The sequence below is a fragment of the Ursus arctos genome, unplaced genomic scaffold (assembly GCF_023065955.2).
Source record: "Ursus arctos isolate Adak ecotype North America unplaced genomic scaffold, UrsArc2.0 scaffold_15, whole genome shotgun sequence".
Lineage (NCBI taxonomy): Eukaryota > Metazoa > Chordata > Mammalia > Carnivora > Ursidae > Ursus > Ursus arctos.
In genome coordinates this window covers 25017785-25161963 of record NW_026622819.1, presented here as the reverse complement: position 1 = coordinate 25161963, position 144179 = coordinate 25017785, and the positions used below count along the sequence as shown (strand labels likewise).

The window sequence follows — 144179 nt, the reverse complement described above, 5'->3', positions numbered from 1 at the left end:
TGCTCAGCAGGAGCCTGCTTCTCCCTCTCCCTCTGCCTGCCATTCCCCCTGCTATTCTCTCTCTCTCCCTCTCTCTGTCAAATAAATAAACAAATAAAATCTGAAGAAAAAAAAAAGAAAGAAAATGACAATATGATTCCATTTATACAAAGCACATAGAGTAGTCAAAATCCTGGAGCCACAGAAATAGAATGGTGGTTGCCAAGGAGTAGGGGAGGGAAGAATGGGGAGTTATTGTTTAATGGGTTTAGAATTTCAGATTTTAAAAATGAAAAGAGTTTTGAAGATGGAAGGTGGCAATGGTGCCACCAATATGAATGTACTTCATACCATTGAACTATATGTTTTAAAATGGTAAATTTTGGAATTGAGTTAAGATGGTGGAGGAGTAGGGGTCCCCTGTGTCGAGGTGGATAGGTACCAGACCATCCTGAACATCCACGGAATCAGCCTGAGACGCAGGAAGATACATCTGGATCTCTACAAATGAACATCTCCAGCGATGAGTATTGAGGTATGAAGCGGGGAGCCCTGAAGCCGCACACAGTTATCGGAAGATAAATGGAAGGGGAAGGGAGCCTCCATGCTCGGGCACCAGGAAGCGGTAGCCACCTGCACAGGGGAGCGGGCAGACTTGCAGACCAGCACCCGCGAGAGAGCAGACTGAGACCGTGAGCCGGGGGACGTGCGTTACCAGCCTGAAACGGAGCTCCAGTGTGCTCACTGGAACCAGACTGAGACCGGGAGCTCCGGAGCACGCGGGGGCAGCTGGCGGCCGGTGGTGTTAGAAACACAAAGGACAGAGACGTGCGGGCCCTGGAAGTGAGGGCTGGAACGCCGGGTGTGGGGCGCACATCCCGGGACACTGCAGGGTTGAGCAGCACCAACAGTAACAGAGTTAAAGTGGCCAGAACATCAGTGGAGAACGGTCCACAATCCCTCTGTTCTGAGACAGAGGCTGAGATTCGGCCACTGCTGCTCTGACTCTCAGAAGAGGCACAGCAAACCGCCAGGGAAAGCCGCCAGAGAACAAAAGCCGGAAATACCGGCTCACAGTGTGCCCATCCCCATCCCCCCTCACAGGGGACACGGAGACTCTACCCAAACAGGGTTGCCTGAGTATCAGCGTGGCTGGCCCCTCCCCCAGAAGGCAGGCTGAAAAATCAAGAAGCCCACATCCCTAAGGTCCCTACAAAGCAAGTGCACACTGCCTGGGTCCTGGTCAATAATTTGGGCTCTGGACAACCCCGCAACCTCTCCTCATCAGAATGACGAGAAGGAGAAATCCCCCCAGCAAAGAAAAGACAATGAGTCTGTGGCCTCTGCCACAGAACTAATGGATATGGATATAACCAAATTATCAGAAATGGAGTTTAGAGTACAATGATCAAGATGATGTGTAGACTTGAAAAAAGTATTAACAAAAATATTAATGAGAATATAGAATTTCTAAGGGTGGAAATGAGAGCGAATCTGGCAGAAATTAAAAATGCTATGAATCAAATGCAATCAAAACTAGATGCTCTGATGGCCAGGGTGATTGAGGCAGAAGAACATATTGGCGAATTGGAGGTTGGGTTAGTAGAAGAGAAAGCTAAAATAGAAAGTGGCTCAAGGGGTGCCTGGGTGGCACAGCGGTTGAGCGTCTGCCTTCGGCTCAGGGCGTGATCCCGGCGTTACGGGATCGAGCCCCACATCAGGCTTCTCTGCTATGAGCCTGCTTCTTCCTCTCTCACTCCCCCTGCTTGTGTTCCCTCTCTCACTGGCTGTCTCTATCTCTGTCAAATAAATAAATAAATAAAATCTTTAAAAAAAAAGAAACTTGGCTAAAAAAAATCCAATCTCAAGAATGTAGGTTACGGAAGATTACTGACTCAATGAAACGTTCCAATGTCAGAATCATCGGCATCCCCGAGGGGGTGGAGAAAAACAGAGGTCTAGAAGAGATATTTGAATAAATTGTAGCAGAAAACTTCCTTAATCTAGCAAAGGAAACAAGCATTCGTGTCCAAGAGGCAGAGAGGACCCCTCCCAAGCTCAAACACAACAAACCTACGCCACATCACGTCATAGTGCAATTCGCAAATATTAGATCCAAGGAAACAGTATTGAAAGCAGCCAGGGCAAAGAAATTTCTCACCTACCAAGGCAAAGGTATCAGAATTACGTCAGACCTGTCTACACAGACCTGGAATGAGAGAAAGGGTTGAGGGGGGGCATTTTTAAAGCTCTTTCAGAGAAAAACATGCAGCCAAGGATCCTTTATGCAGCAAGGCTGTCATTCAGAACTGATGGAGAGCTAAAGACCTTCCAGAATCGCCAGTCATTGACCAATTTCGTAACCACGAAACCAGCCCTACAGGAGATATTAAGGGGGGTTCTATAAAAGTAAAAAGGCCCCAAGAGTGATATAGAACAGAAAGTCACAATCGATAGAAACAAAGACTTTACAGACAACATGGCATCATTAAAATCATATCTCTCAATAATCAGTCTCAATGTTAAATGGCCTAAATGCTCCCATAAAACTCCATAGGGTTGCAGATTGGATAAAAAGACATGACCCATCCATTTGCTGTCTACAAGAGACTCATTTTGAACCTAAAGATACATCCAGACTGAAAGTAAAGGGATGAAATACCATCTTTCACACCAATGGACCTCAAAAGAAAGCTGGGGTAGCAATTCTCATATCAGACAGATTGGATTTTAAACTAAAGACTATAGTTAGAGATACATAAGGGCACTATATTATTCTTAAAGGATGTATCCAACAAGTGGATATGACAATTATAAATATCTATGCCCCCAACAGGGGAGCAGCAAGATACACAAGCCAACTCTTAACCAGAATAAAGAGACATATAGATAAAAATACATTAATAGTAGGGGACCTCAACACTCCACTATCAGCAATAGATAGATCACCTAAGCAGAAAATCAACAAAGAAACAAGAGCTTTGAATGCCATACTAGAGGAGTTGGACCTCATAGATATATATAGAACACTACACCCCAGAACAAAAGAATACTCATTCTATTCTAATGCCCATGGAACATTCTCAAGAATAGACCATGTTCTGGGTCACAAAACAGGTCTCAACCGATACCAAAAGACTGAAATTATTCCCTGCGTATTCTCAGACCACAATGCTTTGAATTGGAACTCAATCACAAGGAAAAATTTGGAAGAAATTCAAACACTTGAAAACTAAGAACCATCCTGCTCAAGAATGATTCAATAAACCAGGAAATCAAAAATCAATTTAACAATTTATGGAGACCAACAAGAATGAAAACACAATGGTCCAAAACCTATGGGACACTGCAAAGGCAATCCTAAGCGGAAAATACATAGCCATCCAAGCCTCACTCAAAAGAATAGAAAAATCTAAAATGCAGTTTTTATATTCTCACCTCAAGAAGCTGGAACAGCAACAGAAGAACAGGCCTAAACCACGCACAAGAAAGCAGTTGATCAAGATTAGAGCAGAGATCAATGAATTAGAAACCGGGAGCACGGTTTTCCTGGGGAATTCTACCAAACATTCAAAGAAGAAATAATACCTATTCTTTTAAAGCTATTTCAAAAAATAGAAACAGAAGGAAATCCACCAAACTCATTCTATGAGGCCAATATTACCTTGATCCCCAAACCAGGCAAAGACCCCGTCAAAAAGGAGAATTACAGACTGATACCCCTGATGAATATGGACACCAAAATTCTCAACAAGATCCTAGCTAATAGGATCCAACAGTACATTAAAAGGATTATCCGTCATGACCAAGTGGGATTCATCCCTGGGATGCAAGGGTGGTTCAACATTCGCAAATCTATCAGTGTGATAGATTATATCAACAAGAAAAAAGTCAAGAATCATATGATCCTCTCAATACATGCAGAAAAAGCTTTTGACAAAATACAGCATCCTTTCCTGATTAAAACACTTCAGAGTGTAGGGATAGAGGGTACATTCCTCAATCTCATAAAAACCATCTATAAAAAGCCTACAGCAAATATCATTCTCAATGGGGAAAAGCTGGAAGCCTTTCCCTTAAGATCAGGAACACGACAAGGATGCCCACTCTCGCCACTATTATTCAACATAGTACTAGAAGTCCTTGCAACAACAATCAGACAACAAAAAGGGATAAAATGTATCCAAATCGGCAAAGAAGAAGTCAAACTCTCTCTCTTCACAGATGACATGATACTTTATATGGAAAACCCAAAAATCCACTCCCAAACTATTAGAAGTTATAGAGCAATTCAGTAATGTGGCAGGATACAAAGTCAATGCTCAGAAATCAGTTGCATTTCTATACGTGAACAATAAGCCTGAAGAAAGAGAAATTAGGGAAACCATTCCATTTACAATAGCACCAAAAATCATATGTTATCTTGGAATTAACTTAACCAGAGACGCAAAGGATCTATATTCTAGAAACTACAAATCACTCTTGAAAGACATTGAAGAAGACACAAAAAGATAGAAAAATATTCCATGCTCATGGATCGGAAGAATTAACATAGTTAAAATGTCCATGCTATCCAGAGCAATCCACACTTTCAATGCTATCCCGATCAAAATACCAATGACATTTTTCAAAGAACGGGAACAAACAGCCCTTAAATTTGTGTGGAACCAGAAAAGGCCCCAAATCGCCAAGGAAATGTTGAAAAGGAAAAACAAAGCTGGGGGCATCACAATGCCGGATTTCGAGCTGTACTACAAAGCTGTGATCACCAAGACAGCCTGGCACTGGCACAAAAACAGACACATAGACCGATGGAACAGAATAGAGAACCCAGAAATGGACCCTTGGCTCTTTGGGCAACTAATCTTTGACAAAGCAGGAAAAAACATCCAGTGGAAAAAAGACAGTCTCTTCAATAAATGGTGCTAGGAAAATTGGACAGCTACATGCAAAAGAATGAAACTTGACCACTCTCTCACACCATACACAAAGATAAACTCCAAATGGATGAAAGACCTTGATGTGAGACAGGAATCCATCAAAATTCTAGAGGAGAGCATAGGCAGCAACCTCTACAACATCGGCCACAGCAACCTATTTCATGACACATCTCCAAGGGCAAGAGAAACAAAAGAAAAAATGAACTTGTGGGACTTCATCAAGATAAAGTTGCTTCTGCACAGCCAAGGAAACAGTCAAAAAAACTAAGAGGCAGCCCACGGAATGGGAGAATATATTTGCAAATGACACTACAAATAAAAGACTGGTATCCAAGATCGAAAAGAACTTCTCAAACTCAATACACAAGAAACAAATAAACAAATCATAAAATGGGCAGAAGATATGAACAGACACTTTTCCAATGAAGACATACAAATGGCTAACAGACACATGAAAAAAGGTTCAAAATCATTAGCCATCAGGGGAACTCAAATCAAAACCACACTGAGATACCACCTTACGCCAGTTAGAATGGCAAAAATTGACAAGGCAAGAAACAACAGTTGTTGGAAAGGATGTGGAGAAAGGGGATCCCTCCTACATTGTTGGTGGGAATGCAAGTTGGTACAGCCACTCTGGAAAACAGTGTGGAGGTCCCTTAAAAAGTTAAAAATTGAGCTACCCAGCCATTGCACTACTGGGTATTTACCCAGCCATTGCACTACTGGGTATTTACCCCAAGGTACAGACGTAGTGAAGAGAAGGGCCATATGCACCCCAATGTTCATAGCAGCATTGTCCTAATAGCTAAATCGTGGAAGGAGCCGAGATGCCCTTCAACAGATGACTGGATTAAGAAGATGTGGTCCATATATACAATGGAATATTACTCAGCTATCAAAAAGAACGATTTCTCAACATTTGCTGCAACATGGACAGGACTGGAGGAGATAATGCTAAGTGAAATAAGTCAAGCAGAGAAAGACAATTATCATATGGTTTCACTCATCTATGGAACATAAGAAGTAGGAAGATCAGTAGGAGAAGATAGGGATAAAGAAAGGGGGGTAATCAGAAGGGGGAATGAAGTATGAGACACTCTGGACTCTGAGAAACAAACTAAGGGCTTCAGAGGGAAAGGGGGTGGAGGAATGGGATAGGCTGGTGATGGGCAGTAAGGAGGGCACATATTTCATGGTGCACTGGTTGTTATACGCAACTAATGAATCATGGAACTTTACATCAAAAACCAGGGATATACTGTATGGTGTCTAACATAATATAATAAAAAAATATTAGTATAAAAAAATTAAAAAATAAAAATAAATGAATAAATAAATAAATGAGATTTTTCTATTATTTTCTAGTTTATTGTTGCTGGTACATATTGGTTTTTATATGTTCAACTTGCTTTCTTGCTAACTCACTGTATTCCTATATTAGTTCTGTCTGTTCATTAATTATCTTGGGTTTTCTAGATGGAGGATAATATCAGAGGTCTCCCAAGACTATAATCAAGGTGTCAGTCAGCCAGGCTGCATTCTTATCTGGAGGCTTAACTGGAAAAAAATCTGCTTCTAATCTCACTCAGGTTGGCAGAATTCATTTCCTTATGGTTGTAGAACTGGGGGCTTAGCTTTTTGTCGGTTGTCAGGTAAAGGGCCCTCCATTCATAAAGGCTCCTCTGGTTCCTATAGGTTATCCACAAGTCCTTGCCAAGTGGGCTTCTCCAGCATGGCCACTCATTTCATTAGGTCAGCAGCAAGAATGTCTAGAGAGAGTCTGCTAGTAAGACAGAGTCATATATAATGTAATATAATTATGGGAGTGATATACATTCATTTTTGTCATACTTTGTTAGTTTTAGAAATAAATCACAGGTTCTGCCCACACTCAAGGAGAGGGAATTACATAAAGGCATAAGCACCAAACATCAGGAATATTATAAAGGGAACCACCTTAGACTCCCTCTGCTATAGCCAACATATGATATCAAATTATTAGAATATGTAAAGATTCCCTATGGGGCTGTATTTACATAATACTTTGTAAATATATGTACTTAAAGATAATACGTAATTAAGTTGAAATTCTACATTCAATTGTCAGATCAAATTTATTTGATTCCTCTCATCCTTACTTACCATGATTGCTTGATCTGTGAGTTTCTGAGAGGTTTCATAAAGGTATCTATTATTGTTAATTTACAAAATTATTATTGTAGTCCCTTTTTCTTGAAAAAATACTTTGAAGTTATGTGATTAGATATGAATAGTTTAAGATGGCTATATCTTCTGAACTATCTCTTTTAGTACTCTTAGTCCATGTATTTGCTTTTGCCTGGTGTTAAAATTACTACATTAGGTTTTTAATTCTTTTTTGATACAAGAAAATATGGGTATATTAATTTATTAGTATTAATTTATTAGTATTAGTTCTCTTTCATCAAAGATATATTGTATATTATTCAAGGAGACAAACAGTTCTACAGCACTTACTATGAAAATTTACAGTCTCCCTAGGTTTCCCACTATACACACATTATTTTTACAGTCCCAAGAGGCAACTTCTTTCAATTATCATTCAGTGGAATGCAAATAACACTACTTCTAGATTTTTTTATTTCAGTCATAAAAATGAAATATTTCCCTACACACACACACACACATACACACACACCTCTTTCCCACCACTTGAATATACCTTTATTTCCTCTTCTCCCAATATAGCAAATCATAACATTGATTGAATCAATATTTAATGTTTACATTATTCTGACAATATAAATACTGCTTAGAGCCGAGATATATATTATGCTATAATGAGTTTTCCTGATTTGTACTGCTTTTAATTTTTCCTAGAGTTAATAATTGTCTCGTTTTTTCATTTATTTATTTTTCTATCTCCTTATTTATCATCAAACTCTCCCTTACTTAATAAATCCCTCTGGATACATTTATAACCCTTTATTCCACTTTTCTTCTTGAAAAAATCTCCCTCAAAGCCTCTGACATACTCCCCTTTGAATTGTTGAACAGTAGGCCTACTACAAGGCTATCCTTGTAAGATGACTTCTTGGTACATTGCTCCTTTCACCATCCTTGTGATTACCTTCACCTGTCTCTTGTATAGGAGCCCTCTTCCCTGCATCATGTTCTCCCTCTTAGTTACACTCACATTTTAGTAGAACACATTCTCTTTTAGCTTCTTGACAAGGTGGATAAGTAGTAAATCTTTTTAATACTTGAATGTCTGAAAAAGTTGAAGGGATGCTGTGCAAGACAGTATGTTAGAAAAATTCTGGACTTGAATCAGAAACCTTATTTTCTGGTACCAAATTCACTATCTCTGTGATCTTGGGAAAATCACAGAACTCTGGGCCTCGAATTCTCTTTCTGAAATGGATAATAATCCAAACTGTGCCTGCTTAAAGGATACACAGGAAGAGGCTTTGTATGGTAAAAGTTCAGTACAAACAGCATGTGCTGGGACCTACTCCTACTGGCTCACAAAAGCCAATTGTAAACCATTAATAGCTTGAAATCACCCATGGTGGGATTATTTACACCGTGGAAATTGCCAAATACTACAAGGGGCTTTTTTTTTCCCTTTTTTGGGAGAGACTGTTTATGAGCACACCATTTACTCACGAATGAAAATGATTATTACAACTGTGTTTATTGTTGTGTCCTCCTTGATGTTATCATGGCCCAATGTTTGGCTCATTGTTTATATAATAAATCATGAATTCTTTGGGACATAGGACTGTGTCTTATTATGAAAATACGCCCCCTGGGTGTCTGGATGGCTCGGTTGGTTAAGCATCTACCTTCAGCTCAGGTCATGATCCCAGGGTCCCAGAATTGAGTGCCATGTTGGGCTCCCTGCCCACAGGGAGTCTGCTTCTCCCTCTGCCCCTCCTCCCACTCATTCTCTTAATCTCTGTCTCTCTCAAATAAATAAATAAAATCTTTAAAAAAGAGAAAGAAAGAAAATACATTTCCTTGCACCTACTTTTTCCAGTACCTAACACATTGACTGGCACTTAGTTGACATTTAATTCCATATTTGTTGAATGAGTAGCAAAAATGTTTGTGTTTATGAATCGGAAACAAGCATAGAGAAAGGAGAAAGGAGAGAAAGGATTAGGAAAAGTGTAACACATGAAATACTTTTTTGAGAGGAAGTCTCCCAAATAGCTTAATTGGGAGTTTTCTATGAATAAGCATCATTCTAGGTGCTGTGTAGAAATATTTTATATAATCCCCTTGACAACTTATGAAAGTAGTATTATTATCCCCATTTCACAGATGAGAGAAAGATGTCCAGAGTTAAGTAATGTGCCCTCCGTCACACAGGCTGGAGTTCAAATCTGATGAATGCCTATGTTGCTTACCCATACTCCTACACTGGGAAGTAGCAAACCACAATATTTTTGAGTCTATACATTTTTTTAAAAATTGAGTGAAACATGTCCATTTAAAGTAAGAGGGAGGGCTGAGGACTGTATCAAATTCAAGAGCCCAGACTCCATCTGAAGGCGTAACATGAGGAAATGTGGTCTATTGAGGCTAGAACTTTCAAATTATTTCATGAAGGGCTGAGTATCTGGGATTTTGTTTCTTGATTCAAATGTTGGTAACTAGTTCTAAATAAAAATTTAAAAGACTCTTGAGATAAAACATCTATAAATAGACTATTAGTTTGCAAATTTTAATATATACTGCATCTCCCCAAATAAATTTTGAACAGCCAGGGGGCAGTATGAGGGTATAAAGTGTCATTGAGGCTGAAATGGATGAAATGAAAGGCAAGTCTAGTCCACTTCACAGTTTTGCCCAGAGTGCAGACGCAGAGGGCAGGGAGGTCCAGCTATCATGTTGCAGAACAAGAGCCCACAGAGACTGGAGGAGGATGAGGTAAGGCCCCACTGTTGGTGCACATTCCGTCTTCTCCAGGCATCCCCAGGGAGGGCACATTCCTCATGGTCAAGCAGCAGAGCTGTTGATTTAAAAGATTCTTAGAATATTCTGTTCAATACTCCAGTGGAGTTTTCTTCACTTGGAAACAATATATCTAGGCCATGCCTTGAACCGTGGGATATCCACAAGAGCGTGTAGGAAGATTGTCACGATTCTAGGCCCCTAAGCAGTTTCCTAGGGCCTGGAAAGTCCCTTCAGGTCTCTTATCCTTTGATTTCTTTTTCCCTTCCCAGGAAAGAGTGCTGGTCACACCACTGAGTCTCAAGCAAATTCTCCATTCTTTCCTATAAATTTGGCTTCTGGAGAAAATTGGAAGATTGACTTTTGTCATACAGTAAATCTGCAGTTTTTTAATGAAGTTTTAAAACAGTTACAAAGTTACTTACAATTACTTCTATGGATGTCTGGGTGGTTCATTAAGTTAAGCATCTAACTCTTAGTTTCAGCTCGGGTCATGATCTCAGGGTCCTGAAATCAAGCCCCACGTCGGCCTTCCTGCTCAGCGCAGTCTGCTTGAAATTCTTTCCTTCTCCCTCTTCCTCCCTCTCTGCCCCTCACCCTGCTCCCAGGTGTGTGCTTGCTCTCTCTCTCTGTCTCTCAAATAAATAAATAAATTCAATCTTACAATTAATTCTAGAAAATATAAGTAGCTAACCAATAAGCCCATCCTTCCTTGAATGCAACATGGCTCTCTGAGATTATTTAGGGAATTTAGACAGGATAAGATGAAGAGGACTGCAAAGAAGTTTGTACAGGTCCAAGTATAAAGAAAAGAGCCATGTGATAGAGAAATTTGACTTTGAGTTGTGAGTTGGGTCTGGATGGGATCCACTGTTTGTCTCAAGGGGGCACCAGGTACTGAAGCCCACCGGGACAGGCTGTTGGCATGTGCATTTTGAAAAAGCTTCTCTGCTATTTTTGATATCCTCTTCCCCCACCTCCCCACCAAAGCCCAACTGAAAATCCCTGTGGTAAAAGAAAAGAGAAATGAAAAAGGCATCCTGGGAAAGCAAGGCTGTAGATTGGCCAAGCTGGACACAAAGCGAAGGGTGAAGTCATTCCTTCCTAGGAAAGACATGAAAAGGTCCTTACTGTTTACTGCAACCTCACTGTGACTTGATTGCCTTCTAACATTCCCCTGGGGAGATAATAAATAGATACAGTGCTTTACAGAGCAATGCTCCTATTGTTCCCCTGCAGCACAAGGCTACTCAGAAATGGTGCCCTGGGGCTGTAACCCTAATTTCTTTTCAACATTCACAAGCAACCCAATCGTGCTTACAGATAAAGACTCCAGAGATATTGTGCTACTTTCTCAATGAAAAAGAAGAATTGAGGCTATGCTAAACTCCACTGCAGAACAGAGCACAGTATAATACATTCCATTATGCATTTATTCCCTCCACTGTGGGCATACAAGAATAATCCCAACACACACACTCTGTGCTCCTCCCTCAGTGCTCCTACCATGCCCTCTCCCACCTCACCTTCAAGCTCCAGTGCATTCCAGACCATAACCAGCCAGTGCTCTGCCCCTGTTACCTATCTGCACAACCCCACCCTGTTGACCTGTAGCAGCACTCTTACTGATGACTCTTATTTTTAGATTCCTCTAGTTTTAGCTATAGTCCCTCCTTTAATCCTCACACCAATGTTTTGAAGCAAAGACTTTCCTCATTTTACAGATGAAGAAGGAAATTAAGGCAGAGACGTTAAGGGAGTAATTTGTCCAGAATTACAGTTTGTGCAGAATGAAAGTCCAAGTCAAGATGGACTCCAAAACATCACTCTTTCCATCAGCTCGCACTGGCTTATCCACATGCTCAGCCTCTGCCTTTCCTCTACACACCTCCAGCCCACTCATCAAGCATGCTGTCTTTTGAACATTCAGTCACACTTTCTCTAACCGTTGTCTCTTTGCTTCTTCTTGCTTAGTTTCCTGATAAAAATTCCTGTCTTATTTTTTTTTCATTCATTCTTATTTGACTTGTTCTATATGTGAAAAAGTAGTACTAGGCAGGTACATATTAAAGAAAACTAAAGTTGTGCCTTTACAAGTAAAAATAAATATAGTAAACAACAGCACTATACAAAGATTGAGAGATACCCAAAGTTCCTCCGGAATTTCTACAGGAATGTGCATCCACTTTCTCCTCCTTCTCAGATGAAATATTTTTAACTTAACCATCAGCAGTAATTTATATTATTTTCAGTTTGGTGTAGTTTTTACACCAAAATTGCAATACTTCAGGTCAAAGAGAACTTTGCAGGCTGACCTGGGAACCCAACCACCAAACATGCTATGGTAACTTAGGAAAAGGAATTTACTTAAAACCCAATTTTAGTTGGTAATAATTTGTTTAGTTTGTAGAAATGTATACTATGGAAAAGTATATGTATAACATCTCCAGTCAAAGTCTGAGCAAGCTCCTGTTTAAGTCAGGACAGCAGGCTCCCCTTTCCCATAATCTTATACACCAAATGGTGGTTGCTTAATTTTTTCCACAAGGGTAATTATCTAAATGTGTTTATTTTCTTAGCCTTTTCAGCTGCTGCCTGCTTGATCAATGAACGCGTAGTCCATGCTCCTTTTCCTACTTTCCTGCTCTTCCTCATTATTTCAGCCCCAGTGTGCCACTGACGAGCTTGCCTGCACAACAGGAAGGTGGGGGTACACGATGTTACAGATAATTGAGAAATGAGATAAGATCCAGAATTTCATTTCTGACACCCTGCCTCTTATTCCTTAGTTTGGTGTCAGGAAGACGTACTTTGGTGTCCTTAGGAACTCCATTTTGTCATAAACATATTTTTACAAAGCCTTCATTTTCTTATGAATTCAACATCTATCAAAAATGATCCTTGTTCAAAAATGGAATACTGGTCTTGGATTTATGAGAACTCTACCTAGTTCTGTTTCAGGACCATTTATGTGACCTTGGGCATTAAAATAATCCTATAATCCTCTCTGTGAATACAACACAGTTGTTTTCCTCAAAGGGAACCTGGCACCATGGACTTGTATTTGTTTCATCCTCTGCCCTCATAAACCAGCTTATACTTTTGTAGGGAGACCAGATACACATATGTAAAACAGAGAATAAGTCAATGCAAACTACAATCAAACTCTAAAATTTGTCATTTACCTCAAAATGCTATCAAAAGTCAGTAAATGGATGTCCCTATCAATTAATATATTTGGCAATGACTTAATGGAGCAGGAGAGCTTTAAGGTGAGTCTAAACACATGAATAGGTATATTAGTCTACGAGGACTACCTAAACAAAACACCAACTACTGGCTGGCTTAAGCAGTAAGAGTTTATATCTCACAGATCTGAAAGCTGGACGTCTAAGATCAAGGCACTGGCCAGTTTAGTTCCTGGTGAGAACTCTCTTCCTGACTTACACATGGCTGCCTTCTCAGTGTGTGCTCACATGCCTTTCCTCAGTGCATGAGCAAGAACAGAGAAAGAGAGCGAGTTCTCTGTTGTCTTTTCTTAAAAAGGACTAATCCTATGGGATCAGGGTCCCACCTCTAGGACCTCATTTAATTATTAATTGCTAGTGGGACACCTGGGTGGTTCAGTCAGTTAAGTGTCAGGCTCTTTATATCTTTTTAGGTCATGATCTGAGGGTTGTGAGATCTCCCCACTGAGTGTGGAGCCTGCTTGGGATTCTTTCTCTCTCTCTCTACCTCTGCCCCTCCCCCAACTCTCTCTAAAAAAAAAATTACTTAATTATTAGTAATTACCTTAATTACTTCCTTCAGGGGCCCATCTCCAAATATAGCCACACTAGGTGTTAAGGCTTCAATATTTGAATCTGGCAGGGGAACACAAGCATTCAGTCTATAACAGTAGGATATATGACCAAAAAATGTGTAGGAAAGTGGTTTGGACCGAGGATAGTGTGAGAGAAAATGAGGGTGTAGGAAAAGTTTGTATGGTGTGTGTGTGTGTGTGTGTGTGTGTCTGCGCGCACACACACACATGCACACACATGAGAGAGCATTAATTATTTCTAAACAAATACTTTTGGGTGCCTACTCTCGGCCAGGCATTGTTCCTGACACATGGGCTGCCCTCATAGAGTTATTTCTAGCAGGTGGAGCTACACATAAACATAATAAGTCTCTTGTTCTAGTGAATGTTATCAAATCCATAAAAGTGATGAGTACTATTGAAATAAGAAAGTAGAGCAGGAGATGGGGGTCAAGGGTACGGATGGTGAAGGGGAGAGGTTGAGAAGTTTCATGAGGGTAGTCCTTATAGGCCTCACTGAGAAGAGAACTGAAGAAAGATTTGAGGGAGTTAGTGAAATGGGTAAGTTAGGGAAAGCATTTCAGATAGAGGAAGATAAACCAAAGGCCTAAAGGCAGAAAATTCTTGACATTCAAGAAAGAATGAAGATGTCGGTGTGGCCAGAGGGGAGTGAGTGAGGGCAGGAGCTGTAGGAAAGATCAAAGTGAGCCTTGCAGGGCATCGTAAGGACTTTGGCAGTTACTCTGTGTAAACTGGGAGCCAGTGCAGGGTTTGAACAAAGAGTGACAAGACCTGACTTTTTAAAGGCTCACTCTAGCTGATGTGTGTAGGGTGAGGAGCTGGGGGGTCACGAGGTGTTTATTGCAATAAACCAGACAAGATGTGATAGTGGTTCAGACCAAGGTGGTACCAGGGGAGGTGAGAGCTGTGGTCTGATTCTGGACATATGTTGACAGCAGAGCCAAGAGAATTTACTGACAGACTGAAAGAGTTAGAGGAGTCATGAATGATTTTGAGTTTTATGTTTATATATTACACCAAATCACTTCACTACAGTTAGAGCATTTCTACTTTCTCTGCCCCCACTCCATCTCTGTTACTCTGCAGGCAAAAAGTGTGGAACTCAGAGAATCTCACTGAGTTCTTCAGTCTTTACGTTAAGGGATTTAGAACCAAACTTTTGTGTTTGTAATACGTGGTATAACTTCATTTTACGTTGGTTTAGATCAACCCGTATTGTTAAATATGAACATTACTTGATCACTCTGAAAAATTGCAGTTCAACTCCCCCATTTCCCTTTCTTAGTTGATTTTTCTCACAATCCAACATTTCACATAATACATATTTTACTTACATATCTTGTTTATTGTCTGTCTCCCCCACTAGAATATAAGCAGCAGTTTTTCTCAGTTTGTTCATTTCTGTATCTCTGCTCTCTAGAAGACTGACTGGGACACAGCAGCGTTTCAGTAAATATGTATGAAGTGAACACATGCACTAATGTGTGGAAGAAAGAAGGAGAGAAGGAAGAGAGAAGGAGAAGGAGAAAGAGAGGGAGAGGGAGAGAAGGAGATTAAATGATGAAACTGAAACTGCTTTGCAAGCACACATTCCACAATGCCCTTTGCTAAAGGACACAGGAAATTCAAACTTTCTGGCTTTCTAGGTCTCATAGCCACACTCGTATGCACAAACAAAATAATAAAATGGAATTTTAAAGTAATAAAATATAAATCAAATGAAAGAATTGTTAGTTTTTAAAAAACTAAATTCAACTATTGTTAATTCATTTCCCACAAATGATACTGAGTCTGGACACATTTTCTTTACTCCAGAAGATTTGAAATCCTGCCAGTTTCCAATGGATGGAAGATGAAAGCTATGGCAGGAGTTAGAGAAGCTATGATATAAATTTTTTTTAATGAATATTGAGCAAATAAATCAAGTGATACCATTCTCCCAATAATGCTGGACTGTAGCATTTAGTGGCTCATAATTCTGAATCCCCTCACAGAAGAAAACGTGCTACATGCTTATGTATAAACTGAAGAAGAACTGAAATTTCAGGGCACAAGGTCATGACTCAGAGTTGGCCTTTCCAAACCCCAGTCTCCATGAATCAAAATGCAGTATAGCCAGCAGGCATGGGAGTGATTTCCTGCTACTGAATCAGTAGTGCTGTCTGCTACAACTCTTCCTAGAGTTGGATTGTAGGAAGACCCACTCTTGGAAACATTAAGTGAATATTTTCAGTTAGACCATAGTAATATCGGTATTTCAGTTTGCAGTTAACAAAGCATGTTTATGTATCTTACCCATCCAGCAGACTGGGTGGAGCTCCCTTCCCCAGGTAAGAGGCAAATCAGTTAAACTCTTGAGTCTTTGTGGTCCCTATGCTGGTTATCTTCTGTTTTCACTCCAGACCCATTCTCTTCCCTTCTCCACCCTCTCCCCCTTCTCTGTCCTTTGTGCCTGGGAATCCACTGGCCTGCAGCAAGGACCCCCTGGGTTTCTGGCTTCTCACTGGGTTTGTCCAAGGGAAGACACCAGTAGGAGAGAGGAGGGCAATGGAGAATAAGCCCTGGGCGTTAATTTCCCCAACTCCCTTCTTACCAGGCCCCAGTGAACAAGCTGTATCCCTCTAGATAAACCACAGTTCCCTTCCAGTGGCCTCTCTGGGTTCTAGACTCAGCCCCCTTCACCCTAACCCTTCAGGCCTAGAGATGGTAACATGTTAATGTCTCCCAATACTGTACTGTCTGTTGGTTTCCTTGAACTTGGCCTTTGCCTTGTAAGTAGTCCCTTTATTAAATTCTTCTCAAATCACCTGCTTTGAGTGTGCCCTTGGTTTGGTGCTAGAACCCAACAATGTGCAAGCTTAATAAATAAGGGGAAGAATAAAACTTGTACCCAGATATGTTAACTCCAAGTCCAGGGCTCTTCCCCTATTTAATTGTTGAGGCTATCAGTGTGATGAAGCAATATGCCTTCTAGAGGAAACCTGATTGACTACTTCATTTTTTTTAGCTATACCAAAAGCCTTTCTCACGTCGAATTTCATTTATTCAAACTGCCCACCAGCATTTGTTGAAAGCACACTCTGTGCCAGACACCTTGCTGTGTGCTAGAAATACAAAGATGAATAAGGCATCTCTGTCCTCAACTTTCTCCGATCAAATGAAGGTAGTGTCACACATGGCGATCACTGGAAGCTGATTCTGAAGTGGAGAATAACATGCAGAAAATTGATGAGGGAGTTCTTGGAATCAACACCCTTGGAAAGGCAGGAAGGAAGCAGGATTAGGCACAGGGAGAAGTTGAGCTGTGATGCAGTATCAGTGGAAACCGCAGCTGACCCTGCAGAGATTTCTGAATTTCTAGTGAGCTTCAGACTTGAACCTCCCTAGGTGTAAGGGCCGAGCCTTTAACCTCTGTGTTGGTTAGTCATTGGATGCTGACACCCCAGAAAAGGGAGCTAAGTTGGCTTAGATGGCTCTTTTCAACAAAGGCAGTCCCCGCAGGGAGCTGACATTTGAGGGCTATCTCCAGTGGCACTTCCAGCATCTGAGGGAATATGTTCTTCATTCCAGAAGGGTGGTCAGTACCTCTTATGTGAGGGAAAGGAGAAGAGACAAATAATTATACAAAAATGTCATTTGGTCAACCATGAAGATATACACAGAGTATTATGGACGCCCAAAAAAGGAACTTAATCAGTCTTGTGAGTCTTGAAGAAATGTCTTGAACAAGATGATTCTTAACTTGAATCCTAAAGGCTAAAGAAGAAATTAGCCAGACAATGGCAATGCAGCATGCAAGGGCAGAGCCTGAATGTGGCATGACACATATAGAAGGGTTGTCTGTTCATAAAGTTGGAAGCTGGAAAGGCAAGAAATTAAGTTGGGAAAGTAAGCAAGACCATATCAGGAAGGCTTTGAAGGGTGTGTCAAGGGACTGGGGCTTTAGACTACCAAGAGGAGTCACTGTGGAGAGAGAGAAAACCCTGCCCGCCCCCAAACATTTCCTTCTTTCAGAGGTTTACAGTGACTGAGAAGGCCCTGGTTAAGGTGGGTTTCAAGTTCTCCTCAGCCTGATCCATGCTTATGCTGTGATCACATGCAACCTTCCCCTCTGCTTAGCTCCTTCTTCTCGCTCTCTCTCTCTCTTTTTTTTAAGATTTTATTTATTTGACAGAGACACAGCAAGAGAGGGAACACAAGCAGGGGGAGTGGGAGAGGGAGAAGCAGGCTTCCCGCTGAGCAGGGAGGCCGATGCAGGGCTCGATCCCAGGACCCTAGGATGACCTGAGCTGAAGGCAGACGCTTAACGGCTGAGCCACCCAGGCGCCCCCCTTCTTCTCTATCTTGAAGGATGTCTGTTCAACAGAGGGCTGTTCATTGAACATCCCATCTCCAGAGGTGGATCTAATTTCAGCCCTAGGGAGTGGATTCAGAATAAGGCACAAATACAGGCTAGTGGAAGCTCAGAAAAATTGATTGATCTAAATAAACCACTATTCCATTCTTTTCAGTGTCATGGTTGCCTAAGATGGTTCAGTCTTGCCTAAGATGCCCAGAAGGAAAGGATTCCTGATTCTCATGCTTTTGCTCTTCCACTACACTAGCCTTGCCCAACAAGTTATACTCTTCCCTCTGTGATGCAAAACTGGAAAAAGACAATTTAACCTTCTTCTTAGGAACCAGGATGTTAGGCTCCTAGAGTAGCAACTGTCAAACACAAAAAGATCTCTGGGTAAACCAGGTATGCAAGCACAGTCCTGTGTTATGACAAATTCAATCACAGCAATGAAAGAGACAGCTGAACATGTTCATGCCTGACATGAATTTCATTCCTTGATAAACGTTCCTGTCATGTCAAGTTGGCCCGTGTGAGAACATTACTCTGGACAACCATGTCATCTCATGAGTCTATTTAGACAACAGTTTAGAAATTCTAAAGACAGTTGCCTGTGGCCTTTGATTCCGGCTAACAGGCTTGATTTCAGTTGAGCTGTATGGAATTTGTCAAAACATGATTTTTTTTTTCCTCAAGTAAGAAAAAAGCTCCAAGTTCAGTGTGTTCAATTTAGACTATTAAAGTGTTAAATATATCACACTGTGAAGATGAGACCGCACACCTGGGTCCTTCCATTTTCCTGACACATGCCCTTGGGCTCTCCTCACTGGCCACAGAAATTTAAAGATAAAATTCCATACAGAACATTTTGCTCTCTTCTCTAAGAAGTAAAATGAGAACACCAGGGGGAAAGGAAAGCAGCTTTCATCAGGGAGGAGCCCTGTGAGGGTCAGAGTTGAGAACAACCTCAATTTGTCTGAGCTGTTACTATAGATTTAAAATATATAGCCATGCAGTGTTTTTGGCTGATTTCCCAGGGGCATATATGCTCCAAATTCCTAGCTCATCTATCAAGAGCTGTTAAGTGTTTAATGTTGCTTAAGACACTGTGGGTGTTGCCAATACAGTCTTCCCTTCAGGGAGCATGTTTCCCCTTGAAAGTTTTCTTCTTGGCTTGTTTGAAGCAAAGGCCTTAAAAACACATCAAGTGTTTTGCTCTGGGCATCACCACACCCTGACTGCTCCTCCTTATTCTATAACTCATAGCATATAGAATTGTGTCTTTTCATTCATTCTTTAATTCACTAAGCCTTTGAGCATTGTATTTGTTCCAGATACTAAGCTTGGAAGACTTAAGCAAGTGGGAGAGATCAACAAGTCAACACAAAACCATAATCCAAGGTGATTATTGCTAAGAGAATTAGAACAAAGTGCTTTTGGAATATTTTTCAACAGTCTTGTCCTCAGCCCTAAATTATGGGCTCATCTCAGTGATTTTGCCTTCTTAGACTCTTCACTATGCTCCAAATATAAATATCTCTCATTTAGCTTAGTTTTTTTCTAGAAGAGCCTTATTCTCTATTTTTTCTAATAGTTGGGCTTAGAAAGCCTAAATATGTTTTACACAAAGCCACTGATTCTTTATTCTGTTAAGCTCTAGTATAGTCCCTATAACATAAAGGTCACTGGGAGATTTTTGACCCTCTTCTCCAAGGTACCATGCCATTCCAAATAATAGCTAAGAAGCATATGGGCTTCTGTACTGTGAAATTCATCCAAGAGGTAGAGAGGCCTTCTTTTTGAAGGATTTTATGCAAAATATTGAAGATGCGAATTCAGTCACTGGCCTCCCAAGCAGAGGGTTCTTTCAAAACAGGAAGGAGCAGCAGCTAAATGTTCTTTCAGTTAAATCGTCTGAAAGCATAAACACAGGAATTCCACTTTCTTATCAATTTATTTATCTCCCATGCCTCTGATGGATAAAAGAGGTGATCTCACATTGTTGATTTGGATGGGTAACTATTTGACTTGAGCTCTCCTGCAACAAGGCATTATTTGGAATATGTTAGAGGAAAGAAAAAGTAATGCCAGTTCTTTAGAACAATTATGGAGAAACTGCCAATGGAGCTGGCATTTCTTTATAAACAGTTGGTTTCAAATGGTCCAGAGATTAATGGACTGGAAGCAGGAATGACCTCATCAGCTTTCACCTTGACGTCACAAAACTGCTATTGCTTGCTCTTCCCTCCTTCAAACAAAGGGACTGAAAGCTCTTGGTGGGTCCATATCCCTATTCCCATCACCAAAAACCATCATGCATTTAATGTCAATGCCTCTCTAAAGGGCCCTCAGCCCTGGTGAACCAGGAAAAGGGAGAGCAAACAGATGCTTATCTGCAGGACCAGAGGAACAAACTGCTCCCTGGTCTGAACCTGAGTCTGCAGCTGAGCCAGGCACCACGAGGATAGTGTCTGGCAGGAAGCCATGGTGCGGCCCTCTGTGGAGGCCCGGCGCCCTGAAAGAGCTCATTCACTCCACATGGGTGAGCAATTTCCTCCCAAGTGGCTACTCACCAATGGCAGACCCAATTACAGACAAGATTGATGAGTCTGCCCAGAGTGCTGAATCTACCTTAGTGCTTTTTTCTTACTTTGAAAAAAAATCTTCGCACACAAGAACTAAAGCTCTGCGACAAATCTCATTTCAAATAATGGGATGATTTCTTTAAATGGAGGAAAAAAGGAAACAAAAAGGAAAGTCGCAAGAAATATTACAGAAAGTAACTCAAGAAGCACTGCCTTCCATACCTCCCTTCTACACACACACACACACACACACACACACACACAGCCCAGAAGGGCAATAATTCTCAGGGCCAAAAGGTGAAGACGCTTTCTTACTAGTGTGGGAAAAGCTGTAAGCTCTGCCCACGGGAATGTCATGGGCTGTCTGCATTCTCTCCCTTCCTGGCTTCATTCCTGCAGCCTGGGTCTGAGGCTAAGGGGAAGAGTTTGCCTTTGTTCCATTTTATCTAGAATAACTTCTTGCTAGAGCTGTACTGGAAGCTCAAGCCCTCTAAAATTTCATCTACTAGCATTTTTCTTCCAGAGCCAGCTACATAAGTTATAGGGACCTGTGCAAAACGCAAATGTAAAATCCTTGTCCACAAAAGCAAGAAAAAAAGTTTTTCCTTTCTTTTGTGGTCTTTCTTTCAGCTGGTCAAGGTAAGGGGTTTTTAATTTGCTATTTAATGTTGCACTCCCTTGAGTGCAATAAGAAACTTCTAGATGAACTCACGGGTGTCTGGGGACTCGCCCCACAGTTTAGGGTGCATGTTCTAGACCCCAAACCTCTTTCCATCCGCACCCATGTCCCCACCAGGGGTAGAAGCAGCAATAACTGGGTACTTTTAAGGAGTGGGAAACAGAGAACCCATCCTACAGTGGTGGTGGGGGACAGGAGCACAGGTAAATCAAGGCCCGAACCCCATGTTCCTGCTTCACTGTCCCTTCAGAGTTCACTTACAAGACACGAATTTAAAGATAAAATCATCTAGAATTTCAAAATGACAACCACAGAACATAGACCCCAAGCATGAAACCCTTTGAGCTATAGGAACCTATGCAACTGTACTGGTTGCTCACTCATGGAGCCAGCCCTGTTTTCTTCTAATACAGGAAATACGGACACAAAGGTAAAAATTATAAGAGTTTCCTCAAACATACAGATTTAGATAAACAGAGGATACACACACACATGCACTTACATGTGTGTAACCAGCTCTTCCCTGTACTGTTTACTTAAGCTAGTTGCTCAGATGCAGGATTACTGAGACAAAAGTATAGACACTGTTGGGGCTCTTGATGCACGTTGACAGATTACTTTGCTGACACCTTCCAGTGCCACCAGCAAACCCCAGCAGAACGAGTTGAATATCTCCGTTTAGGCACTGGCGGGGGGGGGGGGCTGGTAAACAGTTTTGTTCATTTAATATAAAAAAAGTTAGCCTAATTTTACTTTCATTTACATTAAAATATTATTTTAGGTACCTTATGTCTGAAATATTTTGAAATTTTTGAAAATCATCAGAATTTTTAAAAATTAAAGCAAGCTACTTAGGGATCTCATGCAACAGACAGTATTATAAAATGTCACCTTTCATGTTGATCTTAATGGGCAAGTTTGTGTCCAGCAGAAAAGGAGAGAAGAGAGAAAGAACAGGAAAGGGAAAAGTAAACCTCAGTGGGAAAGCGTCTTTCCTAAAGTCATGTCAAATGTGGCACTTGGATCTATCCCTTGTCATTGCAATAGGACAAACACACGCATCTGATCCCATAGAAGACATTATCAGTATTCATCATAAGTCCTTTGTCACTTGCTGCTTTTACTGTGGTTACTTTTACATATATTTTATTCCCCATTCTTCCATCCTCAAACAAATCATAAGCCCCCCAAGTTTGATGCCGCCTTGCGTGAACCCACAATGCTTAGCACACTGATAAGTACCTAGTCCTCACAAGACTTTCTATGAGCATCAGGAAAATTCACTCAGCTTACACATGTTGAGGTCCCTTGTCCCTCGTGTGTAGCTATTACTAGATTTATGAGTTTTAGGTAGAATCATATGGTAACCATGAATTAAAAGATAAAGAGTCAAATCCATTTGCAGAGGAGGAAACCGAGACTCAGGAAGACTAAGTAAGCTAGTAAGCAGTGGAATCAGAATATGAACCCAAGCAAAGAGCAATCCAGCTTTAGCTTCTAGTTTGTCTGCCTCCTGTGATGTTGTTAGTACATTCACTACCCTTTAAGCTTTGACCAGGCCACCAACTGCTCCTTGCCTAGGAAGCCAATTTGTAGAGTTGCCAGATTTAGCAAATTAAAAATATAGGATGACCAGTTAAAATTGAACTTCAGATAAATATTACATTTTTTCATGTAAGCATGTCCTAATATTGCATAGGACATACTTAAATTTAAAAATGCTTCATTGTGGGGCACCTAGGTCGCTCAGTCAGTTAAGCATCTACCTTTGGCTCAGGTCATGATGCTGGAGTCCTGGGATGGAGTCCCACATCAGGCTCCCTGTTCACTGGGGAGTCTGCTTCTCTCTCTGCTACTCTCTCTCTCTTTCTGTCAAATAAATAAATAAATAAATAAATAAATAAATAAATAAAATCTTTTAAAAAATTAAAAAGTTCTTCACTGTTTATCTGTAATTCAAATTTAACTAAGTGTCCTCTATTTTATCTTGCAACCCTACTGGCTTGCCATCTCCCAGTACTTCTGAGTGACCATCACAGTTTCTTAAATGACAGCAATGTGGCTTTTTGAAAAAGATAGAAAATCCTAGATTGAAGCTGGCATCAGAGACAAGGGCAAACCCTGTTTCCATAGATAAGATCTCCACTTCATAACAACCAAAATGAAAATCCCTCTTGAGTTTGCAGATTGGGCCAAATAGCCCCATCAAACCCCTCCTCTCGTAGGCCGTATAAACCTTAATATTTACAGAATAAGAGCCTTCTGACCTTTATACTTCTCACCTTGTAAATAATGATAACATTTTGCTGGGTTGTTCTGAAGGTCAAATGAGGTTATACATGTAAACATTTACTGTAAATCCTGCTTGGGGACTTGTGTTTTTGGATGTATAAAATTAAGAAGTTATGTCATTTTTTCCAAGAGCCAAGAATAAATGTTGTTAACCCAAGCCACTTTCAGTGCACATATAAACCAGGAAGCCTAATATTTAAACAGATTAAGATAAAAACTAACATACTTGAAAGTGTATTTTTTAAAAAAAGAAAGATTTAAATTTTGAAATCAGCTGTAAAAATCCGTGTCTGTTCAAGCAGCCATATACAAGTAAAACTAATCTTTTTCATTCCTTATTACCATTATTATCCAATGTCAACTCTTTTTTTGTTCAGTTAGCCAACATATAGTACATCATTAGTTGTTGATGTAGTGTTCAACGATTCATTAGTTGTGTATAACACCCAGTGCTCATCACAACATGTACCCTCCTTAATACCCATCACCCAGCTCTCCTATCCCCCCACACACACCCCCGAAACCCTGTTTGTTTCCTGGAGTCCAGAGTCTCGCATGATTTGTCTCCCTCTCTGATTTCTTCCCATTCAGTTTTCCCTCCCTTTCCCTGTGGTCAGTGTCAACTATTTTTAAATGATATGATATCAAAAGCAAGTAATAATATTAAAGATTATCCTTTTTTCTCTTTTAAGCTGAAAAGTTACCAAGACAAAGTTACATAGAACAAAGACTTAATTTTAAAAAGAAATACTGCTAGTGGCCAAAAGTAATACGGGAAGAGGAAAAATAAATGTTATATACATACAGGATAATAATGAAACAATGATTTTTTAGTGAAGTTTTAATTTACCAAGATTTTTTAGATATCTGCTCAAGTACTTGTTGTTTTTTTTTTTTAGAAAAGTCTTGGTTTTCTTTTAGAAATCTCCCCAAATGGGAATTTCAACACTTTTTCTTTAAAAATAGAAAACAACTCTGAAGAAAAATCAATTAGATGGAAGTCTCAAATATTCAAGATGGATTGATTAACTGAAGCAATTTGTTCCCCAAAATTCCTTTGTAAACTGGCAACTGTCAGACTAACCAGGGTCAGAATACTTGAAATATAACTCTACTACTAGAAACTCCTGAAAGAGTTTGCAGAAAGTCTAAGGAGTTTGAGGAGAAATAATGGAGATACAGAGCAGGGAGAAAACGTTGAAGCTGATGAAACTGAGTGTAAACTTGTGGCTCCAGACAGCAAGCAGCTGAGGAGATGGGGTTGTAAGGAAAAAAATATAGAGCTTGTAAGGCAGGAAAATCTGAATTCTCATCCTGTATCCACTACTAACTTGCTGTGCCACTGGGCATATCACCCAATCCCTCAGAGCCTCCATTTTTCCATTTTCAAAATGGAGATGGTAATACGTCACAGGGATATTGTGAGGAGAAAATAAGGTAATGTGACCAAAAAAGTGCACTTTTCTAAAGTTAATAAGTGGTTGTTATAAACACTATTCTTACAGTATTTATAAGGAGGTAGAACCTAAAGGCTAGATGCTCAGGAAAGAGGGGATTCAATGAAGGGAGAATTCATAGGCAGAATTCAAGAACTTTATATAATGGAGTTCATTTGGGTATAAGAAGAAGAAACTGGTGTTGGAAAGGTAGATACAGAGTCCAGAAAATTCTGACAGTAAGTGGTACATAGACCTGGAAATTATTGTAAATACTTCTATTGTCTGTACACCCATAACTAAAGTCATTATACATATAAGTGGTCCTACAAAATCTCTTCACATATAACAACTTCATTTGTTCTGTGCCTGAGTCTACTCGGTGGAGACAACACAGGATAGGAGCAGTGACTCAGGAGAGTGTGAAAGAAAAGTTGTGGCTTTGGAGGAGAAATCTGTGATTGGATGTGATGGAGGAAAGTTTCTCAAGTGTCAACCAAACCAGATAGTTGCATTCTACTTGGATGATTTCATGTTTTGCAATGATTCCAAATTAGAAACAGTTGGCAGGCAGTCAAATCAAATCACATTATGAGTTCAGTCTCATCTCTTCCCTCTGCTGCCCTACAAGTGGGATGAATGAGCTACCAGGTACCATATCCAAAAAAATTCCAGGGATGCATAAAAGGTCTTCCGAGTGATTTTCTTGAAGTCTCCTCCCCCACTTGACTTAGGGTGAAAGGAAGTATTCCCTAGGACGGGGGCTCTACCCACCATGCGAAAAATGTTCTTCAGAAATGTGCTCCTATTGGCCTTGCCAATCTCCTCATTAATTCATAGCCTTCTCAAAAGTATAGCTTCTTATATGAACTAACAATGGCAGACCTGAATCACTCACTTTGCAAATCCCACATAAACAGTCTGATAACCTCACTCTAGAATGTAGGTATTGACACCTACTGTTTTATCCTTGATTTTATGGGCCTCTAGCAAAATAGACACTAAGAAAATTCTCAATTATCATCCCATTTCATTAGTATATTGATAGAAATATCTAAAGGAATATACACAAAACTATATACAGTGATTTTCAGGAAGTGGAAATGATCACAAGGGACTTTAACTTTCTACATGACGCAGTTCTACTAAGATCAAATTTCTTACTCTAGTAAGGAAAAAAAATCATTAATATGGATGTCCCAGGATCCTAAGCTAAGGTATTCACAAGGAATGTTGAATTGATTAGGAATCTCTCCTTGGGAAGGCAGCAGACTCCAGCTTTAAGGTATGAAGTTTCAAAAGATGACATCAGCTCTCTGCCCTCTCTTCATATAAAACTTGGCTTTGTCTTCCTCTGAGCTGGCTTCATTCCCAGGCAGACTCTCTCCATGTGGAAGCAAATGTGCCTCCCAAAAGTTCCAAGTTCACCTGGTTTCTTGGTCCTCACAAAGTCAGAAATAGGGAGTCTGCCCTTCATAGAGTTTACAGTAATCTCTCCTACTCCAGAGACACTCAATGGCCCTGGTAGGACCTTTGGGGTTTTTTTTGTTGTTGTTATTTTGTTGTTGTTGTTTTTTAATAATAATTTTTTGTTATGTTATTTTAGTCACCATACAGTACATCCTTAGTTTTTGATGTAGTGTTCCATGACCCAGTGCTCCATGCAATATGTGCCCTCCTTAATACCCATCACCGGCCTATCCCAATCCCCCACCCCTCTCCCCTCTGAAGCCCTCAGTTTCCCAGAGTCCATAGTCTCTCATGGCTCATTCCCCCTTCTGTTTATCCCCCCTTCATCTTCCCTTCCTTCTCCTACTGATCTTCCTGAGGACCTTTGGACCAATCACTGTGTCCAGAGATTGGAGCACTTTGATTGGTGAGCCTGGGTTGGGTGGCTTGGCCACTTAGTGGCTCACCAAGTAGCAGGTGAGATAAGATCCACTTGATTGTTGGCCCCACTAAAATATATGTATAAGAGAAGAGAATGCTTCCTAAAGTGATATAGGGCCAGACCAAAAAAAAGAAAAAGGAGAAGGAAAGAAGGCAGGGAGGGAGCGAGGAAGGGAGGAAAATAAAAAAGACTTACTACCTCAGAGATGCTGCGTCTATAGAGAGTATTTATTGATTGCCATCTGCGTGCATGATACCAAAGATCCTTGGAAATCTAGGATTTAACACTGAAAGTTTTAGCTATAAGGGACTTCAAAGATCCAAAAAAATGGCACATAATAAATTCTATGGTGATAATGTTTCCTACATTGGTGGATCCCAAACTTTATTGTGCATCAGAAGCACTTAGAAGACTTAACAAAAACTCAGATTGCTTTCCCAGTAAGTCTGGGGTGGGGCCCAAAAATATACATTTTTAGGAAGTTCCCAAGTGATGCTGATACTGTAAGGCTCGTACATTAAGAACCAATGCCCTACATCAAAGGATTTCATGAAGATAAAGTAGATAAGATAAGGTGACTTCTGCTAATTTGAATCTCTGGCAGGAGTACTAACCTTATTTGATGAACAAGTCATTTCAGCTTCTGCATCTCAATTAGTGGTGTCCGTGAGTTTAAGGAAACCATAAAATCAATGCATAATTCAGGATTATCAAAGTTTGGTGTTCAAAGTTTAACCAAGGGTCCACCCTAGCAAACAGTGAAATTCAATATTAGATGCTAGTTCTCTGACTGAAGCTAAAGCCTGAAGCAAATGTCCCATCCTTACCTTTCCCCACTTCTGCCTCATCCTATGAAAAATAATGCAAGACATGGTCAAGTCAAGGACACCATCGGAAAGAAGCCAGCAGAACAGGCAGAAGAGACACCAAGGTCTTTAAACTCAGCATGCTTTCATCTCCAAAACAGCATGTTCTTTCTCTTTGGTTCATCCAGTGTTTCTGACGGAAGTGAAATTCTTCTCTGGCATCCAAGAAAGATTTATGACTGAAAAAGAACAGATTTTACCTGGCAGCGGGTGCGTGCAAGGTTTGTTCTCTTTCATAGCAGGCCCAATTGCTCTTTATTTTGCAGATGCTAATATTAGACTCAGTTAATCATTGCACATTCCTTTTATTAGGTGAGGAGCTACATTCTTGAAACCACTCTCAAGAAAACAATCCTTCACTTCCAGACCACCCTGAGTTGTAGACTTGGGGTTTCAGCCGCAGTAGCACTGCTGGGTCATATGGCAGACGTCTGGGCAGCCCAGAGACATCTGTTCTTCAGCCTCAACCCTTTGCAAGTGGTTCAGGAACTTCCTCTTTTCTTGTTCACTTGGCCCAAAGTTGTTCCTTCTACAAACATCCTGAAGGTGTTAGTACCACCAGAGTATCAGACTTTATTGCCACTTTCCCGATGGGAAAATCGGCCTGTAATGAAGGCAGGCCTGCTGGAATAGGATGTATTCAATCTACTTTATTTGAAGCCCTAATTCAAACAAGGTAGATCCATCTGAGTTTTGTACAAAATCTGAAAAAGTTAGACCATATGAGTTCTGTTAGTTCTCAGTGAATATGTCTTATTCTAATAGTCATTTCTAAGTTGGTAATTGGCAAATTAGTAGCCAATTTGCCATAGAAATATTGTGGTTACATTCTGAGCCAATCCCCAGATGCTTCCTTAACTCATTTTTCTCCTGAAGTATAGTATTGTGCTAATAGTACCATGAGATCACATCACCACTTTTAACTATCTACTTTTGAAATTAAAACATCCCAAGTTCCAGCTGGGAACTAAAGGGAGTGATGCTGGGACTCTGATTCATTCCCTTCTGTTCCAGCCATAGTAACCTGCAGAACTCCCAACAGTGAGATGGGAATCCCAGAAAGCAGAAAGGGGATCCTTGGGGGGAGACTTGAGGTGATGGCAGTAGCAGAATTCTATGCCTTTGGTGAACATCAGCAAGCAGTAGCAGATGTCCACAGTTTCCATGGCAGTCCCAGTCCTTGCTGAGTGACAATGATGGTAGAAATGGGGGAAAAGGAAACAGGAGGAGGAAAAGGTGGCCCCTCATAGAAGCAGTGATGTCTGCAGGGAGATAAGCTTCTGGCTTGGCCTCCAGTTCATAAGAAGAAAATACTTCAGAGTCTTGAATTAAGAAGTGGCCCATTTGATGACCACAGTGGAACACACACACACACACACACACACACATGCAACGCATGTTGCCAACAAGATCCTTAGGGGGATTGCTTCACCAAAGAAAATAAAATGATGTATAATTGGCACATCAATTCAAAACATAAATCCTTCCAATATGCTTGAAAATCATTTATTCCTTTAAATCTTTTAGCACCTACTTCTCTGCCCACCCCCAGATTCCATTATCAGACCTCACCCAGCGACTATTTATTGAGTACCTACTCTGTGCCAAGACCAACCTCCTGTATCTACTGTTGGTTTGCAAAACCTACAAAGCATTTGCTGTGCGTCAGAAATAAACTCACTTGCCCAGTTCCTTCCCACATACTGCCTCTGAGCCCCCTCTTTCTCTTCTTCTTTGTTCTTTCTCTTCTCTAAAATTCACTCAACCTGACTACCCCTCCTAGAAGGCCTTGTGGGTACTGCTTATTCTAGAATCCCTCTCCTGGTCATATCCCAAGCCCAGATAGACAAGATTCCCTCTCCTCCCAGGATGAGGAAGCAGACACCAGTCCTGGCTGCAGTGAGACTGAAACAGGATAAGCGAAGCCTGCTCTATTTCTGTCTGCATTCTATTTTCTAGGCTCTAAGAGGACTTGCTTCTTTTTTCCTGCTTGCTTTCTTTTCCCTCATTCCATCCTTCCTTTTATATTGCCTTGTTTTTCTTCTCTTTCATTCTTCTTTTCAACCTTTATCTGTGAGACACCTGCATTCTGTTAAGCGGTAGAGGATCAGGGGAGATATCAAGTGTGTACATGCCCAACCAGAGAAGAAATGCGTGTATTAGGCTGCAAATGATGAAAACGAGGAATTGAGAAGTACATCCCAAAAGAACTCTTCTTGAGAAAAACCCCTCACAGGCATTCATAGAAGGCTCCAGCCTCTTATACTTCATTTACATTTCATAGCTTTTAATGAATTTTCTTCAACTGTCTGTCCAAACATATGTCTCTGGTCCATAAACCATTTCCAGTGAAACTTGGATCATATTGGGTATAATTCCTGTAACTTTGCAAGAATATGAGATGAACCACTCATTTCTAAGCAAAACTCTCCATTTAAAAGATCACGTTTGCCATTTCTCAGTCAGCGTTGTCCATAATACCATCCTCCCTCATTCTGATAATCATGGTGGTCTGTATCTCCTTAAAATGGTGCTTACTGGGACCCTGCATGCCACTTTTAATTTCATATCTTCTTTATAGACATTTATTTATTAAACTATGAACAAATCTGTTCAAACTGCATGGGGCCAAATGTGAGAGAAATACTAATAACATTGGATATGCCCAGCCTTCCCCAACCTATTATTGCTTTTAAATAAAAAGTATTTCATGCTAAAATTACGTAACATATAGGGCTTGGAGGTGACTTCTCTCGGCATATTGTATTTTCCTTGGGAATAATGTAATATGGAATTTCAGAGAGTATCCAGGCTATGTTGTGAAGCTTGTGAAATATTATAGCACTAAGTTAACCACTTACTCCTGTGTGTCTGAGGGCTCTGAGAAGTCAGAGGAATTGCTCACTGACCCACTGCTTCCTGGAGTTTCACTTTTAAAATGGTTGTGTTGTAATTAGGAGGCAGCCTGACCCATGAAGACCATCTAAAGCAAGGAACTTCTCCTGTAGGAGAGGCATTAGCTCTGCCTTCCCTTCTCCTGGAATGTGATGAAAACACAAAGGCAAGCTCCTCTTTAAGCCACCTGGAAGAAGCAGAATCTCTCTCCTGGGAGTCTAGCCAAAGAAAAGAACGTTTTGTTAATCATTACTCATTATCAATTTGGCCAAAGGATTGTAGGTTTATTTTTTTATTTTTTTTTATTTTTGCATCTGGGTGGCACAGACTCTGGGCAAACTTTATCGCATAAACAACTAGTTTACAATTCTGGGTGGTTTCCCTGGGGCAGAAACTCTCACACTTGTCCTCTTGAATTTCTAGTGGGATCTATTTCACCTTAATAGACTTGGCATTTTCAGTCATCCTCTTGACTTGGTATAATGGAATCATCCATGCATCTCTTCAGGGCTCAGGAGGCTTTTCTGGAGGAAAAAACTAATTGTTTGTACGGACTATCATTTTCATGTAGAGTTATCCTAAAATGGAATAATCATTAAAAACACTTCTGTGCCTTATTCTGCCCCATCATCTGGTGCTGTAGACTCAAGGACACAGCTGGACTTTGGGAACAGGGGAATGCTTTTCAGTACTAGCAGTGGATCTAGCTTTTCTTCCTCAAGATTAGTTATTCAAACAGTGACCTTATTTGATTCAAACAAGCTATGTTGGTTCTTCTGCCTTCAATAAATAGAAAAGTCCAATAGGAAATCCACATTAACTCTTATGGATAGCAGCGATGCATTATTAATGACTCTAATCCTCAAAGGCACTTAGAAACCTTAGTGTTCATCTCTTATAATGCTCCCCGGAGAGATCTCAAGCAAAAAAAAAAATCATTTGCTTAGGTAGGCAGGAGATTGTTAGATCTTTCATTGTGTTTCTTTTCCTGAGAGGACTTGAAAAAACTGAGAGACTTCCACTCCTCTGATATGAGACAAAAAAAAGTAAATTAAAATATTCTGTTTAGAACTCATCACCAAGCAAGATGGACTAGCCAAGATTGTTCCTAGTCTAAGAAAAAGCCAACTCATTTAGGCAAAATCAAATCGTACTTTTCTAGAGAGTAAATTTGAGACAGAATTTTTCAAACATTTGTCTTTACTACAACCCACAGCAAAAAATATAATTTACATCTTTACATACACACACACACACATACACACACACACACACACATATATGTACCTGAAATAACACTTTGGGGTGTTTTTTTTTTAAGTAACATTTTGTGAAACCTCACTTATTCATACCACATGCCATGAACTCTGATATTTTCATCTTTTCTATTTCATTCTATTCAATTCTATTTCATTCTTTTTATTTTTTTATAATAATTTTTTATTATGTTAGTCACCATACAGTTTATCCTTAGTTTTTGATGTAATGTTTCATGATTCATTATTTGCATATAACACCCAGGGCACCATGTAATATGTGCCCTCCTTAATACCCATCACTGGCCTATCCCAGTCCTCCACCCCCCTCCCCTCTGAAGTTATTTCATTCTCTTTAAAATACTAGCTGCAACTCACAAAACTGGTTTCCCAATCCATGACCCACAGTGTGAAAAAAAAAAAACTCTTGGGAGTTGGGGGAAAAGAGAATAATTTTATCATAAATGCTCTAAATCCTCCCACTTCTATTGAAGATGCATAAATTTCCAGTCGAGGATGGCTTTAGCTAAAAATGTTCTCTGTTATTAAAATGTAAATAAACACTGAATGGGTAAGAGATTAAGCTTGGTCTATCATTTACACCTTTATGAAACTGAAAATACTACATGACGTCGCATCACATCACACCACAACAGAAAAGAGGTCAACTTGCATAAACGAGGGGGTGAGAGTGACAATAAGAATGCTCTGAGGAAGGACCAGGTGAAGGGCTTCTAAGGAGATTAGGGCACCTTGGTGATCCTAGACCTTTGCCCTCTCCCCATGTGAAGGTAGAGAGAATATAGGCTTTTTTAAATAACATTTTAAAAATATTTATTGGTGTCACTTATGATAGAAAAAAGTACCTAGATGTGTGCATGACCCAGCTGTTAAACAGAGCATTTCCAAGGTGAACACATAACCTAGCTTTTTTACCCACTTTCTAAGATAGCCAATTCTTCCTTTCTCCCCACCCCAAAGCCTTCTCAGCAGACCTCGAGTTCCCTGGCTGTCCCCCCTCCGGTCCAGCATATATCACAGGGCAAGAATAGGAAATGCAGTGCAGAAATGGAAGGAACAGAACCCAGCACCACAGGGCCTGCAGTGAGGCTTCCGTCAGGCAAGGGAACAACCCAGGAGCAGGAGGCCCCACTTGGCCCCACCTCTTCCCCTTCTCTACACTCTTTCTCCCTCTGGGAATGTCCTTCCCATTTCTCTCCACCTTGCTCACCTTTTCCAATAAGAAGTTTCCAACTCTGTCAGCCCTGCTCTGAACCGTAGGAGCACTTTCTGCCAATACCACTTCTCTGTCCTTTCAAAGCAATTTGTGCACGTGTCCATCAGAGCACTGCATGCAGAGCATCATCACTGTTCGATTGGCTGCCACAGTTATTAGACCGTCAGTTCCTTGAGGGACCTATGGTCATCTCTGGTACCCAGAACAGTGACCACGCCCCTTACTCATTCATATCTTCTATTTATTTAACAAATACTAGTATAGTGCCAGTACATTGGGCCAGGTGTAAGTAGTGCAGTGATGAGCTGCTATTATAGAATGTGTTGTCTATCTGTCAGTGTTGTCTGTTTATTAATAAATACTTGCTGAATGAATGAAGGGATAGAAGAGGGAATAAATGAACCCACGCTACCATATATTGTTACCTCACCACTTCATCCTATACACCTATCCATTCCAGGATGGCTTTGATTGTGAGGAAGTCCTTATATTGAGTCAGTCTGTTGCCCTGAAGCTTCTATGTATTAGTCCGTAAAGAATAGGAGCAGCTGACAATAGCTGCTATGTCTCTGGGCTTTCTCCTCTCCAGCCTAAACATCCTTAGTGCTTTCAGGGGTCCCCAAGATAGCTGCATCAGCAATAACATGGAACAATTTGAGTTGCCTCACCCATCTATTTGCTCTTCTAGAAACACCTTCTATGTGGTCTGTAATCTATAAGCATGACACCATGACAAAACCCCAGCCTTCAGGTGTGCTAACTGCTGCACCCCAAATTCCACATCTACAGACCCAACCTCTTGCTATATCAGCTTCTCTGAAAAACACATTCTCTCACTGACTTAATATTAATGTTGGCCACACAATTGAAGTATATGGGGTTGTTTATCCCGAAACTCCCTTTACTTCTTGAAATTTTGGAATGGCCCTCCTCTTTCCCCCTGCCCATAAGCACATTTTGAAAGCTTCCCTTTTTTACATGATTGTGGTTCCCTGGCTACAGGAGAGCCCTTACCCGGTGTCCTATCAGAATTCTTCCACAGAATTTTCTGGGCCTCTCTCAAGTCTAGTAGCAAAAGTCGGAAGAGGTAAGACTCACAAACATTTAAAGGTCATAGTGCTACCTAGCTTGGAAAGATGGTCTGTAGTGAGAGAAGAAAACCCAAAGGCGAGAATGCCACCCAAAGAGAAGCCAAGACTAGAATGAAGGACCCCAGGGCTTTTGTGTCCCTTGCCCCACTTATCCCTGAAATCCAGCAGCAATATTCCTTTCCTCAGTCTGGTTGTTCTTGGATTCTGAGAGCCAATAAATTTCCTTTTTTGCCCTTTTGCCTAATTCCAGTTGGGTTTCTGTAAGTTGCAACCAAAAAATTCCTGACTAATACAACCCCTAATTTTTTCTTCCTGAGTGTTGCTGTGCTGTTCCTAAACCAAATACTCTTCATCCTGTACTTACATGGTTTTCAACTCAAAGGCAGGATCTTACATTTACTGCTGTGGAACATCATCTTGTTTTATTTGATTCATAATTCTAGTGTAGCTGGTCACAAATTTGTACACACTACTGTCAGTTGTCCTAAGAAAAATTGGCTTTTGTAAACTTTTGGTAGCAGAGCTAGTCACCCTCATAAGACCCTGCTGAGTGGCAAGAAAAAAATAAATTTTCCGGTAACAGTGTCTCAAAAAAGACTTTTAAGCCAAAAGAAACTGACTTGATTCTTTTGAGTAAATTTTTAGTCCTTTGGAACAACACTCGAGCCCCTCTTCTCCGAGATGTTGACTGGCTAAAGGGAGGGGTCATGAGTTTTCATGATGACGGAAATGGGGCCTCAAATCCAGGTAACTTCCTCTGGCTCTCCCTGGTCCATACACTGGAACAATTTGTCTGGTCTCATCCCAGAGATGTTGATGGCCTCACCTAAGTGTTGGGTCATCATACTGACATCCATAGCTGGCCCTGTGGCCCCTGACCACTTGACTCTGGTTACAAACTTATTGTATGCTGTTATCTAATAAAAACAAATCCGACTTACTAAGGAAAGACTTTTTTCAAAAGGATTGTTCCAAAAGGGGGAAGAGCTATAGGAGTAGGGACTATTGTTACAGGGAGGACATCCTGAGCATAAGGTGTGCAAACATCTCAGGAGTTCAGCAAAAAGAGTTTTTCTTTTATACAGAGGAGTAAAAAAAAGCTAAAAAGAACTGGGTGTGGGGAAGTGAGATGAAAAGGTGGTATGATGGAATAGTAGACCAGAGAATATTTTACCCTGAGGCCAGCATATTCATAGGAGAGCTCGTATGCTGGTTCAGGCTGAGGGTGGGCCAGAGTTCAGAGACCTGAGGTAAGGAGAGAGTCCTAACTAACTAAAGTTCAATTAGAGGGCAGCTGGGAGGCTCAGTCAGTTAAGCATCTTAGTCTTGATCTCAGCTCAGGTCTCGATCTCAGGGTCTTGAGTTCAAGGCTCTACACTGGGCATGCAGCCTACTTAAAGAAAAAAACTTAAAAAAAGAAAAGAAATAAATGAAGTTCAAACAAAAAGTATTTTGTTCTGTGTAGTCAATAGACACAAACAGTTCATCTAATCATTTATGAGGCAAAATGGGAATTTGGAGAATGTGTGTATGGCCTTGTTGTAGATAAACGAGGCAGCATGGGGAGGGTGGTTCTTTGCAGTGAACCTTTTCCTGGAACACAAAACGATGGGGAATTTCTTCCCCTCTCTTGTTTTCCAGGACCACAGAAGTCAGGTAAGACCCAACATTGTCACTATGAACCTTGGTTTTTACTCCACGCCCTCTCAGCACCTCCATATGCCCTCTCCAGGGCATGTGAGAATTTCTGGGCTCTGAGAATGGCTCAGATGGATCACAGGAAGCTGGGAGTGGTGCCTTGGATCTGTGTATCAAGCCACCTCTCTGTCAGTGATACACCGTACAGGAAGCTATGGATGCCCAGCACATTATGAGACCAATTCCAGAAGTTTGCAGGTTACCACAGGCTATGCCCACAGAAACTGACCAATCATCCCAATATGAATAGATTTCCATTCCATGAACCTATCTGGATACTTCTGTACCCTTAAATTTTGGGGGCCTTGAATAAGGTCTGTAAGGGCCCTACCATCAGAACCATCAGATCTTCATACCCTACTCTGTCTCCTTTCTCCTTCCCACAGCCCTCTGAGATTGCAAAGAGTGAGTTTTCCTTCGCTTCTATGACATCATACCTAAGTCCCCTCTGCCCTCAATGATCAAAACTATTAGTAGGAGCTAAAGAGGTTTAGAAAATCTGTTTTCTGGGGCACCTGGGTGGCACAGTGGTTGAGCGTCTGCCTTCGGCTCAGGGCGTGATCCTGGCATTCTGGGATCGAGCCCCACATCAGGCTCTTCCACTATGAGCCTGCTTCTTCCTCTCCCACTCCCCCTGCTTGTGTTCCCTCTCTCGCTGGCTGTCTCTATCTCTGTCGAATAAATAAATAAAATGTTTAAAAAAAAAAAAAAGAAAATCTGTTTTCCCCCACCAAAGCCTGTCTTCCAAAATATTGTCAGTCTGTGAACTCAAAACTTCCATTTTGGAATTTAAAGTTCAACATTGTCTTTGTCCTTGCATTCCTGCTGCAAAAATTATAATTTTCTGCAAGGCAAATGGGTGCCTCTTGCTGTCTTATAGGTCATATACAAGGAAATTCAAATATGAAGATCATTTTATATAAATCAAAAATATTATCCCCATTACATTAGCATGGAAATTAAAATGGAACCTAATTGTGTCACATCCAAATTATTTGTTAACACTGATCTCATTCACCCATAAATTTGAAAATTCATCTTTTGTATCTTCATTGATGAAAGGATAAAATTGAACAAGGTAGAGGATCTTGGAGACGCACCTCTAGAAATATATTTGCAAATTGACCCTGACCCACAGTGAAAATACTGCTTGTCTCAAATTTATTCTGATGTTAGCCCAAGTAAATCATTTGTTTGGGTCTGTAGTCTACAGACCCTAAAGTGACTGTCAAAGATCCTCATCTTCTGGTATTCATGCCTTTCTATAATCTCATTGCCTTGAGTCTAGGTGCTACTTGTGAGTTGCTTCTAACCAATAGAATATGGCAATGATGATGCAATGTCTTTCCTTGATTATGTTAAGTTGTATAAGAAACGATCTTGTTAGAAACTATCTTCCTTGCTGGCTATGAAGAAGTAAATGCGCATGTTAGAAGGCCCACATGTCAAGAGGGTAAGGGTGGCCTCTAGGAGCTGAGGACATACAGTATGGTATAATAGATAGTAGATGTATATTGTTTTAAGACACTGTGTTTGTGGCAATTTGTTACATAGCATAAGAAACTAATACAGAGTCATATAGTGAGGGAACAAACTGTTCAGGTATGTGCCTTGGTTCTGATCCCTGCTTCGGATTGGATTGCCTCTCTAGGCAGGTGGCTGAATCAGTACTCGGAAGAGCTAGGATCTAAGACAAATCCCATTAAATTGTGATGAGCAATTCCCTTCCCTTCTCTGTGCCTCACTTTTCTTATCTATAAAATAAGGATATCGTAATGGGTGAACTCCAAGAGACCTTTCAACTCAAAAATTTTATGTCCTGTCATCCAAAAAGAGGAAGATACCCTTGAAATGCATTTGAAGTGAGGTGAAACAGAAAGGAATGAAATTTGGAAATAACGGAACAGAAGTGAAAAAGTATTGAAAACTGAAAGGAAATTCAGCTCTGAATAAAAAGTTTTAAAAAGCCCATATACTAATAGTCCCATAGAAGTCAACGAAATGTAAACCCAGACCAGTCACAGATGTGATGCTGGCACATCTAACAAGTGGGCAAAGGGGCCATTACTACTTCTCAGATTGGTTTTATGGACTTCATTCTAGAGACATATATTGTTTAAAAAAAAAAAGAAAGAAAAATTCTAGTTCACATCTTTTCCAGTGAAAGAAAAAAGAACTTACCCTCAGCCCAACTCTGAGAAACTTAATATGGAAATCCTCTTCATGTTCTCCACCCCTAATAACAGACATTGCTCAGTTATTAGACCACTGTCATGACTTCTGGTTTGTCGGAAGAGCAGAACCAATGTTCTTAGAAGTAAACCAGAGCAACAAACTCATGTGAAATAGTTTTGTGGGTCTCCATTTTCTAATGCTACATAAAGAAAGGCTTTGAATAGTGCTGGATTCTGGGAAGAACCACGGTGAGTATTTTCTAAGATTTCAAAGTCAATGGGGGATATAACTGAGAACATAAATTCTAAAACCATCATAAGCTGAATGTTGGAAAAAGAGAAGCAAGTGTTCTTTTCAGTGTGAAGAAAAAAAAAAAACCTGCTCATTAGAGTCTTAGAATGAATCTACTCTTATAAGTCTAATCCATGAATAAACTAAGAAATAGAACTTTGCTGAAAAATTCCTCATGGATTTACAAGTTGCTCTAAGTCCCCAGGGAGTGGGGTTTGCGCTATAAAGTTGCCTGAGGTACACAGGTCTGTACAGTGTAGTGAGAATTTGGAAACTGACATCTCTCCACAACAAAGACACTACTGATACCAAAAACCAGACCTATCTGGCTTTCTGTCCCCTGTGTTAAATAGTACTTAGTGTGGGTTTAAGAGTAACTTAATGGTTGCTGGCTTTTAAAAGAGGGAATTTTTGAGGGACTATTGGATATGTGAAAGCACAAGTGCCTATCTAGATTTCCTTATAACCTGGGACATAGAAGTCATTTAATTAATTTTTTATCTTAAATTGATAATTATGAATGGTGTAATAATACTCAAAATTCTTAATTACTTAAGAACATATAATTAAGACCCGATAACAAGTGCACGTATACTTTTATTGTTCTTGTCAAATGAAATTACAATGTTAAAGAGCCCAGCAAATAGAAGGTATCGATAAATTTAGGTTTCATTTAATCTTCCATTCTATGCTTTATCCAATTTCCCTATAATAATGGACCAGCTTTTTGCCAACTCTTAGATTTTATAATGAACTCAGCTGAATGTTAAGTGTGTTGTTTTGGACCGACACCAGTTAAAAACAATCACAAAACTATACTATGGTAAGACTAAGCTGATATTGACTATCTTGCAGATTATACCAAGCTCTGATGCTAAATCCATTTTTTAACTCTGCTTTGACCAAATGTAACATTCCTTTCTTCCTCAACTGGGGAAGGATCCAATTTGGTAGTAGTACAGGAAATAGGAAAATGATCAACTTTGGGGGCATAAGCGTGCTGGCCAGAGTAAGGATTATTTTATCTTCTGTATGTTTTGATCATTAGATTGAATCAGAAAACTGGAATTCAGTGATTCGTAATGATCTTAGTGCCTTAAACTGACAGCCGGATGCTCAGTAGCTAGAGGGCTTCAGGTAAATGTTCTATGACTCTTAGATCTCTCCAGGATGAGATTTTTATTTACCTTTGTGTTCAATCAGACTTTCTAGTTCACATTCAAGAATTTAACTTTAAAAAGTAACTATTTCACTCAGTATTTTTAATTACTTACAAAATACTCATTCACCAAAGAATGTATTGGTATCTAACTATATTCAAAACACCTTGTCAGTTAGATAGAGTAGTTTGGGGAGAAAGATAAAGACATAAATAAGATGGAATTTCTGGCCTTTAGGAACACTTTCTCTAGTAAAAGAAATGAGACATAGTCACAGACAACCACAATACAAGGTAGGATATACCCTAACGGGAATACAGGTAATATGCAATAGGAGTTCAAAGGCAGGATTGTTTGATATTGGCAGGATTCAAAAAAGGATTCAACAGTATTTATCATTGATGCCACAACGTGGAGCAATCATAATTATCTTAGAATCAAGGATCTCAGAAGTAGGAGAATTCTTGAGAAATCATCAAGTCCAGTCCTCTGTCCCATGGGTTCTTAAGTAGAAATTCATAGACTAACTTTAAGATATTCAGATCTCCTACATTGCATATTCTTTTCTGTCTCCTTCAGGGACTCATCCTCTTCTATCCTGGTATTAAATACTGAAGTGCCTCAAGGATTCATCCCAAGCCCATCCATCCATATCCAGGACTTCAGTAGCTATATATATATATATATATATATATATATATATATATATATATATATATATATATATATATATATATATATATATATATATATATTGATATATTGATATATATTGATATATATTGATATATATTGATATATATTGATATATATATATATATATCAATGACTCCTAAATTTATCTCTCCAAACAAGATCTCATTTCTAAGTTCCATATATTTCACTACCTACTTGGCATCTTCACTAGGAGAACTTAAAGACAGATTAAGCTCAACAAGTCTGAGATGTATCTCATAATCTTCCCCTCAAACTTGATCCTCTTTTGTACTTATCCCATGAATTTATCCTTAAACCCCTACAACATCACCTTCAACACTGAAATTAGACCATCTTTTTGCAATTCATATCTGACCATGTTACATTTTTGCTAAAACCCTTTAGCAATTTCTCATTGTCCGTTAGTTAAAATCCTACACATGGCTTCATGGTTTTGTATGCTTTGGGTTGCAAATAACAGAGAACCCGGGGCACCTGGGTGGCTCAGTCTTTAAGCATCTGCCTTCAGCTCAGGGCATGATCCCAGGGTCCTGGGATCAAGCCCTGCATCAGGCTCCCTGCTCAGTGGGGAGCCTGCTTCTCCCTCTCCCACTCCCCCTGCTTGTGTTCCCTCTCTCACTCTCGCTCTCTCTGTCAAATAAATAAATAAAATCTTTAAAAAAATAAAATAACAGAGAACCCCCACTCAACTATCTTAAATAATAATTATGTCACTTAACAGTAAGTCTTTAAAATAGTGGATCATCAACGTCATCAAGGACCCAGTTTCTTTCCAGTCTTTCTTTTCTGCCATTGAATTTTTTTAAAGGTTTCTAGTGTATGCTTACCATAGTCTTGATCATGCAAAAAAATTTCCTTTCCATACCAATCCCTCACACATTTATTGTGTCCTTTAATTATGATAAGGGTACTTTCGCAAGGTATTTTCAAGTGTGAGTAGATAGGGTTCATGGGATCTGTTGCCTCAATAGAGTGCCCAGTTTGAGAACCACCACCTTGGTCACATGACCAAAAAAATCATGGTCCCATACCAATTTATTTGTAAAGCACCAATAGCCAATGAATTTCAAGGTCAGAAGAATTCAGTTGTACTGGACTGAAATGTTTAATGGTGTTTGGTCCAGGACAGGTTGGCACACTGTGTTGCCCTCAGTCTACCTCCCAGTGAGATGAAATATTCATTAATTGTGAGTCATGTGAGTCATAAATTCTCTCTTTGCCATGTACTTTGCTGTGCTGAATGCATGCAGGGCTGTAACTCAAGAGATAATAAGGAAACAAAAGGTAATATAAGAGGTATGATTTATTATTTTAGAGCCATACATTGGAGAAGGGGGAAACCAGGCAGAAAGGCATACCCAAAGAGATACCCTCTTTGGGAATGGCATGATGCTCTTAGGAATGCAGGCTGCCAAGGCGAATATACCAGTTTTTTTTTTAATAAAGATTTTTATTTATTTATTTGACAGAGAGAGAGACAGCCAGCGAGAGAGGGAACACAAGCAGGGGGAGTGGGAGAGGAAAAGCAGGCTCCCAGTGGAGGAGCCTGATGTGGGGCTCGATCCCAGAACCCTGGGATCACGCCCTGAGCCGAAGGCAGACACTTAATGACTGAGCCACCCGGGTGCCCCTCTACCAGGTTTTGATCCAATATCAACTGCAAATAAAATTTGATGAACAAGAAAGTCACTTATAGTGAAAAAATGTTACTCGCGGTCATTACTTGGAGGTAGCCAAGGTGACCTTTGTGACCTCCAAAAGAAGCCAACCACCCCAGTTTGAAGAGAGACCAAGACTTAGGGAGGGACTGGAGTTCTAGCCTAGTCCAAACATATAAAAACATGGCACAATGACCTTAGCATGAGCTCACAGAAGAAAAGCAGAAGCCAAGATGAAGTGGTCTTTCCATCATTAGGAAAACACACAGAAGTCTTGTAAGGAGAGCGCTATAAAGTTTATGTAACGAAACCAGGTGGAATTTGGTGGTGAACATTAATTGAGTGATAATTTTGGATGGAAAACAAACATGAATGTTCTGGACGTTTTCCACTCTTGATCAGAAAACTCTTAATTTGTCACAGTTTCTTTGACTTTTGAAGATCATTTGAATCCCCATCTGCCATTGAAAGTTGAACTGAACAACCAGAGGTTGGCTGATAGATATTTTCAAAATGTCCATAATTCCAGCAATCTTATGAAGAAGTATAAGGAAGACATTGCCACCTCACACCCATTAGGATGTCTACTATCAAAAAAAAAAAACAAAACAGAAAATAGTAAGTATTAGCAAGGATGTGGAGAAATTGGACCTTTGTGCACTGTTTGCAGGAATGCAAAATGTAGCTGCTAGGGAAAACAGTACAGAAGTTCCTCAAAAAATGAAAGATAGGACTACCACATGATCCAGCAATCCCACTTCTGGGTATATACCCGAATTTCAATCAGGGCCTCAAAGAGATATTTGCATACCCATGTTTATAGCAGCACTATTAACAATAGCCAAGATGTGGAAGCAACCCAAATGTCCATTGACAGATTAGTGTAAAAACAAAATATGTATATATACAGTAGAACATTATTCGGCCCTAAAAAGGAAGGAAGTCTTGCCACATGCTACAACATGGATGAACCTTGAGGACAGTATGCTAAGTGGAATAAAACAGTCACAAAAAGACAGATATTGTATAATTCCACTTATATGAGGTATCTGGTAGTCAAATTCACAGAAATAGAAGAATCATGATTACCAGGGAAACAGGGAATTGTTGTTTAATGGATATAGAGTTTTAGATTTGTAAGATAAAAAAAATTCTGAAGATCTGTTTCACGACACTGTGAATACACTTAATACTACTGGACTTAAAAATGGCTAAGATGGTAAATTTTATGTTATGTACTTTTTACCACAATAAAAGACTACAAATTCTCTCATTGACAATGAACTTCAGTAGAGATCTGGTGAGAAACATCTTCACAGACAACAGGAAGATGGATGGGAGAAAGAATACAGAGTTTTAAGGGGTCTAGACTTGCCTGTCCTTCACAGTAATTTAGGAAGTATTAAGTGTAAGTGAAGATAGAGCTGAGATAATAACTCAGAATAGAAAACGGATTGAAGAGGTTTAGGCAAGACCACCTTTCTGCTAACTTCAGGTCTCCCCAGTTCTGAATGTCTTGATATATCCACATCTTTTGATACCACAGACCCACCCACTCTCTCCTCCTTAGAACTCGTACTACCCGAACTGCCAAGGCAGAGTCTTCATATGATTTGCCCCGATCCATTCTGGGGAGAAGGCTAAAAGAAAGTACTTATGTCCTGGGAGCTAAAACACAAGAATGGATTGGGCTTGGAGGGAAACTTGGGGATTAGGTGAGTGAGCTAAGAGGGATATGCCTCCATAGTTCTTTAGTTTGGAGCAAGGCATTGATTCAAAACATTCAGGCAGTGAGAAACCACAGGGTAACAAAGAACTAAAAACAAGGCTAGCCAGTGGGTCAGAGCCTGAGGAGCAGAGACCAGTAGTCCAGACCATAGGTATGAAGAGGACCCTCAATTCCCCAGGTGGTAGAATAACTAATGGAGGTTTAGGAACTCAGTCAGGTGGTCCAGGCAGCACACCCAGGAATCCTGCAGCAAATGTAACTGATGCCCTGTCAGAAAGCTCTTCTCAGGAGAAATATAGGCCATTCCATACAGAAGTTCATCTCACCTCAAAGACCCAGATTGAAGACTTTGCCAATGCTTGACCCTTCCAACTAAGAAGAAAAGGCACCCACCATTTCTAGCTTGATCTCTTTCCATTCGTTACCTTTAATCAGATTGCAAAGACTTTATTTCGGGCAGTATGGAAGATATGATTACCTGAAAACTGCCCACTACAGAACAGCTAGAAATACTGGAAAGAGTGAAAGAGAGAGAGAGAATCAAACATTCCTGTAAATGTATAGCTGAGCTCACACACACACACACACACACACACACACACAATCAAGGAAAAGCTCCAGGGCCCCAAAATGCAGAAGGAACTGAATGAACTCCAGAGCAGTAAGAGCATAAGCCAAAGGGCCACTGCCCTTGGCATGAAGAGGAGGTGGGGAGTTTGCCATTTTACAGAAACCAGGGCTTAAGTCATGGTTTAACAGCCAAGCCAGAACAGAGAATGAATGTTTTGGAGAAATTTTGCCATGACTAGGTGTCTCTCTTGGGTGACTTTGGTGGACTTCTAGCCTCCTTGTCAGAACCAGTCCCCAAATCTTTCTTCCCATTGGCTGGTCCTGAAGATGAACATAATGAACTTTCTTCAGTGCTTCTTTTGGATAAGTTTATCTCAGAAAGCAAAGGACATTGAAGCTTCTTAAGTAAATAACAAACCCTGGAGACCCTCAGAGTCTTCTAGCTTGTGCAACATTTAGTCATCCATGGGCCTTTAGCTCCTCATCTTCTCACCCAGGTTCACAAAGTTTAGGAATACATCTTCCCGCCTGCCTCATTACAAGGCTCCTAGATTCCATAATCTATAGCCCAGAGGATCCTGAGCCCAGAACCTATCATACCTTAAAATGAACAGTTAAACCTAGAATGTTCTTTCAGAAAAATTCAACAATTATTCCTTTTAGAAGAAGGAAGCTTGCAAGTTTTTTTGTTTGTTTAGTTAGATTTCCTTCTTTTTTTTTTTTTTTTAATGATTATGTCCCCAACATCTAGCAATAAGCACTTAAAACATTTATTGAAAAGGGGCCCCTGGGTGGCTCAGTTGTTTAATCTTCTGATTCTTGATTTCGGCTTAGGTCATGATCTCAGGGTCGGGATCGAGCCCCACATTGGGCCCTGCACTGAGTGCAGAACCTGCTTAGGATTGGCTCTCCTTCTCCCTCTGCCCTTCCTCCCACCCCTGCCCCTTTCCCTCCACCTCCCAGCTACCCCTGCTCACGAGCACACACGCACTCTCTCTCTATTAAAAAAAAATTATTGAATTATCAATGATTGATTGAAGCCCTTTATACCACATCATGTAATCAGTCATTCGGCACAGAAGGGGGGCTTTTCTGGATTGTGATCTCAGTTGCTACTTAGAACATTAACAGGCTGGGTGATGTTTTCTTCTGTGCTGCAAGAGGGATCCCATGCTCAGGGGATGGCTTTTTCCTGCCCTGAAGACCAGTCTCCCAGTCTTTCTCTGCTTCATAGCTTTTCTCACTTTCTTTTTTCTTCTCTTTCTGGCTTCCTCCTGCTTTGCAACCTTCAAGTCAAATAGCTAAGTTGAATTTTGTATGAGCTTAGTTTTTTTTTTTTAATCTATTGTTGAAGTATAATTGACATACAATGTTATATTAGTTTTAAGTGTACTGAAATTACTGCTTCAACATTCTATACATTACTTAGCATACTGCTTCAACAATTCTATACATTACTGATGCTGAGAGAATTCTAGACTTTACTCAATGCTCACCATGATAACTGTTATTGCAGTAGTATTGACTGTATTCCCTATGCTGCAGGGAATTTTCGTCTCTGTGACTTACTTATTTTGTAACTGGAAGTTTATATCTTTAGATCTTCTTCATCTGTTCTGCCCACCCCTCTATCCACCATCTCCCCTCTGGCAACCACCTCACTTGCCTACCTGTTTTTAAAGCCAAATAGGATGTCTTTCCTTTAACAAGTCTCCATAGTGACAGCTTTGGTCATGACCACCTCAAGCCTGGAACCAGTATCTACATGAAGAATTGGAGGTCTCAGAAATGGTACCAAACTGTCAGGAAACCAGTAGACATCTAGAAAGAGAAAAAGTAGCACATGGTTACAGTAAAAACAGAGCTCCTTATCAGTGATGTTCGTTTTCCTCAGGCAAGGAATTTTGGGTTTTCCTGAGAAGGTAAATAGGAGAAGATCATTAGCCCTGAGAAGACTGAAATGCACCCAGAGTAACTGTATGTTCACTGGGAGACCCCCATTGGCATTACTGGCTATAAATTATGGTCATTCCTAAGAGGTAACAAGAGAAGTTCTGTCAGCTGTGCAATTACTTTGTTTTGGCAGGACACTTTGGAGTCAAGAAAACATTGGCTGGAGTTCAAGGCCAAGATTTTGGATCAGCTGCCACCAAAATTTTTCAGAAATGTGATGACCGTACCTCAAGAAATAGTTCCCTAAGTAGGCCGCAGGAATGTCTCCTGTACATGTTTGAAAGGGATTTAAGGAACAAAGCTCTTGGAGACTTTACCAGTACAGCTGAGTTACCATGGGCTTCTCAAGCAAAGGGCAAGAAGTCCAGATTGCCTCAGGAATCTTCTTCACCAAATGCAGTGAAGTAATTAGAGGGTGGCTTTAATTGAGATAGGGCACACCTGGACTCTGTATCTTCTCCATGATATATGAACACGGCAATATAACATCTATCAAGGTTACCCAGGGCTCTCTTCGTCATTGAAAGTTCTGTGTTAAACTAAACAGCATAAGCTTCCTATACTTCTCAGTTTCCTGTTTGAATGTAACAATAGTGAAGAGGAGAATCACGTGAACATCTTAAATGATCCCCAGCCTTCCAGAGGGACAACAGATGTGCTCCGTGTCCATTTCTTGCTTATTCACAGTCCTCCATTTATATATCAGCAAGCATCACTCAAACTTAAAAATTTCAGGGAATCACTGCAATTTGAATACCTAGGTTAATGGCTTGACATGGAGAATATTACCTGCCCATTTTTATTTCACATGACATTGCATTTAGACGAATACTCTTTTATTAACAGTATATATTGTGGTTGTCAAGGGAAATATTTACAAGTTACCTGTGTTTCTACAATAGAAAATAAGATAAAATTTGAGTGGTGGGAGGTTGGGTGTGAAATTGAAAATCAAATATTGAGTCAGAAATACCATCACGGGGGGGGGGGTGCCTGGGTAGCGCAGTCGTTAAGCGTCTGCCTTCGGCTCAGGGCGTGATCCCAGCGTTCCAGGATCAAGTCCCACATCGGGCTCCTCCACTGGGAGCCTGCTTCTTCCTCTCCCACTCCCCTGCTGTGTTCCCTCTCTTGCTGGCTGGCTCTCTGTCAAATAAATAAATAAAATCTTAAAAAAAAAAAAAAAAAAGAAATACCATCACAGGGGCACCTGGGTGGCTCAGTCGGTTAAGCATCTGCCTTCAGCTCAGGTCAGGATCTCAGGGTCCTGGGGTCTAGCCAAGTCAGACTCCATGCTCAGCAGGGAGTCTGAGATTCTCCCTCTTTCTCTCTCCCTCTGCCCCTCCCACTTATGCTCTCTCTATATGTAAACAAATCAATAAAATCTTAAAAAAAAAGATATATCATCACAGAAGTATAAATATGATACATACAGAGCAAATGAACATGCTTGGCCAGTGAGGGTAGAAAAAGAAAATACAGGGGCGCCTGGGTGGCACAGCGGTTGAGCGTCTGCCTTCGGCTCAGGGCGTGATCCCGGCGTTGTGGGATCGAGCCCCACGTCAGGCTCCTCTGCTGTGAGCCTGCTTCTTCCTCTCCTACTCCCTCTGCTGTGTTCCCTCTCTCGCTGGCTGTCTCTATCTCTGTCGAATAAATAAATAAAATCTTTAAAAAAAAAAAAAATACTAGTCCTTGAAGGGCAGTAGCTAGGCCATGCAAATAACATCCTGAAACGACGAGGAAAGCCATTAATTTATTATCTATTATTATATTCATTTTATTAATTTTATGGAATAAAACTAAGTATATTAAAAACACTGTTCTATAAGTGATTTAAAAAATAGCTGTGGGTGTCTGGGCGTTTATATAGGAGTCTGATGCTGGATTCCTCATTCTATTTAGGAAATTACATTCATTACTCTTGAGGAAGCCTGTAAAATTTCTTCTCTGCCGTACTGAGTGTGCTTAGATTGAATATCTAAAATGCCACAAGATATAGTATAATGCAAATGCATGAACTGACATCTTACTTGAAAGGCCTACTACTTTCTGTACTTTTGATCACGTTTCCAACTTTCCACGTGTGCGCCATGTATGGGTATGTGGTGTGTGGGGGTACGATCTGTAAATGGGGCAGGAGATGGGGATTCTAAAAGGTTCAACAAAAGGAAAGCTTCCAATTTTCAGATTGCTAAGGGTTCTCATCCTTCTGGAACCTCCCCTTGCCACCCTCCAAGTTCCACTGCACATACAACCCTCATTAAAATACCAGGGGTTTCTTATAAAACAACTTGGGACTATTAGTTGTGGCCATAAAAGCATTTTTGTCTTTTAAGAAATCAGGAATCAAATTTTTGATCTCTTGGGAGAACCTCAAGACAGCACTTTCCCCAGGGCCATTAGCAAGCTGGGAAGTTTATCCCAATATTCAAGGTTCTTTTTAGAGTCTGATGTATCCTTCATTCCCTAGCGTAGAAGGAACACTAGGCAGGCTTTTGAAGACCTGGGCTCTGATGCTGGGTTTACTGTTGAAAAGACTTTGAAAAGGTCATTTAACTTCTCAGAATATCAATTTCTTTTTCTGTGGAAGAGAAGCATCATTGATGGGTTGCGTTCTGGGTTCACCTGGTAGGAGGAAGAGAAGATAAACAATGGTACGTTGGTAAACATTTAACAACCAGGTCTCTGGAGGGAATGTGCCATGATCTGTAGCATTTGTCGATGTCTGTGGCGTGAAGACTCATAACATGGCCAATGTCAAGCTACCGACCTGATTTCACTGAACGTGGAGCTAAGAAGAGATGTACATTAGCACATGATTATTTTGTATTTCCTTACAGATATCTTGCAGATCGAGGAGATATAAATAACCTCAAATGCATAGATAATAGTAAATGTAATGAAATAATTTGAAAGTAACATTTTGTATTTATTACCTTTGTTTTTCATAAAATTTATTTAGGGACACCTGGGTGGCTCAGTCTGTTGCGTGTTTGGCTCTTGGTTTCAGCTCGGGTCATGACCTCAGGGCTGTGAGATCAAGCCTTGAATCAGGCTTCATGCTCAGCGCTGGGTCCTCTTGAGAGATTCTCTCTCACTCTCCCTCTCCCTTCCTGTCTGCTCCTTCCCTGCCCCCTTATGCTCTCTCAAATAAATAAATAAAATCTAAAAAAAAGTTTTTAAAATAATAATAAAATAAAAGTTATTTAATTGTAAGCTTATATAACTTAGCTTTTAAGAATGACTTTGTTAAGCAGGTCACAAAGTTTCTGAAATTTTAATACATTGTTCTCCAAAGCCAGTATAAACCACGCTAGCACACCACCAGTGGGTTTGGATTTTTTTTAATGACAGAGATGAGCCAGAGAATGATGGTTAATTCTTAAGTAAAATCTAAGAAAGCCTTTGGGCCACAGCTTACTTGAATGAAAAGATACAGGATCTTGGATGGGTAGAAATTGAGAATAAAATACAAAAAAGCATCCACACTGATATGCAGGGTTTTGGCATCAGGGGCTTTTCTTTTTTTCTCTTAAGTCAAAGCAGCTATAAAAAGCTTAAAGTAAGAAAAAAATGTTTCAGTGTGATTATCTGCAAGTATACACTAATGATACTGTATGACTTCACTCACGTGGAACCTAAAAAACAAAACAAATGAGTAAACAAGCAAAAAGCGTTATGACCTATAAATACAGAGAACAAACGGAGGGTTACCACAGGGGAGGGTGGGAAGGGCTGGGCCGAACGGGGGAAGGGGAGTGGGAGGTACAGGCTTCCAGTTAGGGAACGGGTAAGGAAGGGGTAAAAGGCACAGCGTAGGGAAACAGCGGTGCGTGCTGACAGCGGGGGACCGCACCTGTGCTGGCCAGAGCACAGGGTACAGAGACGTGGGGTCACTGTGCTGTACGCCGGAGACTAACGTAACATTATGTGTCAACTAGACTCAAGTTTTTTGAGAAAAGAAGAATTTTGAGCAGCTAGAATGATCTCAGGTGATCTCAGGGTGGTGAGATGAAGCCGCACGTCGGACTCTGCACTCAGTGTGGAGTCTGCCTGAGATTCTTTCCCCTCCCTCTCCCGTCCCTTCTGCTCCTCCCCCTGCTTGCACTCTGTCTCTCTCTCTAAAAATAAATAAATAAATAAAATCTTAAAGAAAGAAAAGAAACAGGAAAACCTTTGAAGGAAAGAGCAGGGGTCTGAGATGTTTGTTTTGCCAACAGTTTTGGTTTAAAAATGATCTGTCAATCACTCAGTGAGGCAGAATGTGAGGGATCTCTCAAGGAGGACAAAGGATAAACTATTAGGAATCTGGGCTGGGCACAGGTTTTGTGTGGCCTTTAAAAGAATCGGCCAGCAAGGATTTACTGAACAGATGGGTATCTCTACGCCACTGCGCCACTGCGATGTAGCGAGGGGGCAGGCTGGCCCAGGAGACAGGATGTATTCCCATGTCACCGTGAATAAACAAGCAGACATTATGCAATCCCATCACAACCACAGACTAATGTCTGCAGACTGATGGAGTTCATGAATTTCAACTATCATTTCCTAACGTTTACTGCTGTCAGGTAAACACCTAAAAGAACAAAAACACAAACACACATTTGATGATAGAAAAGGTATTCTCACAGCTCAGACAGAAATTCATAGCTGTGATCTCGGGGAAAAAAAGCCAAAGCTTTATATATTTAATCAATTAGTGTCTATGGACCTTTCCCTATTATTGTTCTTATTCTCCTTATTAAAGCACAAACTGGTAATGTTCCCTGGATTGACAACCTGCCTACAGATGGTACACGGGAACCTCGGAGCTGCAATCCTAAATTCTGCTGCAAAGGCACCATCTTTTCCTCATCGTCACATCTGATGTCAGATAGGGAGGTGGGCAACAGAGGGTTAAAGGTGGGGGGATCTTCGAGGGCCCTTGCGGGGGGCACTGCCATATTTCACACCCTGGCTTTGTCACTTCCTGGCTGGGGACGAGGGCAAGGTGTCGAAGCTCTCTGTGTCTCAGACATGAGCTCAGTGCCCGCCTCACGGGGCTGTGGGAGGGCCTGCATGAGATAGTTTAGCCCTCGAGGGTTCTGGGAAGTTCAATGCCACCAATGTGAGCTAACATTACTTCTCTGTGCCGGGAACCTCCCACCCGCCACCTTGTGCACACCCCCAGGGTCCTCATCTATGAAATGAGCATGTGAGTAGATAGAATCTACCACAAGGTCACATACAAGAACCACAATTATGGGCCAGTGTTCACACCAGGAGCCCGAGACTTGAGGCGCTAAGGTTGCCTCGTGCAAACAGTCACAACCCTCTTTGTTGAACTGCTCCTGCGTATCAGGAACCACTTGAACCCTCTGAAGTAGTTATTCTCCTCCTAATCGTACGAAGGAGGAAACTGAGGCTAGCAAAGGCCTGTGGTTTGCTGAGACCCCCACAGCTAATAAAAAAAAGAGATTCAAGCAGGCCATTTAAGAATATCTCCATTTTAAGAAAATTTCACAAAGTAGAAACGTTATGGAATGTCAACGTTACAAAAACTATATGGAGTTTCTTTGGGTAATAATTCCCCTGATGCAGGAAATATTTTATTTTGGAATACCTAGTACTTGACAAGGAAGCTAAAAGGAGAGAAAGGTGTCAGGATATACTTTGAAGACAGTAGTGTAGAGGTTATAACATTAAAAGGATAAGTAAAGTGGCAGCGGGAGAGATGGTACAAAGCTCTACATGATTGTTCAAAACAGAGTTTGCAGGCCCCCAAACCGAACGTAAATTAGTGAAGAAAGCTGGACATAAAAACATCAGGAGTGTAGGGCTTCTGGCCAGTTGGAGAGTATTGGCCCCATCGAAGGCATTAAAATTCCTTTTTTCTTTTTCTAAACACTAGCTGGCCAAACAGAATGCATCTGCAGACCACGCGTTCGTAACCCCTGAGACAGTAAGTGCCGAAAATACGGGAGCGTTCATCTGAAGCCAGGGCGGACAGGGAAGTCGGCAGAGAAACCGGGACGTGAGTAAAGGATGCGCCGAACTAGTGAGCCAGGGGTCTTCAAGCAGGAGGGACAGAGGGAATAAAAAGCTGCAGTCGAGAAAGTACGGGGAATGTTTAGTGTGTGACCGGTAAATCCGTTTGAGTAAGCCAAATTCAGCCCGATGTGACTGAGCCAAAGGACTAGTGACTCATCGGGCAATAAAGCAAGACCGAGGGCGTGGGGCTGGGAACACCAGGCACAGAGTATGGGATCCGACCTGGAGGAATGGGAGTCTTCAGAGATTACTGAGTACGAGAGAGTGATGTTGTCAAAACTGTGTCTTAGCAAGACTGACACGGCGGCGGTGAGAAGAAGGAGGAAAAGAGGGGAGCTGGAGTGAGAAGGCTGCTCACCACGACTTTGGGGCTGAGGTGATAAAGGGCTTGTTTGGTGGCAGGGAAGATGGACAGGGAGCAACGGACGGGAATCTGACTGGATGAGAAAGGTGATGAGAAGGAAGTGAGCTCTGCTTGTAGAAGACTGAAAATGACACTCTACTGGCCCACGTGGTTTGGCACAGTCATTGTCTAGAACGGCTGCCAGACTTCAAACCCCCGCTCTGCCACTTGGTAGCTGGGAGGCCTTGGGCAAGTTACTTAACCTCTCTGTGCCTCCATTTACACACTTTTGAAATGACCATAGTCCTACTTCATCAGAGTGACATATGGATAACCATATAATGGTTCAGAAAATGAACCAAAATAAGGTGCTTAGCCCAGCCTTGGTGTGCAGAGAGCTCTCAAGAGCCAGCGACTGTTCCTGAATTGAGAAGGGCACACACTCTTGCTCATTCTTCATTTTCCTTCTGGGTAAAATGCTGGGGAGAGTCATGAAGGGGGGTATACAGTTCAGACGCCAGGTGACAAGTTCCATTTAGACACAATCTTCTGCTGGATTTTTGCCTGAAAGCATAAAATACCTTTGACACCACCCAAGACGCTCCTGCTGGAGGAGCACAGGTCTCTCGTGCACAGCTGGTTCTTCTCGAGCGCTCCATGGAGGGTAGCCAGTGCTGGCCGCCACACTAAGTGATAAGGAGCGGATGACACAGCCTGGAACGCAGCCTCCCAGATCTGCCTTACCTGACCCTCCTTCTGAACTACGGGAGGCCCTCTTGGAAGAGCAGTGTTATCTCTATGCCAATCTTTGGTGTCCCTGGGCCTGGGAGGTGCCCCTATATGCACAAACTTCAAGACTTTGATGCCATCATCCCCCATCAGCCTGCTGACGCCTGTCTCTCTTGGCCAACTGGAGTAGCGGTAGAATAAGAACCCTGTTTGTCTACATTAGGCAATCCCCCCCACCACCAGCTAACACCCTTATGAGGTGCCCCTGTTGCATTTGGGACAAAATCCCAGCATTCCTAGGAGAGACCTGGGCTGAGGGCAACCACTGGTGGGAAAGATGTTCTTCAGGACCCATGAGGGCCTTTATGTTGGGAGGGGAGCAGGCACTGCTCTGACAGATCACAGCTGCCAGCATGGTTGCCCCGGGGTGATGGAGTCCAGGGAGTGTTAGGGCCAGATCAGCCAGGGCAAGAAAGCGGGTGTGCAGCAGTGCTGACATGCGAGGCCAACAGTGCGCCTCCACCCCAAGAAAAAACAGATCTGAATGAAACCGCTCTGACCCTCTGAGTGCTTTAGAGGCAATGTCACCATCACTGTCCCACTCTTGGCCCTTGTCCAGACCCCTGAGAGGGGGCCAGTGTACAGAAAAGGGACCTCTTCCTCCTCATTGCCTCTCATCTCATCCTCCAAGAGGGTGGGGCTACTCGTCATCAAGCCATATTATCTTGGAAGTCACCAAAAATGACCAACTGGGGGCTTTGTCTCCTTATCCAAGGAAACAGCAGAATATAATGGTCACCTACTGAGTGCTTCACTGTATGCCAGGCGGGATTCTAAGTTTGACATCTTCAGAGCAGTCCAGCGACGTTGAGAGTCTGGTTACCCCCAGTTCCGCACAGGGCGCAGAGCCACAAGTATGGAGCCAGGGTTATATCCTGGCTCCAAGAGTGTCCTCATCTCTGAAATGGGAGCGATAGGGCTTCATCAGCTAATGATGGTCAGAGGTGAACGAAGCCTGCAAAGGGACTCTTTTTCTTAGTTCTAGTTTGGTGCTAACGATGGTCTATTAAATGACTGGTTTTTCACAGTCAATGATACCTATCCTGATAGTAGTCACTGTAGTGACTATAGCATGTCAACTCCAGAAGCCCATGATTTAGGGTTAAGAAAGGCCCTTAAGGGGGCGCCTGGGTAGCGCAGTCGTTAAAGCGTCTGCCTTCGGCTCAGGGCGTGATCCCGGCGTTCCGGGATCGAGTCCCACATCGGGCTCCTCCGCTAGGAGCCTGCTTCTTCCTCTCTCACTCGCCTGCTGTGTTCCCTCTCTCGCTGGCTGTCTCTCTGTCACATAAATAAATAAAATCTTTAAAAAAAAAAAAAAAGAAAGGCCCTTAAGTCAATGGTGTTTGGAACTCCCTAGGGCTCCTCCAGGGAGCACAGCCCCCACTAGGCACAGCAATGAGGCGTCTTTGGCCTGTCATGTGATGTTGGGTATGAATAGAGAAGTTGAGAGAAGGATAAGGACATAAGACATAGGGTGGAAAGATTCAAGGAGGCCATGATCCCCAAGGTGATATGGGAAAGTGATAGGAATACCCTATACATTATGGACTGAATGTTGTGTTTGGCCTCAAATTCGTATGTTGAAATTCAGCTCCCCACTGTGACTCTATTTGGAAATGGGGCCACTAAGGAGGTAATTAAGTTAAATGGTCAAATTAAGTTAAAGAGGTCACAAGGGTGGGGCCCTGATCTAATAGGATTAGTGTCCTCACAAGAGGAGACACAAGAACCCGCCCTCCCTCTCTCTATTTGTCTGTCTCTAATTCTATGTGGGATGAGTTGCTGCCTAGGCATTTTACGATATGATAACCCAACTCACATCCCCAGACATGTAGATAAGGACTTTAATTTAGGAGTCCTGCCGTAAACTTCTGCTTTATTTTTCACAGGGCACCCTTTAAAATAACTATTTGGAGTTAAGCCTGTGAAAAGTTAGTGACCTCTGCCCGTACTACCTTATAAATAATAGGTGCTTGCTACCGTGCTGTGTCTCTTTTTTTTTTTTAAGATTTTATTTTATTTATTTGAGAGAGAGATCACGAGTGGGGGAGAGACAGAGGGAAAGGGAGAGGCAGACTCCCTGCTGAGCAGGGAGCCCACTGTGGGTCTTGATTCCAGGACCCCAGGTTCATGATGTGAGCTGAAGGCAGACCCTTAACCGCCTAACCGACTGAGCGACCCAGGCACCCCTCCTGCTATCTCATGCGGACTCATGACCTGGGACAGAGCACTGCCTTCCCCCTCCCCCACTCCCCTCATTGCATTTCCTGCGCTCCACACACCTGTTCCTGGGATTCGTAAGTAATAAATCTTGTGACTTTACTTCCTTTGTGTCAGTAAATTGAAACTGTGCCTTCAATCAAAAGAACCCCAAGGTTTTCACTTCCCCAAAGTGTGAGCTCCGGTGCTAAGGGAGCTACCTGCCAGCCCTGTGTGGTGCCTTGTGGCTCCTCGTTCATGAGCTCATACTCCGCGGGTTGTTAACTCAGTACACTGGCTCAGGCTCCCCAGCACATACCTCCGTCTCTGCCTCTCTCTCTCTGCACGCGTATGGACCCAGGAAAGCACATGTGAGGGCACGGCAGGAAGGCGGCCATCTATGAGCCAAGACGAAAGCTCTCACCAGGAACCAGTTAGCAGGCATCTTGCTCTTGGACTTCCAGCCTCCAGAACTGTGAGAAATAAACTTCGGCTGGAGAAGACCCCCATCTGTGGTATTCCGGGCAGCAGCCCCAGTGGACTGAGACAGCCCGTGTTTCCTGGCGGTTTCCTGGCCCCACCCTTCATTCCTGGCAGGCCCCCCACCCCTCCCCCAACCCCACTCCCACCCAAGCCCAGAATCACATCCCGCTCAGAATCTTCTCAAACCGGGGCACCCAGTGTGAATGGCACTTCTGGTGCTGTCAGGGCTTCGCCGGCAGTGGTAGCCAGCAGGACCAGGGAAACAGCACTCCAACCGTGAGAATCGCTGTGTTTCTCCAGCTTAAAATAAATCCGAGATGACTTTCCGGGTAATGAAGCAGCTCTTTACAACCCTGAGGCAACTGGAGATGCTCGAGGCGAGTCAGTTTGCTTAGTCGGCTAGAACCTGAGGGCTCTGTAGAGGGACAAGAGTGACTTAGGACCTCTTCCAACTGGGCAAGGGACATCACACTCTGGGTCAGTGAGGCCAACTGTGTACAAGATAACAGTGTTCCAGGGCGCCTGGGTGGCACAGCGGTTAAGCGTCTGCCTCCGGCTCAGGGCGTGATCCCGGCGTTACGGGATCGAGCCCCACATCAGGCTCCTCCGCTGTGAGCCTGCTTCTTCCTCTCCCACTCCCCCTGCTTGTGTTCCCTCTCTCGCTGGCTCTCTCTATCTCTGTCGAATAAATAAATAACATCTTTTTAAAAAAAAAAAGATAACAGTGTTCCTGAGTTCTTTCCTTACCTGCCAATTCAAGGTTTACCGCTCATTATAATATCTTGTTTTCTTATTTCTATAAACTTCCCTTTGCTGGGCAGAAATTCTTAAGTTCTTTCATGGGTACATTCAAGCAATACAATTCATCACAACCGCTAATTGATCTTTACTTCAACTCGCCCTAGGAAAATAGAAAGTCCTCAGAGAATATGGATATTTGCAGTGTATGTTGGTTGAATTATAAACAGGAAAAGGTTTCTGTGGGATGTATTTTTAATGAGAACACATTGTTATACTGTGAGCATGTGGCATTCTTGCTTAAGAGAAACATTTACGAGAACACATACACATTTATATCCAAACACCAAATGAAGTAGATACTTTAATGATCAGTTTGCACCAGAAATAAAATATATTATACAAAACAGGGGTTATATCCACAGTCATTAATTTTCATTTTCTACACAAAACAATAAATTAAATCACATTATATGCAGATAGTTCTACTTACATTAGAATAATAAATTGTAGCTTGTGCAGCTTTTATTTTACTTTCCTACCATACTCATGGTAGATTTGTGATGTTTGGTAGTCCTATATTTAAAATAACAATGAGTAATATGGCCCAGAAGACAAGGGCTGCAGAAGTAATCCTCCACGGTGTCTATACCATGTCCTCTTGGTTTCAACACCTCACCATGCACAGGGAACAAAGCTCAGATTCCCAGGACCCAGCAAAAAAGATCTGCAAACTCACAGCATCTCCAGGTTGCTGAGGGCACCCATTGCTGTCTTCTAAGTAAGACGCACCTCTTTGAACTTTCTTGGATGTTGGCATTAAATAATCAATAGGGCAACTTGTTTCGAAATCCATATTGTTCTCTGTCTCGAGATTTTCTTCCCAGTTATTGTGTGCTAGCACAGCTTTGCTCCCCTAGCAAATAGAGACCACTCTGGTGGTCTGTGTGCGATGTACACCCTTTGTGGAAGGGCCCTTTATTCCTGTGCATAAAGTTAGGTCTTTAAACATGTGAGTCAAAGCAACAGCATTTTTGCTAACTCTTAATTCTGCTTGTTCAAATCTCTCCCCGAGGAATCATTCCATACCTGATACATCAGAGAGCTATTATACCATACGGATTTTTACTTCTGACACTCGGCTCCCATTGAAACCCTTTGACCACGTTTGAAGTAGCTTAAAACATGAACATTAACAGCATCAGCTGGTTGAGAATTGCTTTGCCTTTGGTATGAATTAACATTAGTGGTTAATGAAAAATTTGAACGAACTCCAATCGAGCCCCTTTTGAAAGTCATTTTAATCCTAGAGTCTAGCTGCGGGGTATGCCTGCAAGAGACATGCGTGAGATCTACATGCTGAAACCAAAGCGAGGCTTGTTGGAATAGGCCCATCACAGGCTTGTCCTGCCCCGAGAGCGCGTGTGGTCAAGCTAGCACAAGGGTTCTGATCCAAAGCCGGCTATGTTCTTATAGGCAGCACTGTTTTGTCTTCTTCCCCTCTGAAGAAGTACAGAGGTCCTACTCACAAGTTTTATCCTGCATGGGCAAGATGCCGACGCATCTTCGAAGCCACAATGGATGGTGGGGGGACAGTGAGGGAGATGGATGGTGGGGGGCAGAGGTGAGGGAGATGGACGGTGGGGGGACAGTGAGGGAGATGGATGGTGGGGGGACAGTGAGGGAGATGGACGGTGGGGGGACAGTGAGGGAGATGGACGGTGGGGGGACAGTGAGGGAGATGGATGGTGGGGGGCAGTGAGGGAGATGGACGGTGGGGGGCAGTGAGGGAGATGGATGGTGGGGGGCAGTGAGGGAGATGGATGGTGGGGGGCAGGGATGAGGGAGATGGATGGTGGGGGGCAGTGAGGGAGATGGATGGTGGGGGGCAGTGAGGGAGATGGATGGTGGGGGGCAGTGAGGGAGATGGATGGTGGGGGGCAGTGAGGGAGATGGATGGTGGGGGGCAGTGAGGGAGATGGATGGTGGGGGGCAGTGAGGGAGATGGATGGTGGGGGGCAGGGATGAGGGAGATGGATGGTGGGGGGCAGTGAGGGAGATGGATGGTGGGGGGCAGGGATGAGGGAGATGGATGGTGGGGGGACAGTGAGGGAGATGGACGGTGGGGGGACAGTGAGGGAGATGGACGGTGGGGGGACAGTGAGGGAGATGGACGGTGGGGGGACAGTGAGGGAGATGGACGGTGGGGGCAGTGAGGGAGATGGATGGTGGGGGGCAGGGATGAGGGAGATGGATGGTGGGGGGCAGGGATGAGGGAGATGGATGGTGGGGGGGCAGAGGTGAGGGAGATGGACGGTGGGGGGACAGTGAGGGAGATGGATGGTGGGGGGCAGGGATGAGGGAGATGGATGGTGGGGGGCAGAGGTGAGGGAGATGGACGGTGGGGGGACAGTGAGGGAGATGGATGGTGGGGGGACAGTGAGGGAGATGGACGGTGGGGGGACAGTGAGGGAGATGGACGGTGGGGGGACAGTGAGGGAGATGGACGGTGGGGGCAGTGAGGGAGAAAGGGGTGGTAAGGAACTGCTTGCAATACCACTCTCTTCTGTTTCTTTTGGAGGATCAACCTCCTGATTCTTCTGGCTGGGTGTGTCCCAAGCTTTTTGCTGTGTCTGGCAGTTGAAGATGGGCTAAATTATTGGGTATTCTTTAGTTCTAAAGATCAACCAAAAAAGAAACAGATCCCTCTGAACAGCACCTTCTCATTCTCTATGCTTCCACACTGCCCCCAAAACATAGTCCGTGTTTTCAGACAGTTTCCTTTTTTTCCACTGAAGAGGAAATTCAGCCCATTTTCAGCTTCTCCATGAAGTACTAACCACCAGGGGCATAACTAAACAGAATCCATGAAATCTAGATCGAGGGGCCTAATTTGGGTTGGTGTTTGGTTTTCTACTGTATCCACTCAGGATCTGGGTTCTTTGTGTCCCAAGAAACATAAGTATTCATTCCTTTCAGTTTATAAACACTCCCTTAATACTGGTGGTATGATATTTTATTTGGCCTCCCAAAGAGACTTCCACAAATAGCCCTGTGTACTCACTCACAAGAAGGTGATGCCACGGGACGCTAATTTCTGAATTGTCACTGTCTGTATGAGGTCTATACAATAGCTTTAACTTCACTGCCAACAGTATACCTTACACTTCCAAAATCAGTAGCAACCAGAAGGAACTTGGTAAACTGGGGACAAAGCAGGCACAGGTACCTTGAAGAAGTTAAGAACCTTAGAACCTGTGAACAGGGAGAAGTGATGGGACATTCTAAAGCAAAAGTCTGAACCATAAAACCTATACTTAATTCCAACACCATGAGTATATGTAAAAAGCATATACTCATTTTGACCTATATACATATCGGCTTGTTTGGCCAGATGAGAAAATACTGATAAAGTTTCCCTTCTGAAATCTGAACACCCTAGATTTCAGGGTAAAAATTTATAGGGTGATATAAGAACTGAAGCCCTATTTATTTTACTGTATGACACGTGGCTTCTGGCGGAGTATGAACGACTAATTGTCAAAGATGTGCTTAGCAGTAGGAGCTTAAGTCCCAGATTACAATCTCCGGAGGCCTCAACCCGGGGTATGCCTGCTCCAAAAACCTACCATTTGTAGCAAAGTTTTCCAACTTAATGGCGTTTTCAAAACTTAATGGAGTTTTGGTAACTCATATGATGATTTCAAGGAGGAAAGAAGTGAAAACAGGCATGTAAATAGATAAGCAATCAATCTTAAAATCCCCCAGAACTGCTTTAACTTTGGAACAGAATGCACGTACCTATGAGAAACCTCATGACTTGTTCCGCCATTTTTAAAAAACTAAAATCTCACTTCTACCATTTTATCTGGGGATATCATATTAAATTTAGAACTGTTCCTCTACCTGAAGTAAAAATAAAGGATATTTGCTTTAAAAACGTGACAGTTAATGGGCCCCTATATTAATTCCAGGAGGTTAGAAATGTTTACGTCCAAAGACTGCCACCAGGTAGAGTGATTCTCCCCCTGCAATAAGCACATAGGCTTGAAATTTAAATTTTTTTTCACAAACACAAGGTAGTATAAAATGAGTATCTCTAAAATACATTGGGAACATCGTTGAAAAATAAAAATGAGAAATAAGCTTTCAATTCACAAAAAAAAGAAAAAGGATGCAAACCTTCCATTCTGTTTTCACTTTAAGGAGTCCTGAGTTATTAAGTATGTTGCTTTCCTAGATTTTACTTCCCAAACTCTCTTCCGACATTGGAATTTCTGGAGCTTGCGTTCTTGCCTTCTTTTGTCACCTTTTTTTGAAGTCGGCACTTTTTCCTTTGCATCCACCACGGAGAACCACAGCATAGTCATTTCGTGGGTCATAGCTCATTCAGTTAACATGCCCTCCAGCTGCCTGAATCCCATTTTGTAAATGTGGAGGGGAAATAGGCCTCACACAGAAATAATCCATCGGCTGGTTGAAGTAGGAGGGACAGAGGCCGACTCCGCCAGGGAGGCAAGCTCAGGCCAGCCTTCAAGATATGCAGCTTTCCTGCTGCCTGCCTGCACTCCCGCCTGTGCGCGCTACGACCTCCATCCCGACCAAGGGGTTGCTTGAACTCCCCTAGTTTCCTCCCTATACATGATCTTTTATAGTCACTAAGATAATTTTAAAAACTATTTTCCAGATGTTCAAAAGGTTACTGAAGAAAGCCCTTTGTGACATAATAACAACAGGGTATGCCAATCTGCCAACTCTCTAGTCTTCTCTCACTATTTTCTCCATAAATTATCAGCAAAAATAGCAACCTGAGTTTACACCTATGTGCAGAGTCCTGGGTGCAAAGTAGATATTCAGTAGACACTTATTTAACTTTGTTCAAATCCCTTATACCTGCACCTCACCTGCTGTTACACGGTTATTAGTAAAGGATGACTATAAAGCTTTGTGGAGTCAACCAAAAGGGAATGTAGTAACTATTTAGATTCCCTCTTTTAACCAAAATATCACTGAGTCTTAGTAAAATGTCACGTATGCATTTTTTAATTTATCATTTCTGTGCTGTCAAATTCTAATACTCTATAAATTTGTTCTTAAGGGAAAAGGGCTGCCTTAACCCCTAGTTAATTCTAATCAATTCCACCCTTTATCTTGAAACTCATCATTTGACCAGAACTGGAAGAGGTCTATCCCTAAAATAACTTTGCATTTAAAACAGGTAAATCGATGTCCTCCTGTAGAGTCTGTGATCTGAATACATTTCTAGATCTCTGTAATTAAAGCAGCAACTGGCATTTGTCTATGGCCAAGGGGGAGAGGGAAACAGGGAGAAAAAGAGAAGGGTCTTTCATCATTGCTGGTTTGTTGTACACTTTACCCATGCTTTTAAAATATAAGTGGAATTTAATCTTCAAAATGAAAAAATAGACACATTTTCTAATAGCAAAATATAAGATTAAAATACCTAAAATAAAATGTTAGTGTGAAACAGGGCTTTTTTTACATTAAAAAGTGAAACATTTTAGATTTGCTTTTCTTATACAAATCCTCTTATCTTACTAATAGTTACAACTTTCCAGAATAGCTTTTGTGAGATGCTGAAGGAGACAGGCAGGAAATCCTTTTTCGAGATACGAAGTCAGGACCTGAATATATACATTGGACAGAGTAGTCCTCGACTTCAAATCTGTCCACCAGCATTAGAAAAAGGAACACTGTATTTCCAACCTTGAGATTTTTCATTACATTTTCCTCTTTTAGGACGTTAAATTCTTTCCAAGAATATTCTACTCGTAAAAATGATTTTATTCTAGCTATAAAACATTTCATTTAAGAAAACCACATTTTTGTAGCCTTATGTGAAATGCCCCCAAAAGCCATCAAGATGTGGAGACATCAAATTTTCAAACATAAATCCAATCATATGCCCTTGAAACAGTATGAACATTTAACAGAGAGACATTATATTCTCATATTTGTTTGTCATGAGGTGAAAGACCAGGAGGCATATGGTGATTAATTATAGTTCCTGAGCTTCTAAAGAAATTTTACAACAAAATGATTAACTGCTTAAAAGAATGAGTTCTTCAAGAGCGCCCCTTCTGTTCCATTGATGTCTTTCATCCCATCTATCTCCTTAAAGAATCTCAGGCCAAAAGAAAAGGCTTTCTTTTAAGCCACTGAAAAATGGGATCTGATGGAATCTTCCCGTAACTCTCGATGTTTTCCAACATTACTTTCTTCTTGCTGGCTTCGCCTCTCAATGGTTATTCTGTATTTCTTCCTGGGTAAAGGGAAAGTGAATGTAGTAATAAAACCTCACTTGGCTACAAAATACTATGGTTTCTCTTACAAAGAATGCCCTCAAGGGACATCTGGGTTTGGGTTGATAAATGAGAAGTGACAGAATATGAAACCCTGGTCGGAGATTAAAGCAGTATGCCCCAAGGCGTTATGCCCTTATTCAAGGAGGAAAATTGGCATGCTTTCTAAAATGCCATAGAACAAGCCCTCCCCTTTTTCCCTGGGTGCCTTGTGGGTTAAGTCTTGTCTATGCTGCCGCAGAAGCTCTCCCTAACTCCCAGGATGTGCCCTAGATAAAGATCAGATTAAGTGTACTGTGACCAAAGGAACAGGAATACAACTGTTCCCACAAAGAGTCACATACACCCGGGGTTACATTTCCATACAGAAATGAAGAAATCTTGGTCTAATGACTTGAGACCAAGCCACAAACTCAATCACCAAAGATTACAAAGGAATGGACCGCCCTCATGATTTGGGACTATGGTACCTTGAACACACATAAATAGTACAATTTTACAAGCTTTGGGGCTTAACCACAGTGGCAGTTAAGCATGTGGATTCTCCAAGTACTGAGGACAGACCAGCCTGAGAGCGTGGCCTGCCCAGAGCCACCTCCTCGTCTTCAGAAGGTGAACCCAGACACCTAGTTCTGAGTTGGGGGAAGCTTAAGAATAGGTAAGCTGTTTTTCCTTTGTCCAGATTCCTTCTCCACTTACAAACATTTGGTGGGTGGTAGGAATTTGCGTCAGAATGTGATCAAAGGATAGCAATGGCTCTGTGGCCCACAGGGGAATGCGATAGAAAGCCCTGACCCACTGCCCAGTGTGCTAACCCACTGACCACCAAACCGGCAGGGTCATGAAGACCGTCAAAAAGAACAGCTTTGTTCTTTTAACTGCCATGTTTTTGGGGTAAGAGCAAGATATGGACAAGTCACAAGGAGGACTGTGCAAAGGTGAGTCACCAAGGCAATAGAGGAGAGTGCACTGTAAAACTTGATAAAGCATCATCCTAACCTGAAAAAGTAGAAGGCCATTAGCAAGCCAGCGCCTAGTAAGGCCCCCACAACAATTCCTGTCACTGCCGATTCTTCTAGACCACCTGCTTAAAAAAGAAACATAGATAATCAGAGTTCATTTGGAGAAACAAAAATGTCTCAAGTTTTAGTCACTGGAAGTTGTATCTCAATTTCCCACTTGTGGCAAATTTTCCTTTTGTTTTTTTAATAAAGTTTTTCTAGGGGATCCTGCACTTTCTTTCTTTCTTTTTTTTTTTTTTTTTTTTTTTTTTTTTTTTTTTTTTTTTTTTTGCCAAGAGCAAAGCTTAAGAAGCATTTAAGAAAGGACCATGGGAGAATAATGGAATAAAGCAGGTTCAAGAAAGATCTGAGGAACACTGGAAACAGAGGTTTTCAGGTACGTGCACCCTCTCCTGAGCTCCTAGTCAGAGAAAACAACTGGACGGACCATGGGACTGAGCCAGCATATCTTATTATCACAGACGGCTGACGACACTTCAAAGTGCTAGAAGATTTGGTGAAAAATGCATTGGGCTAATGTTCTGTTTTTAGATGTTCTCTCGCCAAAGCCAGAGTTTCATGTCAAAATGTCCTATATAGCTTTGTGAAAATGTGAACAACAATTTGAAACAATCGAGTTCAGTAGCGTCCCAGTTATTATATAAACATAATAAATAGCTAGCTTTTGTATAAACAGTGTAGTGTCAGCCTTTACTGCATTACCCCGGTTAAGCCTCAGCCCGAAGGGTTGGGTACACGTTTGTTATTTGGCATACAGGGAAACCGAGGTTTAAAGAGGTAAAAAGGAACATTCCTAGGGTCACAAAACCAGTAAGTGACAAGGGTGGGATTTCAAATCCATGCCCAGCAACTCCAGAGACTGTTCTTAACATATGTCTGCCTTTCTCCTTCCCATAATTATCGCATATACATACATAACGCAGTTTGAAGGCTGGTCCCAAAATAAGGAGCATACATATGTTAGCCTAAAGTGACTGACTGGCCTGAAAGATCACTATTCACTTGGTTCTCCCTCACTAGCTTATCTCTAAAGCAACGATTTCCAACAACTTCCTATGTGAGCTCCTTGTAAGAATGTCCACTTGCTTCTATATTTATGACAAGTCTGCTCATAAATAGCGTATTTTACACGGACTTGCCAATCGTAAACTTGGGGGTGTTTAAGGGACATTATCTGTTTGCTTCTGAGGGGTAGGAGGACACCTACAAACTCCGAAAATCAGAATGAGACTTGCTACGCATTTAATATTGGCTCTTTGTATTTTCCCTAAGCGGTCATCTCAAATGTGAAGAGATTATATTATGGTAAGAGATGTAATAATAGGGGAAGGGCTTCCACCATCATGAAAAAGAAGGAAGACCTAGAAACCTCTGGCGAAAGTGAGATGGAAATTTGTGAACTATTTCCATGGGTTTTACCACATCAGCAAAAGCAAGCTGGACCTTCAGAACGTGAGCTCCTGGATAGCATCTGTCTTTTAAACTTGCGTTGTGGTGATAGCGTAGATGGTGAAACACAGAGCAAATTAAGTCTCTAAACTTACATGATTTGCAAGGAGAGCTGTTTGTGTGCTCCACAATTCTGGTCTCATCTATTCTCAGTTTTAAAGGTCCCCAAGGATATTTGACATTCGGCCGCATTTCAAAACGACCTTCTTTTCCAAAGTAATCACCAATGACCTATGTCAAAGCAAAAAACAAATATGCAAACTGAAAGCTCAAAGTTCTGTTTCCAACGGAGGCATGGGGTGGGCACCCCATCACACTGCCTGTAATGATGTCTTTTTGAGGACTTCGTAAGTCAAGATTTGCAGTCACTAATGATGCTTTGAAGGTAAGCATAATTTAGGGAGAACTGTGGCTCCCTATGGCGGGAGGGCGGTCATACAGAAAACAACAATCTCAGAATGTATGGCTTTTCCCTTGTTCCTCGGAGGGGACGCATCGCCGTCCGCCACAGAGCAGCCCACGCGGTCAGCCATTTGTAAAGCCCGAACTGCTTTCAGGGATGTGGGAGAGAGTCAGGGCCCACCTCAGAGCCAGATTAAGCCATTACAGGTGCGCTGCCTCATACCACTCAATCAGCTGGGCGTATAGAGAGTCAAAAAGGGGGCACCTGGGTGGCTCAGTCAGTTAAGCGTCTGCCTTTGGCTCAGGTCATGATCCCGGGGTCCTGGGATCGAGTCCCGCATTGGGCTCCCTGCTCAGTGGGGAGCCTGCTTCTCCCTCTCCCTCTGCTGCTCCTCCTGTTTGTGTGTGTTCTCTCTCTCTCTCTCTCTCTCTCTCCCTCTCAGATAAATAATCCTTTTTTTTTTTTAAAGAGTCAAAAAGTATCTTTTAGGAATATCCTGTTTCACCCTTCTCTGGCTGGAAGATTAGTCCGTGCCTTCAGGAGTTCCATTCTCCTCTCTGATGCATTTACCTATTGGCACGCCCATTTCCAGACTGAACTCTCTTTTTGAACCGGCTCAGTATTCCTTGCTGACTCAGTTCAAGGTTTGTCCAAGTTCATGGTTCAAACAGATGTTTCGCCAGCTACCTGAGCCCTGATCTAGAAGCACGCTTCCCCCAGGTTTTCAGGATCTGTTTCCCTTTTTTCTGGGCACCAGCACACTGGTCCTGAGTGGCCTGGGATGTTGCCCCTGTCTCTCCTGAAGGAGGCCCAGCAATCCCACAGGCTAGTTCATGTCATGGTACAAAGAATTCTAGATAATCACCAAAATCCAACGATCACTGGCCTGTGCTGCGAGCACTTTCCAAGTCCTTTACACACATTCACTCCTGAATGCCCATAACAGCCCTACAACGGACTATTACTCTCCACCTTTCACAGAAGGAGAGACCGGAATGTCCATGAGACCCAGACCACTCCAAGGGTTAAAAAATCACTCAGTAAATACAGCAAGTGCCAGGTTCTGCAGGCTCTGCTCCTCGCACAAAGGCCCGATACATGCACACTAGGAGAAAAGCAGCAAGTCCCTTATGCCAGGTCCCATCAAGTGCTATGGGAACATCACCTCCCAGCGACAGCCATCAAAGAAGCACACTTGGCCGCTGGACATAGGATATCCCCATTGAGGGTAAACTTGGAACCATTTCTTGAATCATCCAGGATATGCTCAACCAGAAGTGAGCCCTCCCTACTCGGAAACTCCAAGATTTTGAGCTCATTTGTATTTGGAGGCTGCGTTGGGGACAGCTATTTGGACACCAGGACAAATGCACTCCTTGGGATCTCACAAGCAGGAGGAGCCGCGGAGTCATACTGTCATTTGCTCACCTCCTGGGTGCCCGCTTCGGGATCTGTCATAGCGATCACGGAGAAATCCCCGTACCGGTCTCCGTTGGCATCTATGGACACCTGCCCAGCAATACCTAGAGGATGAGATGTGAAGAACTCCAAGTTAGTGACTTAAAAGACCTCTGTCTGCCAACAAAAACAAGAAAATGAATTGACAGGATTCTTTAAACAAACTCATGCCACAGGGAATCTCATCAGATTCTGAGCATTTTTGTTGGCATTTGGAAAGACATTGTAATTTCATCTGTGTCTGCATTCCTAAATTCTTAACATTTCTCCATTTAAAAATGAAAAGAAAAAGAAATAAATGACCTTCTTTGGGGAATATGTTAAAAAAAAAAAAAAAGATTAAGACTAATCCTGAAAGCAGCATGCTTACCCCAGAGTTTTGTATTAATTTAAAAAACAACAACAACAACAACAAAAACAACCCTGCAAGGAGGGAGAGTTTGGAGGTGTGGCTCGCTCCTGACTTGAGGAGTTTCTGTTATCACCGGCCACACATCATAGAAGAAAACTCATTGTAGGCCCAGGACTCAGCGAATGTGCTTCACTGTGCTTCATTCCCGTGATGCCCAGGAGAGCAGAGGGCCTGCTTCACAGGTCATGGGAGCCAAGAGTTAAAGAAGAGCTAGTCTTTACCCCACTTGTGTTCATTCCTTTTTGTTTTGTTTTGTTCTGGGGGTTTCTCCCAGTTTTATTGAGCTGTAATTGACACACATCACTGTAAGAGTTTCAAGGGCACAGCGCGAAGGTCTGACTTACGTATATTGTGAAACAATGCCCGCGGTAAGTGTAGTTGACACCCACGACCCACGGAGCTACGTTAAATCGCTCATCGTTTACCCAGATGAGTTCTAGGCTGGCAGGAGGGGCTGAATTTAATGCTGCCGCTGAGCAAAGATGAACTGGGCACATCCCCCCTCAAGACAGGGGCAGCCTGGACTAAGGATTTCTGACTCTCACATTTATGAGCTCTGTGACCGTGGGCAAGGGCTTAGCCCTCTGGGCCTCAGTCTTCAGGACTGTAAAAGAGGCACACTAGCACCTCCCAGCTAAGAGGCTGTTGAGACGATTAAATGAGCCAGGACAGGTCGAACACGTCCGCCACAGGTGCAAAGACGTTAGTTGTTCTCTTCTGCTGTGGCTACTACCACTGGGTTTAGAATCTGGGAATGGACATCCGACCATGCCCACACCACTCAGAGAAGGAGCTGGCATTTGGTTGGAGACTCAAGGCAGACTCAGTAAAAGAGCAGGTCTCTTATAGGAATGTTAGTGAAGTCCAAGACTTAGACAAGCAGCCTTCAGGGAATGGCATATTCTCAGCAGAAAGGCCAGCCTCGTTAGTATTTACAGGCACAGAAGCTGAGAGGAAGCGAGGGACGGTGAGGTTCCGGGGGAGGTGGCCCATGTGCGTGGAAGGAAGCAGTGAGATGCCAGACTGGGGTAGGTGGTCCTGAGTGCCCACACAAAGGATTTGAATTCACCTGGCTAGCAACAGTGGCTTAGACAGCTAATCAGTAAAAGCAAATATGTATCATTAGTTGATATTAAATATGTCTGTCTGCATTGTAATTTTCATTAACTAAGTAAGAGAATGCATATGTCGGCCACATCCTAATAAACTAAGGCTATTTGTTTTCTTTCAATTTACACCGTAATAGAGTTCAGTGTAATTCTTAGTGTTTCTATTGGTTTGATTCTCTCCGGAAGTAAGATGAATGTCTGGGAAAAGGATCCCAAGGGAAAGTTCCATCCTCTGGTGTGGTTTGGAGAGGGCAAGTGTTTGGGTTTACTGTCCTTTGGGTTGTGGTTTGAAGGCCCACTGAGTTTTCCAGACTTTGGTCTACTTTGCCACAAACAGAATGGAGCTACCATTCATCTTGATTTTTGGTTTTTTTTGTCTTTTTAATATAGACTGGTTACAAAGGATATACCTATCTCAAACTTGTTTATCCTTGACAGCCTATACAACTTTTAAGTAAGAAATGCCATTTTAAAAATTCATATTTATCTCCAAACATATTGCCTATCCAAAACCATTTGTCATTCTATTCAGAGGTGTTTATAAAGGTGTGTTCTGCTAAGGCTTTTGCAGAGTATTTCTAAAATAAGGTGGCCCTAGTAATCCAAGACCTCATTACACTTTAAGCTATTACAATTCTGCCCAGAAATGGGGTGAGAACCCTCAGCGTGGCCGATTAGCAAGTGAGACTTCACCTGAGAGTATTGTGTTTAAGGTGAGACTGTCGGGCTGACAGCAGAATTTTCCTGTACATAAGTAATGAGACTTTCCACCCTCATTTCTATTGGCCTGTAGTGGACCTCAAGATTTGAGCCACAGTCCAATTTACCTTGTCACTCTGACCTCTCACACAGACAGGAAATTCAGCTTCTTCCCGGGCAATTTATTGAGAGCCTTGAGAGATGGACATAGGTTTCATGGTAATAAAACCCAAATTTATCAAATAAATCCAGAGTATTTTTCCCTTGACAATTTAATGGTCACTTCCAGAGTGACCATTTCTCAGAATTCTTTTGGGGGCTACACTCAGACTGATTCAATTCAAGCTCAATTGGCTTCAACTATCTTTACATTCAGACAGATAAGATTCTAAGTTTAGACTGAACTGTAGAGTTGATTGTTCCAGGACTCATTTCCTATTGCCGGGGTAGACCTAGCCCTAGAATGGAAGCATCAAGATGGGTTATGGGCAAATTTAGTCCATGCCCTCTGGACAAAACTGAATTCCAGCCCTTGTGGGCCCCTGTCCTTCCCTTAACAAGCTCCTTCAGAAGACCAAGAACAAATGACCACACCATGTAGTGAGGAATAGCTAAGAACGGGATGTGGCCTACCGAGGTTGTGTCCACACATGCCGGTTTCTCGGTGTATTGGGCACAACTTCTGGGAAATCTGACTCTGTCCTAACATGCCCTTTGAATTATCCTATTTGATTCCAGCTCCTCAACTGAAGCAGTCAGAAGTTGAGCAAGACAATCCTAGAGGCTCATTCGTTCATGTGCTCCAATCTTTCTAACGTTAAAGTAGACGTCACACTAGTCTCAAGTAAGACGTGGCATTCACTAAAGCCACCAAGGAGAAATTAAATCCAATTGTCACCATAGCTGCTGACCCCTTCTTGCTGGAACCTGACCCTTCAGCACTGTCCTACCATTTCTAATAAACAAGGGCAGGATGAGGCCATGGAGTACATTGAAGTCCCAAATGAAAAAACATATATATGGGCCCAAATCCAGACTTGGCAATACTTGTTCCCATCACTGAAAGATTTCATTTGTCGAATTGCAAATAAATGTAGAAAGGGCTCAAGGAAAGATCTGGCGTGATGCAGGACTGAAAGGGCCCCCCTCGGCTATCAGCTAGTCCGACCCCTTCGTACAGGTAATGAAAGAGAAGCCCAAAATACCCAGTCAGTGGCTCGGAGGCAGGTCTCCGGAACCCTGGTCCAGCAATCTGTACTCCGTACCGGGGGTTTTTCATTGATACCCATCCGCAAACTACACTTTATTTTCCACATGGTCCCCATAAGGACCCCTTTTAAAGGCTCCAAAAAGATCACGTCCCCCAAAACCTTCTGGCGGCTTTCTCTCTCACTCAGGGTGGAACCCAAAGTCCTCAGTACAGCTTCCAGGTCCACGTGATCTGGCCCCCGCTACCTCTGTGACCGTGGCTCCTAACATGTGCCCCTCACGTGCCGCGCTCGAGCCGCACAGGCCTCTGTGCTCAGCACTTAGCACTCTCTCAACAGACACGCTCAAGGTCTCTGTGGTTGTTGCTCTGTCTAGAATGTTCCCTCCTAAACATCTACATAATTTGTTTCACCTCCCTCAGGTCTCTACTCACCTGCAACTTTACCAGAGACCTTCCCTGGCCACTTTCTTGAAATTAGCAGTCCCCTACCACCCCTCCTGTCACTTTCTGTCCCCCTGCCCACTTTATTTTATAGCCCCTGAAATGGCGCATTTATTTGTTTATCGCCAGTTCTCTCCATTGCCCTGAAAGCTCCGTTGATTGCAGGGAGGGTCTTTAGTTCACTGCCGAATCCTCATCACTTTGAACAGGACCTGGCACACAGTAGGTGCTCAGGACTATTTGATGAATGACTGAATGAATATGAAAGTGAGAGCGGCAAGACTCCAGCAGCGGGGTCATTCTCATTGAGTCTCATGATAATTTTCTTTGAGTGTGTCAGTGAAGTGAGAGGAAACCAGCACTCTATATGCTGTTAGCAAGAATTTAGACTAGTAAACCTCATAGAAGATATCTGGCAATATTTAATGCACTTTAAAAGGCACTAACATACATATCGACCCAGATATCTCATGACTAGAACTGTTTCCTATTGAATATACTCACAAATATTCATCAAGGTGTGTAAGGTGCCTGTGATGGCGTTTTGCGTCTGTAAACACTGAAGTAACCATCAACTGCAGACAGACTAAAGGAACCCTTGTGCAGCCATATGGTCGAAAAATACGGAACTACCATTTAAAACCGTGCTGAATCTATGAGTGCCCATATGGCAAATTTTTTTTTTTACTTGATGTATATGTTTTAAAAAGCTGAAATGAAGAGTGGCATTCATTATATTCCTTTGTATAAGCTTTTGGATAAGATATACAAATGCATATGTGCTGGCAGAAGGCACAAAATACTTTCAGACCAGCATATAGGAAGTTATTAATAGTGCTTATATTGGGGAGAGGGGGCTACGGTGGGAAGGGAAACTTTCACTTTTCATTTTGTACATTTTTCTTTATATTTTCCAGCCAAGAGTAGTCTCATTCTCGTACAATTTTTCAATGTCAACAGAGGTTGCTTGAGTGATGAGATTATGGGCCATTTTTTGCCATGGTTCTTATACTTCTCTGTTCTTAAGAAAGCCCCAGCTGATACTCACCATCTTAAAAGTAAAATAAAAGCACAGGACTTGATCGGACTTGCTTATCATCTCAAACCACCCAGGATTGAACAGATGAATATATACTTGGTATTATTTCTTTTAAAACTGATCACAGAACTCTTCAGAAACTGATTATTTGTTGTGAACGAGGCTTGTGATAAATTTAATTTGAAGAAGCACAGAGTTGTTATCTAACAATCAGACGGAGCCGAGGCACTTCCTGTGTCAGTGGGACTCAAGCAAAGCACTTTCACAAGCTTTATCTCATTTCTTTTTCACAACAAGCCTGTGAGGTGGGTTGATCTTGACCTACTATACTTAGTTTACAGCTGAGAAAAACAAGAAACTGACAAAGTCCCACAGGTGTAAGAGAGAAAAGTAGAACCAGGGAAGAAGCAGCTTGATCACCTACAGAGTGTTGTCACCTTACAGACCGAATCCTCACCTTCAAATGTTCTGTTCCAAGTCTGCTGGATAATTTTCCCTCCATCCTTCTTGCTGTAACCAGCTCTGAGTACTTCATGCAAAGCCAGAACATAGAGGAGGATAGCATCATGGAATCCTTCAACAAACATGTTAACCTGGAAAGGAAACTCCAGTTGGGTGAGCCCAAACACCAATGTCTCAACACTCATGAATAATGTAAGCAAATCAAAACAGTTCACAAGTTAGTCTCAAGGTCCACAAACAGTGGCAGAGATGGGCAGAAGGGTAGCTAACAAGAGTCGTGCCTTGGTTTTCCTGGCACTGGCTTAGTGAGGAAAACCCTTCCTCAGTTCGGGAATTTGGAGAGGAGGCAAGATATTACAGAAGTGGAGGAAATGGTAGCAGTTGATGAGGCTCAGTACTCCAGGGGCATCCACCTTTGCCCGAAGTTCCCTCTACGTAGGTGCCCTCCTCCGTCCTCACATCTACTCTCTACCTCAAGCCAACCCAAGTCCTACTGCCCTGTGAGGTCTTCACCATCTTTAACGGTCCCCATGATCTTCCCATGCTCTGAACGCACTGATCTTTCCATGCGCTGACTAAAAGAACAGTACGGATCCATTCATTCATTTTTCAGATACTATTGAAAGCCCACTCTAGCACTGGTGTTAAGGATTCAAAGAGGAGTGGGCACTGCCATTTCTACCTGCCTGGCATCCGAGTCCTCTCTTCCACTGGCAATAGCATCTCAGTTTCTCTTTCCAGTTTGTGTTCCTAGTGGTTCCTGTGCATCTGACCACTCCCCCCAACCTCTGGACCACCCCCCCTCCCCAAGCTCTAACAACAGGAATGGAAATAGGCCTGGACCACTGGTCTATCCCAGCTGAGTCCTGGATCAAGTAAGATAGTCCTCCCTCAAGAAACTTAAGCTTAATGTGAACTTGGGGAAGCCACTTAATTTCTTTCAGCCTTGTTTTCATTCCATAAGCACCATTTGAAAGTTCTGATACCGTATGTAAACCTATTGAACATTCATTGAACATGAAATAAGCAATGACCTTGAAAATTGAGTAGCTTCAAATTCTGTGTAAAAGTACAAAAAACAAAAACAAAAATCAAAACAAGTTTTCTTATTTCAGGAGAAAGTGTAAGAATGGAATGCCACGGAGCAGAATGAATTCGGCATCCCATGGAAGACCACTGTGAGTCTTTGTAAGGAGGCATTCTGTGCCTCATCCCTAGAAAAAGATCCCATAGGAAGAGAGACACAACGATCTGCATCACCTGGTTCAAATACACAAGCATTCACAGAAGACACCACCCAGTGTCCAGTACTAGGTGGCCTCATCCCATCCTTAAGCACGGTGAGTCCTGTTCTCATCACAGAAACAAATATTTTGGATTTGCCAAAGCCCAGTGCTGGAGGCGGTTTAGAATAATGGCTAGGGCTTGGGCTCACTACATAGCTCTGCCACTTCTAGATGTGTTTCTCCACAACTCTGGGCCTCAGTTTTCCCTATCTGGAAAATATTAGGACTTATGGGGTTGCTCTTAGGTTTAAATGAATTAATAGATGTGAAAGACGTCCAACAGTGCCTGAGAGAGTCAGTACTCACTGTTAGGTTTTGGTGTTGTTATTGTTTCCATGTAGAGAATTATAAACCGAGGGATTTAGCCTTTAATTCTTAATAGCAGTATTCAGAAAATAAGCGATCTATTTATGGTATAACATATCTGATGGGCCCATTTTACACTTAATGGAAACCAAGGTCCCTTGTTCATGCTTTAACATACCAAGCACTTCCAGGGGGTCACACCCTTAATTCTGCTCCAGCACAAAGCATGCAGCCCACACTGGTCATTCCACTGACCGTCTAGGAGAGGAGGAGGGTGGGAAGCATGTTGGTTCACAGAAAAGCTCAGAGTTACCTGCTGGACCCAAAGTCTAGTCCTAGCCCTGACACATTACTTAATCTCTCTACTCTTCAATTTCCTCATTGGCTAAATGGGGGTTTGGTACCTACTCATCCCACAGAGCTCTTCTGGGGATTAAATGAGTTAGTGCATATAAAACATCTTGAAACGGTTTCAGGGACTGCGAGAACAAATGGTAGACATTGGCTTTTACTCGTCGTCGTCAAGCTTAAGTCTCAGAATCATCATTTTCTTAGGCAAAGAAGAATGATACAGAAATAACATCTACTAGTCAAAGATAATTTTCGGCTGATTTGGCTATGCTAATTCAATTTTCCAAAGGAATATGAAATTTTCACTTAAGCCATGAACTCATCATGGCTTGAGAAAGTGTGCATGCCGATGATTTAATGAGTTGTAATAAGTGGACTTAAGCTGTGTAATTTCTCAGGCCACGACAAAAAAATTTTCTTTCAAAAGATAGCTCTATCTTCCCTTTGGTAAGTATATAAAACTCAGCCTGCTACAAAAGGAAATCACAGAAACTTGGAATATGGGAGCTGTAAGACGCCTTAGAAAAGCTTTGATTTAATCCTGTCCTTAATTTTAGAACCAAAAGAGCATCGCTCCCCATCAGTCTTCCTGTACTCTCTAATGGAAGACTGTGCCCTCTCTACTCCTTGTTCCTGGGGAGCCTAGTATGCCCCCTGCTTAAACTGTAAAGTACCAGCTACTGGGTTTCAGCTGTCCACTTCTCTCCCTCCTCTTCCTGAGTCCTTCTCAAAATCCTAACCTAAGGCCACTACGCTGTCATTGGCGACCCAGAGCACCGGACAAATGCCCCAGCCCCAACCCCCTTCTGGCCCCTCCTCTTCCTTCCTCCTTGATACGCTCTCTCAATTGCCCCCTTTACACTCCCAAATTATCTGGCTGAGAAACATGAACTTGGATTACTCTTTTCCTACCAGGTTTGATGGTAGAAGAGAACAGATAGGTGCTGAACACGTGTCCACATCTGAAAACTCATTCTACCTTGATGTGCAAACGGATCGCAAAATTTACCTTCTTTCCTCTCAAAGTGGCTGAGTGTTTCCCTCTCCTGCCAAAATCAGCAGGAGAGCTGCTGACCCCGCCGAGGCTCACTGGCACCCCGGCCTGCTGCGGGGGAGTTTTCATAACGCCTACCTCATAGAACCTCAAGCCAGAAGTGAAACCCTAGAGACCGTCTTTTCCCGAGGAGAACATTCTCACATCCACACGTGTTTTTTAAATGGGAGGAAAGCCCGTTAGCACATTACAGACACTGAAAATTGCAAGTGCAAAAAAAAATTTTTTTAATGAGGGAGAAAAAGATCCAGAGTACTAAGTTGCCTTTGAAACATTTTTCACTCGACCTCCAGGTTAAAAGGAACAAAGTCACCTGGTATGTCCCCCTGCCTCTGGTCATAACAAAATTTGAACCTCAAAGTCCTGACTGACAGATCATGCTATTGTTACTAATCAAAGAAAATAGGCTTCCCTCACCTGAGTATTCTAGTATTTAGCATCATTTCTAGCCAAAAAGCTCTTCCTGTCATTAGGCATTAAGTCTTTTTTTTTTTTTTTTTTTAGATTTTTATTTATTTTTTTGAAAGAGAGAGCAAAAGAGGAGGGAGGGGCAGAGAGAGAAGCAGGCTCCCAACGCAGGACTCGATCCTAGGACCCTGGGATCATGACCGGAGCTGAAAGTACATGCTTAACCGACTGAGCCAGCAGGCACCCCATAAGTCTTAATTAAATTCCTAAACACGGCCATTCCCCTGCTAGATGCTGAACAATATAGTTCACGATCCCTGAGAGTTTATAATCTCAACGAAATAGTACCACAGCAACTCAAAAGCACACAGATGGACTCCACACAAGAAAGTTATGAAGTAGACCATGGTGAGGGGCAAGCTTCAGGGTAATAAGTACTTGTGCTGTGTACCAAATAAAGCATCTATCATTTAAACAAAATGGAAGTCACTCATCATCTTCCACTCATTCTGGGACGTTTGCCAGAACGAGGTAGCACACTGGCACTAACTCTCATCATTTCATCTCCATTCTCTTGATTTTGCCCTCTGTAGTTGGCCAGCAGCAGGTATTCCAAATGAAAGAACGCCATTTTGCCACTGACCTTCCTCTCTGAGAGCACTTGTCAGCCATGTCTATTAGTGTTGGTTTGTTTGTTTGTTTGTTTGTTTAATCCTCTACCATGGGGAAAGCTGAATAGAAATCTCGTTATATTTTAACTGATCATAAAGAATTGCCATTCATGACATGGCCCCTATCTGTGACAGTGAGTGGAGTCTTTCTTATTTCTCTTTGGAGAGGCAAATTCATAGATGAATTCCTCAATGCCTGAGTCCCAAACAAGTAAGCAAAGTATGCTGCATGCCTCAGCTGTTCTGTAAAGTGAGAGTGAATAACACAGCAGTAATCTAGCTCCCCGGGGTTGTCTGGACATCTGAGAAAGCCTGTAAAGCTCTCAGACAGAGGCTACTGGGAGAAAGCTACCAAAGTTAAATGCAAGGCTAGGCTGTCCTGGGATTTCGCTTGCGGTATTCACATAACTCAAGCATATCACACAGTGGTTCTATCTTCCTTACCACAAACCAATGGTTCCCAGTGCAAATGAGGAAAGCTGAGGGTGTTGGGCAACATTTCTCAAGAGTCTTTTGAAAAAGACATGACCCTTAACCTCTCATTCAGCTGAAGGGGAGATGAGGGAAATGGAAATTTTTTTAAAGATGTATTTATTTATTTTAGAGAGAGAGAGCACAAGCAGGAGGAGCAGAGGGAGAGGGAGAGAGAATCTCAAGCAGACTCCACACTGAGCTCAGAGCCTGACATGGGGCTCCATCTCACAACCCTGAGATCATGACCTGAGCCAAAACCAAGAGTCGGATGCTCAACCGAATGCAGCACCCATGTGCCCCAGGAAATGGAAATTTTCATGGTGACAAGGTAAGAAAAGAGATAGGTCTAGGACGTGCCCTTTCCCCCATCATATCAAGAACAATGGCAGCTTGTCTGATTAATAAGACCCTTAAATGAAACTTATCCTGACCTACTGGGCCCCTGTTGATCATGGACAGGGGAAACAAATGGCCTCGGCATGCCGCAAGGATAGGCCAAAGGTTAAAGAATATTATGCATTTGATGAACACTTTACAAGTGATCTCCATGCAATAAAAACAGAGATTTTTGTTTTAATTCAACTTTCTGTTGAATCATAAAATCAAAAATCTATAATTTAGGGTAACAGCAAGAATTTCCATAAACCAAGTGACATCACAACCTCTTCAACACCAAAAGAGAGAGTTCTCATTCTTACTGGCAGACACTCTAATGCCTGCTCTTCTCTACTGGGCCCGCCTTCATGGAATTCACACTTGGTTACTTGCTTATTTTAGCCTTGAGGAAAGTTAAGTTGAAAATCTAAATCCTTATCCTAGTTGAACTCTGAGGAAATGCAAAGGTCAAGAGGCTTACTAACAACAGTTAGGCAGCACATCGGTGAGAGAGCCAGGGCCCAGCTGTGAGCTTAGCCAAAGCATTGCCATCATGTCTGGCAGATTTTTTCTCCCTATACTGAAGTTATGACTTACATGGGATGGGGGTTTGCCCTAAATTTCCCAAATGACTGTCCTATCCTGGGCTCAGATCCACCCCTGTAGCAATGCCTACCCTGGGATTAACTCAGATCTTACAGCCTAGAGTGTGGCTGCCTACAGACAGAAGCAGATTTTTTTTTCCTCTCTCTCTCTCTCTCTCCCATCACCTAACACAGAATGGATCATTAAGCAAAAGCAGTCCTGGGAAGATCGTTAAGTCAAGTTATGATCCCTCCCATACTACAGCAACTGGCTGCCCTTTTAATGATTGTCACAGCCGTGGAGGCTAAGCACAGGCACCACAGTGCTGGCATATGGCATCCATTTACACGAGCACACCTCAGCAAGGAAAGCCACATGGGGCCACCTGGTAGGGAGCAACGAGGTAGAGGAAGACTCTATGGAATTGGATTCTTCGAATTGGTGGCTGTGGAGCACAAGCAAATGAGAATGACTCAGAAACTTTCCCCTTGTTCATGCAGAGAATTCAGTCATCTGATACATTTGCCCTCTGAATGTGTCACACAGACGTCATATCCAGATGCTTCTCATCACCCATTACCCTTGAAGGCTTAGTTGAGAAATGCACATACATAATGACGTAATTGTCCCTGGCTTTCAGATGATCAAGTAAGTGATATCTGTCCTTGGCCTTCATATCCCACCAGTGCCCAACCAGACAGATGTGCCTCTGGAAGGCGTGATGACCCAACCCCCACAGACTGCTCTGGATACTCATTGGCCTCTAGTCTCAGGGGTCTATGGTCCTATCAGGCACCGTGTTGAAGTGGATAAATGCATATACCAAAATCCAATGGAAGAAGGGCTGGGGCAGACAGCAGGACCCTGCAAGGCCTGCAATATTCACTGCCAGGTGGTAAGATAGACCCAAGACAAGAAGAGGGGTGACCAAGCCAAAGGGAGATGGAGACAGGGAAACACTGGAGAACAATTTCTGGCTTCATTATTTCTGAAAGGCCAAAATCAGAAGGAACATGTAAATTCTAATTTCTCCAACTTAATGACATCCTTTTAAACAGCCTGAGAACTTCAGACCACTTCCCCTGAGTCATCCGGAGATGTGATGGCAAGGAAGAGCTAAGCAAAAATCCAGGCTTTGGGGTTATTTTTTTCTTGGGGATGGGGGGTGGACATCTTTTCATTTATGTCTTGTGTCTTAACATGAAACATCTCCCTTTTTCTTTAAGCAATTTCAAGGTATGGTAAGGACTGAGCTAAGATCCAGAACCCCCAACTCCTAGTTCAAGCATTATTGATCACTATGAATAGCCAAAAGCTTAATTTTGTTCAGTTCTTAATTCAGAGTTTCCCAAGATGTATTCCACAGAACAGCAGCATTCCCTAAAATGTTAATGGATGACTCTAGAAATATCAGTGGTTAACAAGTTTACAAAATGCTAGATTGAACAAAGTCAAGCAGTTCTCTTTAATGCCAGGTAATTATTATAACAGCTAACTTTTATTGAATGTTTGCTACATGCTAGGAGCTATGTAAACACTTGAGTTCTACTGCATTTAGTCTTTACAAACCTTTTATTGATAGGCACTGTTATTATCCCTGAGAGAGACTCTAACACTCTAACAGAATGGAGATATCTTGGTCAATGGATGGGGTCAAGATTCCAGAAAATGTTGGATGGGCAAGTTTTTAGTAGGGGTCCAAACCAGGACTGCTTAGTTATGACATTTACCCTACTGACACATATGTTCAGCCAACTAATACTGGAAAACAGCTTTGTGCTCTAGTTTGTGTTTTTAATTGGGTTGGTAGCTCTACAAGTTGAGTATGTAGACTGGAAAGAGCAAGAAGAGTAATAGAAGACTAAGAGTGACGATGTTCTTCAGTGATGGAGAAGCAGAACCCACACTTGGAGAGGGAATGGGAAGGCAGAGGATGGAAGGAGGAAAGGAGACATGAGGTAACAAGCTAATTGTCCCTCATCTCTTAATTCAGTCTTTAAACCAGAGCTAATACATGTCTCAGATCAAGTAGATCAGGATTTCTGATAAGTCATGGACTCAAAGTCAACCTTGCCCCAGCAATGAAGAAAAAGGCCTGTTAGGCCAAAGGAGCATCTAAACAAGTTGGATGTAAAGGATGAGGTCCTATATCAGAGACCAGTCTGTTTCAAGCACATCAGCAACCAAATCAGGTAATAGAAGATCTACTGATGTAATGTTTTTCTAACTGGCACTCAATGTGAAATATGATGACTGATAAATAATAGTAATAAATGTAGCAAAGCTTCATCTACCCAGCTTCATCAAAGAAGAAAAGATGTTTCATACAAGCAAAGTTTCCAGGTTCTTCAGTGTTTTTTCTCTAAGTATCAAAGTATTTGAATAATGTAAACACTTTTGGTGGAAGTATTCTTGGGGAGCCACATACGTTCTAAATTAGCTGCATACATTCCTGCCTTGATGGCATAAGTATGCTGCATGTGATATTAACTTATTATGATTCTCCATATGTAAGGAAGGCTGTGACAACAGGCAGACCAGTAGCTTTCACTGCTATTAAAAAGTATATTGGGCTCTTTACACAACGCTGACACCAGACTTGTATGTTTCTAGATATTCTCACTTCTTCCTTGCTGACTATTCATTATTAATTTTTTTTGAAAGATTTTATTTATTTGACAGAGAGAGAGACAGCCAGCGAGAGAGGGAACACAAGCAGGGGGAGTGGGAGAGGAAGAAGCAGGATCCCAGCAGAGGAGCCTGATGTGGGACTCGATCCCAGAACGCCAGGATCACACCCTGAGCCAAAGGCAGACGCTCAATGACTGAGCCACCCAGGCGCCCCTGACTCTTCATTATTCACACTCCCAAATGAACTCTATGCCCTACTCTTCATAAAATTTCTTGGATTCTCTGAGCATGCCATGAGGTACCTTTACATATTAGCCCCTGGGCTTGGAATGCCTTCCCCATGGACCTTGTCTCATCCAAAGCAAACTCCTACTCAACCTTACTGGATATTCTCAGGTTACCCCCTCCAGATCCACCTTCCACCCTTCTTCAACTAGCTCTGTGCTCTAGGAGGCTGACATATATGAACAACTCAACTGGGTCCTCTTGTCCCCTGGCTTCTGGTTGATTCAGCAGATGAGAGGGTGGAAGGAGATAAAGGTCAGGATGTCAGGGGCTGCACTCCTCTACCAGATGTCACAGGTGTTCTCCCCAACTGCCACAAGCCACATGGGTGCTAGTAACTTCTCCCTTCTCTTGCCCCCTTCTGGTCTAGGAGTTGTAACAGCTTCCCACATTTGCAGGCTAGGGGGTTCCTTGCCATCTTTTGTTAATCTTCCTTAACTCCACACATAACTTTGTAATCGTCCCTTCACTGAGGTCGCTTTCACTTCCTTTCAATGAGTCTTATTTCCTCCCAGGATCCTAACTGACACATCAACCTTCTGTGAGCCACTCAAACTTGTTCTTGCTGGATCTTTCCCTGAACCACCCAATTCTTCCTTTCTTCCACAAGTGCACCTACTGCAAACTCATATCATCTCACTGACCAGTCTATTTTACACTTTTGCATGCCTCCATACTCTGACATTCCACAAGCTACTTGATGCACAAACCACATGGTAGGTATCTTAGTTTCTCTGGGATCTAGCCCTGCATCTAACACAGACACTGTACTCACTTGAGTTGACTCCACTGTCACTACCTGCTACTTTCACTGTGCCTTTCTTGATGTCATCTTTCTCTCTCAGACTTATTACTATTAATGTTCTGTAAACTGGGGAAAGAAATCACAAAGCTCATTATAACTATTCTTAAAATGGGTTAAACAATTTCTGAGTGAGGATTTGAGAGATTCTACTCTGATAAAATTAATAGATTGTATGTCAATTTTAGCTGCTCAAAGCCCTATTTCATGTAGTTGTTTTTGACTGGGTCTGATGTAGTTGAAATTGCCATAAAATTGATTCAGCAGCTGCTACTAAGAGAAAGACTTCCAGATTTTAACTCCAATACGTGATGTTCATACTGAAACTAACAATATAATTCTGAGCCAGTGAATGAATGAATTTCCCTTTGAAGAAATTTTTTCCATCAGGTTTGCTACAAACACACACACACACACACACGCACGCACGCACACACAGAGAACTATATATTATCTCCCTCACAAGAAATTTAATTCCCTGCACATTTTGAACACTGTTTATTGATGAAATTAAGGAATTATTGGAAACTTTCAGGTGTGAAATAGCATTATAGTTCTATTTTTAAAAAGAGAATTCCAGTAGTGGTAGAGTATTTTGTATCAGATTAACGTTTCAAAAAACAATTATACTCTCTGAAAAAAAAATTAAAAAAAAAAAAAACTAATTGAAGACACTGGGAAGTGACCAAAAAGAAGCAGAAAATATAGGAGATTTGATCCTTGAAAAAAGGGACCATATTTCATGAGAACTAAATGTATAGGAGTATCCTCTAAGGGTACTCCTTGTCCAGAAGACATGGGGTAGCTAGGATTCAAGCAGAAAGTCAGAGCCTTCCTGGCTTAGAGGTCAGAAGATATAGTTCAGAGATGATCCTGAGGACATACAATGAGGGAGTAAATCCTGGAAAGAAGATAGCCACAGAGAAGGGAGCACTCAAATCTATTCATAAATTCTGCTGTCCTTAGTTGATTCCTAAACTGCACACACAGAGGAAGGACACCAAGAAATCCAGTAGAAAGCAAGAGCTGGAAAGCTGAAGTAGCTAAGGAACATTTAAATTGCTGCCTTTTGCACAGAAGAGCATTTGGAGTTTGTAACCTGGGAAATATCTCAGGCTTTCTAATAAAGCCCTATATAAGCCACACCTTAGAAGTAAAGTCTATACCAAGAGACTAAGGATTCATCCTAAAACTAAAAGCAAACCAAACCAGAGTAGCCTTAATAAAAAATACGACCAAGCTTCCAAAAGTTCAAAGTAATTAGTAATTTAATTGCCTGCTGGAATAAAAATGATTCTTCAGAGGAACATAACTGAATACTGTCTTTATAACATATCATTCACAACATCCATTACAAACTCAAAAGATACTAGACATTCAGGAGCAAGAGAGATAGATGATCTATAGTCAAGAAAATAGTGAATAAAAAGTGACCCTGAAATGATCCAAATGTTGAAATTAGCAGATAAGAACCTTAAAGCAGCTATTATAAATACTTTCAAAAACAAAGAAAAGGATGACCACAAAGAATGACCAAATACAGAATCAGCAGAGAAATGGAAGCTTTAAAAAAGAGCAAGTGGCTATTCTAGAACTGAAAAGTGCAATATTGAAAAAAGAAATATTCACTGGTTAAATTTAAAAGCAGATTGAGTCTATGATTGAAAAGATATCAATGGTAAATATCTCAATTTAAAGAACAAAACAATACAAATCAATACAAATATAAAACGATACAAAGTCAATATACAAAAAACAACTGCATTTCTATACTCTACCAACAAAATATTGAAAATGAATTTTTTATTCTGCTTACAACAGTTTCAGAAGTCATAAAATTATTAGCAATAAATTTAATCAAAGATATGCAGAACCTCCACACAGAAAACTACAAACATTACTGAGAAAAATTAAAGATAGATCAAATAAACGGAGAGATATACCATGTTCATGGATTGGAAGATTTAATGTTTTTAACATGTCAGTTCTTCCCCAAATTAGTCGACAGATCAATACAATCCAAACCAAAAAATCCCAGGAAGTTTTTTTGTAGAAATTGACAAGTTGATTCTAAAATTTACACAGAAAAAGGAAAGAACTTGGAATGTGCAAAACTTGAAAAGAGAAGAGCAAATTAGAGAACTTGTATTATCAGATTTCAAGATTTACTATAAAGCCACAGTATTCAATACAGTATAGAATTGGTATAAATACAAACAAATACAGTAATGGAACAGAACAAAGAGTCCAAAACCCACACTTACATCATTATCTGAATTTTGACCAAGTCACTTAAGCAATTCACAATGGGAAAAACAGAATTTTTTCAACACACAGTGATGGGACAAATTGATTTAAAAAAGTATGGGAAAAAACTAAAACTTGATTTCTATCTCACAGCATACACAAAAATTCATTTGAGATGGATCACAGATCTCAACATAAAAGCTAAAACTATAAAGCTGTGAAAGAAAACAGAATATCTTTGTGTCTTTGGGATTAACAAGTTTTTCTTAAAGAGAATACAAAAAAGCAGTAAACATTAAAAAAAGACTTCATCAATATAAAAAACTCTGCCATCAAAGAGTGTCATTAAAGATATTAAAAAGTGAAAAATTGAGAGAAAATATTCATTATACATATATCTGATATACTCAGAATATTTAAAAAGAACTTTGCAAGTCAATAACAAAAGAGATAAATAACTCCATTTAAAATTGGGCAAAATACTTCAGCAAACAGATCACAAAAATGAAGTAAGCCAATAAGCACATGAAAAGAAGTTCAAAATCACTAGTCACCAAGAGAATGCAATTTAAAACCACAACGAGGTACCATTCTACCTCCATCAGATTAACTAAAAGTAAAAAGCTGACAACACCAAGTGTAGATAAGATTGTAGAACAATTGTAACTATCATACATTGCTGGTGGGAATTTAAAACATTACTTCGGCAGTTTCTTGTAAAGTTAAACATACACCTATGCTATGACCCAGCAATTTCATTCCTAGATATTTATCCAATAAAAATGAAAGCCTATGTCCCCAAAGGGATTTATACATGAATGTTCATTGCTGCCTTAGTCATAATAGTCCCAACCTGGAAAAAAGATGTCCCCATCTACAGAAGAATAAATTATAAAATTATGGTATACAATAAAATATTACTCAGCAATTTTAAAAAGAGGAAAATAGACTAATACATAAGACATCATGCTAAATCTCAAAAACAGCATATAAGTGAAAGAAGCCAGACACAGAGTATAAGTTTATGGTTTCATTCATACAGAATGTGCTGTGTGAATTTAAGAGTGGGCAAAACAAATTCATGATAATAAAAATAAGAAGAGTGTTTGCATCAAGGAACTGAAAGATCTGTGCACTGAAAACTTTAAGATATTGATAAAAGAAACTGAAGAAGACACAAATAAGTGGAAAGAATCCTGTCTGTTCATGAATAGGAAGAAACACTATTGTTAAAATGACCATACTACCCAAAGCAACCTACAGATTCAATGCAATGTCTATTAAAATTCTAATGGCAATGTTCACAGAAATAGAAAAACGATCCTAAAATTTGTATGGAATCAAAAAAGACCACAAATAGCCAAAGCAATCCTGAGAAAAGGAACAAAGCAAGAGGCGTCACACTTTCTGATTTCAAAACATATTACAAAGCTATAGTAATCAAAACAGTATGGTACTAGCATAAAAATAGACACACAAACCAATAGAACAGAATCAAGAGCCCAAAAATAAAACCACACATGTATGATCAACTAATCTTTGACAAGGGAACCAAGAATACACAATAGAGAAGGGTAGTCTCTTTAATAAATGGTGTTGGGAAAACGGGATATCCACATGTAAAAGAATGAAATTGGACCTCTATCTTACAACACTCACAAAAATTAACTCAAAATGGCTTAAAGTTTTAAATGTGAGGCTGAAACTAGAAAACTACCAGGAGAAAACATAGGGAAAAGATCCCTGGACATTAGTCTTGGCAATGATTTTTTGGGCATGACACTAAAAGCATAAGAAGCAAAAGCAAAAATAAACAAGTAGAACCCTTGAAGACTATGGGGCATTTCTTGAAATTTAATAATTAATAATTACAAGCTTTTTAAAGCTTCTGCACAGCAAAGGAAACATCAACCCAATGAAAAGGCAACATATGGAATGGGAGAAAATATCTGCAAACCATTTATCTGTTAAGGGGTTAATATTCAAAGTATATAAGGAACTCATACAACTCAACAGCAAATAATAGCAATATTCTCATTTAGAAATGAGCAAAGGACCTGAATAGACATTTTTCCCAAAGGGTTCATAAGGATGGCCAACAGGTACATGAAAAGGTGCTCAACATCACTGATCATCAGGGGAATGTAAATCAAACCACAATGAGATATCACTTCACACTTCTTAGGATAGTTATTTAAAAACAGGGCGCCTGGATGGCACAGTCAGTTAATCATCCAACTCTTGATTTCAGCTCAGGCTGTGATCTCAGGGTCCTGGGATCAAGCCTCATGTCGAGCTCCGAGCTCCGTGGTCAGCTGGGAGTCTGCTTGAGGATTCTCTCTCTCACTCGCATCTCCCCCAGCTCTCTCTCTCACTCTCTCTCTCTCTCTCTCTCTCGTCTCACTCATAAATAAATAAATAAACAAATCTTTTAAAAATTTTTTAAAAACAAAACAAAAACCAAGAGATAACAACTGTTGGCGAGAACATGGAGGCAATGGAACACTTGTGCCCCATAGGTAGGAATGTAAACTGGAACAGTCATTATAGAAAACAGTATGGGGATTCCTCAAAAAATGAAAAATAGAACTACCATATGATCTAGCAATCCCACTTCTGGGTATATGTCTGAAGGAAATGAAATCAGTATCTTTTTTTTTTTTTTTAAAGATTTTATTTATTTATTTGACAGACAGCCAGCGAGAGAGGGAACACAAGCAGGGGGAGTGGGAGAGGAAGAAGCAGGCTCATAGCGGAGGAGCCTGATGTGGGGCTCGATCCCATAACGCCGGGATCACGCCCTGAGCCGAAGGCAGACGCTCAACCGCTGTGCCACCCAGGCGCCCCTGAAATCTGTATCTTGAAGAGATATCTGCAACCCCATGTTCATTGCAGCATTATTCACAATAGCCAAGACACACATACACACAAAAACCTAAGTATCCATCAATAAATTAATAGATAAATTAACTGATAGATATGCAATGGAATATTATTCAGCCATAAAAAAGAAGGAAATCCTACCATTTGTGACAATATAGATGAACATAGAGGGCATTATGCTAAGCAAAATAAACCAGACAGAGAAAGACAAATGCTCTATGATCTCAGCTATAAGTGGAATCTAAGAAAGTCGAATTCATAGAAACCGAGAGTGGAATGGTGATTGCCAGGGGCTGGGGGTGGGAGACACGGGGAGATGTTAGTCAAAGGGTACAAACTTATAAGATGAATAAGTTCTAGGGATCTAACGTGTAGCATTGTGACTATAGTTAACAATACTGTATTGCATACTTGTAAAAATACTAAAGAGTCTTATCTTTTAGAATCAAACTAAAATATTTACAGACAGGATGAGGATGCCTTAGACTAGCTTCAAAATTATCAGGTGTCAGGGGTGAAGGTAGGCAAGTTTACAGATGAAATTAGACTGAGTTGGTAATAATTGAAGCTGAATGATGGGGACATGGAGCTTCACTATACTGCGCTCTCTTTTTGTATATATTTGAAATTTCCCACAATAAAAAGTTTTCTTTATTAATCAATTCCCTAAATGAACAACTCAAGCTAGGAAAATAGTGGAAATTTTCCACAGTTGGTGCTATTAGAACACATGAAAATACATAACAGTCATTCATGCTTTGTCCAGTCTAGTTCTGCATTTTCTATCATCAATCAAAATTTTTTTAATTTTTAAATCAATAATTTTTTAAAAGACATTTATAGATCTTAAATATCAACCTAAAAGAGTAGAGCCACACACCAAATGACCGACACGCTCTCAGTCCCATTTGGAATCCATCGTAATGAACTTATCTAAATCATTCTGGAACACATTTTAAGACAGCCTTTGGAAACTATGCAAATAATGAGTTTCATATGCTTACTAACTACCAGGAAGAATAGTCATCCCTTGTAATTATCCTGAAAGTATGCCTTCAGGTCTACAGTTTGAGAATTCAGTTAAGTCTTCAAATTTCAAGAAATGCCCCATAGTCTTCACAAGGTTGAATCATGCTACATCTTATTATACATTTTGAAGAGATTGGTCTTTTTAAGTCTATCTCATTAAGAAAATTGTTTCATTCCCTTGGGCAATTAAAAGATTCTCTATTTCTTTTTAAAAACTTGTAGAGCTAACATACTCTGCTAATGTGAGGATACTCGATATGCTTAAGAAAGTTACCAAAACAGTCAGAATATTCTAGATGCAGATGTGTCATGATTTTGAATCACGGCAGTAGCCACAATATTTTGAAAGGCATAATAACACTGAACTCAATAAATATATTGGCCACGATAGAAGAAACTCCTGGGTATAGCCCCAAAGAACCAGAGAATTATAAAATTCCACAAACTGAAGGGAATTTAGAGCTCATACAGTCCAACCAGCATATTGTGTACATGAGAAACTGAAGCCCGTAACAGTTGCCTGATTCACTCAAAGTCACGAAGATACCAGGACAGAACTACAACCAGAACTCAAATCTCCTAACTCCAAACCAGCACCTTCATCATCCATGTTAACTTGCTTATCAAGCAAGGCACCTCCCCGAGGACTGAATTCACATGCAGGGATAGAGAACCAAAGATATCAGCCTCTTCTTTCAAAGACAAATGTAACTTCTCTAGCATGAGATTTTCAAGATGTTATCTACATATCAGGAGGAAGAAAAAAAGAATATGAAAGTTTATCCTAGCAAATACATTTTTAATTGTCAGGAAAATAGAATCAAAGAAAGAAAAAAAAGGGTAATTTTGGATATCAGATCATTAAAGTCAGCTCTTACTGCTATTTAAAAAAAAAAAAAAGGATGAAGAAGAAAAGAAAAATTATAAATTGACGTAAAGCCAGAAAACAGGGCTTAGCCTCATTAAGTCCACTGCTCATAAAGCTAATCCGTCATCATTTAAGAACCTGCTATGTTATCTTAAGAGCTGAGATATGGAACTTAAAGGGGGGGGAAATCCTAATTAGAGATTCTATTCTCAAAGAACTGAGATGTCAAAAATCCTCTGTCAAATATCTCTGTCATCTGACGCAAGGACCCTCCCTCGCTCCCAGGGCATAATGAATGCATTAAGGAGGTTGGCAGTTGGCTCACATTCTTCCTCTCCGCCCACATTATTGCATTCTTACTGGGCCATTTCAGTGTCCCTGTGCATTATTCATTCATTCAACACCACAGCCTCTTGGTTCCCTGACAGCCATTATTTGACAAATTTCATCTCCCCTCAATTTCAACTCACTCTCATGCACACACCCTAGACCAACGCCTCTCAGACCTTAATGTGCATACAGGTCACCTAGGAACCTCGTTCAAATGCAGATTCTGATTCAGTAGATCTACGGAATGAAGCAGCAAGATCCCTCGCTTCAATGATCTCCCAGTTGATCCTAATGTGACTGCTCTGGAGCAAGACCCTAGACCTTGTCATCACCCGGAGCAGTTCTACTTCACAAAATCCTTGACAATCTCCTTTTTTTTTTTTTTTTTTTAGTATAAATATACATATTCAATTTTATTTTATTTTATTTATTTATTTATTTTTTTAAATGATTTTTTATTATATTATGTTAGTCACCATACAGTACATCCCCGGTTTCCGATGTAAGGCTCGATGATTCATTAGTTGTGTATAACACCCAGTGCACCATGCAATACGTGCTGCCCTTCAACAGATGACTGGATTAAGAAGTTGTGGTCCATATATACAATGGAATATTACTCAGCTATCAGAAAGAACGAGTTCTCAACATTTGCTACAACATGGACAGCACTGGAGGAGATAATGCTAAGTGAAATAAGTCAAGCAGAGAAATACAACTATCATATGATTTCTCTCATCTATGGAACATAAGAACTAGGATGATCGGTAGGGGAAGAAAGGGATAAAGAAAGGGGGGTAATCAGAAGGGGGAATGAAACATGAGAGACTATGGACTATGAGAGACAATCTCCTTTTGACTACAGTCTCCTACTTCCCACTTCCTTCTGCATGTAAAACAAGTTCTTTGAATTCAAACTCCCATCCTCCTTGACGCCCCTCTCTGCTTCGTCCAGCCAAGCACCGAAATGGAGCAGTTCCCAATAAAAGCATGAGGCAGGCAGATACCATGTTATTCCGGCAGAGGTGCCGGTGGGAATTTGGAAGGGGGGACCTGCCACTCAGGAGACAGGCTGCCACTGGAGATACAAATTTAGGTGCTATCCACATAGAGGTGAACATCCCTCCCAGACAAGTGGATGTGCTGCCCAGAAATAGTGTTTGGAGAGAAAAGGGCCAAGGGAAGAACCCTGAGAAACACCAATATTTGTGGAGCGAGTGGGAGAGAGGATTCATGAAAGGACACTAGCAAGGACTGCAGTGTAGGCAGAGAACTTGGAGACGGTGGCGTCTTGGCAGCCAAGGGAAGGGCAAGTTTCAACACAGAAAGAGACCTTTCCAAACTACTCCTCTGTGAAATCTCTCCGGTCAAGCCAGGTTATTTTGCTCACGATTCCCTAAATGCGTCTAATGGCGTTCCTACTTCTAAGCTTGGACTCCGTTAGCCTCACTTAGGAGGCTCATCTGTACCCATCTCTTCCTACCTGTCCTTCCACAGCCACCCACACAGATGCTGAATGGTCCTCACAGGACCGGGCACAATGTCTTGACCAAAGCAAGGACTTGGTAAATGCTCGATGGTATGCATACGGATTCAAATATCTCCGGGCTTAACTCTACGCATGGTGATGCACAGGGTCAAGGGGTCAGCAAGCTACGTGTGCACCCAGAAAGCCTAGGAACTGTATCTGAGATCTGCTCTCCCCAAGAAATTCTTTTTTTTTTATTTACATTTTCTTTTTTTTTTTAAGATTTTATTTATATATTTGAGAGAGAGACAGAGATAGTGAGAGAGAGCACCACAAGTGGGAAGGAAAGGGAGAAGCAGGCTCCCCACTGAGCAGGGAGCCCGACACAGGGCTCAATCCCAAGACCCTGGGATCATGACCTGAGCCAAAGGCAGACGCTTAACCGACTGAGCCATCCAGCTGCCCCTCCCCAAGAAATTCTTGGACATAGGTTTGACATTAAATATATGTCACTGCTGAGTACAGAAAAGGAAAAATGTCCTAAAATTGAAATGCATGTAATTTGTATGGCAACACTGGGCTAATTAAGGTGCCAATCTGACACAGGTCCATTTACTAACAGAGAAATTAAATCTTTAAGATCTTCACGATGGGCTGGAAACACAGCCATCTGACTTCAGTGAATTAGTAATTATCTCACATAGAGCAGGAAAAGGAAAGAATAAAGGAAATAATTAATAAAGAGCTCTCAATTTAGGCCAATTATCAAATTATTATACCAAAAAAAAAGAGATCCTTGGTTCACCTCCTCCCTCCCTCCAAAAACAGCCTGTGGGAGGAAGATTTTTAGAACTTTACAAAATGAAGCACGCTCACTCCAAGGGGGCAAAAATCAGAAGATAAATACTAATGCAAAATAATTTCCTACAGCTTGAGCTACTTTCAAATTTCACAACTGGGAAGCGGATCGAGTCCGTAGCAATGTATTATTCTAGTTCTCCTCGTTTAACAATTGGCCGGCCCCCAGAAAGGATGTCACTTACAAGTGCTGTGGCATGCTGCTTGCAAGGCTCCGGGATGTCCTGCTTCTGGCTGCCAGGCTGTTTTCTTTGGACACTATCACTCTCAATCATTTTTCGTAACTTCCAAGAGCAACTCGGTGCGGTTTTCTCCATTTCACAGATTAAAGTCTCTGGCACCAAGGTCGCGTGCCCTGAGGTCATCAATTGTTTCAATGCCCATTAATGAATATTTATTGAACCACTATCTCGGGCTCCTCTACCACATCCACCCACACAGACAGCAGCATCAATGGCCAGGCCTTATGAACCAGAACTCTACCCTTGGACTTTAAAACCCTGTGGCTGCTGTCAGCATCCAACACCAGAATCCTGTGTTAGTGCAGCGGCCCACGAAGCTGGCTGGGGCCTGTCCGCCTCCCTTCCCCCAGGCTGGAAGGCTGGACACATGGGCATTCTCTTCTGGCTCCTGTCAATTTATGTGAAATGCCAAGTCCTTTTGCGGCTGTCCTATCAGTAAAATGCAAGGCTTCGCGTCCTGGCGTCGAAGTGCTGCTCTAGTGGGGGGGGGGGGGTGATCTGACTAAAGCAAGATTTCCCTCTGAGAAAGAATGAATCCTGGCATTTGGGAGACTCTTTCACCTCCTCCCCCTGACAGCAAAACTCCACCTCTAGGCTCACTTACTGTAAGTCTTCCTTTTCTAGGTGCTTCCTATAAATGCGATATCCTGGCAATGCTAACCTACCGAACCCCAATATCTTTGTGTAAATGAGTTCCTCACCATGTGGAGAAAGAGGGATGCTGAGACCCTGAGTCTCCAGGAGCACCAGGGGAGAAAAGCAAAAACAGATTAATCAGAGCTTTCCCCTCTACGGTTTTGCGGTGGGCTCCTTCATGTGCACTAATGGGTATAATAGTTCAAGCTGACGTGTGTGCTCATTGCAAGCCAAATGGTAACGTAGCCACGGTCCACAGTTTAAGTGATCTGATTATTCTAAAAAGAACTTAAATTGTGTTTTCATTGTGAAGAATTTGGACAAGGTGCGAAAATGCCCTCTACTCCATGCAGTGACAATACAAGTGAAAAAAAAGAGTAAAACAGCGTAGCCTTTCACTTGTGAAATGTTTTTCCTCACTGCATTGCTATTTTAATCAAGCATATTTGAGTATATTGTCACCATTATTGCAAAATATCTTTCTAACTGAAAGTATATCACTGTAACTAATGGAAATAAAAAAAACAGTGATTGTCTTTCTAAAGGTCAAAATGAAACCCACTGTTTGGAAAAGTCCTTTTTTATAAGTACTGTGGTTCTTCCTTTTTCAAACATTTTCAGATTGCACCTGTTCGGTACTATTTTTGCAATTAATAAATCCACACCTGCCAATATGTGAAAACTCACAAGCAAATGGATAAAAGATTTACAATCAAACAAAAAGCAATTTAGTTGAGAGACTCCCAAGTTTTTAAAATACTCTAATGTGGCACAACGAAAACAATTTAAAAGTTACAAGAATAAACAATTTCAAGGCAATTTTCCTATTTCAAGAAAAGGAAAGTGACTATTTTTTAGATGTCAGTGCATCTTTATTTAAATGTGCTTTGAAAGCCAACTGGTATTTCTTTAGCTAGCGAAAAGAGTGGCTTTTAATAAGCCACTCCTTCTGCAGGGCCACTGTCTGCCTGATTACATTTTCCTAATAAAACTAATCTTATTAATATGTTGGTATGTGAACTCATTATTTTTCTGTTGTTAAAAGCCAACTTGTGGTTCGCTTTTACTCTTTCAAATACAATTAGCAGAGCTCTCAGGGCCTGAAAGGGCCTTTTCATTTGGACAAATGATTCCCTGGCTGACTTTAAAGAAAGGGACTGAGGACAAAAAGGGGAGCCGGCAGCGTGCGGGGGGAGGGGAGGGTCTCCTTCCGAAGCATCTCTGGCAGACACAAAAGCTCGTCTATGCACAGTCTCTTCAGCAGTGGGGCAAACAGGGCTTGCATCCATCAGCTGCATTTTCTTCTTTCATGACTTTTACTGCAGAACTAACTTTTAAAAATCTCAGTAAGAGTATACAGAGTCCATTAAATGATATTATGTAAGACAAGAGGGGGTGAAGTGCCTGGCCAAGATTTTATTGATGATCAGATAACTTTTCAACTGATGGCACCTCCCACACTGTTCCTGTGCGAAACCAGTGTCAAAATCCAAGCTGGTTTAAACAGCTTTACTGCTAGGCCATCCCCTCATTGAAGGAAATGAGAGCGGTGTTTTCCAACATTTTGGGCTTTCCAAAATGTAATGTGTGGCCTATCTAAGCAATGATTTATTAAACCTGTCTCTGTTCAAATACCTTGGCTAGATAAATCGGCTGCTCCCCAGGCTCCCATTTCATTTTTGAGTGTCAGCGGGAAACGTGGGAGAGAGGCAATGCCCAAATACACATCCCACCTACCTAACAATACTGCTGTGCCTCAAACACTGCCGGAATATTTGTTTAGTTAGTTAAATTTTCAACTTTTAAATAAGGAGAAAAAACAAGCTATGGGTGGCCCGCTAACCTCAAACGAGCAAATATTCAAGGTTATAAAATCACCCCCTGCTCAGAATACCTGGTTAGAAATAAAAACAGCATTTACCAAATTCTACCCCAAGTCAAGAACAGAGGTGGCATTAAGAAGCATGAAACCGAATTTGAAAACCAAAGCACTAAGGATGCAGCATTATTTCATTAAAAAAAAAAAAAAGTGAGGGGAGGCTCTACACGTTCTTTATAACTAGAACACCTTTTTGTAACAACAAAAAGCCATTTCTGAGGTTCATTGGAGAAAGACTAAAAAACAGTTCTGATTCATCTTAAAAACTAGGCTCTAATTTGGTGTTTGCAAAAGTACACTTGCAGCTCTCTTTGCTAATAAGGCAGATTGAACACAGAACACTGCAATTCCTTATGTATGCAAAGGTGAGTTTTGCATATGCAAACACATACCATAGAATGGTGACCATTTCAAAGCTGAAGAAAAGTTGGTCCTTTGTTCTTAAAAAACCGAAGTAATGAAAATTTCCAAGAGACTTTTCTGATGTAAGGTTACAAGCAGCAGAATAGAACATTGTAATAAATCTCCTAAAATAGGGGAGGGGACGTCTTGTGATGATTGTTACACTGTGATTTTTCGGTAAAGGATGTACATTCCATACCCAGATAAGGACAATGAAACAGCCTCTAAATTAAGACTAAAGTCAGAAAAACACTTTGAATATGTAATAACAGAAACTTGGGCCTGGGAAAGCTCCTTGAGGTGGTAGCCCAAATCTCTGGTTTTATAATAGAGGAAGCCCTGAGAGGTGAAGGACCTGGCCAAGGGCTTTCTTAGCCCAAGTCCACTGCCCTAGTCCATGGTCAGGAAGTCGGCCTTCTCTCCCACAGCTCTTCCCCAGCTGGATTGCATTTGGCTCTAGAATAATGCTGTCTGCAATAGTGGAGATTACTAGGGGTTGGATCACATTCAGAGGAGACAGTCTCTGCTTTGGAAGGTAATTGAGCCCCACGTTGGGGCCTGTTAACATCTTCAAATGTTTTTTAACTTTTTTCCTAAAGTATTTTGTTTTATAATAAAAGAGTCCTAACCGATTCTAGAAAGGGGTTTAAGTTGCTACCACTGCACTGTGATAAATTACAAATAATGTGCCAGGACACAAACAGCTCCCATTATTTTTATTTAAATATCCCATCTTCTAACCTTAAACTGAGTCAACTTGGCTTTTAAAAAATCTACTTTCAAACCTAAACTTCTACTTTGACTGGCAACAGGATCCCTAGATGATGTTCCTGTATATGTACAAAAGAATCATTTTTCAAAAGAATCTGGTATATAAGCTGTATTAGAGGAGTTTAGTCCTAGACATAAAGTTAAAAAAAAAAAGTCTTCATACACCTGTATAACAAACCTGTAAAAGAACAACCCTTTTCTTAGTATTACTGTTAATGTATGTTGCTTGTGTATAACTGCTTTTAAAGAATCACCCAAGGCAGACATGTCTGTGAGGGTGAGAAAGTGAACACTAAGCTAGTAAGTCAAGAAAAAGTAGCCACTACAAGGGAAACTGGAACCAAACAGGAAATTCTAAAGGAGCTACAGCTTTTGGGACCACAAGAAACACGATAGATCCCTCTCTCAAACACACTCAACTCTCTTCCTTGCTTTGAATATAACGAGATTACCCTCCCACACCTGTCACTACCAAAAAAAACAAACAAACATACAAAACAAGATGGCATCACCATCTTTGAACATTTGCATGGTCCTGAGATTCAACAATCCAGGGAGACTTCGGTAAAACACACATTCCCTCCAAAATCCCTACCAAAACAACAATAAGAGAAATTTTTTAAGGTGTAAACTTATAAGTGGAAAGAGTACAGGAAGGAAATAGATGAGAAATATCAACAAAATTTTGGAAGCTGGAAAGGGGTAACCAACACAATAGACCCAAGAAGCTGAAACTAGACTATGTACAGGAATAGAGCAGGGAGTGCCAGTAAAAAACAAAGAATTCTCATAAAGAAGCTCTAGAATTGGAGGCACCTGTTACCTCTGGAGGCAGGGGTGCCATGCAGTTGAAAATGGTGGGATTAGTTGAAAGGCTGTGTACAGATCACTTCGACTCAAATGCACTTCCCCTGCCCCAAGCCACCAACAAACCTTACCCAGAGAAGAAATTGTCCCTTCCCATCCAGGCAGAAAACAGGAGGTTTATTGGCTAAAGCTGTTGACACAAAAAAGATCTGAACAGGAAGGTATCAAGCACAGGTGGAGCTCAGGTGAAGCATAAAACTGAAAATGAGGTTTAAGTGAAAAGTCTACAATCCTGAAGGTGAAGCTTCCCCACCATGGTCTCCCAGAATGTAGGGAAGCTTTACAACTCTCAAGAAGGGATTTGGTGAATTCTTCGATGAGCCTAAGAGAAACAACCTCCAGCTAATCATATTTCGGATAAGCCTTTGAAAAAACTAGCTCAGGGGCACCTGGGTGGCTCAGTCATTAAGCGTCTGCCTTCGGCCCAGCATTCTGGGATCGAGCCCCGCATTGGGCTCCATGCTCCACTGGGAGCCTGCTGCTTCTTCTCCCACTCCCCCTGCTGTGTTCCCTCTCTCGCTGGCTGTCTCTATCTCTGTCAAATAAATAAATAAAATCTGAAAGAAAGAAAGAAAGAAAGAAAGAAAGAAAGAAAGAAAGAAAGAAAAGAAAAGAAAAGAAAAGAAAAGAAAAGAAAAGAAAAGAAAAGAAAAAACTAGCTCAATACCTTATTACCCTACAATAAAATCTACCTCTAAACACGTTTTCATGCACACAGAGCTTCTAGATAGTCTCTTTCATGGATCACCCTTAAATAGCTAAAGTTTACCAATAGTTTAAGAAAACCTTGTAATATGAAAGAGAAAGAAATCAAAAGGAATACTTTTTAAAAGGAACTTGAAATAAACAATGAAGAAAGTAAAAGAAAACTTACCAAAAAACACCTCATCTCAACAAAAGTAAGATACCAGAATTGTAAAAAGCATCTTTGTTTTATGTTCCCTTAGAAAAAATTCTACTTACTAAATTGTGATAGTCCACTAATTATAACATGGATCCCAACTTCAGATAAGTTAAAATGTGAAAGAAATGTAGTCTAGATCTGATGAAAGTGTATATGCAGAAAGATAAGATACTGAATCCAGGAAACAACGCCAGGGTACTATTTTTTAGAAAGAGAATAAGAGAGAGCTCTTGGAAATTAAAAATATGATAGCAGAATTTAAAAATTTAGTGGACACTTCGGAAGATAAAGTTGAGGCAATCTCTCAGAAAGGAAAAGAAAAAGGCAGAGTTGGAAAATGGGAGAAAAAATTTGAAGAATCAACTGAAAAGAGCCAACATCCAACTTCAAAATTTCTGGAAAGCAAGCAAAGTGACCAGCACAAAGATTTTAAAAGACCCACACCAAGACACATCATTGTGAAAACACAGAGCACCAGTGAGCCAATTGTCTGCCTGTGGCCTCCAATTCATTTCCCTCCCTGCATCTGCTTTGCTCTGCCCTATATCACAGGAGGATGATTCCTCCAGGCTGCATTTCCCTGTCAGCTGACTTCTGGTTGGTTCAGCCAATGGGAAGCACTGGTGGGAGAGTCAGGAAGAAGGAAAAAACCAGGATATTTCTTCCTCTCTCCCCCCTCACCTTAGGTGGCATCTCTGGCCAAGGATGCATTTCTTCCATGCATCTAGCTCCTATGAGCAGCCCTAACTCTTTGGTCCTGGTAAAACTATTTCTTTCCTGGTCCTTCTAGCTCTGGAAATGGTAATAGCTTTTGCTGTTGCTAATTTCTGGCTTGCCTCACTATTCTATTTGGCATTTCAGCTCTTCCTACACCTTAAAGTTACCTTCTCCTATTAAATTCCTTCTGTTGAATTACCTAGTTTTTCCTGACTAGACCCTGATTAAACAATCAACAATACAGAGAAAATACTAAAGGCTTCTATAGACAGAGAAAAAAAAATGTGACATGAAAAACATAAATAATCAGAATGGTAACACCAAAAGCTGCAAAACAATAGAGCAATGACATCAAAATTTAAGGGAAAATGAATCTTCAAACTAAATTTTATACCCAGCTAAATAATCGATTAGATATAAAAATAAAACAAAATGTTTTGTAATATTCAAAGTCTCAAAAGATTTTCCACTCACATCATCTTCTTCAAAATTAAGGCGAAATTCAACTAAGAAGGAGATTTGATATCTAAGAAAAAGGGGACCTAATACAGGAGAAAACTGAAGGACCATTTCCAGGTTGATTCTAAAGGAAGCAATTACTCTAAACTAGAGCAGGAAAAAAATGGGCTGAAGAAGAAAAATCACTAACATCATTCTAGGGAATGAGAACAAAATAGTGAGAACTATATGGAAGCAAATAAAAAACAAGGAAGTTATTAACTTCAGAGAAAAAGGCTACACAGGAGAGGAAATGTAATCATAAAACACCACATGGTTCTGCTACATGGTTCATTATATATATGGTCATAATAATAATAGCTCTGAATGTGGGGGGTAGCTTTTCTTCAAATTTTATTTTGTGAATGTACCTTTAACTAAAAACTATGTTATAAAATATTGGGAGGATGGGAGGAAAAGTATTTGTAGAGAAACTGTTACTGTAAAGGAGCTAAATCTATTTCCATTTTAGAAAATAATGAGATGATAGCAGATTTTATATAACAACATCAGCAGCATAAATAGGCTATTTTAGAAATAGAGAGGGAAACAGCAGAAGAGGCCAATAAAAACATTAAGGATTATTGCCTCTAAGGAATGGGAGTCAGGAGTAGAGAAGAACAGGACACTGCTGTTTCTCTATAATTCTTACAGTACCATAAATTTATTTTTTAATTCCATCTGGTTCTTTTTTTCATTTATTGTATTCAGTCTAGAAAGTCATGTATTATTTTGGTTTCAACAACAACAACATCAGAGGAAGAAGGTGAGCTTCACCCAAAGGCAGAGCCAACTGTTTACGAGGCCAGCCAGTGAATGGGCCTCAGAAGTGCCAAACACAATAGGGAGAATGGGGCAAGGCCAAGAGTGGGATTTACACGACTGAGAAGTCAGACAGGCTGCCAGAGGGGAAAAGATGTCTCCAGCACTGGCTCAGTCTAAACTGAGAAATAGTAGCAAGGATAAATTTAAGTCTACCTCTTCAAGACATAATGTGAAAACACTAGGAATTGGAAAGACTAGACTGACTCTCTAGTCCAAAATGAAGGAAGGAATGAATGACCAAGTATCTTCCATCTCAGCAATAAAACTAATGGTTTTAGAATTTAAGATGAGGAAATACTCCAGCATTTAGGTGTTTCTTCATTTTCTTCCAGGGGAGCGAGTTTTCACTGCAGCTGTGTGTGCACAATATTCCGCCCTATCTGTAAGAAGAAATGGGGCTTCAGACAATAAGTGGGCAAATGGTATGCTGGCTAGCCATGGTCTAGTTCAATGATTCTTACTGCTTTGTGACACTGACCCCATTAAGAAACAGGTGGGGGTACTGGCCCCTCTCTCCAGTAATATACATATGTTCATTCACTCACAAAAGTTTGTACATAATTATAAAGAGTTAATGAACACTAAGTCAAGAGACCATTATCCATTTAAAGAGGTCATGGAAACTTGGATGAATTTGGAAGGAGCTTCCTACTAAAGAACTAAGTGAACCCACTCCACTGTGGTTGATTTCATTCCTCTAGGACCACGGATATTTTCACACACGCACCACATATGGTCTGCTACAAGATAAATTGTCCACATCTCTGTGAATACCGTCGGTGTATGAGGTGCATAATGTTTTATGACCATGCTGGCATAGAAGTGCAGCTCTTGTGGGCTTCCAGAGCTCATGGCCATGGGTATACCTGCTTGAGCATTTTTAGGTGATGAGGATCTCACCGTAGATGGGACCACCGCATGGTCACAAATCAAGCTCACAGCCATGCTCTCTGGAGCACTCAATAAACAGCACCCCATGATCTAGGAAATCATAATTTACACTTCAGAAGAAAACAGGAGGGACAGGTTGCTGCAGATGAAGACAGAGTCCTAGCCAGGTTTTGTCAAGCATGTGAAAGAGTAAAGAGAAATTGGTATCTTAAAAGTGTGTATTTGGGCAGGCAGGGTGCAGGAAAAGGAAGGAAGGACTTCAGCCCGTGTTGCCTGCCAGGCTCACTTGTAGGGCCCGAGACATGTAATCTTCAGGTCATGGGTTCACCCCCATATTGGGCATGTTGTTAATAAAAGGGTCAGACTGATGTAGTGGAAAAAGGAAGTCACAGAAGCAGGAGTCAGGGGATGCAACTAATCTTGGCTTGGCCACCACACAGTGCATTCTAAAACCAAATCCAGGGCTCTAGAATTGGAACCACTCACATGGCAAAAGCCAAACACCCATTAAGATGCCCTTGAGTGAGAGCCATCTCCCATGTGGGCAACACAATAAAAACCACCAGAGAAGGCCAGGCAGGCACTTTGCAAACACTTGTCTGAGCCACGTAGGGAACCTTCTGAGAGTTGAAGGTCTCTCCAGGGGGGCTTTACCTCTAACTTGAGGTTTCTGATGACTCCCAGAGGGCCTTCAGAATCCCCACTATGAAAACCCATTACTATCCCCCAACACCATCTCCCACAGTATAAGTGAAACTGAACTCCTAAGAAGGTCCAGGCATAGGATTCCATCACCACCCAACAGTTTTATATTGAGTGCAGCATACTGCTTACATCTGGAAGGGCCACCTCACCTTCCTGGGCTTCAGTTTCTACTTTTCTATCACTGTGCTGGGAGTAGGTCGGATTTGATGTCGTCTTGTTCACTTATAACTAAAATAGTTAGCGTGATAATAACAGTTTATGTTTATTGGCTGTTTCCTGTGTACCAAGCATACGACAAGGGGATGTAAGAATGAACAGAAACAGACATAGTTGCTGCTCCCACATAGCTTACAGTCTGGTAGAAGAGGCCAGCTTTAATTAGAAAATCCCTCACATAGCTAGAGGCTATGATGGAAAGAATCAGAGTGCCATAAAATAGTTTGGAGTGTCAGGAAAGACATGTCTTGAGAAGGTGGCATCTGAGTTGAGATCTGAAGGGTAAGTAGGAGTACTAGATACTGTAGGCACGCAGGAGTATCATATACATTGGTCTAGAGTATAAGAAACAAAAGTAAGAGAAATAATAGCTATCATCCATTGAATATTTACTAAGTACCTGGCATTGTGTTAAATATTATTTATATACAATTCTTGAGTTCAACAGCCTTGTCAGCTAAAAATTATTTCCCCATTTTATAGTCAGTAAACTAAGGCACAGAGTTTCAGAAATGTACCCAAGATAAGGACAGTAAGAGGCAGAGCCAGTTCTATGAAACCCCTAGCCTACACTGCCTCCAGTAGTGGCCCCTGGGCCCTACTAAAACATGATGTATCGGAATGGAATAGGTCTCCACTAGGCTCACTAGTAAAAGGACAAAGGCACTTGCAAAAATATTATTAGGGGCGCCTCGGTGGCTCAGTCGGTTAAGCAGCCAACTCTTGATTTTGGCTCAGGTCATGATCTCAGGGTGGTGAGATCAAGCCCCACGGCATCGGGTTCTGTGCTCAGCGGGGAGTCTGCTTTGGGATTCTTTCCCTCTCCCTCTGCCCCTCCCCACCTCATACAAGCCCCACCCCCAAAAGAAATAAATAAATCTTAAAAAAAATTTTTTTTTGTATTACCCATAGGAATGGTGGAAATGTCATCATAAGACACATGTGTCAATAACTAGACTATTAAAGAACATGCAACACATACAGTCCCAATGATAGCCCAGCCCTAAGCAGTCTGATTTTCTATCACACCACACACATGCACCTGCCAAACTACCCACCAAAGAGGAGGGAAACAGGAGCAGATATGTGACCCAGAGATGCTAATGTACAGACTAACAAGAGCCCTCGAGATGACGCTGCTGAAGAAGCCGCACCCAGGCGAACAAGCGCAGGTGCAACCATAATCTTATTCTCCGCAATATGACCTGGGAAATAGAAAAGCTCAAAGTCTTGAAGTATAGAGAGACCAGTTATGCCTGGAGTCCAGGCATTGTTAAAATTAGAAAAATCCAGTAGTGGAAGTGACTAAAAGGTACAAACTTCTAGTTATAAGTAAGTTCTGGGAATTTAAGGTACAGTGTGATGACTATAGTTAATACTGTGTTGTATATTTGAAAGTTGCAAAGATAGTAGATCATAAAACTTATCATCAGAAAATAAATTTTATAACTGTGCAAGGTGGTGGGTGTTAACTAACTTACTGTGGTAAGCATTTTGCCATATATGCATATACCAAACTTATACAATGTTATATGTCAATTATATCTCAATAACACTGGAAAAGAGAAAAATCTAGTAATGCAACTTAGCACATTATAACAGAACAAAGAAAAAACCATCTGATTATCTCAGCATATGTAGAAAAGGCATTTGATGAAATTCAAACACCCCAACCTACACTTAATATGCACACTCTATACTACACACACACACAGACACACAGACACACACACACACACAGGAGTAAGGTCAGTGCATTGTATCAGTGTCAATATCTGTATTGTGATCAGATATATAATTTACCAAAATGTTACCAATGGGGGAAATTGGGCAATGTATACAAGTGGTCTCTCTGTACTGCATCTTAAAACTGCAATTATCTCAATAAAAAATCAACTTTAAAAGGAGAGCACAAAAGGTGGAGATGGAGGAAAAAAGGGAGGGATGAAGGAAAAGAAGATCAATTCTGTGGAAACAAACTTGCATTAATCCATCAAAATTTGATAAATTGAAAACATAAAATAGTTATTTTATTTTAAAAATCATAGACACTCCAACTTCCCAGTGTTTCAGTACAGGCTTACCAAAGCTTAAAGTTTCAAATTTTTGCATTTTGGGAAGATCACAACCTTTCCAAGGCTGCTGCCAACATCTAAACACGATGAATGCAGTACTAACATATATGACAGAGTGTCAGGGATATACCACAATTTACAGTGCCTACAATAAAAACCTGTGTCCAGAGCCTTTCCCTAACCTCCATTATATAAACTTCAATGCTTGTTATGCTGTTTTCGTTTCAGTTATTCTAATAAAAGACGTAATTTTGCCAAAACAGAACAAAACCTCACCAGCAAAGAATAGAAAGGAACTTCCATAATCTAATGAGGACTCTCCCCAAAATCCCAACTAAACATTATGCTTAAATGGTGATTTGAACAGATATGAAATCTGTTATGTGTTCTTCACATTAAAGTTAAGAACAAGGCAAGGATGCCCACTATCACTGCTTATAGTCAATACTGTACTGGGATCCTAGCCAGTGCCATTAAAAGTTTTAATTTAATTAAGTATACTTAATTTAATTTAATATGCTTAATTTAATGAAGTATACTTTTAATTAAGCATACATAGGAGAAGAATTGAAAAGAAACAAAATTGCCACTATTTACAAGACATGTGATTGTTTAAAAAATGAGTGGTGGATTTTAGAACTAATAAGAGAGTCCACCAGAGTTGCTGGATTTGAAATCAATAGCAGAGGCCGAAGAGCCCATGATGACCATCATGGACTGAAGCTCTAAGTAAGCAGATAAGGCAACCCATTAGTACAAAGAAGAGAAGCAGAAAGACCTAGAAAAGAGCTGAGCCCTAGAATGAAGACCACTAAGGCTTGCTAGCTGTGTTAAGCGTCTCCTGCTGTATTAGATCAAGGTCTAGTACCCGTGAGTCCCAGCTAGAGCAGCTCCCCGGTCTTTGGCTCCCACATCTCCCTCTTCCACAATGCTCACCACAACCACCTGTCTAAACTAACCCAATGATCATCTGCAACAGGCACTCAAAAGAGCCCAACTAAACACACGTAAACTATGACGGGGCGCCTGGGTGGCTCAGCCGGTTAAGCGTCTGATGCTGGATTTCGGCTCAGGTCATGATCTCAGGATTGCAAGATCCAGCCCCGCTCCAGGCTCTACGTTCAGCGGGGAGTTTGCTTCAGATTCTCTCTCTCCCTCTTCCTCTGCCCCTCCCCTCTCTAAAAATAAATCAATAAATCTTTAAAAAAATACACATGGGGCACCTGGGTGGTGCAGTCATTAAGCGTCTGCCTTCGGCTCAGGGCGTGATCCCAGCATTCTGGGATCGAGCCCCACATCAGGCTCCTCTGCTAGGAGCCTGCTTCTTCCTCTCCCACTCCCCCTGCTTGTGTCCCCTCTCTCGCTGGCTGTCTCTGTCAAATAAATAAATAAAATCTTTAAAAATAAAATAAATAAAAAAATACACAAAATATGAAAAGTAGACACATGTTCAGAATTGAAATAAATTATTACGAGCTCTAATTTCTACTTAAAATTATAATTTTCATTTATTTATAAAGTCAGTTTTAATGATCCCATCATCAGAGAGAAGCAGTATTGTAATCTACAACCACAGCTAATCTCTAAAGCACTGGCACTTGGTTTGGAATACATTATGGGTCTTTATAGTAGGTACATGCTTCTTTCACCTAAGAAGTATCATTATGTGGGACAGCCTCTATTGTAGTACTTGAATTTCAACAGCCGTAGGTGAAAGGCCAAACAAAAATGCTCAGTGCCTTTATGTTCTTTCTATTCCTGGGGCAAAGGATTTGGATGATGACAACACTATCATAGGTTTCCTCAAACCTGGGCTCTATGGCAGAAGCTGCACTTCCTTCATAATTCAGAACCCGCTGTCCAGTATGGTAGCCACGAGTCACACATGGCTACTGAGCATTCGAACAGAAGTAAGATATGTTGTAAGGGTAAAATACACACTGGATTTCAAAGACTTTGCACAATAAAAAGGACATATAATCTCATCCGTAGTTTTTACATTGATTAAATGTTGAAAGAACAGTTTCTATGTGCGTTAAATAAAATATAGTATTCAATTAATTTCACCTGGTTATTTTAACTGTTTAAAAATGTGGCTACTAGAAATTTTAAATTACATACGTGGCTCACATTTACAACTCACATATCTATATCTACTGGACAGTATCAATTTAGAAAGTTAAAAGGTATTTTAAATGATATGTGTATTATATATAACATTTAAGACATGAATAAATATGTTTATAAGACCTTTTATATGTCTTTTGATAGCAAATTCTTATAAAGCCAGATGTAATATAACAATAGTATAAAAGAGGCATCCTTCATGGAGCTCCAACGTTTTGATGGGGATAACACTAAATGCTTCGGATGGGTTCTCTGTAATCCTTCCAACAGGGAGTAGTTTGGACCAGAGAGACTGTGTAATTTGCCCTAGATCACACAGCTAAGAAGTGTTAGATTCAGGCTCTGAGGCCAATGTCTGTCCTCTGTAGGACTTCAAATAAAGAAACTGAGAGAGGCCCTGTTTGGAAGTGCCCAAGCGAAGCTGGTCTTACAAAGACAGTCACTATCCACTTTGGGCAAGAACTATCTGAAGCCATGTATCTCCTGTTAAGAAGCTGCTCCTTTTCTGCTTTGGACACTGTGGAGCGAACAGTTTGGAAAACCAGCACACGCACCCAATCAGTACGAGAGTCCACGGCTCAGCCTGTCTGAGAAAGAATCTCCAGGAGGGACGCAGAGTTCTGAGGAGCCAGAGGCAGCAGAACAAGGGGGCCAAGTGGGGTGTGGCCAGCTATCTTCGGTGCCACCTCTTAGATGAGTTCCTCTGCTCATCCTTAGTGTGGCCAAAGCTCCTGACCCTAGTCCACTCTCGGGAAACGCATCAGTATAACAACAGCACTGACGGAGCCCAAAGCCCTAGAATGCCCGAGGGAAATGACGCTGCCCCAGGAGGCAGAAGCAGACTCACCAAAAAGATTGCCAAAACAAAGAGGCTTCTAAGACCCAAAATATCTCCTGCCATCAGTCTTTGGAAAAACTCGGCATGCAAAACTTTGGCTCCACCATCCATCTTCCTCCCTGCCCCCCCCAACACACTCCCAAAGAGGCGCCCAAAGCTGACCACCATCTGCTCAGCATCACCGTGAGTACCCACAACAAGCAACTTTCCTTCCTGCAGCCATTGGAGACGTGGGGTGGGGGTGCTGGGGGGTGGGAGTGGGCCAGGAAAAAAACACACAGAAGCTCAGTGATATTCAGACATGAACCTAGGAATTTCTGAATGGTTCAGAATGGGACACTGTCACCTCTGATTTAATCAGAAGACTGTTTTCGAGATGCTGACGGCCTAGGCCCATAATCAAGCACTTACATAATCCTCCTCATTGAGTCCTTGTTTCTCAACAGAACTTTTCACCTCCATGGAAAACTTCTCAAATTCAGGCTTCACTGTTCTCAGTAGAGTGATTGTTTGGAGGGATGAGTATGCTTGCTTAGCTTCAAAGTCATGTTTGTCTCCTCTCTTCCACGAGCCATCTCCTACAGAGAAATAAAAATATTTATAATTCCAGGGCAGTCACCATAAAAGGACCATTCTCCTGCTTCGACTGCAGCGTGTCACTATGTGTTACTTTTGGCAGCTGGGGCAGGCGGTATTGTCATAGTTTTGCCCTTGGATATAACCTGACGATGCCAAGATCCTCAAAGGAGAAGAAGGCCTTTTGGACACGTGTTCCTCTGAAATGTGAGAGAGAAAGAAAAGCACTCTAGAGTTAATTGCCTTATAATAACGTATAACTGTCATTTTCAGCCCCCGAGAATGGCAGCACTGCTGGAGGAAGAAGAAAGTTTTTATTCCTTTCCATTCACATTTTTTTTTAATACCTACAGTCAACTGTGGAGGTCAACGGAGTCATGACTATGGTACAATACACCTGACGTTGTGTGGATGTGGGAGGAGAGAACGCCGCGTATCACAGCGGATACGCGCAAGTACGATAAAGTGGGCGCTATTGGTAGAAAAACTTTGGAGATTAAGATTATTGATTTTTTTGAACTATTTCTGGAATCTCCTCAGAATGAATCTAACTTAGGTGACCATGAGGATTTATCTCTCTCTAGTGCTGGCAACATCATATAAAAATTATTTATTGGACAATATTCATCAGGGCATCAACAGTAATAAAAATCGCTAACACTTATTGAGCACATATATAATAATAAAACCTCTATTTATTGGGGTGCCTGGGTGGCTCCGGCAGTTAAGCATCTGCCTTCGGCTCAGATCGTGATCCCAGGGTCCTGGGATCAAGCCCCACACTGGGCTCCCTACTCAGCCAGCAGTATGCTTCTCCCTCTCCCTCTGCCCCTCCCCACTGCTCGTGTTCACTGTCACACACACTCTCTCTCTCTCTCAAATGAGTAAATAAAATCTTTGAAAAAAAGAAAGGCTCGATTTATTAAACACTTTATATGTATAAACTCATTTAATCTTCACAAGACTCTGTGGATCGGTTACGTTATCCTCTTTTACAGATGGGGAAACTGAGGCATTGAGAAACTGGGTACCCCCTGCTTCACAGTGCTCCCTCTCACAAAACCAAAGGCAAATTACATGGAGAAGAATTAGTACTCTTCTCCTTACGGTTTCATTTTTGAGGAAACATGTGGCCTGCAGGATCCCAAAAGGAAATGTAGACTGTTGTTTCTATGAATTATCCTTATGACCCCTACAGATCTCTGAAGTCACAACAAAGAATCAACCTGCTGCCTGCTGGAGTCCAGCACAGAGTCATTTGTTCGCACTGAGCCCCCAGTCCACGGCGGACTCCAGAAGAACAGCGGGTGAGTAGCGAGGATGCTGGCGGAGCTCTCACTCTCCTCTTACAGACACAGTCCCAGAAAGAGCTGGTGGCTCAGGAGCTCCTAGCCCCGCTGCAATCAGACAGATAGTAGCTAACCACATAGCACACGCTGGGCTCCGTGGCAGCCACGACAGTAGGCATTACGAACATCTCGAACAGCCTCCACCACCTTCAAGAGAGGGATTCAGACGTCCGTGTGCAAATAGCTGAAGTTATGACAGGGTATCGGCTAGCCCACTGTGGCAGGAGGCAGGGGAGTAGAAAGAAAGAACGCAGAGGGTACGGGAAGAGGCAAGGAGCTCCCACACTCCCAAGGGAGAAGGTTTCAAGTGAGGAGGAGGCATTGGCCGGCCCTAACTGTGTGAGTAGGAATTTAGTAGAAGGCAAGCAGGATGGAAAAGCGTGCTTGGCAGAGCCTGTGACACAAGGCAAAGGTGCAAATGTGTATGACATCCAGTAGGCAGCTGGGAGCCTCAGTGTAGAGCATGAGAAAAGGCACAGACAAAGAATTTGTTTGTGGAGTTATCTGTATAATGATAATCCTAATAATAGCAGCCATTTATTAATTGCTTCTATGTGCCAGGGAGCTGTTAAAAGATAAATAAGACAGAGCTGAGGACAGAATTCATTAAGGCCTAGGCCCGTTCTCAAGGAGCACAGATTAAATTTCAGGCCACCAAACAAAACTTGACGAAGTCCTCCTCCACATGAAACCTCCCCACACCAAGAAGGCGACAGCACGCAGGGCAGGCAGCCGAGCCCGAGAGCGGCCTTCCCTGCCCCCAGCCAGGGGAAACCCAGCTGCGCGCTCCAGACACAGACAATGTTAAGGAGCCAAATCCATTTGCCAGGAAGACCCCCAATTCTAAGAGTGTCTAGAACATCTTCATCCCAAGGAGGAACCCATTCCTTATAAGCATGAGATCAGTATGTCTTGATTCATTTATAATTGATTTGAGATATCAAGATAACAGGAGTCATGTTCTGTAGGCAGAAGGTCAGAGTTTCTCAGCTCTGGGAAAGAGTACTCTCCAGGCGCATAAGAAAGAAAATACTTAACCATGAAGGGTTTTATGTGCAGAATTAGAAAACACATACAGAACTGGAAACAGCAACTATCTCACTTACTGAAATAGGAAAACACTTTTTTCTGAAAGAAGTGAAATCCAATACAATAAATCTGTCTACTGCAATCCAAAGGGTAATAACTTGGGAGTTTTGTCTTCTAGAAAAAAGAAATGGAAAACAATCATGCTTAATAAATCTAATCCAAACTAAATGCTTATCTAGTCACCACCATAATCGATCCTGTAACTTCCTGCTTTTGCAGGCGTTCCTTATTGAAATGCGTCAGTAACATTGCCCACACCCAGGCTGTTGAACACTGGAAAAGCAGAGTTGGCTTGGCATGATGCCCCATCAGTAGGGACAAATTTAATTCAGTAGACAACTGGGTGCCTCTGGAGATTTACGAGTGTAACAGAAGAATGACATGATCAGAATCATGCCTTGGGAAATAGCAATGGATTCGAATGGGGAGACACGGAAGGTTCACGGCCATAGCCGTCCAGGCAAGAGGTTACGAGAGGCTACAGAGGGGAAGCCACACACCAAAAAGCTAAGCATGCTTCTCTGGGTAGTTAGAACCATGGGCAAGTTTTCTTTTCTCTTTTTTTTTTTCTTTTCCTTTTTTTATGTTTTTCTGAATCTAGTGAATTTTCAATAATAGTTTACTGCTTTTGGAATCGTCAGAAGAGGGAGAGCCCTTGAGAATGCAAGCAGAGGACAGTGCAAGAGGAATCTCGAGACTCTCCAAGAGTGAGGGAGTGAGGGACAACAGAAAGGGAGGCACATCACTGCTGACGCCAGAGAGCAAAGGAAAGAGGGTGTTATTAGAGGAAAGAGCAGAGCCAGATGGAGGAGGAGGGAAATGACGTGGAAATGGTAATGATTTCTTTCAGTCAGGGTCACGGTCAATACAAGGTGACTAACTACAGAATGCCCGAGTGACAACACCAGGCTGGAGCTGGAAATAGTGGTCTGAAGCCAGAAAGAGGAATGAGTGCTAGAGAGAGTGTTAGATGTCCTTTCCAGATGGCCTCAAGTTAGACCAGGGCCTGACGGCACTGGATAAGAGAAAGGGAGACGGGCTGAGCACAGACACTTTGGGAATGATGTTTCTAGTGGGCAGAAGGAGTACAAGGAGACAGAGAGGAGCTGACAGAGAAGCAAAGAATGACAGTGCTACCAACGCTAAGAAAAACAGGTTTCCAGAAGGAAACTGGTGGAAACAATATGGAATGCTCTAGAGCTACACTGCCTAATAGAGCAGCCACCAGCCACATGTGTGACTGTTTAAATTTAAATTAATTAAAATTAAATAAAATTTAAAATTCGGTTCCTCAGTCCGACGTGGCACATTTCGGGGGCTCGGTAGCCACGAGTGGCTAGTAGCTGCCATGCTGGGCAACACAGAACAGAACACAGTCAGCATCACAGAAAGTTCCATTGGACGGCACTGCTTCAGAGGCCCCGAGGCTTGGTCTGACCTAAGACTAACGGCTTTGGTGATGAGGAGGTCATCAGTGACCTTGATGATACTACTTTCAGAGTGGCGAGCACTGATGTCATCTTTTTAGTCAGTGGTCCTGAGCAAGGGATTAAGAAGAGGAAAAAGAAGTCTGCTAGTGAAAAGTCCAGCAGACGAGGTGACTCTTTGCGGTTGTTTCAGGAATGAGGAAAGTGAATTTGCTTTGTTTTAAACATCATGGAGACCCAAGCTTGTGTTCAGAGTAAGGCCACAGAATATTTGTGAAAGAAGAAATAACCTGCCCACCACCAAGCCTGTGGCCAGGGAGCTGGCGCTGGCAAGGGGTACCCACACTGGGATAACTAGCCAAGACATCAGAGAATATGTCCAAGAAATGAATGCCTGGAGCTCCCCAGGGCTGGCTCTGTAGCACTATGGCTCTTGACCTCGCCACACTCCACCCTCTCCAAACATCCAGGTGTTACATGCTTGCCATGGGCTAGGCTGGCCTACTGGCTCCCATCAGTAGTCAGAGCACCACTTATTGGGCGATGCCATTGTGAATGGCATTGCCTATAGCATTGCATTCTTTAATCCTCATAAAAACTCCATGAGGAAGATACAAGTATAACTGCCACCTTACAGATGGGGAAACTGAGGCTCGAGGAGATTGATGTGCCCAAGTCACTTAGCTAATAAACAGAAGGAGAATTCAAATGCAAGCCAGACTGCAAACGCTGATGCCATGTCTGCTCTATGTTCACTTCATCAGAGTCTGGGGTGTTGCAAGCTTTAAAACTGAACATGCAATCGGATGACAGAAGTGTTAAGAACAAAAGTAACACAGAAAGAAAGGTCGGAAGAGGAAGTGTCTACATGTGGTTTAACAACTGTTACAGTTGAAAGATCGTATGAGAATTCTTTTTCTTTTCACATTGTCCCAAACTGACTTGAATGCGCATATATTACTTTTATAGTAAAATATAATAAATCTAATTGCTCCTCAATTTCTCTATTTTTCCACTTCTGGCAAGTCAAATAATTTATGTGCATCACCTAGCTCTACTGTACTTCCATCTTCACCTGAATTAGTGCCCGCTGAGTTATCAGGAACTCAAGAACGCTCTCTGATAATTGTAACAGTCCTGGACAGGATCACCCAAATAACCTGCCACCTAACTCACATCCAAAAACCATAATGCTGATGAAAAAGAATGCCAACAGGTGCTAGTAAAAACTCTACATGGCAATACATATCATCTTCTTTCTAGATTTGTTTAAAGACTTATTTATTTATTTGAGAGAGAGAGCATGCGGATGAGCAGGGAGAAGGGGCAGAGGGAGAGGGAGAGAATCTCGAGCAGACTCCATGGTGAGCTCAGAGCCCTACATGAGGCTTGACCCCAGAACCCTGAAATCATGACCTGAGCTGAAATCAAGCATCAGATGCGTAACCGACTGAGCCACCCAGACGCCACTTCTCTCTAGACTTTTTTAAACCTATCCTTTCAGTCTTATTTTCCACCACTTGAATTCCCCCATAATATATTCTGGATTCCTATAACTATAATTTGGGCAGATCTGAGAATTTGTTTGAGTACTTGCCAAGACCAAACAATCCAGTAGTCAGTAAATATGGGCATATTAAATGTTTTTTTTTTAAATCCAATAGCAAGTAAGTATTAATTAAAATAGATCCTTTTTCTAGAACTGGTATAGAGTTTGGTGTGAGGAAGCACAGGGAGAAAATGATGTTGAAGAACTTTTCATGAACACATATCTGATGTTTAGGGCACAATAGGGCGCCTGGGTGGCTCAGTCAGTTACGCTTCCAACTCTTGGTTTTGGCTCAAGTCATGGTCTCATGAGCCATGGAATCAAGCCCCATGTGGGGCTCCATGATCAGCGGGGAGTCTGCTTGAAGATTCTCTCCCTCTGTCCCCCCCAACTCGTGCACACTCACATATGTGCATGCTTGCTCACTCTCTCTCTCTCAAATAAATGAATAAATCTTTAAAAAAAAATCTCAGAGAAGACCCTTTACTAATGATAGACACCAGAACCTTGGTCTAGGTCTCTCTGCCTGCTGTAAGATTCTGTTTACTGCTTCTACTCTGAGGAAGAAAGGGGCTTCAGAGTCTGTGGCAAGCATAGACATTTGCCTCCCTACATTCATTCTTCCTTCTTCCTTAGTAAGAGGTTCCTAAATTGATTTGGGGTAACAGTGAGTCTAACTGAAAGCATACATTTCCTGGCATCCCTCTCAACTAGAGGTAGCAAATGATATATAAGTAGAAGTTAATCAGAGGGGCTTCCAGAGAGACCTTCAAACAGAATTGTGTCAACTGAGACGGTCTCTGTTTGCCTTTCATCCTTCTCCCTTCATCTTGCCTAGAATGAAGGCACCACCCCCGGAGTCCTAACCACCACCTTGTGATCCTGAGGACGGATGCAGTTCACTAACATTAACGAAGCTGAGAAACAGAAGAAGCCGGACACCTGATGACATTATGGAACCACCATCTCTACTCTGGACTGCCCACCCCTGGACTTCTTACAGGGGAGAGGATAAAGCTCTACCTTTGTTTAAATCACCATAGGTGGGAGTCTTGGTTATTTGCATGCAGGTGTAATTCCTAATGCACCTACACCCATTCTTAGGCCGTATTAGATACAAGCTGGTTACTTTGTTAAGAGAATGTATGGCCTAAACTTATCTATAAAACTACACCAAGAGGGCTGCTTGGGTGGCTCAGTCGGTTAAGCATCTGCCTTTGGTTCAGGTCAAGATCTCCAGGTCCAGGGATCAAGCCCCATGTCAGGCTCCCTGCTCAGCAGGTAGTCTGTTTCTCCCTCTCCTTCTGCCCCTCCTCCCCTCTCATGCTCTCTTTCTCTCTCTCAAATAAATAAATAAAATCTTTTTTTAAAAAGCTACACCAAGAAAAATGTATAAACCTACCATTTTTAAGAACTATATATAATCATCAAAGTAAACTAAGACTAATAATATAGCTAATTTATTAAACACTCATTATGTTCCAAGAAGTTTGCTATGTATCTCACATATGTTACCTCATTTATTACTCAGCTTGATGCCATGAGGTAAGTATTATTATTATCACTAAAAGAAACTAAGACCCGCGAGGGAGGACAGGGTTGCCTCAATTTGCCAAGAGCACAGCCTTTCAGGCAGACTGATACCAGAGCCCAGAGCCTGAGCAGCCATGCTGTAAAAGGTAAAAAAGAAAGGAAGCCTAATCAGAAACACCAAGGATACTTTGCCAGCTGTATAGAGCACATTATATAACTCTATGCAATCTAATTTTCAAGAAGCAGAAAAACTGAACTCATGGAAAAAATACATTTTAAAAAGTTGTCCCCAAATCACCAATACTAAGTCATATGGCTATGACTTCTTACACAGTGATATCATGCAAGGAGAAGGACACGGTATCACTTTTGTGGTATTCTTGCCAAGTAAGTATAAACTCAATCTTACCATATGAAAACAATAGATAAACCCAACTGGGAGACATTCTACGAAATAACAGATTCATCAAAACTGTCAGGTCATGAATGACTAAGAAAGATTGAGGACGTGACACAGATTGGCAAAGATTAAGAAGATTCAACAACTAAATGGATTGGATCCTGGAACAGAAAAAGATCATTAGGAGGAAATGTAGTAAATTTCAAATAAGGCTTGTAGTTTAGTTAGTAGTATTGTACCAATGTTAATACTCTTATTTTGATAATTTTGCTATGGTTATTCAAATTGTTAACATTATCTGGTTGCTATGGTTATTCAAATTGTTAACATTATAGGAATCTGGATAAAAGGTATACATGAACTTTCTATATTATTTTTGCAAGTTTTCTGTAAGTCTAAAATTACTTCAAAATGAAATTTTTTTAAGTTTTTCAAAAATTACCTCTAAAAAGAAGTTAGGTCCAGATACAGAGTTGAATTGTTTCCATCTTTCAAGGAATATTCTTATGGTATATAAACTGTTCTGGAGCACAAAAACAATGGAGAGTGTCCCAATTAATGTTATAAAGCTAATGTAAACTTGGTATTAAAATCTGGTGATACCACCTCAAGGCAAGAAAACTCCTGTCCAATCTCACTCACGAATATAGACTCAAAAATCCTAAATAAGATACTACAAAGTTACAATCAGCAATACACCTAAAAAAGTCATCATGACAAAGTATACTTAATTCCATGAATACTACAATGGCTCAATCTTAGGAAATTTATTTAAAAAATAGGTCAAATGTACTTGATAACATTCCCCACTCATTTCCAATTTTTAAAACCACATTTAATAAGCTAGAAATAAAAGGAGACTTTAAAATCTACTTCAATTCAAGAAGTCAGAAATTAAAGTATCACCACTGTTATATAATATAATTCTGGAGGTTCTTGCCAATGCAATAAAAAAAGAAAAATAAGATGTCCAGCTGTCAAAATGGGGAAAAACTCTTTTTGCTATATGAAAATGATATAATAAACTATTGGAACAGAGGGTTTTATATGTGGAATTCTTGCAAAATAAACAGAATCTCATAGCTTTTCTATATAACAACTACAGTTATAAAATGTAATGGGAAAAGAACATGAGCATAATAACAATCAGAAAACATAATATCTAAGAATGAACTCAGCAAGAATGGTACAGAATATAAATGAAGAAATGGCAAAACACTGCATATGGATATAAAAAAAAAGTCAAATAAAATAATTTAAAAGTTAGATGATGTAAGGATGCAGGAAAACAATCTCATAGCTTGTTGCAAAACCATAAAGTGGTAAACCTCTTTAGAGGCAACCTGGCAAGATCTATCAGAACTTTAAACTTTGGACCCAGAAATTTACTTCAAGAAATTTATCTCACAGGTAGTATGTATGTATAAACATGGGTGTGTGCGTGTGCGCATAAAGGCTACTCAATATAGCATTGTTCTTAATAGTAAAAAGCTGACAACAACATAAATATTGCAAACGACAGACTGCTGAGGTACAGATGGCATGTCAGCATTATAAAACACTATGTAGCCACATTTGAAATAGTATAACCACTTTATGGAAAAATATTTTTGTAAATTTTTTTTATAAAATAAGCAAGATGTACATATTTCTAAATATTATCAATATAATTTTAGCTGGGTGGCAGAATTATAATAACTTATTTTCTTCCCTGTGATTTTGTTTCTCAAATTTTCTATAATACTCATGTATTGTAATTAGCAAAGAAAAGTAATATAAGCTTTATCTGTGAATGCAAGGAATTCCAGTACCTAATATTTGCACTGCACTGGCCCATTTATAATGTGCATTCACATGCATTTTCTCCGAATAAACACTGTTTTTCATCACCAACTTGCAAAACTCAGAATAAATGTTTTTCATTTTGACTCATATCTACCACTATCTCAGTGAACTCAATACTATATCCAATAATATAATTACGTTTTGATCTGGGGTCAAAAAGTAAAACCACCACTTAGCTCACGCAAAGAGAAGGGGAAAGACAACCGTGGCAGCAAAGAGGAAAAATGGGTGTTTATCCTGCAAGCCTCAAATCGCCAATCTTATCCACTACAGGAAGCAGGAGCTACTCTTGTTTCATCAACTTTTCTTTAGCCCTGTGAGAGTTGTGTTTTATTACCTGTTTACGCACAATCCTCGCTTATTTGAGTTCATTGACTAAGCCAGGGTATCAGAGCAGCAAAGTGAGGTGTACGCTTAAAGTTTTAGATCCTGTCAAACTGTCTCTCAGCAGCAAGAACGGGGAAGTAGAGTTCAGCATAAACAAGCCATTTGTGACAAGTATACTTATGATTCCCTATAACTGCTCAGTTTTGAGCAGCCAGTGTGCTGTATTTGAGAAAATTTTCCATTGTCCTACGCTGTCTCCTTCAGAGAGAGTCCTCATCACATATGGCGGAAACGTTTTGAACCTGTGATCTTCATGGCCTTCTTAAACACCCTCCATCACAGGAACACTGGGAACCCCCCCAGATCCGTTTTAAGGAACGATATGCTTTCAATCATATGTGTTGGTGGATCTCAAAATTCTATATAGGGGAGGCTGAACTGCAGGCAATAATCTGGAAGGAAGAGGGGCTGGGAGCAGTAGCTTTCAAAATGCTTTTACCTCAATTTATAGTAATGGTTATTTTATTTTCACACTGCAGCCCATTACACACCTATGTGTGACCTGCTTAGATATATACACACATACGATTATATTACCAAAATAAAAGTTTTATGAAATAATACACTTGCAATGTGTGACACACTTTAATATGTTCTATTACATCGATATATTCTAGTATATTCCATTAAAAATCATGCCCACATCTCATTAAAATATTCCAACCATCATAGTGGCAACTCACAGTTGGAAACACGCTTGAGAGGGGTCTTTAGGGCCTGGATTTATGACCATCTGGAGCACTGTAGGGAGCTATGCTCCCTCCCAGACAGTCCATGGGCACCCCAAGTAAGAGGTGTCTTCTTGCTCTGAGTTCTCAGAGAAGAAAAGCTTGAGAACTTAGAAGTCCTGGGAGTGTTCAGTATCACACATTTCTAAGTTCCTTTCCATGGAACCAAGTCTATTGAGGTCATTCAAATTATTGACTTTCTCGGGACCTCTCTTGACACCTTGGAGAGAGGGGAACTGGAAGCACAGTTACCGTAGGAAGAACTGTTGAAGAGCTCGATGTTGAAGAAGGCGTAGTCTCCACTGGTCATCCCATGCTTGTGCGCCGCCAGCATGATGCCCCGGATGGTGTCGCTGCTCGCACACATGATCACCACTGGGGAGGGAGGAACAAAGAACACGCGTGAAACGCCCTTTCCCACAGGACAGCGAGGACGCGGAAACCAGGGGAGGGGGACGTCTGACAAGGAACTGGGGACTAATATAGCCCTAAATCATCTCCCCATTCGTGACTTACTAATTACAAAGGGAGAGAAGAGTAACTTGACAGTGGAGAAAGTGAGCGGACTCCAGCATAACCAGGTGATGGGAGCCACCACCACCAACCACAGGAGCACACGCGTGAACCTACACCCGGCACCAAAAAGGTCAAAATGCGCAACATGACTCCAAGCAGGAGAGCAGCCAAAAACCCAACTGTGGAAATGTTCTAACCTAAAAAGACTTCAAGGAACAGAAAACTAAAAGTGTGATCCTGCATCTTAAAAAAATAGTAAAAAAAAAAAAGTTTTGCTATAAAGGGCATTACTGAGACAACTGGAAAAACTTGGGTAAGTCTGTGAATTAGATCGCAATATTGCATCTGTGTTAGAGCTTTTGCTTTTCATGCTTACACTGGGGTTTTGTAAGTAAATGTGTTTGTTCTTAGGAAACACACTTAAGTATTTAGGGGTAAGGGAGCATGATGGCCCTACTTACTTCTCAAATGGTTCATAAAAAGATAATTATATGTGTGTGCGTGTGTGCGTGTGTGTGTTTGAAGGTGGTAGGAAGGAAAGGAGGAGGGGAGAGATTTGGAGTGAAAGCATATGGGGCAAAATGATACAACTGGTAACAGCCAGGGTGAAGGCTGTACAGAGGTTCTTACACTTTCTTACACCTTTTCCAAAAGTATAAAATTATTTCAAAATCACTTTTTTAAAAAATACTTTAAAGATATCATCAGATTTGCCCAATATAAGCCAGTGAAGAGTATCAACAGCTTTTTGTACTACACAGCATGGTAAATACATTTTCCAGAAAAAAGCAAACTAAATGGCTTTAGGGAGAACAGTCATTAGGCAAATCAGAGGATGCGGTGAGTGGTGTAAGCTTTCTGCTGTCTGAATGTTGAAACATTTCTCTCGAGCTGTCTCAACGTATATAGGAAATAGTTAACAAGACTCCAGGTCCCTCCTCATGTTCTCTCCGTTTATACCCACACTGTCAGATTTGAGAAGCTTTAAGCAGCTCCAGAACCTTGTAGCCTGCCACGTAAGAACTACACCCGGCTGGCTTGAAGCGGGTGCCTGGCCGTTGTCCAGTTAATTCGACCACTGTCGATGGCCCCTGGTCCCCATGATACAGACCACTGTGTTTCGCTGCATACACAGGAAAGAGGACCCAGAGAGGCCTGGGGGGCTGTCCCCCATGTTATCACCACACATGCCAGCCCTCCGCGATGTGTCTGTTCTTTGTAAAAGCATGGGTGCTGAAAGACGTCAGACAAACTCCAGGCTGTGCCAAAGCTGCCTCGGCAACCTGCACGAAAGGTGAGGCGCCTGCTGATATTTCGTTTATTACACATGTTAATTCCGAGTGTTAGATCATGACTCTGACATTTCTTACTACAGAAGGGCTCGCTGTGCTGGCTCACGCTCTGGAGAACAAGTTTTAACAATACGAAATTTCGAAAGGACTATAACTGTGGGAGTAGGCGTTATTTGTGCCTAAAAATATTGTTATATATTTGGGATAAGTAGTCAAATTCCAAGATCCCTCAGCAAGGGAGCTTTGAAAAAAATTCTTCATCGTTCATTATGACCTAGACCCTTATTTTAGCTCTGATTCAATTCTAGTCCCTGAAATCATAAAAAAGAGCCACGGTGTCCCACAAAGCGGCCAGTAAGGAAAAGGCTGAGGCTGGACAAGTTTGAAGAGTACAGATTCCAAGAGTGGCCATCTACAGAAGGATCCCGGACCTCTAGCTACTGTCCGCCAGCAGCCCCCATCATTTTGTGATCCTCAACTATGTCATCGACTGATCATAGTCTGGAGTCTGACCCCAGACCCCCAGATATAGAACCTGATGCTGTCGGCACATAAAGAGCAGAGGCATTGCTTGGAGGCAGAATCCCCATCATCTAACTCCGATGTTTTTAGATACTCTCAAATGCAGATTACTTCATTTCAATGAGGACCACAATCACAAACACATTTGCGTCAACACCTCCCTGGGCATGCCAAATGAGAAGCCAAATTGTAAGCAGGAGGCTGTTAGTGAGGACGGAATCCGAACCAGGAGGTCAGCTGGAGGATTCAGGCATCCGAAGGCGTCAGGCCTTGGTAAGCCTAAGCACCCGTGGGAGTGCTATACAGAGCGCAGGCCCTAACAGGCTGCGTCCTCAGGCCGGAGCATAAGCTTCGCTAAGCCCTGGTTGGGCTCCGCCCAATGCTGCCCCCTGTCACTTCTTTGTCTATTTTTACAGCTCTGGCCCATCTCCTTCTCCCCATTCCCATGCCCACGAGACCAAACCCTCTGACACACACACCCTTTCTTTAAATGTCAGTGCCTGCTGGACTGAGCACGAGTGGCGCGGAGCCGCAGCGTGTGTCTCTGAGCAGGCTTGATTGTCTTAGATCTCATCCATTTTGTGCTGGCCATGCAGTTAAACCCTCTTTTGTGAGAACTAATGTCCAAGTTCACGGGTAGGATATTGTTCTTCTTGCATAAAGAAGCCCATAGTGCACATTCTCATCGGGTTAAAGCTGGAGCAAGCACTTTCAGACACTGGCAAAGCAAAGAGAACGCAGAATCCTTCTAGATTTGGAGGGTGTTCCCTAATCTCTTATGGCTGTTTCATTCATGCCTAATTCAACAGCAGCTATTTTTAGCAACTTGCCTTTATACAATCTGTCAGAAGGTTTAAAATAGTTTTCACTAAAATAGCTTTCTCCTCCTACTCATGTTTCATCAGTTTATATAATAACTAATTAAATTACACACTTATTATAATAAGTACAACTGGTATAAGCGGATTTGGCGACAACTCTTGGAGAGTCAATGGACAAGTGTGAGAAGCGTGTGGCCATAATCAGGAAAAGTATACACCAACAGTCAATAAAGTGTATGGAGCAAAAGAGAGCTGCAGCTAACCCTGCAGGCTGCTTAAAGGAAGGTCAATGAAGACAATTTGTGCTGTATTTAGTATAGTTAAATATATAAATACTCATTTTTTGGTCAAATTGTTAAACTTGTAAAAGGAGGGATGCTGGTGTAATTCTAAGTTTCTAGATGGACTGTTCATCATTCTGCTCTATTTCTCTCTTTGCCAAAGACCTGTGATGTCCCATGGCATCCTCCACTGTCTGACTCCCAGTGTCTTCTGGAAGAGACTTTGCAATCACTCTAGAAATGGCAGACAGAAGTGCTAAGGGGTGGCTACAGAAGCCAATTCAGAGAACCAGAAACAGTCCAGGTGGCATACCTGACTTAGGGGGGATATCTTTTCCCCAATCTCACATTTCCATCTGGAGTAACCTCTAAGAGAGTGAGACTCCTCATCCCTCAATGTACCTTCATTCATCCCTCTCCCCCCACCAAAGGAAAAGGAGTAAATTGTTTTATTGTTGAGGTGAGTCTGAAAACAAAAATGGCGCACTGGACCCCAAAAAAGGCATGCTGGATCCTTTCCTTCTTCCTCTTTTGGGTGCATGTCTGCTTGCAGAGGGCACATATTAAGGGAGACGTAAACAGTAAGTAGACCCTTTTGGCAACAAATCTAAATCCATCTTTCCCAATAGGTTTTATCAATAATAAAAACATATTTTCTGGGCACCTGGGTGGCTCAGTCGGTTGAGTGTCTGCCTTCTGCTTAGGCTCAGGCCATGATCTTGAGGTCCTGGGATTGAACCCCACATTGGGCTCCCTACTCAGCAGGGAGTCTGCTTCTCCCTCTCACTCTGCTCCTCCCCCCTGCTCGTGCTTGCTCTCGCTCTCTCTCAAATAAATAAATAAAATCTTTTTAAAAAAATATTTTCACATTCTCCATCTGACTCTTGCATCCATTTTCCATTTAATTTGAAGCTTAAAAAAGAAAAGAGATGTTACTTTATGGAAGCAAAGCAATATATGCCATGTGCCACAGATTGAAAATATGATATAGCAGAAATTAGAAAACAAAACTTAATAGAAATTTGGGGAGCAGTCAAAGAAATATCTAAATCAGAGGAATTTCTTTTTAAAAGACAGATAGTAAATAGGAAAAAGAGGTAAGAAAAGTAGAGTTTCAATCCAGGAAGTCTAACATCCAAATAATACAAATTCTAGAAAGACAGAGAAAATAAAGGGGATAAAGGAAATAATTTAAGAAATTTTTTCAGGGGGCGCCCGGGTGGCTCAGTCATTAAGCGTCTGCCTTCGGCTCAGGGCATGATCCCAGAGTTCTGGGATCAAGCCCCGCATCAGGCTCCTCCACTGGGAGCCTGCTTCTTCCTCTCCACTCCCCCTGCTTGTGTTCCCTCTCTCGCTGGCTGTCCCTCTCTCTGTCAAATAAATAAATAAAATCTTTAAAAATTTTAAAAAAATTTTTTCAGAACTAAAAGACATGAGTCTCTGTACTGAAGAGGTGTACCCTCCAATCCCCTGACGTGCCTAAGGCAAGATACTGGCGTGAAAGTATATCATAATAAAATGTTAAAACACTGAGAGCAAAGAGAAAATCCTAAAAATTTTCAGGAAAAAAAATAACAGATAACAAACAATAGGTCAAGAATCCAAGTTGATTCAAGCTTCCCAGTAGTAACATTGGAATTTATAAGACAAGCCTTCAAGTCTTGAGGGAAAATGATTTCCAACCTAGAATTCCATAATAATGTATAAGGGCAGAATGAAGACATTTTCGGTCATGAAAGGTAGCAAGCTACAGCTCTCATCTGTCCTTTCTGAGAAAGCTCCTGGAGGAAGTGCTCCACCAAAACAAGAACATAAACCAAGAAAGAGGAAGACCTAGGGCTCTAGTCAGACAGAGAGAGAGAGAGAGAGGAGAGAGAGGCAATGGGAGCTGCAGGGGGTTGTTAAAGAAAGGGTCCAGAGTGACAACTGTGCAACCTGCCTTAGAAAATAACCAAACTGGAGCATCTGAGGGGCTTGCAATAGAGTCGATGGATAGTTTAGTTGTAAGTCCATAGGAAACTAAGCAAACAAGTAAAACAGACTTTTTTTTAACCCAAGGAAAACTAGAGCAAAGCAGGAAATGTCATTGTAATAGCCGATATGGTCCAACTACAAATAGCGTTTAGAAGGCAATAATTATATAGATACTGAAAGCTGAGCTAACCAAAAATTTTTACACAACCTTTCTGAAAGGTCTGCAAGGAGAATTCGAGCATGTGGTTAATACGCAGGAGAAAGAACTAAATTATCATCTGCCACTGGGACGGTAGGGGAGAAACCCTCAAACTGAAATAATCAAAGTCACATGTTATTTAGAGGTATGAAGTCAAACACCTACAGAAATTGCTGCAAGAATCGAAAGTACTTTCCTCTGGCAAGTGAGACATGGGAAGTAGGAGGCAGTAAACTCTTGTTCCTAATAAGGCTCATGTAATCTTCTGACTTTTTAATCTATGTAACTGTATAACTAACTCCCAAAAGATTAATATCTTTTTTTAAAAAAAAGACTTCTTTCTGGCCATTTCTACACTACACAACAATGGGTTTCAGTTGCAAAATAGAGATTGCACTTTTATTTTTGTTGTTCACAAAGGTCCATCCACTCCAAAGACTTTCAGAGTTTCTATACTGCAGCTTACAATGCTTCTTTTTTCCCCTGCTGTGTGTTATTCTACACTTATCATGTGTTATTTGCTTAAAAAGTCTGCTGATCAACCACTTGGTCATTTACCCCAGCCTAATTCTAAAAATAAGTGACTCTTGTACTGATTAAATACTGTTGTCTCTATAGTTGTTAGCAGGCCCACATCAATGACATATTAATAACTAAAAGGATAAAACTACAGTTCTTCATACAAAAATGTGTGTGTACACAACTTCCAGTTCTGTGTCTCCTAAGATCCATAGACAAAACAACTGCTAGCTTCTATTGCTTTAAAAAAATTGTTATTTTTAAACTTGCCTTTTTATTTTATTTTTTTTTAAGATTTTATTTATTTATTTGACAGAGAGAGAGACAGAGAGACAGCCAGCAAGAGAGGGAACACAAGCAGGGGGAGTGGGAGAGGAAGAAGCAGGCTCCCAGTGGAGCAGGAAGCCCAATGCAGGGCTCCATCCTAGGACTCCGGGGCCAAAGGCAGATTCTTAACGACTGAGCCACCCAGGCGCCCCTAAACTTGCCTTTTTTTAAATAAATGTATTGATGACTATAGAATACTGAGGGCAGTTGTGGACTGTAGAAGTGGATAAGGTTTAAGTAAAGATCTTTTTTTTTTTTTTTTTTTTTACTGATATAGACTCAGGTGTGTGTATTTCAGTGATCCTCTATGCTGGCTAAAGACAAAAGATGGGGAAAATTTTTTTTTAATTATTGACATCAATGGTAAATCCCTAAAAGGAATGATCAATGTCCCCTCAGTTCTTCATTTTACAGCACAGCACATAACCAAGTGAAATTTTAGTCATATTATTATTTGAGATGGTGGCATTATCAGTTTTTACACATAAAGAAATTCAAACATTTGTAATATGATTTTAAAGATGAAATTGGGGCGCCTGGGTGGCTCAGCCCGTTAAGCAGCTGCCTTTTGGCTCAGGTCATGATCCCAGGGTCCTGGGATCAAGCCCCACACCGGGCTCCCTGCTCAGTGGGGAGCCTGCTTCTTCCTCTCCCTCTTCCTGCTGCTCCCCCTGCTTATGCTCTCTCTGTGTCAAATAAATAAAAATCTTAAAAATAAAAAAGATGAAATTAAGTTCAGAAAAGTCTTTAAAATATCATTTCCAAAAGACGGTAGGGGAGAGGGGACAGACATTCTCTGGTTCTATGATGTTTCATATGGAGTTTTAAAGGACAAAAATGTGGTCAGTTATGTTTTTAATACTTGAGTGAGTACAAATCCAAACTCCATATCAGCGTGAAGAGGCCTGATTCTCCTCTGACCTCACTGCTTCAGGAGGAGGAAATTCTACCTCGGAGAAGGTGAAAACCTTGCCTGGCCACACAGCAGCGGAGTGGAGACTCCGAAGCCAGAGCGTCTGTCCCTCCTGCCAGGGTTCCTTCCCCAAGGCATGGCCTCACCTCGGTAAGGGTGATTATCATGATATATATATAACAAGAATAACCATAATCAAACCTCCCGTTTACTGAGCATTCGGTTTGTGCCTGGCGCTGTTTCAGTACATTCGACTTGTTAGCTCACTCAACTGTCCCAGCATCCCCAGGATGGGCTGTCCCATCTGCCGCCACTTTAGCTAAGGAGCCTGAGGTATGAGGGTTAGGAGCAGCCCAACCTCTTTTCCAGGGCAGGTGCTCCGGAAGTCCAACTCCACGGAACCCTGAACTGAAGCCCCACTTAACACTTCAACCACTTATGGCAAAGTGAGGGTGATTAGTACAAGATCCCCAGAGAGAGCTTTGGGATCAAGCAACTTTCTCACCGGAGGGTAGGAAACAGGGGTGGGGGAGAAGACTTAGGAGAGAAACTGTTTTGCTTTATATTTATTAATATTTATCCTTCTGCCAAGTCACTGTTGGAAATAAACTTTAGAGTAAGAATGGTAGCCTCATCACCTGTAAAACACAGGTTCAGCCCAGCAGACTTTCACCACCAAACTCAACAGAGAGAGAGAGAGAGAGAGAGAGAGAGAGAGAGGAGGAGGAGAAGGAGGAGGAGAAGCAAAAAGACCTGGGAACAGCTATGAGGTTGCCGGGCACCAGACTGTTAGTCCAAGAGCTCTGAAGCCCCCAGGCCTAGAGGGCACTGGCGCCTCCCTACCCCTTGCCTCAGCCACACCACTGTGAACCTGAGGGGACCTGTGGCCACGATCTGCCCTCCTCGGGGCCTGCTACTCCCCTAGGCCATGGATCCCAGGCCACGTGTGCATGGGTCACCGCCAGCATTTAGACCTTCAGGGCTGTGGCAGCGTAGACGCAGTTGGCAGCCCGCGGCTCGCGCCCGCAGGATAACACACCCCTATCCCCAGCCCTTCCTGCCCTGAAAACCAGGCGCTGGAAATGCCAGCCCCTCGAAAGCCGAGAGCTGAAGAATCAGGTCCCGAGGACACAGGTCAACCTGAGGTCTACGTGGCTCTGCAGTAACCTGGGGACTGGGTGAGGGGAAAGAAGCAGATGCAGGCTTCTCCGCCGGACGTGGCGAGTCCGCAGCGGTTGGACACAAGTGCCCTTTTTCATAATCAGCAAAACCGGCGCCTCGCCTGCTTGTCTGGCAGGGATTCCGCGCAGACAGCCTGGAGTTCGAACGCTCAAAATTTGGCCATGCATCCCCACTGTCAACACCTCCCGCCTCTTTTCTCTAAAGAGTGCGTTCATTCCTGGTCCGAGTGGCCAGACTGGACAAGGGGGCCGCCACGGTGCCATCCTCCAGGGAGCTTCTGCCCACTCTCACCTGTTCCTGAGGCTTCTAACTTCAGGTTGCGCTGTGTCCCACGGCCACAGAGCCGAGGCCCCTGGCCGTGCCAAGTCGTGGACTAGCCCTGTGTCTGGCTCAGCCCTTTTCCCCTCGGGCCTCCCTGCGTGGGGTCGTGGGGAGCTTTGCCGGGACTGCACCACTGACAATCCAGGAGCTTGAGCGCCAAGGGGGGGAGCCGACGTGGGTTCTCAGAGCACTGTGCACCCCAAACCTGACACCAGAAAAGAGGGCATCGCACTATGCTGGGAACTCAGGCCACCTTCACGCAGCCTACACTGCAGTAAAATGGGCCGCACTGAGGTCTTCTGTGATTAGGTATTCGCGAACACTTGCTTCTCCTCCCGCTCCCTGTTCCCTGTAGCCGTAGCCGCCATCCTCAGGCTTGAGTTTTGTCGGGTTTGGTAGTTATTCAAATTCCCACAGATCCGGGGAGAAAACTTGGGGCTCACGTGCAAAGGCTGTAAGCGCCCGCTTCCCCAGCGCGCGCTCTCGCAAAGCCTCGCTCGGGGCGCTTTAGAGACCTCGGTGCCGAACGCGCGGGGTTGGGGGGGGACGGGAAGTGAGTGTCGCCTGAGTCCAGACACAGCGAAACATTTTTGGTGGAAACCACAGAAGCTCCTTTATAAGGGCTACGGAAGGAATGAGAAGGGCGAAACAATGACCCTTTAAAGGAAAGCTGGGAAGTGGAAGGAGCAGCCAGGGAAATCGGCAGAACCAAGCTAGCCAAGTAGGCGCTAGCCAGTTGTGGAGCAAATGCATATGCTTCCGCACTAGGAGGGGGCGCACGCTGGTAAGGGACTGGGTAACAAGTTCTCTCGGCCTCGGGACGCTTTCGGCAGGGCACGGAGATTGCGCCCCCAATCACCAGCCTAGCGCTGACGAAGGGAGAGGGAGGAAGAAAAACCCAAGCGATTTGAAAGCACCTGTCGGACCTGGGCACTCAGGAGCTGCTGGCCCAGACGCCCCTCCCCCAGGCTCCACCACCTCCCTCGGACCTCTGCATTCACCCCGCGACTGCGAAGGGCGATGGTCAAAGGTTGTCGCAACCGAACAGTGCGCACCCGGGCGAATCCCCGCGTGCGCGTCCTCCCCGGGTCCTCGGTGCAGCAGGGGTAGTGGGGTCCGCAGAGGAGCGGACGGGTGTGTAGGGAGAGCCGCCGAGAGCGGCTGGGTTAGGGCGGGACGCCCGGGGCGCACTGCTGCTCACCTCGCTCACTGGCCTGGATGTAGCGCACTATGTCGTCCAGGTCCAAGTCTTTGGTCTCATCGAAATTGTAGGCGGACGTGTGCAAGCCCTCCTCCTGGAAGACTTCGTGGACCCCTTCGAGGGTGAAGTAGCAGTTCCGCTCCAGCTTGTCATCGCTGTAGACCAGTGCAGCGCGGCTCCAGTGGTGGTGGCGGAACAGAGCAAGCATCATCTCACCCATCTTAGCGTATGCGGGTGCCACGCGCGTGAGGTGCGAGTACTCCGTGTCCTTGTGCTGGAAGCCAGCGGCCAGTGCCCCTGCCGACAGCATGGGCAGGTCCCAGTGCGACGCAAGCCGGGCCACGGGCGCTGCTGCGTACTCGCACACCGGCCCCAGGATGAGATCGGGCTTGGCGCCGCGTGCCGCCGCCACGCGGTCCACCAGGCTGAAAAGTGCGCGGTTGCCGCAGTCCGAGTCTTCGTAGGTCACCTGGAAGCGAGTGCCGGGTGGCAGAAGCCGCCGCTCAGTCCCGTTGCCCTCCACGCTGCGCAGCGCGTATTCGATGGCCGGCCGCACCCGGGCCAGGGAGAACAGGTACGAGTCGTCTTGGGGCAACAGCACCAGCACCTCGATCTTCTGCGGCTGCAGCGCCTCTCTCTCCCGGCGCCCTCCGCCGAGGCTGGGGCCCCCGCCGCCACCACCACTGGTGCTGCCGACCAGCAACACCCAGACAAGCAAGACGCACGCAGAGAAAGTGAGCACCAGCGTGGACGGCATCGTGCCGCAGGAAAGAGCCTGCCCTCGCTGCCGACTCGCCCTCTGCCCCCCACCCACCCTTCCTCTTTCTTCCCCAATGTTCTCTCCGAGGTCCCTGCGCCCCCTTGGGCGCTCTAAGAAAATAGAATACCCCCTTCGCCAAAAGACAGGAAGAATTCTTCTTTGCAGTGTCACTCGTTTAAAAAAGAGAGAGAGAGAGAGAGAGAAAAGGAAGAAAAAGTTCACCGCGTGTAAACCTGTACGCCTGTAATATATTTATATATATATATATACTTATAAATATATATATATATATATATATATTCGCCCTCCCTTTATATATACTATTTTGCTTAGAGGTGGCTTCTTATTTGGGCGTTGCTGAGATTGCTTTTGAAAGCGTATTTGTAAAAGAAAAAAAAGTTAGACTTGTCCAAGTGCTTGTAATTGACGGTGCATCTCCCCCGCGTTTGATCTCATTGATTCGCGCCGGTTCCTGGATCCATAGCCCGCGTTTAAATAGCGTGGCAGCGGCGGAGCGTGTTACCACACAAGGCGCTCCGAGACTGGGCTTGTATTTCCAGCGGGTGGGGTGGGTGGGGGTGGGGAGTGGTGGGGGCTGGGCTGGGCTGGGGGAGCCTCTCATTAACATTCTTACATCAGGGCTCCTCCCCACACCCCTACCTTCCCACTCCTCCCTGGTCCCTAACCCCAACAACTCCCAGCCAGCCCCCTGCCTTGTCCTTAAAACCGCAGTCGCCCACGTCCGCACCGGCGGGAGTCCCCACCACACCGCACTGCTTCGGGGGTCCCCCGCCTTACCCTGGCCCCGCACGCGGCAGCACTTTCTCCAGCTCCGGGCTTTAACAGGGAAATGTGTTTGAAAGTAAAGAAACGAGCGCAAGCACACACACTGTGCAAAAAACAACAGGATTAGAGGAAGAGGGTGGTCCTAGAAATTTGTAGTTTCCTTGCAAAAATCCGTAAATCCCGCTCACTCTCACCTCTTTCTCACTCCAGCCAAATTCCCTCCTGACGCGCCAACTCGGGGCGGGCACCCGACCTTCCCGGTCCTCTGGCGCAAGGTCAGGGAACAGGGACCAAGGTCTCGGTGCAGACGGCTCGGTCGCGGACCTAGAACTCCCAGCTAGCCCAGGAGATACTTGCACCCCTCCCTCCCCTGCTCTCCCCTGCCACGCGCCCGCGTCCTCTCGCTGGGCCGAGCGGTTCGCGCTGGAGTCGCTGCGTTTCCAGGATTCCAATGACCCCACGTAAAGACCATCAGCCGGCGAGCTGCAAGCGGAAAAGCGAAACTTGTTGCTCCCAAAGGCGAGCGAAGAGTTCGGCTTCTGGAAGTGGCCAATAATTTGAAAAGCATCTCCGAGGCGTCCTGAAGGTTTTGTTGCCGAACCAGGTAACTAAAGAGACCTCCTTAAATCGTCACCCGAGAGCCTCCTGGGTGCAGGAGCACCCTCCGTTCCAACCGCTTCTCCTCGGGGTCGCGAGAGACACTGTGCTCGCGGTTCTGCACTGCCGAGAAATATCCTGTGTCGGAGACCTAGTCTTGCCACTGGTCACAGGCGCCAACAGCAGTGGAGACAAGGATGGAAACGGCCGTGAAGTCCGTGGCCAGAGGGGCCTCGCGGGAGTCCTCCGCGCTACAGGGCAGGTCCACATGGAATTTGACCCCCTGAACGTGACAACACACCGAGGTCATTTGCAGTGCGAACGCGCTACATTGGACTGGGGAATTCTGATACTTAAGTGCTGCAAATTAAAATAAATTGAAAATGTTTTTAAATGGTCTTTCATTAGACTGCCTGTGTCCACGAATTTCTATTAGTCTTCGACCAACGCCCTCTTTCGGCAGAAACTTGCAGCCGACTGTTATCGCCGATGCCACAGTCCCAGGGGCTGCGTTTGGTTAGTTCGCGTTGGTTATTTTTCTTTTCTCATTTCTTTTCTCTTCCTTGCTTTTCCTTTCAACACGGAGGTCCCAAAGAGCAATCGCTCTCATTTGTAACGGTGAAAAGGCAAATTGGGATTACAGGAGACGTGGCAACTTCAAGCAACAACGCTGGATGCCAGTTGACAGCAGCTCCTTAACACTTTCTGGCACCGGAAATGTAATTATGGACAACAGGTCACCCTCTGGGTCATTTAGATTTCAGATTATGCACTAGGATCCCTGAATCTTCAAGTAGGACCCTTCTACTCCTACAAGAACTCCCATTTATTTAATTAGAGCTGCTAATCAGTAGCAAAAGAGGCATCTGTATAAAATTTTAACTCCACAAAGAGGGTAATTCGCACACACTGGAAATTGAGATTTAGCACTTCACAGCAATTAAACCCTCCCTGAACTCCTGGGAAGAATGAGGCAGGGACGGAGCGAGGGAAGAAGAAAGGAAGGAAGGAAGGAAAGAAGGAAGGAAGGAAGGAAGGAAGGAAGGAAGGAAGGAAGGAAGGAAGGAAGGAAGGGAGAGAACAGGACTAAATCACGAATTCCAAGGGTCTTAATGGATTTTGAAACTGGTTGCCAGGAGACGTAAAGGAACCAAGGTTTCCTATTACTGCTTTCTGTGCCCTGTGTCTGGGGAACACCGGCCAACGGCGATATGACTCTGCACACTGTGTGGTGTGGGCTTATTAGGAGAGTCTGGGGTTTCAGTGGCACCAGGCGAGAATGCCTCTGCCCCAGTCGCACCAAGGGCCCGCCCGGGGGAGTGCCTTTACATTTGGGTATCATAGCCTCTAGGTGGCCTTTGGATCAGAGCTCTCAACTTCCAGCTTGTCACTCAAGGGCACTGACAGACCAAGCTGTGGAAAGGAAGAGCCCCCAAACTAGACAGCAGAACCAGAGAAGCCAGCTTACTGCCCTTGCTGGTGTGCAAAGCACCACTTAAATTTTTTCAGTGAGCAGAAATTAGGATTTTTTAAATTGAGGTATAATTGATATGTAACATTATTTAGTCTCAGGTGTACTACATAATGATTCCACATTTGTATATATTGGGAAATGGTCACCACAATAAGTCTAGTTGTACCTTTCATCACCATGCATAGTTGCAAAAATTTTCTCCTTGTGATGAGAACATCTAAGATCTCTTTGCAACTTTCAAATATGCAATGCAGTCTTAACTATAGTCAACATGCTATACCTTACCTCCCCACGACTTATTTGATAGAAATTAGGATTTTTAAAGAAAAATTTTAATTGAAAATATGCATATTATAGGAAGTAATAGAAGTATATGAATTTTAATGTTATGAGTTTGTTTACTTTCCATCAAATTAGATTTTTTTTCCAAGCAGCTGAAAGTCTGTGTAAATTTCTGGACTACCATGAAGTTGTCCAATCTTAGAACTGGAAAAGATCTTAGAAGTCACCACCCTGACACCCCTCACTCACTAAATGGTGAATTAAGGCCAAAGAATAAAAATGAGGTACTTAAATTCATCTTCGTCCCTGAGAGTATTTTTAAATGAGATTGAATTAGAAATAAGCATGTACCACCCATTATACCATGTAAAATTAGCTTTGGAAACAAAGCTAATTTTCATTAAGTAATAACATTCTTTGTATTAAACTTTTATTTTATATGCAGTTAAGTTTTGAAGATATACAGCACACTAAGATAATTATTAATAGAGTATAATAGAATTTTTACAGCACTATAAACATGAAGATGGATCAAGCCAAGAAAGAAGGAAAAAAGAAAACAAATAGAAATAACTCATCCCTTAGAGTCAATTTTTAAACATTGTTCTTTTCAATTCTGTAAAACAGTGACATGGAGAGGAAAAAAAACCACCCTAACCTTTTCACTTAGTACATTGTTTCTGGCAACTGTTGCTGAATGAAAACAAAAGAAAGTTACAGGGAAATGCTACAAAATAAAATAAAATTAACCAAATGAAAGGCAGTGTGAGCTCTACAGAGGATTATTACAAAAGCTAGCCGACTTTTTTATAGGATTTAGAAATGTTTTCATCCATATTCACAAACTATATTTTTTAACTTTAAGTTACTAAAATAAGGTGGCTAGTTTTCTATATTCAGTTGTTTGTTTGCTGGCTCCTTGAAATGTCCAGTGTCTATATGTTAATTCTTCTACCACCAGGAAAGACAGCATGATCCAGAGAACCTCAACATGCCATTCTCTGAAACGTGTTAGAAATGCTATCATAAGGAAGTTTTCTCCACCAATTTTAATAGTCTGTATGACCTTCTCCCTCACAACCCCAGTGGCAACCTCTCAAGAAAGAACCCTTCCAGATTTTCACAGAGAACATCTTCTCCTTCGCGCAGCCAGCCCTGAGGTCACAGTAAAGGATATCCCTGTGAAGCCTGCAGCCCACAAAGAAAATACCTTCTGGGGACAGAATTGTTGAAAACACACTTCCCCCTAGAGGCAGAAAAGATGAAAGAATATTACACAGAGTTCAGAACATTTCTGTAATTTAATGAGTATTGAGGTTTTAGTTTTAACATATAGCTGATGTTTTTAGAGGGAATCATTCAAGACCTGGGAGAGAAATCAGTGAATGCCAAAAAATTAAATTACAACTTTGCCTCTGGGTTTTAGCTTTCCTTAGCAGGGAATCTATTCATTGACCCCTTTTCTTCTATTTTACAAATCTGTGATATTTTTTCCAGCACTATAAATAATAGAAATTACATATTTTTTCTATTTAAATTTATGATTCAATTTCACCAAAAACTGCGGCTAAAGATGGCCTTGAGGGATTCTTTTGAAAACAGCTCTAACAGACTTACTTCCTTAAGGTCAGATTTGTTTCTGTCTTACTGTTCCCGCTTCACGTTCCCATTAGCCATGATCTCTTTTTACTTCTTTGAAGATGTCCTGAGACATAAGACGTTAGAAAGACTTCTGAAAACTGTAGACCTACTGCCCTGGTGTAACCTGAGTACTGAGCTGGGGCCGGGCTTCCCAGGGGCATCCTGGGGAAAGAGCGCCCCCATAGAACCCTCCATGCGCAGAGGAAGGTTATCACCTCACCTGTTTGACCTTCAGTGTCCTCCCTGGCCTCAATTTTCTCGCTTCTACGTGGGAGATAATAATATTGTCCTGGTGTTGCAGAAGTAAGGACGAGAAAAAACAGATGCAGCGTGCTTTGTATACGGCAGGAAAATAAATGGCAGCTCTCCTTATTAAATTCCCTTCAATGCCTGGTAAAGAGTACTACACCAAGTAAGTGTTCAATAAATGGTTATGGGGATGGGTAGTAAGGAGGGCCCGTATTGCATGGTGCACTGGGTGTTATACGCAACTAATGAATCCTCGAACTTTACATCAAAAACCAGGGATGTACTATATGGTGACTAACATAATATAATAAAAAAATATTAAAAATAAATAAATAAATGGTTATGGAATGAAGGAATTAATTCAAAACCCAAAACGGTGTGGCTTTTGTGTAACTTGCTTGGAATTATCTATCACCTGATCACCAAACCTTACTGTTCGTTTGGTGACAGTGGCTTCCCTGGGGGAACACTTGTGGCAATCACTGTGATACTGGCCCTGGATTCCCAACCTCAGATATTTCCTGGTAAGCTTGAGATGAGAGCTTGTTCAATATTCTTCCCTCTGCACAGTGGAGCAAAGAGAGCAGGAGCTGATGTTTGCCACCCACAGCTGCCGTTCCCATCTTAAAGGCTCCTCCAGAAAGTCAGGCTGCCCCCAGCCTCAGAGAACTAAAGGGAGCAAGGGAAGCCAAGGATACACCAGAGTGGTTTCTTTAAAAGAAGGAGGAAATAGAGAAGCTGCCCAGAGGGTCAGGACTTTGGGGATGGGGAAGCAAGAGGCGGATTATATGGAAGCACAAAGAGGATTGTGCTGGAAGGAAATGTTTACTTTCTAGATTGTGGACATTATCACAAATAATGAGAAAAGAATAAAATGCATCCTAATTTACTAAATACCCAGGTAACAAAAATGTCAGGCCCAGGGCTTAATGCTCTTGTCCAATTCAGCAAACCTTTTAAGATACTTACAGTGTGCCAAGACTATGGTGTTCTATGGCTTAATTAATCCTACTGTATCAGACATTCATTTGTTTTGTTTGGGGCTATGATCTGACCCAAGTTACACTTACTTCTGTGTGATAGAAAACCACTTTATAACACTCAACTGTGCTACGTTTTGGAGAAACATTATCAGGACAAATTTATATCAAATTTCAAAAACATCTTATAAAAATAATTTTCCTGGTGTTATTACATCACAATATGGAACGATTTATACTCTCAATCAATGAGCATTAATCTATTAGAATACAGACTTCATGAGGACTGAGGGTTTTTTCTTTAATCCTGCATTCCTTCCTTCAAGAAGGATACAGCAGGCACTTAAAATTGTCTCATCAACAATAAATCCAAAGAATACAAATTTCCCATAAAACAGAATTTAGAAGAGAAACAATGAAGCAATGAAAGGAAAAAAGAGATAATTCAAAGAGAAATTTGCTCATAGATACAAACTCATATATATAAACTTCTAAATCCATAATTTTCAAAACATTCAGATATGAGCATATTGCATTTCTGATATGCAGACAACGTAAGAGGCCAAAAATCCTAAATACCAATTTTAAGAGGTCTTAACACATTGATACACCAGCATCTCATCACTCATACTCAATTCTTAATTATTTCCATGCTAATGGGAAAAATGCAGTATCTTAAAAAAAAATCAGTACATTATCTTTTGTAATGCTATGAACAGGAATTTAAGGTGATGAGGAAAATTTTTGTTACACTATGTGCAATGTTGTGAGATATAATTTATTTCTTTCCAGCAAGTACATTCCACTAGGTATTAAATCTTGGATAGCTGATACATGAGACTAAAATAGAATAGAATGCCATGAGGAAAACATCAGGAAAATTCTTGACATTTGCCCTCTCATATTTTCAGTGATCATGTTGTGACATCAAATTTCGCCATGACACTAGTGGAGAAAATTGTTTCTTCAAGCTGACATTGTTACTTTTCAATTGTTGGTAATTCCTTTGACACTGAATGTTCTTTTTTCCTCTTCATCCATCCTACACAAATATTCTCTTTTCAGCCGTTCTCCTCTCTCTCCCTTTACTAACTGCCTAGGGAAAACAGTAAAGATTATTTTAACCTGAATACATTGCATTGCACACTCTTGGAAGTCTCAAGGTATGACATGCAAATGACCTTCCTTCTACTTGAGCAATCTCTCATATTCAAACGTATGCAAGCATACAAACGGTCTCAAATTGCAAATCATTCATGTTGTAGTAGATCACTGTTGAGGGTTTTTTCACCTCAGGTACAAATTTTTTAATTAACCATAGCATCAATTCTGGGCACATTCAATCTGGCACATATCAATCTGCAAGATTCTTTTCTTAATTTCTCTCCTTCAACGTTCTCGTCACATTCCTTTCACTCCACGGGATCCTCTTTATGTGTTTAATATACACCACAGATAGGTCTTAGATTCTTGAAAAAGAGTGTTTCTTGGGCATGTCTGTATCATTCCAATAGAGAAATTGCATTATGCTATTTCTTATTTTCACAGAGGTAACACGAATAGACCTTAACTATTAGGTGAAAAATTTATATCATTACTTTCATTTAATTTTTAGAACTGGTCATCTTTTTTTCCAACTTTATTGAGGAATAATTCTCAAGCATAATTATGCATATTTAAAGTGTAAAATGTGAGGTACATACACATTGTGGACTAGTTACCAAGATCAAGATAATTAAGGCATACATCACCTCATATAGAGTTAGCTCTTTTTGTGTGTTTGGTGAGAATGCTAAAAATCTCTTAGCAACTTTCAAGTATACAGTCCTGTATTATTAACTATAGTCACCACGCTGTACTTCATTCTCAGAACTAATTCTTGTTATAACTGGAAGTTTATACCTTTTGACCTACATCTCCCTATTTCCCCCTCCCCCCAGCGCCTGGCAACTACTATTTTATTATCTGTTTCTATGGAATTGGCTTTCTCTTTTATTATATATATATAAGTGATACCATACAGTCTTTGTCTTTTTCTGTCTGGCTTATTTCACGTAGCATAATGTCTTCCAGTTTCATCCATGTTGTTGCCAATTGCATGATGTCCTTCTTTTTATGGCTGAATACTCCATTATATATTCATTGTAATATTACATTATATATGTACATGTATATATACACATATATATGTAGGCAAATATGTATATACAAATGTATCTCACATTTTTTTAATCCATTCATCCATTGAAGGACATTTAGGCTGTTTTCCTATCTTTGCTCTTGTGAATAATGCTGCAGTCAACACGGGAGTGCAGATATCTCTTCAAGATACTGATTTCATTTTCTTTGGATAGATTACCAGAAGTGGGATTGCTGGATCATATGGTAGCTCTATATTTAATTTTTTGAGGAACTGCCACACTGTTCTCATCATGGCTACACAAATTTACATTCCCACCAACAGTGTATAAAGGTTCCCTTTTCTCCATATTTTCATCATTTCTCTCTTGTCTTTTTGATAAAAGACATCCTAATAAATACGAGGTGATATCTCATTGTGGTTTTGATTTGCATTTCCCTGATGATGAGTGATGTTGAGCATTTTTTCATATACCTACTAGACATTAACTTCTATATTTTCTTTGGACATAATGTCTATTCGTGTCCTTTGCTCATTTTTAAATTGGATCATTTACTTTTTTTGCTATTTTGTATGGGCTCTATATATTTTGGATATTAAGCCCTTATCAGATACATGGCTTACAAATATTTTCTCCCCTCCCATAGGTTGCTTTTTCAATTTATTTATGGTTTCTTTTGTTTGTTTGTTTGTTTGTTTGTTTGTTTATCTGAGAGAGAGCACAAAAGGGGAAAGTGTCGGAGGAAAAATCAGACTCCCCACTGAGTCAGGAGCCCGACCCAGGGCTTGATCCCAGGATCTTGGGATCCTGATCTGAGCTGAAAGCAGACACTTAACTGACTGAGCCACCCAGACACCCTCACTAATGGTTTCTTTGGCTGTATAGAAGCTCTTTAGTTTGATGTGTCCCACTTGTTTGTTTTAGCATTTGTTGCCTGTGCTTTTGGTGTCCTATTCAAAAAATCATTACCAAGACCAATGTCAAAGAGCTTTTACCCTGTTTTCTTCTATAATTTTTGTGGTTTTCAGGCCTGACATGTAAGTCTTAAATTCATTTCAAGTTAATTTTTGTGAGTGGTGTAAGATAGGGTTTCGATTTCATTCCTTCGCACGTGGATATCCAGTTTTCCCAACATCATATTAAAGAGGAAAAAACATCCAGTGGAAAAAAGACAGTCTCTTCAATAAATGGCGCTGGGAAAATTGGACAGCTGCATGCAAAAGAATGGAACTTGACCACTCTCTCACACCATACACAAAGATAAACTCCAAATGGATGAAAGACCTCGATGTGAGACAGGAATCCATCAAAATCATAGAGGAGAACATAGGCAGCAACCCCTACAACATCAGCCACAGCAACTTTTTTCATGACACATCTCCAAAGGCAAGAGAAACAAAAGAAAAAATGAATCTGTGGGACTGCATCAAGATAAAAAGCTTCTGCACAGCCAAAGAAACAGTCAAAAAAACTAAGAGGCAGCCCACAGATTGGGAGCATATATTTGCAAATGACACTGCAGATAAAAGACTGGTATCCAAGATCTACAAAGAACTTCTCAAACTCAATACACAAGAAACAAATAAACAAATCATAAAATGGGCAGAAGATATGAACAGACACTTTTCCAATGAAGACATACAAATGGCTAACAGACACATGAAAAAATGTTCAAAATCATTAGCCATCAGGGAAATTCAAATCAAAACCACAATGAGATACTACCTTATGCCAGTTAGAATGGCAAAAATTGACAAGGCAAGAAACAACAAATGTTGGAGAGGATGTGGAGAAAGGGGAACCCTCCTACATTGTTGGTGGGAATGCAAGTTGGTACAGCCACTCTGGAAAACAGTGTGGAGGTCCCTTAAAAAGTTAAAAATTGAGCTACCCTATGATCCAGGAATTGCACTACTGGGTATTTACCCCAAAGATACAGACATAGTGAAGAGAAGGGCCATATGCACACCAATGTTCATAGCAGCAATGTCCACAATAGCTAAATTGTGGAAGGAGCCAAGATGCCCTTCAACAGATGACTGGATTAAGAAGTTGTGGTCCATATATACAATGGAATATTACTCAGCTATCAAAAAGAACGAGTTCTCAACATTTGCTACAACATGGACGGCACCGGAGGAGATAATGCTAAGTGAAATAAGTCAAGCAGAGAAAGACAACTATCATATGATTTCTCTCATCTATGGAACATAAGAACTAGGATGATCAGTAGGGGAAGAAAGGGATAAAGAAAGGGGGGGTAATCAGAAGGGGGAAGGAAACATGAGAGACTATGGACTATGAGAAACAAACTGAGGACCTCAGAGGGGAGGGGGGTGGGGGAATGGGATAGACCGGTGATGGGTAGTAAGGAGGGCACGTATTGCATGGTGCACTGGGTGTTATACACAACTAATGAATCATCGAGCCTTACATCGGAAACCGGGGATGTACTGTATGGTGACTAACATAATATAATAAAAAAATCATTTAAAAAAAAAAAGGCTGAGATTTCGGAGAGGCAAAAAAAAAAAAAAAAAGAAGATGTGGTCCATATATACAATGGAATATTACTCAGCCATCAAAAAGAACGATTTCTCAACATTTGCTGCAACATGGACGGCACTGGAGGAGATAATGCTAAGCGAAATAAGTCAAGCAGAGAAAGACAATTATCATATGGTTTCACTCATTTATGGAACATAAGAAGTAGGAAGATCGGTAGGAGAAGAAAGGGATAAAGAAAGGGGAGGGTAATCAGAAGGGGGAATGAACCATGAGATACTATGGACTCTGGGAAACAAACTGAGGGCTTCAGAGGGGAGGCGGGTGGGGGAATGGGGTAGTAAGGAGGGCATGTATTGCATGATGCACTGGATGTTATATGCAAGTAATGAATCACGGAACTTAAAATAAAATAAAATAAAATAAAATAAAATAAAATAAAATAAAATAAAATAAAATAAAATAAAATAAATAAAAATAAAAATAAAGAGACTCTCTTTTCCCCATTGGGTGTCCTTGCTGCCCTTGTCAAAGATTAGTTGACTGTAGCTGCATGGGTCTTCTGGGCTCTCAATTCTGACCCCCTGGTTTGTGTGTCTGTTTCTATGCCAGAACCATACTGTTTTGATTATTATAGTTTTGTAATATAGTTTGAAATCAGGAACTGTAATACTTTAACTTGTTCTTTCTCAGTATTTTTTTGGCTTAGGGGTCCTTTGAACCCTTAGGGGGTTCATAAAAATTTTAGGATAGTTTTTGTTATTTCTGTGAAAAATGCCATTGGAATTTTGATAGGGATAGCACTGAATCTGTAGATTGCTCTCAGTTGTGTGGACATTTTAACAATATTAATTCTTCTAGTCCAAGTACATGGGGTATCCTTTCCATTTATTCTGTCCGCAATTTCTTTCATCAATGTCTTATAGTTTTCAGTGCACAGCAATTTCACTTGCTCAGTGAAATTTATTCCTAAGTATTTTATTGTTTTTTATGCCACCACACATGGGATTCTTTTTTTTCTCTTTCAGATAGTTTACTGTTAGTGTATAGAAACACATAACTGGGTTTTTATATGTTGATTGTGTGACCTGCAACTTAGCTGAATTCATTTCTTCATTTATTAACTGAGTTCTAACAGTTTTCAGTGGAATCTTTAGGTTTTCTTTACGTAATATCATGTCCACTGCAGAGATAATATTACCTCTTCCTTTCCAACTTAGAGGTCTTTCTTTTCCTTGCCTAATTGTTGTGACTAGGACTTCCACTATTACGTTAAATAGAAGCGGTGGCAGTGGACATCCTTTTCCTGTTCCATCTTAGAGGAAAGTCTTAACTTTACACCATTGAGTATGATGTTGGCTGTGGGCTTGTCATATTATAGACTTTATTATGTCAGTGCAGTGACAGCTCTAGCCCTGGGGAGGGAACACAGCAGTGGGGATTCTGGGCAGCTCCATCAGATGGTTTCAGTATTGGTGAGGACTGTGGGCATCCTCAGGAGCAAAGGCTGCAAAGGCAGTGAGGCTTACCAGGGTTCTCCTGCTCTCCTTTTCCCCTGTGGGGTAAAATCCCTCTAACGGGATCCCTCTTGGTGCTGAGCTATTTTGGACAGGGGGATGGGATGACACAGGTAAAATATTCCTTACTCTTTTCTATGTGTACTCTTTTCAACATCCTCAGTTTTTGAGCTCTGCAGAGTTCCTGCTGCTCCTTCATTACAGTCCAGAGTCTTCCCAGAGCCATTTTCATCAGTTGTTCACTTACTGCTTTTTCGGTTTGTTTTGTGGGGTCCTAGAGCATCAGGACCTTCTAGCCTGCCACGTTGCTGAACTACGCTGTTACTTTTGAATGCTGCATAGTATTCTACCAGAGTTTACTTGTTCATTCTCCTAGCTTTCCGCTAGTGTTAATTCTCCGCTGCCAGAAACTGCCCGGACGAGGATCGTCATCTGGACGCCTCTGTGAGAGTTTCCCTGGGGTTTTATGTTGTTGAGTCAAAGGTGTATGTGTTTTTATTTTACTTACTGTGGTCAGACTACTCTGCAGAATGGCAGCATCAGTGTCCATCTCCACCAGGTACACGTGAGGGTTTCTTTTAGGAACTTCTTTAGAGTAAAATTTCAGTATGTTCCTAATGCCTGTTTAGTGTGTCTCCATTACCAAAGAGGAGGGCTGAATCAGTTTCCTCAGGCCCTTCATAACTGCAGAGTCTGTCTTCTAGACGATAAGAGAATTTGAACAAGTCGTAAACCTGACTTTAATTGTTAATTGGGTCACCTACCTCTCTTGTCCAAACACTGTGGCCAAAGGAGTCACACATGAGAACTGAATAATTGATCGCCTGAACTTAAATCCCAATGTTGTTACCAAAAGAGAGAGAAATGGATGTTGAATGAGCAGAACAAGTACTTACTAGAGCATGTGTTCTTAAAACTATAGCCTTGTGGTTAGTAGATATGACCAATCCGCAACCCTAACCCAAGGCACGACATCTCTGAGCAATATCCAAGACGGCTCAGTTTCCTATTTCTGCATAAGAGACCACCTCAAAACTTCATGGCTTAAAACAGAACCCATTTATTTACTCATGATTCTGTAAGTGAGCTCAACTGAGTGGTCCTCCTGGTATTTTCTCTAGAATTACTCACGTGGCTATTATCATCTGGCAGCTTATCTGGGGCTAGAAGATCCAACAGAGCCTCACTCAGATGCCTGGAGATTAGATGGGGCTGCCAGCTGGAATGTCTCAGTTCTCATCCATGCAGGCTCCCTGACAAGATGGCCTGTGTTTCTTATACAGAGGTGATCACAGTAGGCGAGTCTCAGTGCAAGAGCACATAGCAAGTCTCTGGCTTGACATTTGCTGATGTCTCATTGGCCGGAGCATGTCACATGGCCAAACCCAGCATCAGCATGGGAAGGTACCACATAAGGGAGTGAGTGCTAGATGCATGCTTCATTGGGAGCCATTAAAATAACAATCTACTATTCTAGAGGACAGTTCCACAGCATACTGCACTAAAACTAGTGTTTTACTGAGAGTCACCTAGAAAGAGGTATGACTCCCTGGCTAAAAACTGAAACCTAGAGAAGTATGTGGCTCTTCTGAGTACAGCCAGCCCAGGAGATTGAGGGAACACTGAGTTAATGGCTTCTAAGACAACACGGAGACTAGACAGAAAAGTTTAAGGTACAAACAAAACAGACAATGAGACTTTGAGCTTCGGAGCTGGAGGACAGCCACTGAACAGGGATTCTTAGCCATAGAATTAATCTGCGGCAGAGAGGGCTAGTTGTCCACCCAATATCCATTCTTCTCTTTGTCCTTATTAACATAACCCTATTTTATTCAAGGCAACGATCTTCTCTAATGAAAAACTATATTGATCAGCCTCCCTTGAAACTAAGGATGGCAATGTGAAGCTAAATATGGCTAATCACACTCTGGAAAACAGTATGGATTTTCCTCAAAAAGTTAAAAATAGAACTACCCTACAGTCCAGCAATTGCACAACTAGGTATTTACCCAAAGAACAAAGAAATAGTAATTCAAAAGGATACATGCACCCCTACGTTTATAGCAGCATTACCTACGATAGCCAAACTGTGGTAACAGGCCAAGTGCCCATCAACTGATGAATGGGTACAGAAGATATGGTCTATACAATGGAATATTACTCAGCCATTTAAAAGAATGAAATCTTGCCATTTGCAACATGAATGGAGCTAGAGAGTATTATGCAAGTGAAATAAGTCAGTCAGAGAAAAACAAATACCATATGATTTCACTCATATATGGAATTTAAGAAACAAAACAGGGACACCTGGGTGGCTCAGTCAGTTAAGTATCTGCCTTTGGCTCTGGTCATGATCCTGGGGTCCTGGGATTGAGTCCTACATCAGGATCCTTCCTCAGGTTCCTTCCTCAGCCTTCTTCTCCCTCTGTCTGCTGCTCCCCCTGTTTGTACGCTCTCTCTCTCTCTCTGACAAATAAATTTTTTTAAAAATCTAAAAAAATAAAAGAAACAAACAAAATAGATGAACATGGGTGGGGGGAAAGAGAAGCAAACCAGAAAAAGACTCTTAACTGTAGAGAACAACTGATAGTCGCTGGAACAGAGGTGGGCAGGTGATGGGCTAAATGGGTGAAGGGTTTTAAGGAAGGCACCTGTGATGAGCACTGGGTGTTGTATATAAGTGATGAATCACTAAATTCTACACCTGAAACTAATATTACACTGTATGTTAACAAACTGGAATTTAATAAAAACTTGAAAAAGATAGGGACACCTGATGGCTCAGTAGATAAAGTGTCTGACTCTTGGTTTTGGCTCAGGTCATGATCTCAGGATCATGAGATCCAGCCCCACGGCAGGCTCCACATTCAGCACAGACTCTACTTGAGATGCTCTCCCTCTCCCACTGCCCTTCCCCTGTGCTAAATAAATAAATAAATAAAAGCTTTTTTAAAAACTTGAAAAAGGTTAACAAAATAATAAAAAATAACAAACATGGCTAGTCAAATGTAAGTGGAAATTAATTGTTGGGTAAAAGTTCCAGGAAGGCTCTTTAAAGAGGGGCATACTCTGACTCCATTGGCCATTTCTCTTCTTCCTTCCTGGACTATATACATGATGGCTGGAGCTTCAGCAGTCATATTAAGACTGTGAAATGACCTTGGGGATGGAGCCCTCGTGCCAAGGTGGTGGAGTAGGAAAACTCAGCATCTGAGTCCCCAGTGATAGACTAGTAGGCTTCTTTTACAAGAGTGAACAAACTATATTTTCAAGCCATTCTTTGAGTTTTTAGCCAATACATCTGAACTTAATCCTAACTAGCACATCAAGGTAGATTGAGTAATTTGTACTATGTACATTGGGCTATTTGTGGCTTTTTGAAACTTGGTATTTATTTTCCTTTTTTTTTTTTTTTTCTGTTTTACAGAAAGTCTTTCAAAGCTCTGTCCTTGTTTCAGTTGTACCCAGGGAGCACAAGGCAAGAGAATCTTGCCTAGACAGAGACTGTGTACAGGTGGCTGGCGGTAATAAGAAAATGAAAAGACACATGAGGGGACGTAATTAGAACTACAAATCAGCTTCCCCTCCTCACTAGGACACACTGATAAATACGAGAGGTTCCGAATTACTAAGAGAAGAGAATTACTCATTACACACCGGAGAGCCATCAGATAAACCTTGAACCATTATTTAAAAGATGGAAAATATTTGGACACAGAAAAGAGGACGACGGACATTCCAAATAAGGGTAGTCTCACAAGCATGAACTCCCAGTCAGTTAGCGGTATGCTGGCTGGTCTCAGAGGAATGGACTTATTGAGGTGAAGGGTTCATAGGAAGATGGAATGGAAAAAGAATAGGGAAAACTTTTAATAACATTTTAGAGCTTGAATATTTCTCCTAAAATCATCAAGCAGAGCCTGAGGATTTTTAAGGCAGAGGGACTATATGGTGAAGCTAATGATTTTAAAAGGTCAGTCTGGTC

The 144179-nt window shown here is 41.8% G+C and overlaps 1 protein-coding gene and 1 long non-coding RNA gene across 4 annotated transcripts; one reads left to right on the top strand and one right to left on the bottom strand.

Moving 5' to 3' along the window:
* Window positions 1-57131: 57131 nt before the first annotated feature.
* NPR3 (natriuretic peptide receptor 3) lies at window positions 57132-128591 on the bottom strand. Of its 2 annotated transcripts, none has more exons than XM_026506764.4 (8): window positions 127263-128591; window positions 117447-117569; window positions 106723-106889; window positions 72803-72938; window positions 67406-67500; window positions 65670-65805; window positions 64103-64190; window positions 57132-63063 (listed from the first exon to the last, which is right to left on the bottom strand). In XM_026506764.4, the coding sequence occupies exons 1-8, from the start codon at window positions 128017-128019 to the stop codon at window positions 62952-62954; spliced, it is 1614 nt and encodes a 537-aa protein (XP_026362549.1). In that variant the 5' UTR covers window positions 128020-128591; the 3' UTR covers window positions 57132-62951. The 2 variants fall into 2 exon arrangements, with proteins under 2 accessions (XP_026362549.1, XP_026362550.1); XM_026506765.4 differs by having other exon boundaries at window positions 64103-64187.
* On the top strand, window positions 65818-115196 carry LOC123001459 (uncharacterized). Of its 2 annotated transcripts, XR_007191152.2 has the most exons (5): window positions 65818-65959; window positions 73923-74147; window positions 77488-77685; window positions 108086-108194; window positions 113140-115196. It is a non-coding gene; the product is annotated as an uncharacterized LOC123001459 (long non-coding RNA). The 2 variants fall into 2 exon arrangements; XR_006410369.3 differs by lacking the exons at window positions 108086-108194; window positions 113140-115196 and adding an exon at window positions 78512-89748.
* Window positions 128592-144179: the final 15588 nt, after the last annotated feature.

What these genes read in the sequence shown, in the direction of transcription:
- NPR3 (XM_026506764.4), bottom strand. Translation starts at nt 128,019, where the DNA reads ATGCCGTCCACGCTGGTGCTCACTTTCTCTGCGTGCGTCTTGCTTGTC. An exon ending in CATCCAGGCCAGTGAGCGAG is followed by an intron (nt 117,570 to 127,262) that starts GTGAGCAGCAGT and finishes CTCCCTCCCCAG; the next exon opens with TGGTGATCATGTGTGCGAGC. An exon ending in TTGGAACAGAACATTTGAAG is followed by an intron (nt 67,501 to 72,802) that starts GTGAGGATTCGG and finishes CTCATCCTCTAG; the next exon opens with GTATTGCTGGGCAGGTGTCC.